The following is a 144,179-nucleotide window of genomic DNA, read 5'->3' as shown; positions in this document are numbered from 1 at the left end:
GGAGGGAATTGTGCTTTGATACTATGTGCTTAGGGGAGGGGAAGTCAGATTTTGGCTTGGACTATGTATGTGCTGATGTGTTGCTACTCGAATAAAGATTCTTTAAGGTAAGCAATGCCTCGAAGTTCTCTGAAGATTTAATCTGTCAGAACCATGACAACTGCATTGTAATCACTGTGCTACCATGGCTCTTAACTGCACCACCATGGCTCTTAAGTTCCACTATACCACATTATACCACAATCTCTTAGCTTCGCTCTGCTTTTTTTCTTTTTCACTGCAGTTAAGAAAGCTGTGCTTAGTCTGAGAATAAAACTCCCAGTGACTCCTAATCCTACAGAACACATACACCCCATTTTTCAGATTACTCTGTGGGTTTTCTAGAACCTTCTGTCTCTCCCATTTAATTTTAATATTTCCAAACCAAGAGATTATAGATCTCAGATTAAATTGTTGAAATATTACATATATGGAAGTAATTAATTTCCTTATGCCAAAAATCTTGTAATTGTACCAACTAATTGTTGGGTTTGTAAAGCCAATCTGCCATCAATTCCTATTTCTGAATCTCCTGATGATATCCACATTTTGGAAAGGCCAATTGGAAACATTAATTTGCTTTTATGCACTTAAATGGGTTTCACTTGCTAGAAGAGAATTTTTTTTTCCTAGGATGTATAAATTGAATTTAACCCTGGAAATAGTTACCATTCCTAGGGGATGGAGTGTCTTCAAAACTATATAGGCCATACTGATTTTGTAATCTTTTATTCCATTTTTCACATCTCATTACTCCCATTTCAAGCTCTTGGCCTTTTTCTGGCACGGTAATTTCCACTTTTCACACTGTAATTACCTTGGATTGTATTTTCACGGCTGGCGTCTTTTCAGTTGGTTTTAGGAAGAATCTGAACTCCGTAACGTTCTAATTCCAGTCGATCTTTCCAACCACAATTTTTAAGTAAATTTAACACGAGACCAAACAAACCAGATCCCCAAGTAGGAGAAACAGATACAATCTCACACTTGTGCCAGTCTGTACCCAAGGACTTGACCCAGGACATTTCACCTATACAAAACGCTGCCCCTTCTCTGCTCGCGAGCTGTGGTTTTTCTTAGACAAACTGGGCTATTTTTTTATTCCCCTGGTGCCACGTGCTGGGTGGATTGTATAAATATCACAGCTGTGCATAGAAATTGGCATAAATGCATACTTGTGTCTGTCCCAGAAATTAATAATGAGAAATCATTTTTATACATAAATAGCATTCATGCACTCAATATATAATAGTTTTGTTTCTCATTGAGGTGATCTTTTATAGTCAAAATATAATAGTCTAAAGCAGTGATGGTGAACCTTTTAGAGACCGAGTGCCGAAACTGCAACCCAGAACCCACTTATGTATCGTCGGGTGCCGATTGGGCATGGCCCATTGGGTGGGTGTGGCCAATTGGGTGGGTGTGGCCCATATGGTGGGCGTGGCTGCCGTGGTAACAGCAGACTGGGTGGGACTAAAAAGTTCAATCAATCAATTCCAACTTTGCAAGATCTTTTTTTCCCCGCGAGAAGTTAAAATTGATTGATTGATTGAACCTTTCTTTTTTGCACATGGTGGTGAAGGTCTAAAGCGAAAAGGTTTTATAAAACCCAGCTGAAGGCCTAAGACTGGGGAGACGGCGCATGTGCCCACAGAGAGGGCTGTGTGCCACCTGTGGCACGCGTCCCTTAGGTTCGCCACCACGGGTCTAAAGTCCATAATTTCTAAGGCATAAATACAGGATAATTGTGTTAGTTGCAATCCACTCTAGAGGGCTATCCTTGAAAAGTATCTGGAAGCTTCAGCTAGTATAAAAAATAAAGCTGTGTGAGCAATCTTGAGCACCCCAAGGATGACGCATATAACACTTTTACTGCATGAGCTGCATTGGGTGCCAATTTGCTTCTGGATTGAATTCAAGGTTTTGGTTATGACCTTTAAAACCCTACATGACATGGGACCAAGTTACCTGGAACTGTCTTCTTCCCACTACATTGGCCTGCCCCAACCAGTCAGGCAGGGACAATCCAAGTTACGGATTCTCATCAGTTACAGAATGTTGACTGGTGGAGTCCAGGAATAGAACCTACAATCCAGATTCTCCATCCCTGTACTAGGATCCAGATGGAAAAAGTAGGATTTGGATGGAGAGACTTTTATCAGGATCAAAGAAAAGCCTAATCCCTACTTCCTGTGATCCTAGTCTCACATGGTATCCTATAGCTCTTTGCTGTAGTATCTCACAAAAAAGTTTATAATTCATTTGTTATAGGTTTAATAAATTTGATGTGATAAAATTTTGCAATATACATTGGCTCCAGAGCTGGTAGCTGCTAGCTGAAGGAATCACTGTCTTAGAGCTCTTTAATTTTTTCCTACTTCTGAGAAGAATCAAACAACAGCATCTACTTTCTATTTAAATCATGCACAATGTTCCTGATGTAAAATAATCGGTATATATATCGCTATATCTATGTGTGTGTGTGTGTGTGTGTGTGTGTGTGTGTATGTATGTATGTATATGTATATACGTACACACACACATGTGTATATATATATATATATGTATGTATGTATGTATGTATGTATGTATGTATGTATGTATGTGTATATATATATGTATGTATATGTATATGTATAAAAAGCCATTGTTTTTGAAACGTAAGTTTGCTGCCATCTCCTGGCAAAATACTATTTTGGCTCTGTCAGATTTGTTCACAATATACTCAATTCTAAAATCCACACAATTCCTTTAATGTTTCTTTAAAAAGGAAGGAAGGGAGGAAGGAAGGAAGGAAGGAAGGAAGGAAGGAAGGAAGGAAGGAAGGAAGGGAGGAAGGAAGGAAGGAGAAAGGGAAGGAAATAGTCCTTTTTCTGTCCAAATATGAATTACCATGCTGAGTCTGAGTAAAAAACATTTTTTCTTGTAACATAGAGGTATTATTGCCTGTCTAGATGCCGAAAGAAAAAAAGATTTTTGACTCTGAGTGTAAGAGTCTCATATCTGGACAGAAAAGAAAGAATTTAATTTAGGAGAAGATTTGATTAATTGATTCTTGTGTTTCTTATATGTAAGTTGCTTTCTCAAAAAAAACCCCCAAATTCTTGAAAAACTGTTGTGCTATGTTAGATTCAACAAACATAAAATCACATTTCCATAAGTATAATCAGAACAGAGACAACATAGGAAAAAAGAAAATAATTATGCAAATTTTCATTAAAAGTGAGCATACTATAAAGATGATTAATCTACAGAATCACTTTTATGCTTATAATATTTTTCTGGTTCCACAATCATAACTAAACAGTTTTGAGGGAAACAGCAATTTATAATATTAGGTACCTATTTGCACACTTTAAATGAACACTGCCTATTTCCATATTTAAAGTTTTTAAAGTGCAACTTTAAAAAAACTTTAAAACTTGGTTCTTACTTCTTAATTTATCTAATCTAGTTTGGATTAATGACAATGCTATTTGCTTTTGGGTTACAGTTGACCAATGCACTGTGATATTGTCTACTTCACAACTCGTACAGATGTGACTCACTCCATGAGTTAGACAAAAACATCTAATCTATTATCAGTCCCTCATCACATGCTTGGATATTGCAGCAATATCAAATTGCTATAGCATTTCTGTGCAACTCGTTAGCAGCACAATATTGTCTTCATCTCATTTTTAGCCCGTAAGTGAAACAACCTGAAGTTGTCACTCTGTATACAGGGTGAGATGGAAAGGACAAACTTAGAACTAAGGAGAGATTTCCTGACAGTGAGAACAATAAAACAGTGGAACGACTTGCCTCAAGAAGCTGTGGATACTCCAACACTGGAGGTTTTAAAGAAAAGATTGGACAATTTGTTTGAAATAGGGTTTCCTGCCTCATCAGGGGGTCGGACTAGAAGACCTCCAAGGTCCCTTCCAATTCTGATATTCTGTTATTCTAATACCCAGACAGGAGTAGCACATTCGCCTTAAAGGTGCCATTATACCCTCACATTTTAGCCCCCAAACATTAGCATTCATAATTTCTCCCTCTCCCTGCCCGTTTTTTGAAAGCAATTTCTTTTCTTCACAAGGTAGAGGGAAAAAGAGCAGAATTCCACAGTTCGACTGGGAAAGAAAGAAGAAGCAGCACTGAGGGCTTCCAGGGATGAGTAAGGATTCAAAATCTGCAAGAAGATGGGTTTGGCATTGTAATCCATGTTCCACTTTCTTTGTAAAAAAAGGAGTATGACACATAGACATACATACATCTTTCACCTCCCCCGCAGAGATGGCTGGTTATTTAGAATATTGGTAGTATTTGGCTTATGCCCGGTCATTTAGTGACCATTCAAAATTACAACAGCACTACTTATGGCCCAAATTCAAAGTTCCAACAGCCAAAACTGCATAATCCTGTAATCACGTGATCACATTTTGGGTGCTCAGCAGCTGCCCCATGTTTACAGCAGTTTGTAGCTTTCTGCAGTTGTGTGACTGTGATTTATGGCTCTTTTTTTTTTTGCCAGAAACTGAGATTTACTTCTGGGTTTTGGCAAAAAATGCCCACTGTAGAAAATGGATTCACTGTTTGCTTACTGACCACTGACCACTGCAAAAAAGGTAGTAAAATCACACAGTGACCTGCTTAGACTCAATTATGGTCTAGCCTTGGACTACTATTCGGAGCCCTCTCTGTGGGCACACGCACCATTGCCCCAGCCCCACCTTCTCCCATGGCCCCCTCCTCACCAGCAGTCCCCCCCGGAGGAGACTCGCCCCTGGGCACGGACCACACGAAGCAGTGCACCAAGGACATGGTAGCCGGGCAGCGGGGACAAGACTCCACCCTTGCGCCCCATTGTGCGCAGATGATGCTGTGGGGCACGGGTGGCATGGCCGTCATGGCACTGCTGGGCTGCCTGGGTGATCTAGGGCGAGCCATGGAGGTGGTGGGTGGCCCAGCAGGCAGGGCACAGCGGGGACGGGGGTGGGGTGTGGTTTTTGGGCATTTGATCTCTAAAAGGTTTGCCATCACTGACCTATATTAACTGAACACCATGTTCTTTTTCTTCCATTCAGTCGTGTCCAATTCTTAGAGACTGCCTAGACCAGGGGTCTTTAAACTTGGCCCTTTTATGACTTGTGGACTTCAACTCCCAGAATTCCTCAGCCAGCATGCCTGGCTGAGGAATTCTGGGAGTTGAAGTCCACAAGTCATAAAAGGGCCAGGTTTGAAGACCCCTGGTCTAGACAAATCCCTGCTTGTCCAATTTTCTGCCTGGACTTGCCAAGTTTTCTTGGCAAGGCTTCTTGGAAGTGTGTCGATGAAATCTCGATTATCCAGGCCAAAGGGGTCAAAAGGTTGAATCATGAAAACTGGACCAATCTTTCTCAGAAGTGGTTCGTCATTGCCTTTTTCCTAGGGATGAGAGAAAGTGATTGGTCGTGCCCAAGGCAGGACTAGAACTCAGCCTCCCTATTTCTAGCATAGCACTTTAGCCACTGCACCAAATTGGCTCTCAAAAACTACTAGTCTGCTTTAAACAGTTAACATCAGGAATCTTTACTTTCAGATGTAGCAGGCCAATTTTTGGTCCAGAAAATAATGAGGGATAACAAATTGGACTTTTATAGCTTATTTACCTGCCTGTGCTGGGAAATTCTGGGAATTGAAGTCCATAAATCTTATTGGGAATCCTAATCCTGTTATATATGTTGTGGACTGCAAAACTTCCAGTGGCCACTAGATGGAGGCAATGACAGATAGAAAACAAACTCTCTGCTGCATCTTGTGGGGCAAGATTGAACAGCCCTTTCTATCCATCTAAACCAGGGGTTCCCAACCAGGGGTGCTTGCACCCCCTGGGGATGTGAGACGACATTCCAGGGGGTGCGAAAACTTGGGTTTTCAAAATTATAGTGTATATGCATAATTCATTGCCGTTATTTTGAAAGTTCACTTAACGAACGTCTTGTTTAGCAACAAAAAATTGGGGTTCTATCGAGGTCGTAAGTCAAGGACTACCTATACTCACCTGTTTAGAAATCAGTGCAGCATGGTTAAAAAAAACAACACCAGAATAAATCAGAACTGTGTTAACCATTAATGAGGCAATCCCGGAAGCCTACTCACTTAATTTAGAACTGCTTACTTCCAGGTACTGTAAAGCTGATTTGCTTTGGCAGAGATTTATTAGGACACACAACCAGTTTCCACACTGCACTTTTCGCTCTCTGCAGTTGGCTCGTTGGCCGATTCTCAATCTTCAACGAGGACAAGACCCAACCGGGCGCCCGCAGAAGCGCAACCCACAAAAGCGCTTGCCGGCCCGCGGATCCTGGGAACGCCATTCCTACCCAGCGGGAGGGCGCCACAAGGCGGGGATCCACAGGGGACCCTCCAGGCGAGCCCCGGGTTACCGCCGGTCCCCTCCACCCGGCGCCGGCCATGCACTGCCCGAAGCTCCGCCCAGGCAGGGCCGTCCCTCTCGGGCGCCGAGGGGCGGAGAGCTGCGCGCAATCCGGCGCACCGCGTTGCATCAGCCAAGCGAGCAGCGCTTCCTTGCTGCTTCCCGGGCGCGCTTGACAGTGGCAGCGGCTCATTTTGTGGACGGAGGGATGGAGGCGGCCGAGCAGCAGGTAAGCAGCTGCAGCTCTTGAGTGTCTTTTCCCGGCCCAGCTTCGCTTCCCCGGCTCCTTTCGGGGCTGCCCGTGGTCGGCCTCGTTTGGGTTTCCAGGGCGCGCCGGCTGTCCAAGAGGCGTCCCGGCCGGTTGGGGTAAAGCGGCCGGGCGGCGCTACTTTTTCTAGGATCGCTTTGCCCCTTCGCCCTCCCTTGTTGTGTCCCCTGGGTCCTGACCTCTCAGTGTGCTGGATTACAACTCCGATAGGGCTGCTCAAGGACCAGGCAGGTAGGGCAGGTTGGTAGATCCCGCAATGGGGACTGGCCTACTGAAATCCACATCTAAATGAGACCGATTGAAATAAATGTTATTTTATTTTTCTCCTTTGAGTTTAATTCTTAACATTACTTTTGTTTTCTCTTCCCGGATGATGGGTGTTGAGCCTTTTAGGTATCTTATGTATATTATTACTATTACTATTATTATTATTACTATTATTAGGATTTTAAAAGTGACAAGCAGCATTTCAAATGATTGAAATCGAAGGAAAGGAATTTTATTTTTATTTTATTTTATGGTTTTTCTTCCTATGAAATGATTCCTACTTTCATTTTCTCTTCTTGGAGGATGGATGATGGGTGGAGAGCTTTTGGGGAAATCCTGTGGTCACTTATTGTGTACACATTTCCCTGGTGACCAGATTGTATCTCAATGCAACATATATTTCCTTATTCTGATTAGAATAATCTGAAACATATGTCAATATTTTATTTATACTAATTCAGGAATTTTAGATGCTGCTAATGAATCTGGACCAAATTGAGAGTTGTTTTAATTGCTATTTTAGGCAATGCTAAATATATTACAGTAACTCAGATGGTTTAAAACATGAATGGTAATAAGCTGATCTTCCTCCTCCCCCTCCTCCTCTTCCTTGTTTAAATCACAATGACATCCGAAAATGAGAATTAACTGTGGTTTTCAAGCTGTGATTGTTCCAGGATAGAAATATGACATGTAAATCAGGGTCAGAATTATATCCCATCTCCTACGTCATTCAAATATAACTTCCAGTTTTTAATAGTAGAAATATTAAAGAGGTGGCTAAAAATAGAGCCACTCTCCTGTCATCCTGCCAGATAAGTCATAGAATTTATTTCTAATTGTGTTGGACTTGATTATTCATGTTCAGTAGAAAAGTTGCAACATCTATTCGTGTTGATTTTTATCTAAAATTCATTAGCTGAATTGCAAAATATTTTCAACCCAGCTTTTGTTATCACTTTCAATAACTTCCTGTTCCCTTTGTATGAAGTTGGAGACATCAAGACTAGTTCTGCAGTAGTTTCAGTTCTCCTTAGCCTAGTTCAGGGGTAGGCAACCTTGGCTCTTTTATGACTCGTGGACTTCAACTCCCAGAATTCCTGAGCCAGCTGGCTCAGGAATTCTGGGAGTTGAAGTCCACGAGTCATAAAAGAGCCAAGGTTGCCTACCCCTGGCCTAGCTTATTGCAGTATCATAACTGGTCTACTCCTATTCTTCCTCTTTGGGGGCTATTTCACTTCCATATCTTTCTTTATTTTACATTATTTTGACTTTGAGATGCCTAAATCTGCAATCTCAATCAGAGTGAACATTGAGATACAGCCTCTCTATCCCTTTTGTATATGTGTTGATGCTGCACACACATATACAAAAGCAACGGGGTTTGCCTCCCAATTCCCCATCTATTGTCAGAAATACATTACTCTAAAGTATGGTATAACCCCGTGGTGGTAAACCTATGGCACGCGTGCCACAGGTGGCACGCAGAGCCCTCTCTGGGCACACGCGTCGTCGCCCCAGTCTTAGGCCTTCAGCTGGGTTTTATAAAACCTTTTCGCTTTAGGCCTTTACCACCATGTGCAAAAAAGAAAGGTTCAATCAATCAATCAATTTTAACTTCTCGCGGGAAAAAAAAGATCTTGCAAAGTTGGAATTGATTGATTGAACTTTTTAGTCCCAACCAGTCTGCCGTTACCACCGCAGCCACGCCCACCATATGGGCCACGCCCACCCAATGGGCCACACCCACCCAATGGGCCACGCCCAACCAGCACCGGACGACACATAAGTGGCTTTTGGGTTGCAGTTTGGGCACTCGGTCTCTAAAAGGTTCGCCATCACTGGTATAACCCAACACATACCTCCAAAACTGGCCATTTTTATACTTAGGCTCAGAGTTAAATTAATCTAAATCTCATTTACATCACCTTAAATACTCAAAGGATTTCAAGACCCATCTCTAGATATTCTTTTATGTATGTTGGAATGAGGGAAATTCAAATATGATAGTTGAGATATCATTCTAGTAATGTGTATGTGAGGTTATAAAAAAAAATCAGGACACAATTTAACCCTCAAATCCCTAAGCATGTCAGATTTATTACTGAGATTTACTTCAATATACAAAATGTTTTTCTACATGAGTTTCTGACTGATACCATGATTAGAATTAACTTGGATACTTTCTTGGACTTCTTAAAAGTGAGAACTACACATACATATCTGTAATGTGTATCTTTTCTTTTGATTTATTAAGATAGCTGTCCCTAGCTAATGAAAATAGCTAAGATTTTAGTTTACATGCACTGGTACTGCTCATTTCATTCGTAAAAAAATTCCTTGAAGTTCTTAGTGTTTTTAACAAGATACTGATTTATAAACACTTTGAATGATGTGGCTTGATCACTTTCATTCGTTCTTTTAGATTCTTGTTGGAAAGGAGAAGAAGAAGAAAGTTCCTGGAGAGAAGAAAAACATGGAAGGAACTAATGACAGCAGTCGCTCTGAGGTTCATCTCAACCTTATTTAATGCATGCATGAAATATTATACTGTCACTTATATTTGCACCTTGACGTCTATGGAGATTCTCAGTCATCCAGGTCATGGTTGTCCCAAAGGTGCTTTTTTCAAGAGGCACCTGGACTTCTTTTTCTTTGAAGACGTTTCGCTTCTCATTCAAGAAGCTTCTTCAGTTCTTGAGCTGAAGATGCTTCTTGGATAAGAAGCGAAACGTCTTCAAAGAAAAATAAGAAAGTCCAGTTGCCTCTTGAAAAAGCACCCTAGGGACATTTGCACCTTGAATATGCTTATTAGGAAATTAAATGTCCTGAATTCAGTAAATATTATACTTACACATCTACTTTTCCTGCTTTTGATTTTGTCTTAAATTCAAAACAATAAAAAACAAACAAGTAATTAATTTCTCCTTCTACTTTCTTCCTCCCTTCCCCAATCATAACTGCCTCAACTTATCTTAGGAAACTTACAAGAAAATACCTGTACAGATAGTCTTGGTTTAGCAACCACAGTTGGGACTGGTAGCTTGGTCATTAAGCAAAGCAACTATGCTTATGATCTTACTTCAGGTTTCCTTTGTTTTACAGATCCGTAAAGGTCCCAATTCAAGGACTGATTGCAAAGTTACTTTGTGATCACTGCTGTAACTGCAAATGGTTGCTAAACAAGGCAGCCACTAAATGACAACTACCTGTACATAATTAGGTCTTGATGCCTTAATTTCTACAGGGCTGTTCATGTATTTTTTTTAAATACATAAACATTAGTATATATCTATAGGTATAGCTTTGAAAGGTGACTTAATTGAATGTGCTGGACACTGCAAGGAAATATGCAGATCCTTTCTTTTTCTAAATATGTATCTGGAAGGTTATTAGATAAGACATGAAAACAAACTTCTTGGGTCAAAACAATAAGTCCCAAAGTTTGCTTCCATCTTTAGATGACTGAATATCTTTGGGAAACATAGACATAGTGAACACAGATTCAATACTTCTCCCAGTATTTGCTACTTAGCAATTCATGCTTATAAATACAGAAGATTTATTTAGTTAAAACAGTTAATTCTAACTCAATGTGTGATTGTAGTATTTCAAAGATTTCTAACTGATGGAGGTGTTTGCCACAAAGAATGGCTGCTTTGGGGAATAGAAGTAATATTCATAGTACTACTCAATGTCTTTAGTGCATTTAACACTTTTGAAATATTTTACTCATAATGCATGAGATCATTATGGAGAAATTGCTCATTAGGGTGTTTCTGCTCTAATCACCCACCACTTTCTTCAGTTCTCTTTTAAGAATCCTTCAGCATTTTGTGTTTCCTGCATTCAGTGACACGATTAGTCATTCTAGATCTTTGGGGGTGTAGGGAGGAATCATTTTGAGGTTTATTTCTTCTTGGAAGTTTTGTAAATTTCAAATCAAATTATTTTATGGTCGTAGACCAGCATCATAAACCTCAAGATTTCCTTCAAATTTGCTGATAGTTCTCCTTTTTTTGGGAAGAGGGATATATAAAATTGAGGTGTCCTTGGTGCTCTCTGAGCTTGGTTGTTTTCTCGCAGATGTTTCATTACCCAAGCTCTAAATGCACTGATGATGTTACCTAGTTTGGTAATAAAATGTCTGCAAGAAAAAAACCAAGCTCAGACAGCACCAGGGACCCCCTCATTGCAACCGAGAGCTACAAATGTTCTCCTTTATTGTTATATGAAGTTCTTTAGACTGCCATGAATAAAAAAGATATGGGGAACTGACATACTTAATAAAGGTAGGCTCCATGATATTCATTTTTCTTTACCTTTCTTGATCACATGCAGCTTAGTCCATGGCCCGACTATATTAACCAACGTTTGGAAATGTACCATAAACTGAAAGCAGAACATGATGCTCTTCTGGCAGAACGAGCTGCTAAAGAAAGCCAACCCATTAAAGTTACCTTACCTGATGGCAAAGAAATTGATGCTGAATCCTGGAAGACTACACCATACCAAATTGCCTGTGGAATCAGGTATATTTACCTTTAGAAAATTCATTTTACATTTATCGTTCATAGATGCGTGCATTTAATTTTTAATCATGTGCTAGCCATGTTCTTCTCTGTCATTCTTTACAGCACCCCATTTTTCTGTATCTTAATGACTTTCCCTACATGTTGCACGGGAATAAACGGATGTTAATATTTTTTATTTAACTGTAACACAGTGATGCGATTTTAATACAAGGACTATGTATTCTGTGCTACTTTGTACAGCTCAGGGAAAATATTTTGAGGAAAAAACATTTAAATAGGACAATTATGTAATTAAAAAAAATCTAGCTATATTGTTTTCTGATCTTGTAAATGCCATGTGGACATTTCTGATGTTACTGTTTTGAAGAGATCAGAAGTGTGACAGCAAGCTTGTGAATTAGGTGTTGCCAAAAAAAAAAAGAAAGAAATATATAGTCCAAATGTTGCTTTGTGTTTGTGTACTTTATTTTCTACTTTAACATTAGTTAACGTCCTTTCGAATTTAATCTGAAATCAGACACATAGCCAATGTAGAGTCTCAGTAGAATTTACTTATCACGTTTTTCTCTTTCGGGGCTATTCATTATCATATTTTAGGAAATGTTATGATTTTAAAAAGTTGTCAAAAACTTAGCCTTTAAAATAATTCATCAGAGAAATAGAACAAAAGGGACACTCCTACCTGCTCTAGATGTCCCTGGACCTTGTAAAAAGCTTTCTAATGTTTTCTTGTTCAAAGCATTATCTCAGTACCGTATATGCCGGCGTACAAGGCGACCCGGTGTATAAGACAACCCCCGTCTTTGTCACCGAGCCGCATTCCTAGAACGGAAACTACCAGTATTTCTGGCGTATAAGACAACTTGGCGTATAAGACGACCCCCCGTCTTTGGCGCCGATTTTAGCACTTGCGGAAATCGCCTTACACGCCGGCATATACGGTATTTTTCACAGAAGTGTTGGCTAGTTTTTATAGACAAGTTTGTTGCCATTTCTCGCCTTGCATGTTTGTGACATCCAATGAGATGAGCAGTCCTGTTCTGATAAATTCTAAATAATATACTTATTATTCAGGATGAGTTTGAATAAATTTTCAAAATTTGTCTCGTATGTTCTGGAAATACCTTTGTACTAGCAAAAGATACACACAAACATACACATAAATAATTCCCTGGCATCAGATTATGGCACCTTGTAAAATAATATTTATATCATGAAAATGTGTTTGAGGATTTTTTTTTCTGTTTCCACTGAGAATAAACAAGCAATAAAAAAAATGTGTCAATGTGTACCAACAGCTTACACAACTACTGTTTTGTGCTTTTAGTCAAGGTTTGGCCGACAACACTGTCATTGCTCGAGTGGATAAAGTGGTGTGGGATCTTGACCGTCCTCTAGAGAGAGATTGTACCTTGGAATTACTTAAGTTTGATGATGATGAAGCTCAAGCAGTAAGTTATCAATTCAGTTGTGTTAAAAGGAACAGCCTCAGCAAGTGGGAGCATCTGGCTAGCCCATCCAAGATTGGAAGCTAAGCTAACTAATGAGTGCTTGGATAGAGAATCTTCCAGGATGTACTTCTATATGGCCATCTATTTGTGTGGTCTCCCCCAAAGATTGATTTTAATATATTGAGTCAAGCCTCAAACTTGATTGAAAGCAGACTATATAGTAAATAAACAATATATCAATGTTTGTAGTACAAATAGGAAAGAAAACTTTGGAGGTTATTAAAGTGTACAGAAGGAAAGGTTATCATTTGGTGGGCATAATTGGCCAGGGGTTTTCATGTTTTCTTTGTTGTTGTTTTTTTGTCAATGAGAATAATCTGTGTTAAGGTTCATACCAGTGTTTCTCACTTTTGGCAACCTCAAGGTATGTGGACTTCAACTCCAACTCATGCTGTCTGAGGAATTCTGGAAGTTGAAATCTACACATCTTAAAGTTGCTGAAGATGAGAAACACTGATTTATACTGCTTATTTATTTAATACATTTATATGCCATCCATCTCACTTAGAGGCGACTCTAGGTGGCTTATAACCAAGTAAATATCAACATGATAATTCTTAGATGTAAGATTAACATTAAACTATACTAGAGTCTGAGAATTCATGAATGTCTCAGGATAGTAGGGACTTAAATTTGACTGCATAGCATTCATTTGAGTCTACAAATACAGGTCTGATCTGCTCTCTCTGTCTTTTTCCTCCTGTTAGGTATACTGGCATTCTAGTGCTCACATAATGGGTGAAGCCATGGAAAGAATATATGGTGGTTGCTTATGTTACGGCCCACCAATAGAGAATGGATTTTACTATGATATGTTCCTTGATGAGGGGTAAGCTTTCTATATGTATATGTTTGTGTATGTGGTGTTTGTTCTCCTGGCTGAATGAGATTAGGATGTAATGACAAGTAGTCCTTGACTTACGACCACAATAGAGAATATAATTTATTGATAAGCAATGTGGGTTTTCATTGAGACGTCGCATGACTGAGACTTGTGACTTTCCTTGCCATTTTCCCCATTAACTTTGCTTGTTGGAAGCCATCTGGGAAGCTTGTAGGTGGCGATCACATGACTGCAGGACTCTGCAACTATTGATAATGGGTGTGACCGTTGCCAAGCACCCGAATCACGATCACGACTGTAGGGATACTGTTGGTAGTAAGTGAGACGACCAGTTGTCAGTAATTTTTCAGCATTGTTGTAACTTCAGGTGGTCACTAAGTAAATGATTGCAAGTCAAGGACTACCGGTATAGGCTTCCAACATGACTTCTTCAGATTCACCTATGCAAATCTTTAGAAAAACTTAGCAACTCACATGCTTTTTGTGTCTTTCTTATAAGGATATTCCTTAAACTGCTGTGGGTTTATCTCTGCATCTTTTTGATGACTGAGTGTTTTTCTGCGTAGGATGTTTAACAAGGATTTCTGTTCCTACAAATGGTTATAAATCTTTTATCTGCAAAGTTTATTGTTTCTGGTTTTTCTCCAGATGCTGCCTGTACAAGATTTAAAATAAAATATACTCTGTCGCTTTGATGGTGGAGGTTCCCAAACTTATATGACTTTCTTTGTACTTCCTTTGTTGATGTAGGGCAGGGAGGGCTTGATTGAAGAGTTTAATTAAAAAGAAATAGAGGCTGCTGTGCATGAGTTCTCTCTCTCTCTCTCTCTCTCTCTTTCTCTCCCTCCCTCCCTCTCTCCCCCTCCCTCCCTCCCTCCCTCCCTCCCTCCCTCTCTCCCCCTCCCTCCCTCTCTCTCTCCCCCTCTCCGATCCTCTGCTCGCCTGGCAAGCTGGCTTCATGCTGTTCTCCGACAAGTTCATACACATTCTTATTGGGCTGGCTCTCTCCTGCCCTTGGTCTGCCAGTCCTCTTCCCCCACTAAGTTAAATAAAAGTGTGTGTGTGTGTGTGTGTGTGTGTGTGAGAGAGAGAGAGAGGGGGGGGGGAGGGAGGGAGAGAGGGAGAGAGGGAGCTGCTGCTTGAGCTGCTGCCTTCTGCTGCTTCCTGCTTCCTGTGGAGATGCAGCAAAGGCAGGAGCCCTGCCCAATAAGCTTGTCAGCTTGTCGGAGAACAGCGTGAGGCCATTCTCTTTTTTACACACACACACACACACACACACACGGAGAAGGGAAACGCAAGTGCCTCTCTCTGTCTCTCTGTGCAAATGGCGGAGGAGGCTGGGAGCCGTAGGAGAAGGCAACCCTCTTGATCTGGCAGTTTGCTTTCAGTGATGATTGTATAAGAAGCAAAAAAGAAAAAAGTCACACAACAATAAATACAATTGATATTGATACATCTTTGTTTTAGGGGTGTCTCTAGCAATGACTTCCCTGCCATTGAAGCCTTGTGCAAGAAAATCATGAAAGAGAAACAACTTTTTGAGCGACTAGAAATTAAGAAGGAAACTTTACTTGAAATGTTTAAGGTAGACACTAAAATATGCTCTCATTTACTTACTACAGGAGTATTTTTGCAACAACCTCTCTAATTGTATGACATATTTTGACTGCTTTTTCTGATTCAGTTGATGTCTTTAGCATGCCAGTTTTTGTAACTTTGAGTGTCACCAGGGGCCAGTTGAATCCATTATTTTTCTCTGTTTAAACTATTACATGCTTTCAGTTATTCAGACATCATGTTGAATGTGGGATGTCATGTCTGCAAAATAGGCCTGCCTTTATTGCAGGTTTTCCAACCTGGGCAACTTTAAAATGTGTGGACTTCAACTCCCAGAATTCTCCACCCAGTCATGGGGTTGAAGGCCATGTGTCTTAAAGTTGCCAAGGGTTGGAAAACCCTGCTTTACTGGCTTCTGAATCCTCCTTTCCCATCAAATATAGAAACCTCACCTTGCAGACCTTGAATGGCTTGATGCTTTGAAATTAAATATAAACACAGGACTTGTTTTTACAAGAAAGTTGCAGAGATCTAAGTGGGAAATAACGGTCAGAATTCAGTCTTTCCTTTTAGTGAACTTTCCCCTTAATGAACCTCCTCTATGCATCACTACTGTGTGGTATTGTATGTACATGTATGTACATTCCCTTCAATTCCAGAGTTCTGAAATGACTTGCACTAGGAAACTTTGGACAGCAATTATTGCTTACAACCTCCTAGTTTGATAGTTGCAACTAGCTGGATAGCAGCATGCTTAGCAACTTTTTAAAGTTATGATCAACCCAAAAAGGGGGACTTATGACCTGGATTTGACATTTGGATTGTCAGGTTTCCTCTGTAGTCATGTGACCGAACTTTGGGCATTTGCAATATGGCTGCATTTACAACTGCTTTTCAATGTCCTACAGTCATGTGACCATGCTATATGATAATTTTGCTGAAAACCAGCGCCTCCAGTTTTTAGCAAAACTCATAGCAAACTATAGCAAAAACCCTCTTTATGTTTGTTACGACAAAGGACCATAATTGACAGGCTCCATTACAGTGGTATGAGGACTACCCCTGTAATGCTGTCTCATAGGATTCTGAGACATTAATCTTGATGGTTTTCCAGCCTTTGGAATACCTTAATATGAAGAAGAAATGCATGATTAAATTCATAGTGGAAGTTTTATGGGAAGCACAGATGCATGAAGAGCTAGCCTTCATTAGGCTATTTTTTCAAAGAATAGAGAGATACGTTTCTTACGGGTAAATAGAATAATGTTTGTTTCAACATCAAATTACAGGCACAAGAAATTGTATCTTAAAATTAACATTGATTTTATATATTTTTTAAATTGTCTTTTCAAACAGTACAATAAATTCAAGTGTCGGATCTTAAATGAAAAAGTCACCACTCCAACTACGACTGTATACAGGTAAAACAAAAGGCAAAAATCCATCTAGCCTAGCCTGCATTTTCTATTACTAACTGTAGAGTCCTCAGTTTTAGATGAAATTATCCCACTTGTAATTTGGAGAGTATGTTATAGGCCCTTTCACAAAATACCTAGTATGGAGTTGTCTAGCCAGTCACAACACCAAAATATAGAATATGGCCAATTGAAACTATTTATCTCCATTACATACCTTAATCCGATATTTTGCAATCATGGTAACTTTAAGATGTGTGGACTTCAACTCCCAGAATTCCACAGCCATCTATCCATGGGAATTCTGAAGTTTGAAGTCTACATGTCTTAAAGCTATTGAGAAACCCTGCTGTAATCCCTCAAGATATTGTCTGACCATTTACCTTTCTCTGTTTTGTGGGCAGGAGGGCACATTTCCAAAGAAAACCCTGATCTGCAGCAATCTACTGTTTTAGTTTATAAAAATGTCAGTCTTGATACTATTAGAGGCTGATTGCTGCACATTTACTTTCCTTTTAATAAAAATAATTCAGTGTTTATGACACTGTTTTAAGCAACTGAACCATCTCATTATCTTGTAGGTGTGGCCCTTTGATTGATCTTTGTAGAGGTCCCCACGTCAGACATACTGGGAAAATAAAAGCCTTAAAAATACATAAGGTAAGAAATTAAATTTCATCCTGTGATTATAATATATGTGGCTAGATTCTCATGACAAGAGCTTCGGGGCAATTTATCTGGTTGGAGTCAAAACTCCATTTACATGGAAAGATGTATTGATTTAAACTTAGTAAAATCACTGGCATTTAGTTTGAAATCACCGCAGTGCAAAAATGTTTTTAGAAGTTCTGTCTCTCTTATTGAAATGAAGAAGAACAATTAAACTGTTAGAACACCTGGGAATACTTTGTTGTTGTTGTTGTTAACTGCGAAGTCGTGTCCGACCCATCGCGACCCCATGGACAACGTTCCTCCAGGCCTTCCTGTCCTCTACCATCTTCTGGAGTCCATTTAAATTCACACCTACTGCTTCAGTGACTCCATCCAGCCATCTCATTCTCTGTCGTCCCCTTCTTCTATTGCCATCAATCTTTCCCAGCATTAGGCCCTTCTCCAGTGAGTCCTTCCTTCTCATTAGGTGGCCAAAGTATTTGAGTTTCAACTTCAGAATCTGGCCTTCTAAAGAGCAGTCGGGGTTGATCTCTTCTAGGACTGACCGGTTTGAACGCCTTGCAGTCCAAGGGACTCGCAGAAGTCTTCTCCAGCACCATAGTTCAAAGGCCTCAATTCTTTGGCGCTCAGCCTTTCTAAATGAAGGGAATACTTTGGTTTCATTTAAATCAGCAGGTTTTGTATGAGAATAAATTGAGCCCCTTTGGCATCTTTGTTTATTGTAGCTGTAATTTAAAAAACAGTACTTTATTTTAAAATATTTGTCCAACTCATCCCACGGTTCTTTCAGAATTGGTAGCTGTGTTTATTGCTGTACGCTAATTTACATGTCTTCATGTTCCCTTCCATCAAAATATTATTTAAGAGTTAGATTTGCACATCATAAGATATCTTAAATTATTTTTGAATTGTAACAAATGCATCTGCTCAAACATAGACTGAATATGCAGCATTGGTTTCCTTTGAACGTCAGTAATTACTCAAAGTTGCTCTGTATTAACACTATTTGTTATTGAATTTTTTCTATAACTCCAGAATTCTTCTACTTATTGGGAAGGAAAGTCTGATATGGAAACCTTGCAAAGGGTTTATGGTATCTCCTTCCCTGATGCAAAAATGCTGAAGGAATGGGAAAAGTTTCAAGAAGAGGCAAAGAACCGGGATCATAGGAAAATTGGACGGGTAAGAGGAATTTCTCATTCACTTGTGAAGAGAAATTTGGGATTGGTTTGCAGGAGACACTGTGTCTCTGCATACGTTAAGAGCCTTTAGTCCAGTGGTTCTCAACCTTTTTAATGCCGTGACCCCCAACCTGTTGTAAGTAGAGGACAACTCAACCGGTTGTAAGTCAAGGACTAAACTGGTTGTAAGTCAAGGACTACCCAACTGGTCGTAAGTCAAGGACTTTCCCTGCCTGGGAGCGCCGCACACGCATGGTGCCGCCCCCTGTGCCAGCTGAGGCGTAGCTGGCAAGCGGCAGAGACAGCGCAGGCCGACCACCAGCCCAAGGGAGGTAAGGCACCCGCTGGGCCCCACGCACGCCAGCAACCCTCCCTGCGCCCACCAGCCTCCCACCTCCCACCCCTGGCCCTCTTTTACTTACATTTTTAGTAGTTGCTCAGCAGGGAGGGGTGGAAACTTCCAGACAGCTCGCCTTCGCTGCAGACAACTTGCAGCACCGTTTGCAGAATGGGACTTTTGGCGGGCTCAGCAGGGCAGACACAGCCTGGACAATTCCTATTGGCTTTTGAAAGCCAATAGAATTAGACTCTAGTCAAGAGAGTCTATTCTATTGGCTTTCAAAAGCCAGTAGAATAAAAGGGAGTAGCACAGCTAAGGAAAAGGGGGAAAAATGGCGGACTGCGTTGTTTGGCGACCCCGTGAAATGGTCGTTCAACCCCAAATGGGGTCGCGACCCACAGGTTGAGAACCGCTGCTTTAGTCAGTGAGATTTAACTGCGTCCTGCTCAAATAGTGCACATGATTTTTTTTAAAAAAACCCATTTCTCATTCTTCTTTGCTACATAAAATAATAGTATATCAGAAGGCAGATTCTATAAAACCAAGAGTGCATATTATGATTATTGCAGAGGGGGGGGGGAAAGATGCATATCATGCATTTTTCTTGCATGAATGTTTATAATTGCAGTGAGCTCTCTTTCTTCATCTTTGTTGGAATATAATTTGAAGTTACTTTTTATTTTCTGTTCTCAGTCAGAAAGCTGTGTGTCCTGGAAAACCTGGGTATCAGGCTTCCCTTAATGTGACATTTGCAAAACCATCTGAGATTTTTTTTTTAAGCTTAAAACAGGGGTTTTTAGTAACATGGGGTGGTTCTTTGCTTCTGCTGGCTGCTTCAGACAACCAGGGAGGAGGGTCGAGAAGTGTGGCATGCTCTTTCAAAGGAGGACGTTGTGCCTGCAGCTTTGAAGGAAGCCATAATGCATCTCCATCTGAAGAAGTCATCTCTCAGTCTAGCTGTGTTGAGTAACTTCTACCTGGTCTCCATTCACTTCTTTTTGGGGAAGATTTTGGAGAAAGAGAGGGAATATTCTTTAAAGAAATCATGCATGAAGCAGGTTCTCTGTACCCCTTTCAATCAGGTTGCAAGGCTTGGTTTTAGGGCATAGCGTGTTAGTATTGGGGATGCTGTCAACTTTATTTCTGATTTAAGAGATTTGAAGTGGTTTTACTTGTTCCTTAATTACATTTTATTATTTCTGATGCACTTGGTTTTAGTAGTTTGTAGGACACTCAAGAGTCTTTTATTATCAAGTAAGCAATAAACATGATCTGAATATGCATCTGATTATTCTCCAGCAATTGTACACCTATGGTATGGAGAAGGAAATAAATAGGAAAACTTTTTTTTTTTTAATCCCATAGGATCAAGAACTATTTTTCTTCCACGAACTCAGTCCTGGTAGCTGTTTCTTCCTTCCAAAGGGTGCTTACATCTATAATACACTGATAGAATATATCAGGGTAAGTCATAGCAGTTCATCTCTGCGGTATCAGTAGCACTCCTTGCTTCAATTCTTCTTCATATAGAAGTTTGGGTGCCCTCTTGCTGCAGCAGAAATGACCCTGGCTGCATTACAGTTTCTACACAATGTACAGGCTTATGATAAGTGTGCTACCTTGGTCAAGGTATTTATAGAACAGATCTGTTCAACTTGTGGCTAAACTAACATCACAATTCACTCAACAGGTAAAGAACATAAGTTGCCTCCTGTATTTCCTTCCAAAGGCAGGAAAAAAAAATCCTTCTAGGCTATTTCATAAGCCTGAACTGATCTAGAAGACATTTGACTTGATAGGTCACAAAATGTACAAGTCTGTAGTGCTCTGGCAAGCAACTCTAATATCTTGATAATTGTGACCAATAGAATTCACTCATTTATTCAATACATTTCTATTAATTTGGAGCCGATTAAATGTCTAGCCAAACCACTATTTCTCAACTGTGGCAACTTGAAGTTGTGTTGACTTCAACTTCCAGAATTCCCTAGCCAGCATGTTTTCTTACTCCTGATGATAAATAGAACAGAGCTGGCAACTATCTAATTGTTCTTGGTAATATTTGCTGAGCTGTCAGAATGTGATTATTATGAATATGCAAAATATTCCGTGCATGAACTATTCCATGCATGGAATAACTTTTTTTGAGAAGGTCTGTGTCTGATCCAAAGCATAGATGTGATAAAAATGGTTTGGAGGGAGAGTGGGGAGAAATAAAGGAACTCAGAGGTAGGCAAGAAAAAGTATAGAGAGGTGAAGCTGGTGCATTAACACTGTGGCCAAATTTACTCTAGCAGTAGCAAAGACATGTGATCAAAGAATGCATCCCTGATTACCCTAGTACAGATAAGTCCTAACTTAGGTAGCACAACTGGTAGCAATTCTATTATTAAGTGCTCCAATCACAAAGCAGAAAATCATGTGACCACAACAGGCTTCTGATGTGATTTTCCGTTTTGCCCTTAAGCAAAACAAAACTAGTTCGAAAGCAAACTGTCAGAACATGCACAGTCTTATTGTTCTGAGGTAACCCAGGAGTAAATGTAGTAGTGGTTTGTAATTAAATGGTGGTTTATATTACACTATATCTACAAATAGAAAGAGGAAAGAGAAGAGCAACAAAGATGATCAGGGAACTGGAGGCTAAAGCATATAAGGAACGGCTGCTGGAATTGGGTATGTCTAGTTTAATGAAGAGAAGGACGAGGGGGGACATGATAGCAGTGTTCCAATATCTCAGGGGCTGCCACAAAGAAGAGGGAGACAAGCTATTTTCCAAAGCGCCTGAAGGCAGGACAAAAAGCAATGGATGGAAACTAATCAAGGGGAGAAGCAACCTAGAACTAAGGAGAAACTTCCTGACAGTTAGAACAATTAACCAGTGGAACAACCTGCCTCCAGAAGTGGTGAATGCTCCAACACTAGACGTTTTTAAGAAGAGACTGGACAGCCATTTGTCTGAAATGATATAGGGTTTCCTGCCTGAGCAGGGGGGTTGGACTAGACGACCTCCAAGGTCCCTTCCAACTTTATTATTATTATATATATTATATTATATAAATATACGCTAGAAATAAAATACATACACGTGGTGAAACAGCAAACTCCAATACACAGCAATTACAGCAGTCAAACAGATGAGAGGAAAAACTCCAGTAAAAAACTCCCCTTTTATACTCAGCCTCTTAAAGGCATAGACCCAGACCCTGCTGAGTCATTCTTAATATTGCATCATCCTATCATTGCATCATCCACATTCCATTACATCTTTACATAAGCTGTTTGGCTATTAAATTATTATCCTGACACAAGTGGATGGTAATCATGTGACTCTGGGATGCTATGACAAGCATAATCAAAGGTTTGGTCACAAAATTTTTTAATATTTTTTTAAGTGGTCGCTAAATGAGATAGTTGGTAAGCAAGGACTACCTGTATATTTGTTTTAATTCTGAGTATGGCTCATTGTTCATAATAAAAGAATACACAATTCTTTCATATGTTAATGACTATGGATTATTGATGGTAACGAAGACTGTAGCTGCAGTGATTAGGAGAAAATGGCTTAACTAAGCACAGATAGTCCTCGACTTGTAACTCATTTGTTTAGTGATGTTACAATAGCAAGGAAAAAAGTAACTTATGACCATTTTTCACACTTGTGATCAGTGCAGCATCCTCATGGTCACATGATCAAAATTCGGATGCTTGGCAACTGGCTTATATTTATGACGAATGGAGTGTCCCGGGGTCATACGATCAACTTTTGCGACCTTCTGATAAGCAAAGTCAAGGGGGAAGCCAGATGCACTTAACAACCAGGTTACTACCGTAACTTAACTTACTACCTGTATATGATTCGTTCTGCTAAATGTGGCTCTGACTCTTGGATTTGATTTTTCAGAGCGAGTATCGGAAACGAGGCTTCCAAGAAGTTGTGTCTCCAAACGTCTACAACAGCAAGCTTTGGGTGACCTCTGGCCATTGGCAGCATTACAGTGACAATATGTTTTCCTTTGAGGTGGAAAAGGAGATCTTCGCTCTGAAGCCCATGAACTGTCCTGGACACTGGTATTAGATTTGTGCCAACTTTTAGTGTTCTTTTTTCCTTCCTACTCTGCTTTGGTCTAGAACAGGGGTAGGCAACTTTGGCTCTTTTATGACTCGTGGACTGCAACTTCCAGAATTCCTGAGCCAGCTATGCTATGCTGGCTCAGGAATTCTGGGAGTTGAAGTCCACGAGTCATAAAAGAGCCAAGGTTGCTTACCCCTGGTCTAGAATTTATTACCTATTCTTGGAATATGCTTGCAGATATTTTTCACCAAAGCCCATAAGGCAGTGGTGGCGAACCTATGGCACGGGTGCCAGAGGCGGCACTCAGAGCCCTTTCTGTGGGCACACACGCTGTCTTCACCTGGGTTTTATAAAACCTTTTCGCTTTAGACTTCCGCTGCCATGTGCAAAAAAGAAAAAGAAAAAAAAGGTTCAACCAGTCAATTTCAACTTCTTGCAGGAAAAAAAAGATCTTGCAAAGTTGGAATTGATTGATTGAACATTTTAGTCCCACCCAGTCTGCCGTTACCACTGCAGCCACGCCCACCCAATTGGCCACACCCAGCCAATGGGCCACCCCCACCCGGCACTGATGATGCATAAGTGGGTTTTGGGTTGCAGTTTGGGCACTCAGTCTCTTAAAGGTTCGCCATCACTGCCATAAGGCAATGCTTCATTTCTGTGGCTGCAATCAATTTAGTAACTGACCCAAGTCTGTTTAGGCAAACTTGTACTGTGTCTCCCTCTCTGGTGCTGTGCTTGGCTAGCTACTTCCCTTCTGTCTAATACTTTTGGAAAACGCAAAACTCAATATAAGGGAAGATCCCAGTTTTGTGTTTGTAAATCTGCGTATAGATTACCACAAACACAATATAGTAGAGATGGGAAAGATAAAGCTAACGTTTTGAGAATCTGTTAGTAAGATTAGTGAGGACAGCAGAGATTCAAGAAGGAAGAATTTGGAGAAGAAGAGAGGAGGTTTTAAACAAAGGTCAGGATTTTGTTCTGAATACTGAAGTAAATTACAGAAAGACTTGGCTTAATGTCTGCCCTGTTTAGCAATGGTTTGAAATTACAACAGTAAATTAACTTTACAGCCGGTCCTCACACTTATGACCACTACAGCGTTCCTGTGGTCACCTGCTCAAGATTCAGGCACCTTGCCACTGACAGGCATTTACAGCCATCGCAGTATTCTGCAATCATGTGAACACCGTTTGTGTACTTCACAATGGGCTTCCAGCAAATAGAATCAATGGAGTAGCTGGCAGTAAAATCTTAAGCGGTAATGACATGATGTCTTGTTTAACAACTGCTGCGGAAGTGAGGTCATAAATATGTTGTGGTCATGTCATATCTCACTAATGACCACATTGATTAGCAATAGTTCCCAGTCCCAATTGTGGTTGCTAAGCAAGGACTACCTGTAGTTGCAGGCCTTGTCCAATTACTACATGACATAGGAATGATGTGCAGTGCAGATAAACCTTGATTTACGACTACAATTGAGCCCCAATTTTCCATTGCTAAGTAAGACAGTTATCCAGTGAGTTGTGCTCTATTTTAGGACCTTTTTTGCCGTAGTTGTTAAATGAATCACTACAGTTAAGTGAATCATATGGTCTTTCAGTGAATCTATCCCCCCCCCCCCTTACTAGCTGGGAAGAGTACACATGGTGATCACATGACCTCAGGACAGGTCAGCTGTCATAAACTCATGCCAGTTGCCAAGTGCCTGAATCAGTGGCCCTGAGGATGCTGCAATTGTCATAAGTGTGCAAAAGTCACTTATATGCTGTTGCTAAAAAAAAAAAAATGGTTGTAAGTTGAGGACTACCTGCACTACATCTGTCAACAATGACTACTATGCTGTAGATTCACCATGGGGACATGCAATGTTTCAAATCCAAAGTGGCAAGGAGCAGCCATGGGTAAAGTTGCCACACCTGTCTGCACCTCTTTCAAACATCTGAGAGATTTCCTGGGTGTGAACAGTAAGAAATTACGTGCTTGAATTAAGGAGGTGGTGACAGTATGCCCACACCCATTCTAAAGCACTTGAATTAAGCCCTAATTGTCCTTAATTCAAAGGTATATTTTCCTGGATTTGTACAACTACTATGTAAACTTAGGAAGAGATGCAGTTTCTGTAAGGAGGCACTAAGAAATGCAACATAGGCACTCAGCCCCACACCAAAGCACTGTCTACCTGTAGACTGCCTGCAACATTATACTGGCACTTTCCTAAAGCTACTCATCACATTGTGATTCTTTATTTGAGTTTTAGTTGCAATGCCAGCTTATTAGCCAGTTCAGGTAGATTTGAGACTCTTAAAACAGAGATACAAATTGGTCCTGAAATCTTCTCACCTTCCTTTTTCACAAAGCTTTGGCATAGTTTCACAATCCTTCAAAAAGCTGACACAAAATTGAAACGTTTAATGTAACAGGAGAGAGAGAGGGAGTATCAAGACCACAAGGCTAACCATGCTCATTATTTAATGAATGACATTTCAGCTCAAGTTTTTCCAACTTAGGCTTTGTCTTAACCCATCCTGTGTTTTTAGAGAATGGCTGAGTACCGCTCAAAAAGCAGGCGGGGTCTTCGGGTCAAACATAGTAGCTAGAAACAATGACAAAATGTCCTTCTCTGCTGAGCTGGAAATCCTGAAATAATAGTCCTATCCTTTTTGGAAAACTTCTGGTTGGGGAAAACTGCTAGATTTGTAGAAAACCTTTCAGCATCTGCTTTTCAAGACTGTTTTTAATTCTTCATATGGCTATTCTCACAGTAATATCATCCCGGTCAGATGCCAACTATTTGTCTCACTTTCTTCAGTCTTATGTTTGACCATCGGCCAAGATCATGGAGGGAGCTACCTTTGCGCCTGGCTGACTTTGGAGTTCTGCACCGTAACGAACTGTCTGGGACACTGACCGGTCTCACCCGAGTGAGGCGGTTCCAGCAGGATGATGCTCACATATTTTGTGCCATGGAGCAGGTGGGAAATGATCCAGGGTTATTTAAGGAAAATCATTTCATTAAAAACAAAAGATTATTGATCTCATTGGGTCTTTTTGTTTCACGGACAGATTGAAGGGGAGATTAAGAATTGCCTGGAATTCTTGCGCACCGTCTATGATGTCTTTGGTTTTTCCTTCAAACTTCACCTCTCTACCCGTCCCGAAAAGTTCCTTGGAGATATTGAAGTGTGGAATCAAGCTGAAAAGGTATTTGTGTCTGAAATATTGTGATTTATTCATTTATTTCCTATAATAATGAAGTAGGTGGGCCTACATAAGGAAGCTGTATCCAAATATATAATTTCCAGTTAGTAGTTTGGAGGTTATATTGTACTGAATCTGGAGCCCCTGTTGTCCTCAAATAACTCTTCTCAGAGAGGATGAAAAAAGAATACATTCTTTATGTGAATTTTTTTTTCTATAACATTAGATGCACAAGTTCCATATAGATTAGAGGCAGCAGGAAATGAAGGAGCTCTTAGCATGAGGGTTGAGGGGGGACAAAATTTAGGGGTCTAAAATGGACGCACCCCATGAACTGGATAAGTCTGGCACAACTTTTTGGACTGACTTTTATTAAAAGGCATATAATTTTGGGTAGCATGGAGGTGATTCCTTCTGTTCTTTGGCTATCATAGATGACCGTAGGCATCCATGGACTTTGGTCTACTGTAGATTTCAATGGTTGTCCTACATATGGTAGTATATCCAGACTGCAGAATCCATTGCCAGGCAAAATAATTTTAGTGGCTCACACTTATAAGTTAAGTTTAGTCTAAAAGCACATATTAAGAATATAACTAGCTGATGCTCAGCCTATTTTTAATCCAATTTAAGGGGTTCTGAGATTGGAAGGAAAAAAGTTTCCAGATAATAAGATAGCACTAGCTAGGTGAACATTGTATTTACTGATACAGAATCTTATATATGACCAACTACTTGAGACTCAAGCAGTTAGAAAAGTATAATAGAAATAAGCTAGTCACCAGGGTTAACACTTGACTTGGAGACACAAGCAGACACACACAGAGAGTCATAAAAGTAAGAAGTAAACTCCTCTAACATTTGTGTTGTGACGAAGAGAAGCCACAAATAATTTTACTTAGAACAAATCCATTAATACTTGGCATATCATTTTCCACTAGCAACTTGAAAATAGCCTGAATGAGTTTGGTGAGAAATGGGAACTGAACCCTGGAGATGGAGCTTTTTATGGGCCGAAGGTTAGTAAATCACCTCAAGAGCACATTTTAAAATGCTACTTTATTTTCCATGAAGTTGTTTTATTAGAGAAGTTGTGTACTGGTACTGTTCCTTTACCTGTCCTTGACTTCCATTATACCATGATTCTCTTCAGGGCTCTGAGGTTATTTAGCAGAACATTCAGGCAGGAGGATGAGAAAAGTTCTCCACTTCTTCCTTTACAGTAAAATGGAGACAGGATAGTGTATGTATGTGACCAGTTAGCTCACTTAGCCTTCCTCTTTGCCTGTTGGAGAAGTAATGCTTGTGAAGCATTGCTTATCCAACCTGCATCTCTGTCTCTCATGGAGGCTGGTTCTCTGAATCCAAAATCAGGGGAGTTGATCTGAGGAATGGACTAGTTCAGTGTTTCTCAACCTTGGCCACTTGAGTATGTGTGGACTTCACCTCTGGCTGGGGAATTCTGGGAGTTGAAGTCTACACATCTTCAGATGGCCAAGGTTGAGAAACACTGGACTAGACTATTAGTTATACATAATTGTATATGGGAGAATTGCATGTAACAGATTTGTATATGTGATGCAATGTAGCAATATTTTGTGTGAGAGAAAGAGGGTGAAGACAGTCCCTCCCTAATAGTTGTAAGAGTGTATGGTAGATGCAGATACAGTAGTCTTCAGTCTGGCAAGATTCTGTCTATAGGTGTGGAAACAATAAAGAACTCAGGTTGGAAGTATCACTATGTGTCATTCTTGGTTTGGGAGCCTGACAAGTACAGCGCTTGGAACAAAAAATGTTAGATCTGATTGATAGCCTTTCACTGACACTTTGCAAGATGAAAAGAAGATGAATATTTCTGTGTAATTCGGAGACATAGACAATTCTTTGCACTATTTGCACCCAGGTGAACTAGATTGTAAAACAAGGTAGTAAAAACATTTCTAATAAAATATCTTAGGAAACCTTTTGCTCCTTTTGGGAAAAGCTGCTGATTATAATGACTGTAAAATAAAATAAAATAAAATAAGTCAGATATACACATCATACAGTTAAATGTAGGGATTAATCAAGATGTAAGGGAAGCAGGAAAATAATCTTGAAGCTAATCTCTGGATGAAAAGATAAGCCACACCAAAGCTTACTCATTCACTCTTCCTTTTAACACTGTGGTATGTTTTCCTCAGCAGACTATTAGACAATGTGAGGATGTTTTTCATTGTGACTTCCAAATTAGCTTCAAAGTAGGATTTTAAAATGTGGAATTGTCATATTAAAAATCAAGGCAACAAGGATTAATAGCAAATTCATTTAATCGTTAAGCGAATCACTGCAGTTGTTAAGTTAGTAATTTGGTTGTTAACGAATCTGGCTTCCCCATTGACTTTGCTGGTCAGGAGGTGACTGTCCTGTGACAGCAAAGGTCATAAATACGAACCAATTGCTAAGAGTCTGAATTTTGATCATGTGACCATTAGGATGCTGCAACGATCATAAGGGTGAAAAGCAGTCATAAGTGCCATTGTAACTTCAAACGGTCACTAAATGAAGTGTTGTAAGTCAGGGGTCCCCAACCCCTCGATCTGGTACCGGGCTGCAGCATGCTAGCAACTGGGCTGCACAAACAAGTAAAGCCCCATCCGTGGAATGCAGGCAGCACACAAAACCACACACCCTCTGGTCTGTGGAAAAACCTCTCTCCACAGAACAGATCCCTGGTGCCCAAAAGATTGGGGTCCTCTGTAGTAAGTCAAGGACTACCTGTATGGAAAATAACGTAATCCAGAGATCCTTTTTCCTCAGAGTAGTTCATTGGCAGAGCCTAATAGTGGGTTTGAGATGCTGCCTCATCTCTAATTGAGTAGTAATTTTTAAAAGTGCTTTGCTGTAAAGAATGTTTGTAAGGGTCTATGGAGATTCTTACTCATCTGGGTCCTGGTTGTCCCCAAGATGTTTTTTTTCAAGAGGCAATTGAACTTTTTTTGTTTTTTCTTGAAGACGTTTCGCTTCTTATCCAAGAAGCTTCTTCAGTTCAGTTCTTCAGTGTTTGTAAGAATTTTATTCATGTTTGTCCCATCCTCTTCCTTGTCGCCCCCAAAAGATTGATATCCAGATCAAAGATGCCATTGGGAGGTACCATCAATGTGCCACCATCCAATTGGACTTCCAGCTCCCTCTGAGATTTAACCTCTCATACATGAGGTAAGTAGATTCTATGATTTTATGTTGCATTTTATAAACCTTATGTAGTTAACTGAGTTTTGACAATTACACTCATTTTATCTTCTAGCCATGATGGTAATGACAAAACAAGACCGGTGATTATACATCGTGCCATCTTGGGATCAGTGGAGAGAATGATTGCTATCCTGACTGAGAACTATGGAGGCAAATGGTATTGTATTTTTATTTTATACAGGTAGTCCTTGACTTACAACGATTCATTTAGTGACCATTCAGAGTTACCACACTGAAAAAAAGGGACTCATGACCAGTTTTCACTCTTAACCATTTCAATATTCTCATGGGCAAGTGATCAAAATTTGGGTGCTTGACAAGTGGATGTATTTATGATAATTGCACTGTAATATAACTGGCTTCCGACAAGCAAAGCCAATGGGGGAACCCAGATTCACTTAACAACTGCATAATGTACTTAACAACTGCAGTGATTCACTTAACAACTGTGGCAAAAAAAGGTGTAAAATGGGCACAACTCAGTTACCGACTGTCTTGCTCATCAATGAGCTTCATTGTGGTCATAAGTCAAGGACTACCTGTACACAAACATATGAAATCACAACTGTCAGTTACAATTATTATTATAATCATACTCCATACAATTCAAGGTAGTGTGTATAATGGTCCCTGCTTGCTATTTCCCCCACAACAACCCTAACTAAGGGGGCTGCATTTAGAGTCCAGTGTTTCTCAACCTTGACAATTTTAAGGCATGTGGACTTCAACTTCCAGAATTCCACAGCCAGCATTGCTGTCTGTGGAGTTCTGGGAGTTGAAGTCCACATGCCTTAAAATTGTCAAGGTTGAGAAACACTGATTTAGACATTGTAATAAATCAAAATGTGTCATAGAAAAGAACCTTACCTTCTTCCTGGGTTTGCACATTCTCTCTTCCTTCTCCTCTGTGCAGCCTTTGGGAGCTACTTGGCTACGATCGAGTCTTGATGAACAAACTGATTTTAACTGCAGCTGTAGGAAGATTGTGAACTTCAAACCACGAGCTGTTTCAATTTACCAGGGTTAAGATTAATTGCATTTTAAGCCTGAAGATTTAATTGCAGCTGCTCTCAAATGAAAGGAAAAACTTGTTTTGCCTTGCAGCCGGGCTGCAGGGGAAGATTTAATGAGATCTGGTTTTGCTTGAGTCTATGAGCGGCCTGTGAATCTGTCACCCACCCAGTGGGGGAATTTTTATTCTTTGGGAGCCATAACTATTTAGAGAACAGGTAGTCTTCCAACCACTCAATGCAGCTTTTATTCAAATGTCCATATAGTTGCGATTACAGGTAATCCTTGACTTACAGCCATTTGTTTAGCACCCATTCAAAGTTACAATGGTGCTGAAAAAACTTAACTTATGGATACCATCTTATTAAAAAAGCCATGTAAGAAACCTGTTATATTTGATTTAGAAAATTTGTTCAATCTCAATTAGTTGGTAGAATTAAGATATTAATTCCTTTTCTGATTCTGTAAGAAAAGTACAATTTTGAAGCCCATTCTGTGTTTACTTTCTAAGAAATTCTTACAATTAATAGCCATGCAGATGGTTATTATTGCCTAACCCTCCCCCCAAAGGTAGCAAGAATCAGCTGTTATCATCAAACATATAGTAATGATTTCTGTTGCTTCTCTCTTATGCAAGGCCACTCTGGATATCTCCTCAGCAAGTGATGGTAATACCAGTTGGACCAACGTGTGATGAATATGCACAAAAGGTAAGTTTTAAATTTTATTTTGTTCTATATGCAGAATCAACTCAGGTACATCTAAAGATGTGAATATATCCAAAAAAAGAATGGCAAACTCTGTGGTGAAAATGTCTTGCTTTTTGAGGACAGCATAGATGGATTCTATGTTGTCAGAGACTAAAATCCAGAAATCCTTTTAGGAAACCCACACAAGAACAGATGCAAACCACTTGCATTGCAAAGGAACTCTTTATATGTAGCTCACAGTTTGGCCTTATTTACAAATCTATTTTGAAAGTGAACATTTGTCAAAAGGGAACTGAGAAGTGGATCGCTAGCTGTCCAATAGAGAGGAATGTTTGGGGAGATTTGTCTATTTAAGTGTGATTAAAGGCTGTTCTGCTTGGGTGTTTAGGGAAGTTGACTGCCGTTATATGTGTATTTATGCATGCATGTAATGTTTCCAATGGAAAAACTTTATTGCTATGTTCTTGAGTAATCTATATAGATCAGAGTCACAATTTGCTTTCATATCTGCATATCTTTGAAAAACATGTTATCCAAATACTTGCTATATAAATATTGTAGGGCTTAACTTTTAAATGTTAATTTGATTACAGACTCTGTGATTTCCAAATGCCATATTTGTGAAGCCAAACTTGCTATTTTGATTTGAAGAATTGCAAACCCCCAAATGCCTTTTCCTCCAGATGTTTGCTTTAAACATAATCTAAACATTGCTGATTCGATTCTCTCAAAGGTGAAGCAACAGTTCCATGATGCTGGCTTAATGGCGGATGTTGATGTGGACCCTGGTTGTACTCTGAATAAGAAGATCAGAAATGCTCAGCTTGCCCAGTACAATTTTATTTTAGGTAAATATATCTCTGTGCAATGTCTATGTCTAGCTCCATTTGAGCAATATCTATTTCAGTGGTTCTTAACCTGGGCGATATTGCCCCCCAGGGGGCGATTTCATTTTTCAGGGGGGCAATGGAATGAAAAGGGGCGACACAGGGGCGAAGGAACGAAAAGGGGGTGATATGGGGGCGATGGGAGCGAGAAGTTTTGGGGACACTTTTGAGACTTTTTCATACAGTGAATCGCTGTATATCTGTCATACAAAAACATCAGATCGCTCGCTCTTAGTGGATTGAATTGTGTTTTCAAATGTTCCTTCAGCTAGCTTCAGTATAGAACGTGTACATATGTGAATACGCATCGCTTATCTTCATGTGCGTTGCGCAGCAGCCTCTACCCATACAGTGGCACGCCATTGGCCAGAATATGGGAGATATGGGAATAAGACTGGAAATAAATTATTTGCATCAATATGTCCTAATGACAATTTTAAAGAAAACAAAAAAAGTGTTTGCATAAATTGAAGAATTATTTCCTATGTTGTGATTGAGAGGTTATGTTGGGGGAGGGGGGCGATGACAACTTCGTCATTGGCTCAAGGGGGCGATCCGTTCAAAAAGGTTAAGAACCACTGATCTACTTTAAAGTATTGTTCAGGAGCTAATTAGCTGTTTCCTGCTTGTTAATGTATGAAGTTGCTGTTTTGCCAGCAGCACTCTGACATGCAAGAAAAGCACATTTATTTAGATGCATGAGTTCTCCCTTTAATTGGTGCCATCTTTGGAACAAATCTGAGCTTCTAGGCCTATATATTAAATTTTACTAGATCTTCATTTGTAGCAATAGACCTTTGGCACAAATCTCAGTCAACTGCTCTGCTAGCTTCTCAGATTGACAGAAAATGTTGAGAGCTACACTATATCAGAAGCTCTTCCCTTTAATCCAGTGTTTCTCAACCATGGTGATTTTAAGGTGGGTGGACTTCAACTCCCAGAATCCATCTGTTGAATTGTATCAGGTCGAATCTATTATTGTCGTAGACCAGCATAAGAAGGGTGAAATACAAACAATAATTTTAAAGCTAAAAGAAATATAAAATATACAAAGTTAAAAAGTATTTTAAAATGAAAATTATATATTAAATAAACTCCATAAAAGTTAATATATTTGTTGTGTTGGCAGTTCACCTGTCTTAAGGTTGCCATGGTTGAGAAACACCGTGCTATTGAAACAACTAACAAAAATGTCATGCTGTTTTCATATCAAATACATAGACAATACCAAACACAATTGTTGCACACACTATGGTTCCCCTTTTTATTTTATCACCTTCTTCGTGCCTTTATTTGCAAGAGGAAAGCAAGTATAAATAGGCCCATCCTACTTTATGAATTTGCATCTATTTTGCTTTTGTGTAAATACCTTGAAATGCAAATAGCATGCAGAACCTACTTCAAATGCACAATAAATATTTGTTGATTTCCTGTTCCTGTTATTTGGGAATGAAATCCAGTTCGTGGTATTTCTATAATAGAGCTGTATATCAGCAGTGATTTTTCTACATGCTGTTCTGTCAATTTTTAATCACATATCTAAACTGCAGTTGTCATGATAAAAGCAGAGAGGAGTCAGAAGAGCACAGAAACAGTAATACAGCAATTTCAAATATTTCTGATATAAGCCTGCCCTGCAGCTCCTGACAAAATGCCCGGAAAGTATGAACTGTCCCCTTAAGCAAACAATTTTATTTCTTGTCTTCTGATGAGATTATTTAAGAGTGTTTCTCAAAGTTGGCATTTCTAAGATGCAGCTTTGCCTTGCCAGTCTGCCAAGCCTAGAAGCTTCTCGAATTCCACTGGGGAATTCGGGGAATTGAAGTCCACTCATCTTGTCATTGCCAATTTGAGAAACATTATGTTAAATAATCTCATTTAACTTCTAATCTTATAATAATAATAAAGTTGGAAGGGACCTTGGAGGTCATCTAGTCCAACCCCCCTGCTCAGGCAGGAAACCCTATACCATTTCGGACAAATGGCTGTCCAGTCTCTTCTTAAAACGTCCAGTGTTGGAGCATTCACCACTTCTGGAGGCAGGTTGTTCCACTGATTAATTGTTCTAACTGTGAGGAAGTTTCTCCTTGGTTCTAGGTTCTGTCCTTGATTAGTTTCCATCTGTTGCTTCTAGTCCTGCCTTCAGGTGCCTTAGATAATAGTTTGACTCCCTCTTCTTTGTGGCAGCCCCTGAGATATTGGAACACTGCTATCATGTCCCCCCTCATCTTTCTCTTCGTTAAACTAGACGTACCCAATTCCAGCAACTGTTCCTTATATGTTTTAGCCTCCAGTCCCCTAATCATCTTTGCTGCTCTTCTCTGTACTCTTTCTAGAATCTCAATATCTTTTTTACATCTTCTAATTTAGAATCTTCTAATTCTCATTTAATTTTTAATCTTCTGATTTTCAGTGCTTCTTATAAATGACCATTTTCAATATTTTATACTTATTCCTACTTTGTATGATATCTTGATATATTTCTTATGCTTTTCCCCACAAATCCTCTCTAAACAGCTCCTTTTGTTGCCCAAGCTATTCCCATGTTTAGAAATGTACATTTTTTTTATATATTACTGATCACAACAATGATGATTTTCTGCCCATGTCGATGAGGGCAGCGTTGCTCTTGAATGTTTTATAGTAATGTATTGCATCTCCTTTTCTGATGTTAACTTGTTTTTCTTCACTTTCTTCCTCTCTCTCTGCCTTTTAGTTGTTGGTGAGAAAGAGAAGGCCTGTGGGACTGTGAATATCCGTACAAGGGACAACAAGATTCATGGTGAACGTACAGTGCCTGAAACAGTTGAAAGACTCCTGCAGCTGAAGCGTGGCCACAGCAAAAATGCTGAAGAGGAATTTTAACCAAATCCTTTGCTTCTTTACCTCCAATTAGACCTAGCTTTCTCATTCTCTCCTAAGTTAGTTTTGAGGGATAAAATTTTTGCACTATATCTATGTTAGACTTGTTTATAGGTTCACAATTCAAATAGAGATGAAGTTGAAAATCTTTGTATGATGAGGGAGATTATTTTGATTAGCAACTGGATAAAAGCTTCTGAAATGAAATGTCTAAGACCCAGAGAACAAAGGCACAATGTAAAGGCTAATCAAGGATTTAGATCAAATCTCTTCAGTGTTTTTCTTACAGAATAAATTTGGTTAAAAATGCCTTCTGATTTTCGACAAAGAGATTGTTCCCGTGTGTTCTTTGGTGGTTTGCAGTTCCTGTTCATTCTTCTGTTTCATTTACAACAGAGTTTGCCAAACTTGGCAGCTTTAAGAAGGCTGGGAAATTCTGGGAGTTGAACTGAACACATTTTAAAGTTGCCAAGTTTGACAAATACTGATTAACAACATCATCTAATACAGAACATCAAACTGTCCTAATATTTTCCCGAGTCAGGTCAGTTTCATTGTAAATGGTTAGACTACATATACTTTTGAGATTTAAAATAGGATCACATCCTACTTAAAGTTGAATAAATGATGTCTCCTCTTACACAACAATCATTAGCTGTTTCTCCTGCATCTACCTGATATTATGCAATACAGCTTAAGACTCTTTCCCTCCTTTTGTCTTTCAGCCTTTTTCTTCAAAGCTTTACAGATGAAAGCAAGTTAGGGATCATTCTGATAATTTGCATCCTTAATGCAGAATATTTGTTCCCTTTCTTGAACGCAGAAAAGCTATTTTCTATGTACTTGTAAGAAGATCCAATGAAATATCTGTCTTCTGACAGCATGGTGAAAGCTGAAAGGACAGTTATGAGTCACTACGAAATCACCAAATAATACATCATGCCTGAATAAGCAGTATTATCTGTGGGTGGTGATTTTGGCTTTTTTTTTTAATTGTTCCAGGTTTAAGCATTTGCATGTACTAGTGTAGTATTAGACCTTTTGCAACTGAAGACTACATAACTTGCGTAAGATCCTGAAGTAAACACACATCAGACACAGCCTTATATACGGGTTTTCAGTTAGGAAAGATCATGACATGAGCTGGGAAGCGTAATAGTTATAATGTCATTTGGGGAAAATAGAAAGTGCTATACTTCCTTATTTTTCAAGGGTCAAGAAGCTGATAAAGTACTTAAGATGCAATTCTAAACGTCATGAGCTTTCGTGCTACTGACCAATTGGGTGAAGGGCCTCAGTTTCTTCCCTTTGGATACAAAGCTCTATCTTAAATCTGAACACTGAAAGCACAGGACAAAGACAGTCTTGTTGAACCCAAGTGAGATATCAACATTCCAAATACTGATCTAGCAGAATGTGATGCCCAGTTTTTCATCTCTTAAAATAGCAGTCTCCAACCTTTCTGGCTTGACAGACTGGCAGAGGCAACAGGGGAGGGCACTGCTTTCACAAATGCAACTTTGCATGCATAGCATGCTCACCCACTATTTCCACACCCCAGTTCCAAAATGGGCTGTGGCTAGGCATTGAGCCGCAGGCCGGGGCTTGGAACCCCTGTCCTACAATGGACAAATAATCTTTTTTAAGAAGTTCTTCAAATAACATTAAAGGGTTGTCTCTGAACATTCAGCATTCATAAACAAACCTTGTTCTGCTGAAAGAAGTCACTTCCCAATTTAAATACCGTATATTCCGGCGTATAAGGCGACCCGGCGTATAAGATGACCCCTGACTTCGGTGCCGAGTCGCATGCCTAGAGAGTCGTCTTATATGCCAGAAACTACTGTTATTTCCGGCGTATAAGACGACTCGGCGTATAAGACAACCCTCGACTTCAGCGCTGATTTCAACACTTTCAAAAGTCATCTTATACGCCGGAAAGTACGGTACATCATTTCTCCATTATCTATTTTCAGGTTCTGTATAGTGGACAGTACTTGACCAGTCCCTCTAGGAACCGCTTTTTTAAAAACTTTTGATACCAGAGATTTGTTTCCTTCAGTATGGAATCCAGTTAGTTTGCATGCATGCATGTGTGTTTTTCTTCAGGTGAAACACTTCAAAGAACTTCCAGGTATTGTTTATCCTAGAAAGTCTTTATTACAGTGTAACAGAGTGTTGGCACTACATGGATGGATGCCAAGATCTGAATTTCCCTTCCTTTGCACATAACATTCCAGGCTATTCCCCTCCCCCTTTTTGCAGTCATCATTCACATTTTTCCAATCAACCTGGAAAGCAAAGATTCACTTCTGTTCCCCTTCCTAGCCATAGTCCTTATCTTTCTCCCCACACCATCATCTGAATTAATTCTAAAAATACCATAATTCTGCATATCTTGTCAAAGCAATAATATCCAATATTAGCAGCGTTAACATCAGGATCTTATGCATATTATGTAGTCTTAAGTCGCAAATGGTCTAATACTTTTTAAACGGGGCCAGTTCATTGTCCCTCAGACTGTTGGGGGGCCAGACTATAGTTTGAAAAAAATGAATGATTATAACCAAAGCATCCTTAGCGATAGGATGGGAAACCACTAGGATAGGCCAGGAGGGGGCAAGGTGGTGGCAAAAGGGGAGCAGGGCAGGATTAAGGCAGGACTTCCCTCAGATCCTCCCTCTCATTCCAATTTTCCTCCCTCCCTCCCTTCCCTGCCTCCCTCTTTCTCATTCCCATCTCCTCCCTCCCTCCCTGCCTCCCTCCTTCTCATCTCCTTCCTTCCTCCCTCTTTCTCATTCCCATTTACTTCCTCCCTCCATGCACAGGAAGGGACAAAGGGAGAGGAAGGGGTTGCCAGTGTGGCTGGTGGCTGTGCTGCCAGTGCCCCTGGCTTGAAAGACCATGGTAAATTCCTGGACAAGAGCCGCACAGCCTTAAGAGCAGAGTGGCGGGGAGATATTTGCAATGAGGGAGGGAGAAAAACAGGCAAAAAACGCAGTGGGGAAGTGTCACCCTCTGTGAGGAATGAAGAAAGGCACCATCAGTTGGAAGTGACCAGCAATTGGCACTCACCCTCTTCATACACCTGGCTCTGTGGGCTCCAGGGGAGGGGACGCTGCGAGCGGAGTGAGAGTTGGTATCTGCCACCCAGCCCCTAGCCTGCTTGGTTTTGGCAGGCAGTGCCACACTCTCCTCACAGCACGGAGCCAGGCGAGGTGAAGCTAGCAAAATGCTGAACCTGCCTCAGCACTCACAGGAGGTGGTGAGCAGCGCAGGGCCTAGCGTCCCAGGTGAAAGCAAGATAGTCAAGGCTTTAGTTCGTTCCCTCCCCCCACTACACTTATCTAGGGTAGACAGTCACAGCTGCCAGGTGGCAGCGTACTACAGGTTGAAAAGCCCTGCACTGTACCACCAATGTTCACCTGGCAAGCTGGATAAAAAGACAAGGTGGGCTGCATCCGGCCCGCAGGCTTTGTTTGAGGACTTCTGGTCTAATACTACACTAATACAATATAAATGCTTAAATCTGGAACAAATATTTAAGAGCCAAAATTACCACCCACAGATAATACTGTTTATTCAGGCATGATGTATTATTTGGTGATTTCATAGTGACTCATAACTCTCCCTTCAGCTTTCACCATGCTGTCAGAAGGCAGAAATTTCATTGAATCATCTTACAAGTACATAGAAAATAGCTTTTCTGCATTCAAGAAAGGGAAAAATAGTCTGCATTAGGATGCAAATTATAAGAATGATCCCTGACTTGCTTTATCTGTAAAGCTTTGAAGAAAAAGGCTGGAAGACAGAAAAGGAGGGAAAGGGTCTTAAGCTGGATAGATAACAGAACGGGCAGAAAATAAGGACCACAAATTTCCTGGACATAGATAGGAAATAACATACACATCACAATTGATGTTCCAGCATCACCATATAAAATACTTGTAATATATCTGCCCCCTATGTAAACCTTTGCAAATGTAAGAACTTCGTAAATTAAGCAGGAAAAAATGCCATTCTATTTTATAAGCTGGGAAACAGCTTATAAAAAGTAGCAAATGGCAATTACGGTACATATATTAAAGCTTTGCTTGAGTAGCTAGAATAGGGCTAGCTGTATACAAAAACAAACTGTTTCCTTATTATATATTTAATGCACACCCCCTCCCAAGCAATGAACACAATTCAATTTGTGGATCCATTTTCTACATTTTCAGCTGTAAATTAAACTGTCATTGTTTTTCACAAAATCTTGAGAATATATGGGATTTTCTGCCAGAGGTTTTAGCCATTTTTCAGTTGCATTTCTTTTAATGCAATTTACCAGCACTGAGATTCTAAGAAGCCAATTATAAGGGTTCTCTTATAATTGAAATTCTTCTGTTTTCTTTGCTGGAAAGAAATATCTCCAAAGGGATTTTTTTTTTCAGTTTTATCAGTAGAAAAAGGGGTAAAGCCACTTATGACTTTCTTTTTTTGTTCAAGGAAATTAAGAATATATTTCTAAAAGATCATTTCCATAGATCATTTCCACCATTCCAAGTGGAAGCCATTTAGATACTGACATATTTTCAACATTACTGAAAATACAGACTATTAATAAATGCTGCTTATTTAACTACACTTTGAAATCACTCATAGCACTTTAGAATCTACTTGGATTGTCTCTTCTGTGTTTCACTGTTTTTTTCTGGCCAACAGATGGCAGGACAATTCTTTCAAATAAGGCGAAAAAGTGGACCTGCCCAAAAATTCTCCCAAAACTATTGACTGAAGTATCTTGATAGCACCACTCAATTATGATTGAAGTGATATAAGGCTTGTGGAAGCAATAACCATGATTGATTTATGCAGCATATCATACCATATCCCCCTCCCAAACCACAGAAAGCTGGGGAGGAGCAGAGAGGGAGCAAAAAAAAGAGAAGAGGAGATATTGATTCCAGCCATGGTCTGTTGAGTTATTATACTCATGTTTGCCCACATAGGTTTTGGTGTGTATATGTGTGTGCTTTTTTCTGAGTTATGTGTGTTTTGTGTGACTATTTTCAGCACTAGGTCTATTAGCGTTTTTGATTTTATACATACAATACACTGTTTTCCTGTGATCCTCTTGTGGGTTTTGATAGAACAGAATATTTGTAGCCCAGGATTGAACTTGGTGATCTCTGAGCTTGGTTGTTTTCTTGCAGATATTTCATTATCCAACTAAGTAACATCATCAATGCTAAAAAGGGAATGTGGTTTACTCTCATTTTTATATACTAATGAATTGCCCTATCAGTGTTGGTGGGAGGGGTCTTGGTGATTCCTTGATTAGGCTGTTGGGGGTTGAGGATCTTCTATAGGTATTTTAATGAAGAATATGGGAAATCAGATACCAGGCCTATAGCCCAATCAAACTTGGTGTTTTAATAATAATAATAGTAATAGTAATAATAATTAATAATAATAATAATAATAATAATAAAGTTGGAAGGGACCTTGGAGATCATCTAGTCCAACCCCCTGTTCAGGCAGGAAACCCTATACCATTTCAGACAAATGGCTGTCCAGTCTCTTCTTAAAAACTTCCAGTGTTGAAGCATTCACAGCTTCTGGAGGCAGATTGTTCCACTGATTAATTGTTCTAACTGTCAGAAAATTTCTCCTTAGTTCTAGGTTGCTTCATAATAATAATAATAATAATAATAATAATAATAATAATAATCCCCCAGTGAGGCACTACCTTGACGTGGTTGTGGGGCTTGTGTACTCTGAGGAAGATGAGAGCTATGCCAGAGGTTCAACCATACTGGACAGGTCTCATCAGAGGAGTCAGACAAAGAGTGTCTCTCCCATAAAAAATATGGTGAGACGTAAATTTCAGAATGCCATACGGCTCGGACGTCGCCCGGGTTAACAAGGTCCGCGCTAGATATTGGAGTTCCTGGATATCTGGTGAAAAATGGGTTACAGGACTCAGGACTGTTGGCTGAGCAACCAGGGCCAGCAGCTGCAGAACTACTGGAAGAAAAGGTGTTTACCCGTCGCAGATACACAGTGATGGAAAACAAAGAAATAATGATCTGTTACTACAGATCAAGTCCAACAAGACGAGGATATCTAAAACGAATGCACGAATTCTGGAAAGAACAACATCCAGAATCAGAAATAACAGAACAGAGACTAGCAGATCAACGCGATTTATAACACGAAATAAAGTATTCACAGAAACAGAATTGGACGAACTGCAAAGGTTTACCCAGGGCAAAGAAATCAAAGCCTTACCAGAAGTAATTCAGAATGTAGAGGCAAACCAGGGGGAGTTGGCAGTGAAGGAATCTAGCAGAGATATACAACTGTTCTCATTTGGAAACCAGGCACCTCTTCCTCAGGAAGAACAAAACCCTCTAACTAAAGAAATAAAAGAATTGAAACAAAGAATAACTGAGCATCTAGAACAGCACAAAAACAACAGAATAAGGCTGCCTGCATTGAAGCTTGTTCCAAAGAAACAGCTAGCACAAGCATTAAAAGATGCAAATACTGCAATATCAAGTATAAGCACCAATTCACTGCAAGAAACAAACCAACTAATGTACAGCACAGCTGCAGTTATAACAGAATACCTGGGATGCAAAATCAACAAAAAGAAAAACAAACAAACAGTGCACCACAAAAATGGAAGGTTAGACTAGAAAATAAGATCAGCAAGTTAAGATCACATGCAAGCAAGCTAGAACAGATGAAAGAAAAGAAGCTGAAGAACAAGAAGACCAAAGAATACCTAATCAAGAAATACCACTTAGAAACAAGGAAGATCAAGGAAGCACTGGAAATAATAAAGCAACAAATAACAGCTATAGCCAGGAAAATCAGTAGATATGAAGCTCGAATTGCAAACTATAGGCAGAACCTCCAATTTCAATCCAATCAGAAACGTTTCTACCAATCCATCAATGGAGAAACTGCAAGGAATCAGTCAGTACCTGACAAGGAAGAAACAGTGCAGTTCTGGAAGCAGATATGGGATAACCCAAAGAAATACAACAAGGATGCGGCTTGGTTAAAAGAGGTGGATGCAAATAAAACAGAAGTTGAAATGAAAGAACTAGTAATAACAACAAAAATGGTAGAAAAAAGAGCAAAGAAAATCAAAAATTGGTCAGCACCAGGTGAAGATGAACTGCATGGGTTTTGGTTGAAACATCTAACTGTTATACACCCACTCATTGCCAAGCAGTTCAACAATATACTACAAGGAGGAGAAATTGAAAAGTGGCTAACAACTGGGAAAACCTACCTAATAATGAAAAATCCAGCAAAAGGGGCAACACCAGGTAACTACAGGCCAATTACCTGCTTACCAACAACATTCAAATTACTAACTGGTGTGGTAGCTGATGCAGTACAACAGCATCTAGTTGAAAACAATCTCTTTCCACCTGAGCAGAAAGGAAACCGCCCCAATAGCAGAGGAACAAAAGATCAACTCCTAATAGACAAAATGATCTTGGAAAACTGCAAGAGAAGGAAGACCAACCTGAATGTGGCATGGATTGACTACAAAAAGGCATTTGACTCTCTGCCACATGATTGGATAATAAAGTGCCTAGAAATAACAGGAGTCAGTAGAAACATCAGAAAATTTGTGCAAAGATCGATGGCACAATGGAAGACACAGTTGCAGATCAATGGTGAGAGCTGGGAGAGGTTAATATCAAGAGAGGAATATTTCAAGGAGATTCATTATCACCATTACTATTTGTTATTGCACTGTTTCCTCTGTCAACAATACTGAATAACTCAGGACATGGCTATCAAACATCAAAAACATCTGCTAGACTATCCCACCTCCTTTACATGGATGATCTGAAGCTGTATGGAAAAACATCATCTGAAATAGAATCGCTGCTCAACACTGTCCGTATATATAGCCAAGATATTGTAATGGAGTTTGGCTTGGACAAATGTGCCACACTTACTATCAAACAAGGAAAAATAGTGAAAACTGAAGGAATCAAGATGCCCCACGAAAATAACATTAAGAGTCTGGATGAGGAAGAGTACTACAAATACTTGGGTATCCTTCAAGCTGACAACATCAAGCACACTGAAGTCAAGAAAAAGATTAGAGGTGAATACATCAAGAGAGTGAAGAAGATCTTAAAATCCAAACTCAATGGAGGAAATACCATAAAGGCAATCAACACCTGGGCAATCCCAGTCATTAGGTACACAGCTGGAATAGTGGACTGGACTCAAGCAGAACTAAAAGCAATGGATAGGCAGACCAGAAAAATAATGACAATGAATCATGCCCTTCATCCACGCAGTGACATTGATAGACTTTATCTACCAAGGCAAATAGGTGGGCGTGGAATGCTACAAGTACATCAGATGGTTGAAGAAGAAAAAATGGCTTTGGAAGAATATCTGAAGAACAATGATGAAGATGCACTGAAATTAGTATATCAGGAAGGCTTACTAACTACTGGAGAGACCAAACTGGCCTACAAGAAAGACCAAATGAAGAACAGAATAGAGGCATGGGAAGACAAAGCACTAAATGGCCAATACATGAAAAAAATAGCTGGGAAAGCAGATAATAATAAAACCTGGCAATTGCTAAGAGCAGGAAAATTGAAGAAAGAGACCGAGGGACTAATTCTGGCTGCACAAGACCAAGCCTTAAGGACAAATGCATATAAAGTCAAAATTGAGAAGACAGCAACAGACAGTAAGTGCCGTCTATGCAAAGAAGCTGAAGAAACAGTGGACCACCTGGTAAGCTGTTGCAAGAAGATTGCACAGACTAACTACAAGCAGCGGCATGACAAAGTAGCAACAATTGTGCATTGGAAGATCTGCAAAAAATATCATTTGCCTGTAAGCAAAAAGTGGTGGGATCATAAAATAGAGAAAGTCATAGAAAATGATAAAATTAAACTGCGCTGGGACTTCAGAATTCAAACAGACAAGCACCTGCAACATAACACCCCAGACTTAACAATTGTCGATAAGAAAGACAAAAAAGTCTGGATAGTGGACGTGGCAATGCCTGGAGACAGCAGAATAGACGAGAAAGAACTGGAGAAGATAACAAAATACAAAGACCTACAAATAAAAATAGAAAGACTGTGGCAAAAGCAAGCAAGGGTAGTACCAATAGTAATAGGCTTCTTGGGTGCAATCCCAAAAGAACTGGAGCACCACTTGAACACCATTGGCATTGACAAATTCGCTATTAGTCAATTGCAAAAGGCAGCCTTATTAGGATCTGCTTCCATCCTGCGACGATACCTGTAACACCATCAAACATCCACATCTGCCTATCCCAGGTCCTGGGTAAGGACTCGATAGGTAGACAAAATGCCAAATCCAGTCTGAACATCTGGCTGACTGTGCGATGAATGATAATAATAATAATAATAATAATAAAGTTGGAAGGGACCTTGGAGGTCATCGAGTCTCTCTTTGGTTAGTTTCCATCCATTGCTTCTTGTCTTGCCTTCAGGCGCTTTGGAGAATAGCTTGACTCCCTCTTTTTTATGGCAGCCCCTGAGATATTGGAACACTGCTATCATGTCCCCCTTCATCCTTCTCTTCATTAAACTAGACATACCCAATTCCAGCAATTGTTCCTTATATGTTTTAGCCTCCAGTCCCCTAATTGTCTTTGTTGCTCTTCTCTGTACTCTTTCTAGAGTCTCAGCATCTTTTTTATACCGTGGTGACCAAAACTGGATGCAATATTCCAAGTGTGGCCTCAGCAAGGCATTGTAAAGTGGTATTAATACTTCATGTGATCTTGATTCTATCCCTCTGTTAATGCAGCCCAGCACTGTGTTGGCTTTTTTGGCAGCTGCAGCACACTGCTGGCTCATATTTAAGTGACTGCCCACTAGGACTCCGAGATCCCTCTCACAGTTACTACTATTGAGCAAGGTACCCCCTATACTATATCCGTGCATTTGTTTTTTCTTGCCTAAATGTAGAACCTTACTTTTTTCACCATTGAATTTCATTTTGTTAGATAGTGCCTAATGTTCAAGTCTGTCAAGATCCTTCTGTATCTTAAGCCTATCTTCTGGAGTGTTGGCTATTCCTGCCAGCTTAGTGTCATGTGCAAATTTGATGAGTTCCCCTTCTATCCCCTTATCCAAAACATTGATGAAGATGTTGAAGAGCACTGGGCCCAGAACAGCACCCTGGGGCACCCCACTACACACTTCCCTCCATGTAGATGCAGTTCCATTGAGGATCATATGCTGAGTACGGCTGGTCAGGCAGCTACGAATCCATCTGGTGGTGATGCTGTCTACCCACATTTTTCTATCTTATCAACTAGTAGATTGTGGTCTACTTTATGAAATGCCTTACTGAAGACCAAGTAAATTATATCCACAGCATTCCTCTGGTCTACTAATTTTGTCACCTGATCAAAGAATGCAATAAGATTTGTCTGGCAGGATCTGTTTTGACTTTGTTTGATCTAGGTGATCGCTGATTCATTGCTTGATTATCTTTTCCAAGATCTTCCCAGGTATTGAGGTCAGGCTGATAGGTCGGTAGTTTCCTGGATCCATTTTTTTTTCTTTTTTGAAGATGGGAACTACATCAGCTCTTTTCCAGTCCTCTGGTAGTTCCCCAGTGCTCCAGGATCTTTGAAAGATATAGTTCAGTGGTTCTGAGATCACATCTGCCAGTTTCTTCAGTAACTTCTACCTGGTCCTGGTGATTTGAACTCATCTAAGGTGGACAGGTGCTCACTTACCATTTTCTTGCCTATCTTAACTTGTGTTTCTAATCTGTTTTTTATGGTACTGTTTTTGATAGGTTGATCTGTTTTTTCACTTTGTGTAAAGACAGATGTAAAAAACGAGTTAAATAGTTCTGCTTTCTCCCTGTTGCTTGTCACCTTCTTGCCACTTTCTCCCACTAGTGGACCAATCGTTTCCTTAACTTTTTCTTGTTTTTTACATGTTGAAAGAAGGTTTTTTTTTTTTGTTATTTTTGACATTTGTTGCAAGCCTTAGTTCATTTTGTGCCTTAGCTTTCCTCGCTCCATCTTTGCAGGCTCAGGCTATTTGCTGATATTCTGCCTTAGTTATGTGCCCTTCTTTCCATTTTTATACTTGTCCTTTTTATCTTTCAATTTATCAGAGAGTTCTTTATGCAGCCATGCTGGTTTCTTTTGAGAGTTGTTATTTTTCTTCTTTGTTGTTATTGTGCTAAACTAGGCTTTTATAATCTCAGATTTCAAAATTTCCCAAGCTTCTTGAATTGTTTTCCCCTTGAAGATTCTCATCCATGGAATCCTTCCCAAGCCCTCTCTAAGTTTATTGAAATTAGCTCTCTTAAAGTCCAAGACTCTAGTTTCACTGTGTTCTATTGCTTGTGCTTGCATAATGTTGAATTCCAATATTGCATGGTCACTCCCCCCCCCCAAGGTTTCTGTAGTTTCAACATCTTCTATCATTTCATCCCTGTTAATGAGAATTAAATCCAATATGATCCCCTAGTTTCCTTCTCTACTTTTTGGGAGACAAAGTTGACTGCTAGATTTGTCAGGAATCTGTTTGATCTTCCACTTGGTGCAGAGTTTGTCTCCCAGTTGATGTCAGGGTAATTAAAGTCCCCATTATTATTGTGATGTGCTTCCTTCATACCTTAGTTAACTGACTAGAAAAAAAATTCATCTATTTCCTCTGCTTGGTTGGGTGGCCTATAGTATACACCTATGGCAATGTCATTTTTCTCCCTTTTATATTTTCTTCCAGAGTTACAGCGACAGGTGAATTGTTTTGAATGCTTGACCCCAAGCTGAACATAACTCAGTTCTACGAGACTGGTAGAAAGGCAAATACATTTCTTGGCTGAATTAGAAGAAGGTTTGTACTAAAAATGTCATTAGTCCCCTCTACTCATATTGTTGAGACCCCACCTGGAATTCTGTGTTGATTCTCAGTGCTCCTTTTCCAGAAGGCTATTGACAGGGTGGAGATGGTTCACAGGAGAACAATGGGACTTAAGAACATAGCGTCTGAGAACAGGTTAAAGCAGTGGTTCTCAACTTTGGCAATTTTAGGATATGTGGACTTCAATTCCCAGAATCCCTCAGCCAACATGGCTAGTTGGGGAATTCTGGGAATTGAAGTCCACACACTTTAAGCTTGCCTAGGTTGAAACATTACAAGGCTAAAGGAACCTGTAATGTCCTAGTTTGAAGAAAAGAGTAAAGGGAGGCTGTATTCAGGGTCATAAAGGGAAGCTATAGGGAAGATGGTCATAAAATATTTTCCATGTCTACAGAAACTAGGACAAAAAGCAACAAGCATTCGGCTGCAGCTCCCTAGTTTTAATTTAAATACAGGCAGTCCTCGACTTATGACCACAACTGAGCCCAAAATTTCTGCTAAGTGAGACATTTGTTAAGTGAGTTTATTACTATTTTACTACCTTTCTTGCCACAGTTGTTAAGTGAATGACTGCAATTGTTAGTAACCCAGTTCTTAAGTCAATCTGGCTTGCTCATTGACTTTGCTTGTCAGAAGGTCACAAAAGGTGATCCCATGACCTCTGGAAATATCATAAATATGAACCAGTTATCAAATATCATAAATATGAACCAGTTACCAAGCTTCTGAATTTTGATCACATGACCATGGGGATGCTGTAAAGGTCATAACTGTGAAAAGATGGTAAGTCATATTTTTCAATGCCTTTGTAACTTTGAATCATCACTAAACGAACTATTGTTAAGTCAAGCGCTACCAGTATAACGAAGATGTACAATGGTAGAACAACCTATCTACCTATTTTAAGAAGAACCTGGACACTTAGTTTCACTATTGCAGGATCTGGATTAGAAGACAATTCCTTCAAGCTCTACAATTCTATAAAATCGATTAAAACCATTTTCAAGTGCATCTTTACGCCTCTGTGTTTGATAGCTTTGGGCAACCAAGTATCTCTGATGAAGATAAGTCTATTGCTCTCATCTTTTGCTGGCTAGATGCAGCTCACTTTCTGTGAACAGCCAACTTTACCTGTTGACCTTCAAAGCACTTGTTCGTGTGCATCGAACCAATGCCATTCACAATATACCCTTTCATGTAGAAATCCAATTAAACTCTTGCCAGCATCAAAGAAGCAGACCCACTTTATCACAAAGGACCATACGGCTTTCAGTATTTTACAAATTAAAGCGTTTTTAGCAAAGTACATCAGGTAATATTTGAAAAAGCAATACAGCAAGCATTGCACAGCAATACCCTGATAAAGCATAATTTCAAGATTACATCATCCATTCATTTATACAATAAATGTATACATGTTGCAACACTGGTTTCACAAACTACTTAAGCTATGATTTATTTAATCATTTCTTTTCACTGTACCACAATTAGCTAGGTTGACATGCTAAGCCCAAAACTCCAGGATTCTAAATGGTGATGGTTGAATTCATCCATTGCAATGAGCCAAGATATTATTTACTTGGCATTGGCTTGGTATCTTTTTTGAACCCAGCCATAAAAAGAATGTTTAGATGTCACATAGGTTTTAGCACCATGGTATAATAGCACCATACTGAAGAACCAAATTGATTAATTCAGTTCGACTTATAAATCTGTTATACACAAACATGGCAACTTTTACAAATCTTCACATATAGAATTTCAGAAGAAAATTACAATCCTAGGAAGGGAAAGTACTGTCTGAACACTGTTTCATCATTTTTTTAGTATAAGCCATGCTGGTTGAGTTCAAAAACATCTGGAGAGCCTCAGGTTCTACAACTGTAGCTTCAAAAATCACCATGTATAAGTCAATGGATGACAATGATAACTTGTGGTGTACATTAATGAGTCTCTGACCTAGATGGATGTTTTTATACAGCATAAGATGCATACCTGGATATATCAAAATCTTTTTCTATTTCCAATGCAGCTCTCTTGCCGAATCAGCATAAAAGCTGATTCATTAAAGCAAGAAAACCTGATTTAAACTGGGCCAGAAAGATCGAGCAGGGAATGACCCAGAGAAGGAAAATGAAATCAAAGGAACTACAGATACAGAAAAAATAAGGATAATATATAGAACATACAAAAATAATGAGTCCAAAGTTTGAAAAGGCTATCTTGCCTCCAGGAAGGTTTAAATTATAGGTCCATAGACCATGCTGGAAATTGCAGAAGAATTTTGTTTATTTCCAAAGTCCATCTTACCAAGTTTAGTTTGTATTTAGGTTACGATTCAGATTTGGTTAATTCTCAAGATCCATTTTGTTGACAGCCAAGTATCTCTTGCATGTGTGGCAGCACTGAATCCTGACTGATGGTGCAGAACATTTGCCAATATCTCTCACCCTCTCGCAGAAGTTCACAGATAGTCTGTCCTTGCTGCAGGATGAGCCTGTAAGTGTGTATGGGAACAGAGAGAAGTTACTGGTGTTTCATGCAGCAGAGTTAAGATAAGACAAAGTATCAGAGAGAAAATGAAAGACACCCAGCGATAAATAGAAAATAAAGATCAAGAGTCAGATAGTTAGAACTTAGAAAAGGTTATAGGAAGGACAGAAGAATAGAGATCCATAAGCAAAATAGAAGATTAAGACAGAAATAGGAGGCATACGATAAATTAAATGGTCCTAAATAACAAAATGACAGAGAACCTTTCGTGACAAATGTTTGTAATATAAGATTATTTTAGCTGGAATTAATGTGTACACAACCACTCTAGAACCTTGAATCTGTGACAATATACAGGTAGTCCTTGACTTACATCAGTTCAAAGTTGTTGGTTGTTCAAAGTTACAACAGCACTGTTTTTCACACTTATGACTATTGCAGCATCTCCATGGTCATGTGATCAAAATTTAGATGCTTGGTGGTTGCAGTGACCTAGGTTCATGTGATCTCCTTTTGTGATCTTCTAATGGGCAAGGTCAATGGGGAAGGCTGATTCACTTAGCAACTGTGTTACTAACTTGACAACTGCAGTAATTCACTTAACAAATGTGGTAAGAAAGGTCATAATATAAGGCAAAATTCACTTAACAACTATCTCGCTTAGCAACATAAATTTTGGGCTTAATTGTGGTCGTAGGTCAAGGACTATCTGTAGTTGACAACGCTTGGTGCTGAAAAAAAATCATTTGCTGGTCCAACCAGCTTCTGAAGATGGGATGACAGGCTATGTGAGGTAATCTTATTCAATGTAAGGCCAGCTATGAAATCAGCTGGATGTGGGGAACTTTGAATTCTGAGAGTTGTGGCTCTAAAATCTGGAGGATGATGAGTTGAGAGAGGTTGTGAAAAAATGAAAACTGATGTTTATTTTTTGCTAGTATTTGTAATAGCATGTGTTTCATTAGATGTCTTTATTCTTGATTAGTTTTTGCCATGAACTTGCGACCTATATTGTGCTGCTTTAATATGATTGCAAGCATTTAAATACTGGAATAAATTCATGTTATTAGTGGAACAGCTTCTGCACTAATCTCAGGCTGTTTGGGAAAGAGAGAGATACATAATTTGATTACAGATGCCTAATGAAATTTTTCTTTGAGGCAATCTGATGCTTCCTCCTGGATTAATCAATGTCTACATTAGAATATCATTCTCCTTCAGAATTTGTAATTCTAGGAAGTTTGTGATGCACCTATTCAGCCCAAATGAATGCAAAATATATTTACAAATGCTCATTTTATGATAAATTTGTTGTGAAGCATCTACTTGATGATAACATGACTACTGATATTATGCCTCAAATAGTTCAGACCTAGTGAATATACCCATGATATGTAAACTTGATTAATTTCAATTGATTAAAGTTTGAGGAGGGAGGGTTAGTGTGTTATGCAAACCCATCCCATTTGGCTAATTTATGATCTAATGTATAATGTGAACCCTGACAATGGGTTAGTAATAGTAGTAAAGTTGGAAGGGACCTTGGAGGTCATCTAGTCCAACCCCCTGCTCAGGCAGGAAACCCTACACCATTTCGGACAAATGGCTGTCCAGTCTCTTCTTAAAAACTTCCAGTGTTGGAGCATTTACTGCTTCTGGAGGCAGGCTGTTCCACTGATTAATTGTTCTCACTGTCAGGAAGTTTCTCCTTAGTTCTAGGTTGCTTCTCTCCTTGATTAGTTTCCACCCGTTGCTTCTTGTCCTGCCTTCAGGTGCTTTGGAAAATAGCTTAATTCCCTCTTCTTTATGGCAGCCCCTGAGATATTGGAACACTGCTATCATGTCCCCCCTTGTCCTTCTCTTCGTTAAACTAGACATACCCAATTCTAGCAACCGTTCCTTATATGTTTTAGCCTCCAGTCCCCTAATCATCTTTGTTGCTCTTCTCTGTACTCTTTCTAGAGTCTCAACATCTTTTTTACATCGTGGTTATTTCCATAACTTAGATAACCAAGTTCTATGGTCACAGCCAGTGTTTAGAAATGCAAATACATGCAAATATATTATAAATACATATTCCAATAACATTTTCTTGAGATTTCTTCTCACCCTTAAAGTCAGAAATTAATCCAAAAATATATCAACAAATGAAACCATTTGCTCTTTGGAATAAGCAACACCAGAAGGTCTCCAATGAATCAGCTCGTAATATACAATTTCCTGCCATTTTGACCCAGGATGGTTTTCTTGGACAGATCTTTGCTAGAATAAACTCACCAGTACTTTTCACACATTTTTGTAGGTTGCATTCCTGAGAATCTGGAGGCTTGGTCTCCTGCTCGCACCAATTCTCCTCCTTAGTTGCATGGCCGTCCACACTGATGCACTGCACTGCTCTTTCCTGAGTACCGCCTCCACAGGAAGCTGAGCACTGGAAGTCATTTTGAATGACAAAGCACAAATTCCAAGCACAAAGGCTGCATTGATTGGGAATCAGCACCATGCCCTGTGTCCTCACAATGCCATGGGGTTTTGGCAGAGCTTTGCAAGCTAACTATTGGCTCAGTAGACACTTCAGAGGAAACACTGCAAAACCTTGCAGCTCTGGACTAGGAAGTTATTAGCAGGAACTCCTATATCAGGGTTGTCAAACTCACAACGTCACGTGATAGGTCGCAACTTTTTTTCCATTGCCAGCAATGGGGTGGGCACGGTTTCGGCATGATTCATCCGGCCCACAGGCCAGCAGCTTGACACCCCTGTCCTATATCATTCCCACTCCTGTGACTTCCCTCCCTCCCCTCCTGAGACGAAGAGGCTCTTGGTCTTGGCACTATCCCATCAGGGTTGCTGAAATGAAAAACTAAGGAAGGATCCTAGGACACTGGCTGGAATGTCAGGATTCCTACTGCATTGCCCTGCTTGATGGCATCACTCTCCTCCTCCTTCCTGTTCCTCTTTAGCCCCTGAGAGCAACAAAATGAAACTGCTGCAGAGGTAAGAGGGCAAAAGTAGTGGTTGGAAGGAATTGCACATACAGGTAATCCTTGACTTACAACAGCTTGTTTAGTGATCGTTCAAAGTTACAACGGCACTGAAGAGTAACTTATGATCATTTTTCACACCTATGACAGTTGCATTCCCATGGCCACGTGGTCAAAATTCAGACACTTAGCAACTGGCTTATGACAGTTGCAGTGTCCCAGAGTCATGTGATCCCATTTTGTACCTTCTAAGGTCAATGGGGAAAGTCAATGGGGAAGCCCGATTCATTTAACAAGCATGTGACTAACCTAACAACTGCAGTTTAGTGATTCACTAAACAAATGTGGCAAGAAAGATCATAAAATTGGACAAAACTCACTTAACCAATGTCTTGCTTAGCCACATAAATATGGGGCTCAATTGTGCTCGTAAGTCAAGGACCACTTGTAGTTCGGAGAAGAGCACCAAACATCCAGGCATAATACAATAAGTTACCTGTCTCTTGATCTACATGACATGATGGTCATAGTCATTGATACATAACAAATTTTAATAAAGAAATATTTTAGCCATCAGAACCGGGTGCACTGCTATCTATGCCTACTAAGGCTCAGGGCCAAGTTAAAAGTGGAAATGCCGAGAGAGCAAGCCACTTCTATCTACCCTAGCCTCCAAAAGGATACAGAAAAAAACTCTAAACTTAACTCTGATCTTTAGCCATGGATCTGATTGTATTTGGGAGCTCAGTATTACTCTGAAGCACTAATGTTTTATCTTATGAACATGGTCACTGCAGTCTGTAAAGCAGGGTTGATGAACTCACCTAATTCAGCCAATGACGCTGAACTAATTTTAAGCACAAGATATGAATACTGTATTTCTGGTAGTGGTCAGATAAGAGAGGCTTGAACTCAGTCCCAGAATGCAACTTGAGAAAATGTCTCAGACAAGCCTCTCCTTATAAAGATAATACAAGGGACAGGGAAGCACATTAAAATGTGCAAGATTCTGTTACTACTGCTGTTACAATAAAAGTAGTTCTGATCTGAATAGTATTGTTTCTCAATCTAATTTACCTTGTTGGGCTGACAATGGGGAAGGCTGCTCTAAGTTCCATACAGTTTGATGTTCTGGCTCCAGTGGTGGGATACAGCCGGTTCGCACCAGTTCAGCAGAACCGGTAGCTAATTTTTTGTTGCCCAGGCCCAGAATGGACTTCAGGAAGCAGCATCCACACAGAGAACTGGTTGTTCACATATTTGAATCCCACCACTGTCTGGCTCCACCCGGATGGCATGCAAATGATTCATTTGTTCATTAATCAGAGTGATGCATTGTACCTCATTCCAAGACTCTGTGTGCCACATGAAGCATAGATCCATGTTACAGCTCATGTTCAGTACCGGCTGGCTTTGTAGGATCTGGCAGTGGAACGGCCTCAGGATTCTCTTTTCTCGCACATCAATGCAATGCACATCACGGGTCTTGAAACCCCCTCCACAGTTGGAAGAGCACTGTGGAGGGAACAGCAGCAAGAAGGTAACCTCTGTAACTTCAAACATCCTTGAGAGGTATTTTGTTTTTGAAAGCACAGGGCAACTGGTATGATGCAACATAGAAATAGGGGAACCATAGGAACTCTATTGCTGTCCAGGGCTAAAGACAGAATGGAATCATTTTTTAAACTCCTTTAAAAGGGCTGTTTGAGTAGCTTTAAAGGGAAAGAAATGACTACATCTGCATGAGGCTTAAGATGCTTATTTGAAAAGATATACTTCGAGGTTTTAAGAAAAAGCTCCAAAAGATGTCCCTCTATCCAGTGAAGAGTGCATGCTAAAGAGCTGGAGCAGCAAATTTCCAACAAAATTGCCACTTGTGGGCCACTGTGGGCAAATCTCCTGAACTGAGCATGGATTTTTCACACAGAAAACAGTGTTGCCTCAAATACCCTTTCAGTCATGTAAAGCTTTAAAGATAATGACTTCTTTTTATTTTGTAGAGAAATGAATTGGCACTGTTTTAAGCACAGATATAATGTGGTCAGCTTATGTTCTTCCCAAAACCACGTTGTCTACCAGCTGACCGTTTCCCTCCCAGAAGACTGAGTTACCACAGTCAACCCTGGAGATTATTACAACAGCATAATTTTAAAATATTTATTTTCCAGCAAAACATACAGTTGTCATATCAACCAAAGTTGATGAAATGCAGTTCTGACAGTCTTGATCTTGGAAGGAGAAAAAGACAGATTCAGGTCCCAAAGCTACCCAGATTGCATATCTGCTCCTTCTGGGAAAATATTATCCCAGATTCAGAATAGGCAGACATGCCACCTTTATGTTCCTAATAATAAGAGCCTATATCTTCTCTAGATACAGTTTCAAGTTGTTATTCTTTATCCAGCCCATTACTGATTGCAGACAGCTGTGAAGCACTACCAAACATCCAACTGGCTGACTGAGGAATTCTGGGAGTTGAAGTCCACAAGTCTTCAAATTGTCAAGGCTGGACACACCTGCCTGAAAGCAAGGTATTTGGACTGGCAAGTGGTCTCTGCCCTAGAGCAGTGGTTCTCAACCTGTGGGTTGGGACCCCATTTGGGGTCGAACGACCATTTCACCGGGGTCGCCAAACAACACAGTCCGCCATTTTTTTCCCTTTTCCTTAGCTGTGCTACTCCCTTTTATGCTATTGGCTTTTGAAAGCCAATAGAATAGACTCTCTTGAATAGAGTCTAATTCTATTGGCTTTCAAAAGCCAATAGGAATTGTCCAGGCTATCTCTGCCCTGCTGAGCCCGCCAAAAGTCCCATTCTGCAAACAGTGCTGCAAGTTGTCTGCAGCGAAGGCGAGCTGTCTGGAAGCTTCCACCCCTCCCTGCTGAGCAACTACTAAAAATGTAAGTAAAAGAGGGCCAGGGGTGGGAGGTGGGAGGCCGGCGGGCACAGGGAGGGTTGCTGGCATGCATGGGGCCCGGCGGGTGCCTTATTTCCTTTGGGCTGGGCCAGCTGGTGGCCCAGCCAGTGGTCGGCCTGCGCCGTCTCTGCTGCTTGCCAGCTACGCCTTGGCCGGTGCAGGGGGCGGCACCACGCATGCGTGGCGCTCCTGAGCAGGGAAAGTCCTCGACTTACGACCGGTTGGGTAGTCCTCGACTTACGACCGGTTGGGTAGTCCTCGACTTACGACCGGTTAGGGATCACGGCATTAAAAAGGTTGAGAACCACTGCCCTAAAGCCTCAGGGCATCAAAATGTCAGAACAACACAGGACTCCTTGGAGCAAGGCATTGTAGAAAGTCAGCACCCACCCACCATGCTAGAGAAGGAAATATTTTGGGAGATATTTAAAAAAGGCAGAATATTATATTTCCCCAAAGGAATAATGAAGAAAAATCTTAATGGAGGCAGAAAATCAGCCCAAGTCTCCCTCAAGCAGAAATTGAGGAGGCCACTTTTTAGAAATACACACCATTCATAAGCAAAATGCCTTCAGCCTCCACAGCTGATGAGATTAAGAATTTACATTCTCCCACCCAAAAATCTAAAGAACATGACTTTTAGGACATAATAGGATTAATCCTACACCCTCTTCAGACAAGCAAAAAACACAAAAACCCACCTCATTGCAAAACCCAGAAACATTTTCCCTTCAAAATCTCAGAGCCCTATAAAGATCCATCCACCCTCAACTCCATTGGTCAGCTGCCCCAGAACCACATGCTGCTGGTGATTCTGCTCATTAATAACCTGGAACCTTCTTTCTAAGCAGCCTCCATTTTTATTTCCAGCATCTTAGCCTCCATTTTATTTAGTCCCAGCTTGGAACTGGACCTGATGATTTTTCTTTCAACAGAACCAAAGCGGGTGCTAAAACACTGTAATAACAACCTATGTAAGAGGGCAAAAATCTGCCAGCTTTCTAAATTTGAAGGAAGGATTTTAGTTTGCCTTATGAAAAGATCAGATTGGCCAAGAGTATGGCTAGGAGAGATCGCAATTAGGGCCACCCAATGTGGGTTACAAAAATCTAGGTAACCGATAAATGGCAGCAAAGGGAAACAGAACATTAGCTCTTTGGAATCATCTCATGATAACTGGATTTTTTCAGTTTAGGTCTGAAAGAACTACTAAGCAAGACAGCCAGCTTTTGGAGGTTTTCCAAGAAGCTAGTTGCTGAAGGGGAGGCAATTGATGAAAAAACCTGACAATTTAAAACTTGAGCCACTCAGCTCTATAGCGCCATTCAAAGCTGTAGTCTGTCAAGGAGGAAAAGGTGAGAAGTATGAGGTCTGTGTTTGCAATTGGAGTTGCTTAAAATAAGGTACATTGGATTCTTCTGAATGAGAAGAAAATAAAAGTTCAAGTCTTGAAGAACAGAAACTCTACCATCCCATCTATAACTGCTTCAAGTTGAACATTGCTAATTTCTGTGGAAATTCTAAAAAGAACATATTCATAAGTGTTATTATTCCCAGGATCTACTTTTGACAAGAGCCTGGAATAGCAACATGTGGGAAACAGTTGAAATCTAATCAATAAAATGTTTAATTTTGAACTACTTCAGTTGGTAAGAAAAATAATAATAGCTAATATAAATCGAGAATGCTCTATAGAAAGAGATCTGCCTCAAAATTAGCACTGAAAATGTATCACTATTCTGATTATTTCCATTTTCAATGTTTGAAAAATTTAAATGTTCATTAAATTTAAATTTTGAATCTTACCAATGGCAGTTACATGATTCAGGAAACATGACATTGGGAAACTTTAGAGTAAAAGAAATTACACATTTCAATGATATGTTGAGAATAAAATGCATTTCCCCAATTACTTGTTTATGGAAAAGAGTAAACTGTTTTAGTCAGGGTCAGAGAAACAAGCTCTTTTGGCTTCCCAAAAGCAGAAATCCACAATAAATCAATCAATCACAGTGGGCCAGGCTTCATTACCTTGCTCCAGTTTCCTACTCTCCATTGAGCACATGGCCGAAGATAGCATCTTCTGGCTGGATCAGGTTTTTTGATGTGCTGGCAATCAGACTGATTCTTGGTGTTGCATTCCACTAGTCTCCAAAAGGCCCCAACACCACATGTGGTAGAACACTGGAAAATTGGAAATGATGCTGCCGTTTCTTAAGGATGCAGGAGAAGAAAATGACAGACAAGGCTTTCTATTTTTTTCTGACAGTAATTTCCTGATCTTAAGAATCAATAGAGTAGTTTTCTTCCTGGAGTTGTGGGTTCTCCATCACTGGAGGTCTTCAAGAAAAAAATATTCTAGTCTAACCCCCTGCTTAAGCAGGAAGCTCTATACCAGTGGTGGCGAACCTATGGCACGGGTGCCAGAGGCGGCACTCGGAGTCCTCTCTGTGGGCACACGTGCTATTGCCCCAGCCTTGCCTCCCCCTGTGACCCCCTCCTCTCCAGCAGCCCCCCTGAAGGAGAGTCGCCCTTGAGCGTGGCCCACACGGAGCAGCGCAGCCAAAGACATGGCAGCCAGGCAGCGTAGACAAGACTCTGCCCTCACACCCCATCATGCGTTGATGTTGCAGGGCGCGGGCGAAGGATGGGGGGGCAAGTGGGGGCGGGGCCAGTTTTTGGGCACTCGGTCTCTAAAAGGTTCGCCATCACTGCTCTATACCATTTCAGACAAATGGTTCCAATATCTCAGGGGCTGCCATAAAGAAGAGGGAATTAAGCTATTCTCCAAAGCACCTGAAGGCAGGACAAGAAGCAACGGGTGGAAACTAATCAAGGAGAGAAGCAACCTAGAACTAAGGAGAAACTTCCTGACAGTGAGAACCATTAATCAGTGGAACAGCTTGCCTCCAGAAGCAGTAAATGCTCCAACACTGGAAGTTTTTAAGAAGAGACTGGACAGCCACTTGTCCGAAATGGTGTAGGGTTTCCTGCCCGAGCAGGGGGTTGGACTAGATGACCTCCAAGGTTCCTTCCAACCTTACTACTATTACTATTACTATTACTACTAAAAACATCCAGTGATGGAGCACCGCAACTTCTGAAGGCAAATTGTTCCACTGATTAATTGTTTAACTGTCAGGAAATTTCTTCTTAGTTCTAGGCTGGTTCTCTCCTTCATTAGTTTCCATCCATTGTTCTGCCTTGAGGTGCTTTGGAGAAGAGGTTGGGCCCCCTCTTCTTTATTAAAAAAGTAAGGGATCACTACACAACCTTAATGTACTCTTTTTCAGTTCTGAAACATTTAATTGTTCTATATTCTATTCAAACTGTTCCTTCCTAATTATCATATATATTCAATAGATGGATGAGATGGGCCCAGGATACCTATGATTCTTAAGCACTATCCACAAATTGTGGATATTTACAAATACAAAAGCCTTTACATAATCAAAAAAGCAAACATGGGCATTTGTTTTCTTTGCTTTTTCCATATTAGCAACGTGATCTCAGGTATCCCTGCCTCTGAGGAAATAAATCAGTTTATTTGTCTGGCAGTTCTCATTCCGTGTATTGTTGAGGTAAATTAAGAAATATCTATTATTTGAATGGCAGGCACTGTAAATGGTCAATTTTCATCTAAATTAATACAAATTGAAAATGTTCGGCTTGCCAAATGTATTGTAAGACCTGCTATCTTCTCACTAATTTTCTCAAGAATGCTTTTGCTTCTATTAAAGCTAGGCTAAATATCCTACTCAATGAACGTTCAATTTAATTTCTTTGTAGCTTGATGAAAAACTTGGAAAGCAATATTCATTTGATTTGAAATTAAATTGAAGTATCCCAATGTAAAACTGTTTAAGGCAGTTGGCTTCAAAGAATCAAATGTGGTAGTCTTGAGACCTTGCCTTTATAAATATGGTTGGGAGGTTGCTTCTGTTTCTGTAAAGCCTCAAAGAGATAAGTAACAGCTGTACACTGCTATTCAGCTGAAATTCTAAAATTCTCCATGGAGCTTTGTTAATTAATTTGACACATTTGCAGTGAAGTGCAAAATAGAAAATAATCAATTTCACCTTGCTCAGTAGCATTTTCAAGTATTATGAATTTCTTTGTGAAGCATCCCAGAAATTCCCAGAGTTATAAATTGTTACATAATAAACAGTTTCCAGCATTTAAATGCAAAGCATTGTACACTGCCCAGAATTGCTCTGTGAGCAAGATGGGTGGTCTCTACATTTGATAAATAAATAAACAAACTATTCCCATTGCAGACCGTTTCAAGGTAAGTCTTTTCTCCTCTCAAAACCTCTGAGCTCAAAGTCAAGCTTGTTTACCCTGATGTAATTTTGAGATAATATTTAAGGCACTGGTCTAGGATGTAAAATTTCCAGGTTCAGGTCTGCTCCCAGCTATGAAAACTCATATGGCTTTGGAGTAATGGTAGTCCTCGACTTATAACCATTTGTTTAGTAATTATTCAAAGTCATAACAGCATTAAAAAAGTGACTTATAACCATTTTTCACACTTACAACCGTTGCAGCATCCCCATGGTCACATGATCAAAATTTGGACTCTTGGCAACTGGCTCATATTTATTATGGTTGTAGGGTCCCAGGCAATGTGATCACCTTTTGTGACCTTATGACAAAGTCAATGGGGAAGCCAGATTCGCTTAACAACTATGTTACTAACTTGTCAATTGTAGTGATTCATTGAACAACTGTGGAAAGAAAAATTGTAAAAGGGGGCAAAACTCACTTAACAACTGTCTTGCTCACAATGGAAATTTAGGGCTCAATTGTGGTCCTAAATTGAGGATTATCTGTGCTCACAATTTCCAGTTCAACCTATCTCACAGACTTATTGTGGGAAAAAATTAGGAGTGGTCTATGTTCCATCCTGAGTTCCTGATGGAAATTGGCAGGACTTATACATATCTTTTTTTGCCTTTTAGTACTGTCCATGGGGTTTTCATGGCAAAGATACTGGAGTGGTTTGGGGACAACAGAGAATGAGGTGGCTGGATGGAGTCACTGAAGCAGTAGGCATGAACTTAAATGGACTCCAGAAGATGGTAGAGGACAGGAAGATCTGGAGGAACGTTGTCCATGGGGTTGCGATGGGTCGGACATGACTTCGCAATTAACAACAACAATAATACATATCTTGGCATCTAACCTACATTTTTCAAAATGCACATTTGCTACCTTGAGTGATTTATAAATAATAATAAAAGTGGGATAAAAAATAAATACATAAATAAATAATGATGAGCCTTGTAACAACAGCTGAAGGCGAAGACTCACCCATTGTTCCTGGCCATAATCCATCTAAAAAGAGTTTCTTTGAAGCTTATATATGAACTAGAAGAAAATCTCAATAATATTAACATCAGTGGTCACTTGCTAAAACATTCAAATGCATATTAAATGAAGGGAAACTAAAGAGAGCATAGTTGCTAATGTGCAAGGCAGAAGGATACCTAGGCATTATTTTTATCTGCAAAAAAATATAAATCAAAGCATCCTAAGATAAGTGAGGCTGTCTTCCATGCTTTTATTTGCACCATATTACTTTTTCAGGAATATTCATCCATTTCCAAAATATAATGGCTGAAAATATTTGCAACCCAAGTGTCTGCTCTTTGGGATGCGTCACTACAGTAAAATAGAGAAAATGCATCATGCCTTGGCATTTAATTGCCACTGCATGAAACCTAAGGTCAACTTTCATTTTTATCAATCTATGCAGCCAGAAGAAAAAGACTAGAAGAGACCCAGAAAAGGTTTAAACACATTAAAAATTCAGTTATATAGAGGCTACAGTTAGCAGTATTTCTCAGAAACACAGTTAAAAGGTTTTTCATTTGAAGAAGCTAAGAATGATAAAGATATACCGATAAAAATAACATTGCATTGGCAGTTGTAAACAACATAAGACGATGTGAATACTCACCTCACTCCAGTTTCCCACCAACCAATAGGCATTAATGTGTAGGTTTCTGGACTTTTCTGAATCAGAGTCATTTAGTAATCTTGTTTTGAAAACATTCTCACTGTTTTTTGGCATAGTGATGTCTTGCACAAATGGATTTTCTGTGGGCCAAGGGGGTGTTTCACTGAAAGAGGATTTTGATGGGATTGTATTTGCAGATTTTTCTTCGAATGTATCCTCTACTAGTGTTGGTTGTTCTGTAATGGGATCTGCTGTCACAGGCGGATTTATTTGTACACGAAGGCCTTTGAGATCGGTCATTGTCAATGAAGCCTCAGTTGTGGGAGTAACAGAAAATTGGTTGAGATTAACAGGTTGATCATCTGTAGATGAGGTTCCCGAGACCTTGCTTATGGTGAATGTAAGGAACTTCTCTGTTGGTCTTTCAGTCTGAATGTAGTCTTTTATTTCTCCTTCAGTACTATTGGGCATTGTGTCATTTGCTTCCATTAAATAATTATTCTTTGGATTGTACCTGGGGTCAGTGGTAAAGGAATCCTTGTTTTTGGAGCTACCTTCTGAAGATATATTCCAAGCAGTTATGAGAGGTCCATGAGTGCTGTTTAGCAATGCACTGTTGGCACTAGTTACACAGGAGTAGTTACTGGGTATGTTTGAGTCAATGGAATTGTTTTGTAACTGTTTAACTTCCAAGTCTTCATTTAGAGAAGAATTTATAAGACTAATGGAAGTGGCTATCAAAGTAATGTTTTTGAGCCTGGGTATTATTGTTGAATGGATTCTTGGCAATGGTTCTGGGGTGGCCAATTTTTTTGAAGGGCCTCTTCTGGGAGTAACCCCTATTCTTCTAATAATCTTTCCATTATGGAACTTGAAATGAGTCATTAGCAAGCTTTGAGTGGATAGGCATTGCTGTAAACCACACAGAGCTTTAGAATGGGGTTTCTTCAAAACATCACATGGTTCTCCATTGTTTTTGGTACAAGTGACATAACGAGTACGTACTCCTCCACCACAGGTAACTGTACACTGCAAAATAAACCATATTTAGATATCTCATCCACTCCATCTCCAGTGAGCCAAATAAAACACCTAACTTGCTTTTTGGCATTACAGGGGTGGAAGCCGTGAAACTGGGAGCTCATATTTAGCTGGAAATTTCAGTTTGATAGATTGGATTTACTCATTCAAGCTGATGGTTGAATTTTTCAGGATAGAAAAGGTTAGAACAAGTGTGCTCCTCACCCTGGACTTGGTTTCAGCAAAATATTGTCCTGATTTTTATGTATTTCTTCATTCTGTAGCTATGGCTTCTGACTCTACTCTTTCAGTCCCTTTTGAATGGCATCACTATTGAATAAGCTCTATGGCAATCTCACCCTAACATCTTAACAAGTATGAGCCAGCAGTGTGCTGCAGCTGCCAAAAATAGCGCTAACACTGACTGCTGAGGAATAGCATCAAGATCATGTGAAGTATTAGTATCACTATATACTGCCTTGGTAAGATCACACCTGGAATATTGGCTCCCATTCTGGTCACCACAATACAAAAAAGATGTTGAGACTCTGGAAAGAGTGCAGAGAAGAGCAACAAAAATGATTAGGAGTCTGGAATCTAAAACATATGCTGAACGGTTGCAGTCTAGTCTAACAAAGAGAAGGATTAGGAGAGACATGATAACAGTCTTGCAATATTTGAGAGGCTGTCACAAAGAGGGGAACAACCTATCTTCCAAAGCACTTGAGGGCACGACAAAAAGTAACAGATGAAAACTTATGAAAGAAATCCAACTTGGAATTAAGAAAAAATTGCCTTTCAGTGAGAACAATTAACCAGTGGAACGGCTTGCCTCAAGAAATTGTGGGTGCTCCATCACTGGAGGTTTTTAAGAAGAGATTGGACATCTGGAATTATATAGGTTCTCCTGTTTGGGCAGTGGGTTGGACTGGAAGACCTCCCAGGTCCTTTCCATCTCAGTTATTTTATATTCTTTTTTAACTAATCATGCTAAATTGGGGTCCCCAACCTTTCTGGGTTGGTGACCCAGTGGGAAAGGGAAGGGCAGGCACCTTTATGCGCGCATGCGCACAAATGCAAATGTGGCTGCATGCGTGTGAATGGGGCCATGAGAATGTGCGCTCTGCAAATGGGGTTGCTAGCACCAGTGTGCAGAGCGCAGCTTGGCTAACACCAGCACGCGGCTCAGCTAGTGCCATCACGCAACTCAGCTAGTGCTGGCACACAGCTCACAGCCCAGGTAGCACCAGCGAGAGCCTTGTGCCTCGGCTAGCATGGCACGTGGCTCAACTAGCACTGGCGAAAGGCTTGTGGCTCAGCTAGCACCGGCATGCAGCTCACAGCTCGGTTAGCGCGAGGCTCAGGGCTCAGTTACTGCTGGCACAAGGGGGAGTTAGTGTGTGTACAAGTGGACCGGTAGCCAAGAGGCCATGGCCCAGTAGTTGGGGATCTCTGTGCTAAATGAACTATAGCTATCTAAGTTTATACTACAAGCAAAGCTATAAGCCATGACTAAAGTTGTGACTAATGCAATGTGTGAACCCAGCTAACGAAGCCATTTGAACCTTCCTGAAGTCCCTAATTTAACTGATACCTGACTTTGCCCAGGACACTCTGAAATAATTCTTAATTACTGCATGCTGAGAAGGTACATATAATATCTTCTGATATGTCTGCATCTATTATGATCTTGAAAGTCTATTAGGCATTGCTGCACAATGGTACTCAGATCATCAGCTTAGTTACATTCCATTTTAAGCAGATATTAAATGATGGAGCCACATCTGGAGGTGCTTCCCAAGCAATATGCTTTACTGATGCACAAGATCATTAATTCAGATTATGTTTCATCAACACTATTAGCTGAAAATAACGTTTAATTCACTTTAATTCACTTATTCCAGATATCAAGTTTTCATACTTGATGGGTTGTATAAAATCAATCAGCAGAAGAATATTGGTAAAATCATACCTACTGTTATGCTTCATTTGATTTATTATACAAGGAAAGAAAAAGCAGTTTGAAGCTGTGTGGGTTAAAAGCTATTCTTGTGTCCCCTACTAATAACAACAAAATTAGAAGAGGATTTCTTAATAACCGGAGGCAGCAAATCTTTAAGTATTTTTTAATTAAAGAACGGCATACAAAATAATTTTTAAAGCAGGAGACATATTCATTTTTATTGGGCAGAGACAGGCTAATTCAATGCATAGTCATTGCTAAGTCTGCTTTACTCTTATACTCTAGCTTAATTTTTTTGCTTTTTTAAAATCTGCATAAAAACCTATATTTAAATACAAATTATTCATTCCCTAATAAAATGAGCATTTTTGAATATAATTTTCTCATATTTGGCTATAAATGCACTTTATTATGTCTTTTGAATAAAGACATCAGAAACACACATACCAAAGACAGAATCTGCAAATTTTCCCTCTTTTTCTTCCTTCATCTCTAAATTAATTAATTAAGTTATAGCCTGTGAACCATTAGTTTGTGCTCGGCTCTGACAGGAAACTTCTAAAACAAAATAACCAAAGCCTTCAGTTGTTTGCCCACACCTGTTTTGGTGCAGCCTTTTTTAATCTGATATGTTGCATATATTTTGTACAACCAACATATTCGAGATTCTGCGGAGCAGTGCAGCCAAGGATATGGCAGCCAGGCAGTGTAGACAAGACTCTGCCCTCACACCCCATTGTGCACAGTTGATGCTGCAGGGCATGGGCAGAGGGTGTGACTGCCATAGCTCTCTGGGCTGCCTGGGCGATCTGTGGCGGGCCCTGGAGGCGTTGAGTGGCCCTGCAGGCAGGCGGCGCAGGGGATGGGGGGCGGGGCAGGGGGTGGAGTGGGGGCGGGGCCAGTTTTGGGGCACTCGGTCTCTAAAAGGTTCGCCATCACTGTTTTAGGAGATGAAATCACAATGTTGCCTGAAAGATTCTGGAAATCATACCTAGAGAGCAGCACACCGAGGAAGGCTGTTTTACAGGAGGTGAGTTTTGAAATATATAATTGAATATCTGTGACCAAATGGCTTCCTTCCTCATACTTTATAAGAAATGAAGGCAGATGACCTCTCAACTTGCCCATAACTTCACTGAACTGCAGCCCGGTTCCGAAGGGCTCAAGGCCTGATAGTAGGCTGCAACCTAGGGGTTGGGGACCCCTGCTTTAGATACGTGACTTCAAATCTTAGAATTCTCACCAGGGTCTATGCCACGGATCTTCAAACTTGTCCCTTTTATGACTTGTGGACTTTAACTCCCAGAATTCCTCAGCTAGGCACACTGGCTGAGGAATTCTGGGAGTTGAACTCCACAAGTCATAAAAGGGCCAAGTTTGAAGACCCCTGGTCTATGCTGTGTCCATCCATGTTGGGGAAGTCTGGATTAGCACATGACAGATGGAGAAAGGAGGATTAAAGGATTGTTTTATTAGGCCAACCTTTTAAATTAAGAATGACTAAACTTAAATGGCTGGAAGCACATTTAGTATTTGTGGGAGGTCATCATGGCTGGATTTTCCTTTTTTTCTGTTCTTATAGGAGAGTTTAGATTTAATTCTGTTTTTGTTTAATTATGCTAAGTATAGGTTGCACATCCTTATACTTTAAAGATGAGCAAACAGGGTGATTGTCCTGATTTCTAAAATATTATTTATTTCTTGCTTAATTTATCTTAAAGGCCATGGGAATTCAAATATAGTGGTTTTAAAATCAGCAGTTCCAGTGTTTCAAGTAGCTGTCGGGATTCAAAACCCAATTTTTCCTGAACTAGAACAGAATGTAAAATAATCATATATACCAAAGATACAATAGGAAAATAGCTCTTTTCACAGGCCTAAAAGGGAAAAAATGGTCTAAATACACAGCTCTTGCTTAATCTAAATCACAGATGAATGCTAATGTCAACTCTAAGGCACCCCAATTTCTTATAAGCCAAGTTGATTTACAAATTTACCTCAGTCCAGTTGCTTACAGTCCAGTCGGATGGGCATGAGATATCCCTATTACACGAAAGGCGAGTTTTTGGTTTTAGCAGATGTTGGCATTTTTCCACAGGTAGTGCCTGCTCATCAAATCCCAATTTCTGGATACAAAGGACAGTGCGCTTCTTTTCTCCTGTGGGGCCACAGGTGGTGGAACACTTCTGCCATTCCCCTGCCCACCATCTGCAGAGAAAGCCAAAAGAGGACAAAGAACATGAAGTGAAATTTGAAAATCAAAATCTGAGCATTATTATTGGAGTAGAGCAAAGAGAAATGCTGAAATACTCTGAGCCCAGATTTCTCCATTTTTAAGTAGCTGGCTTTCAACACATTTTATTCCCTTAAATTGGACTATGGGAAATTGGATGAAAGTAAATTCATGCCAGCTCAGCAACAGCATTTCCTTAATAGCAATCTTTAATTTGCTAGAAGAAATGCTATCTGCTCTCACAGTTATTACCACTGGAAGTGGCTTCCTACTAGTATTTTACATATTATTTTACATCAGCGCCACTAGATAGGCCAGTCCAGAAAATCAGCTCCACAGGAAGACTAGAACTACACTACAGTAACAGAATCTTTGGCGTCTAATCATGCATTACTTCCTTTCCTACTTATACTAACATGAATTAGGGAGGTTTCTGTTTGAGATATTTTTTTGCATTTCTCCTTCATTGTTGAGCTTAAGCAATCTTTCACTCCTGGTTGCTTTGGTAACAGGTCTCCCCTCTCTTCATCAATATCTTCCTCTTTATTCTCCACAACATTTGAACAATCTACATTCAAAAGTGCACACACTGTGAGAAACATCTCCTCCAAAAGTTGCCATCAAACTGTAATTTTTATTATGGCAGAAGGAAGTCATTACATTGGGGAGATGTAGCATATCAGCTGTATTAGTATATGATTGTATTTTATACGATTAGGAACCCTGGGTGTATGATAGTACATTATATATAATTAGTATGGTAATTGGCAGGATGTGAGGAATAGTATTTTTAATGTAGTCTCTAGATTAGAGATCTGAGCTTGCATAGAATAATATGAGCATGCTTGGGTTCAAATTGGACTTTGGTTAAGCTTGTGCCATACTAGCCAAAGTATGGCACGCATACACACACGCACACACACACACACACACACACACAACACACACAGAGTTTAGTCTGCCCTAGTCTATCACGTACACAGTTTAGTCTGTCCTAGGCCCAACAATGACTTTGTTCTGAAGCTGCTTAATTTTTCTGTAGTAGAGTCAATAAAAGCAAAATGTGTCCTAGATCCTAAAATAGTTCTATATTCTCCTTCCTAAGGATTAGCAATAATCAGTCAATTTTACTTAAATTCCAAGATAAGGGGAAGCAATATGGTGAGCAGATCCATTCAGCGTGTGAGCAAATCCATAAATTATGGTCATGTATTTTGTACAATGCCTCAAGATGAAAAGTCTACCCAATTTTGACATCATTAACTGAAACTAATACTCCATTGTGGCATACTTTGTAAATTTTCACAGTGATTCTATATATTCTTGGACTTTTGCACTGAGAAAGCAAGACCCAGAAACAATGAGACTGAAAATAATTTAGGCTTCATTTTCACATGACAGACATTTTGTAATGGGAAATTGAAGGTGCTTCTGCGCAGTTGATTAATTATAATATGCTATACCTTTGACATTTTCTAAGAAGTCTGCTTAATCCAGCAGACTTTAAGCTTTTTTTAATCCATGCATGTTTGGTAGCCAATCTTTTACCAGTTATTTGCCTCCTATATATTAACTTCTGTGTGGGAGCTGATCTAGCCTCATTTTCAAAACCTTAAAATGGTTAGTGCACCCAAAGCCAAAATGGTCATCCTGTGCAACTTACTGCTCCCAACTTGCATAGGCAATTTCACAGGGACAGCAGATCTGGGCTATAAAAATCAGGACAATTATGACTTGGCAGCAGCAATTTAGGGTTTTGAAATTTCTTTATGATGATATAGTGGTTACCAGGATGCTTGTTCCAGGTCTAGATAAACTTGATTTAAAATATATCTCATAGGAGAAAGTTGCATTTCAAAAAAACCTACAAACAAAACATGTCATATTTGATTCTACTTCTGCTGACAACATTCTTCAATGAACCTAGACATGTGTCAGACTGCATAGAACACAGCCCTGTTTTTAAAATGTCATTATTCTTAAAGGCTATGCAATTCAAATCAAGTTAAGAATAAAGAACACCAAAAATGTGAGCAACTATTAGGTGCAGGCAATCAGAGCTACTCATAAATACCTAAAGCAGTGGTTCTCAACCTTTTTAATGCCATGACCCCCAACTGGTCGTAAGTCGAGGACTACTCAACCGGTCGTAAGTCGAGGACTACTCAACTGGTGCAGCACCGTTTGCAGAATGGGACTTTTGACGGGCTCAGCAGAGCAGAGACAGCCTGGACAATTCCTATTGGCTTTTGAAAGCCAATAGAATTAGACTCTATTCAAGAGAGTCTATTCTATTGGCTTTCAAAAGCCAATAGAATAAAAGGGAGTATCACAGCTAAGGAAAAGGGGGAAAAAATGGTGGACAGCCTTATTTGGCGACCCCCGTGAAATGGTCGTTCGACCCCAAATGGGGTCCCGACCCACACGTTGAGAACCACTGACCTAAAGTAAACAGCTTTATTGTTCTCTTCCTAAGTTATAAGAATCTCCCCAGACTGTTTGCTTTCCCCTGGTAACAAACACATCAGGCTTCATGAATCTTGGGTGCGTGTGTGTGTCAAGCTTATACCTTTTGAGGATGCCAAGGGTTTTTGTCACATTTCAGTATTGGTGTATTTGTGGCAAAGACTGTAGGAAGTGTTTTGGTGTTGATATTTTTATTTGGGATTTATTGTGTTTGTATTTATATGGTTTAATTGTTTGTGTACTGTGCATCACCCAGATTTTTTGCATAATAACAGAATTGGGACAGGGATACAACAAAATGCCTTCAACCATTAAAACTGCTATTTTAACTGTACTGTACTTGAGAGAAAATTATACTGAATCTCTGGGTAAACATCTGCGTTGCATTAAAGTATAACCTGATATGCTTGTTATATTTCACTGTATCTCTCTGGCCCTGGCAACTTAAGCAATGGTCTTGATATCCTGTCCTGGTGTCTGGAGGTTGGATGGGGAACAACAGGTTTCTGATGAACCCTGGCAAGACTGAGTGACGTTGGGTTTTAGGGCCTGAATCTGGGACTTTACCCTCTTTGGTTCTGGATGGGGTGGCACTACTCCAAATAGACCCAGTGTCCAATCTGGGGGTCTTCCTAGATTCACAACTTTTGCTTGAGGAGCCTGTGGCAGTTGTGGTCAGGAAAGCCTTTGCACAATGTTGTGTTGTGTTGTGTACCAGTTGGCCCATTCCTGGTTCATGAGGTTTTGCTCAGTTACTCAGGCCCTGGTCAATAAACTACTGTAATGTGTTCTTCATGGGCATGTGCTTGAAGCACCAGCTAGTGCAAAATGTTGTTCAACAGGCAATTATGTGCGCTTCTAGAAGGACATGTGTTACACCTCTGTTCCTGAACTTCATTGGTTTCCAGTTTGCTGGTTTTGACCTGTAAAGCCCTACATGAAATGGGGCCTTGTTATCTGTGGGACCATCTCTCCCCAGGTACATCAACCCATCCCATCAGGTCCAGCAGGAAAGACATGCTGTGGGACCCATCTGCTAAAAAATTCCATCTGATGGGACTTGGGAGATGTAGTAGCATCTCCTCTTTGGAATATCATCTTCTATGAGATGAGGTTAGCCCCAGCTCTTATGTCCTTCCCAAAAGCTCTCAAAACATTTTTTTTTCATCATGGAATGGAAGAGAAAGGAATGGATCTTGGAGGTCTTCTAGTCCAGCCCCCTGCTCAAGGATGAGAACCTATACCATCTCAGACAAGTGACTGTCCAGTCTCTTCTTAAAAACCTCCAGTGATGGAGCACCTACAATTTCTGGTTAATTGTCCTCACTCTTAGGAACCTCCTCTTCTTTGTGGCAGCCCCTCAAATACTAGAACACTGCTATCATGTCTCCCCTATTTCTTCTTTTCTTTAGACTAGCCAAACTTAACTCCTGCAGCCGTTCTTCATACGTTTTAGTCTCCAGGCCTTTGATCACCTTAGTTGCTCTTCTCTGAATTTTTTCCAAACTCTCAACATCTTTTTTGTGATGTGGTGACCAAAATTGGCTGCAGTATTCCAGGTGTGGTCTTACTAGGGTTTTATAAAGTGGTACTAATCCTTCACATGTTCTTGATTCTATGCCTCTGTTTATACAACCCAGGACTATATTAGCTTTTTTGGCTGCTGATGCACACTGTTGGCTCAAATTCAAGTGATCATCTACTAGGACTCCAAGGTCCCTCTCAGTTACTGTTTTTGAGCCAGGTCTTGCCTAATCTGTACTTATACCTCTGATTTTTCTGCCTAAAAATAAAACTTTGCTCTTCTCCACATTAAATTTCATTTTGTTGGATAGGGCCCATTGTTCAAGTTTGTCAAGATCTTTTTGGATCCTAAGCTTGTCTTTTGGGGTGTTGGCTATTCCAGCCAGTTTAGTGTCATCTGCAAATTTGGTGAGTTCCACTTCTATTCTCTCATCTATGTCATTTATGAAGATATCGAAGAGTACTGGGCCTAAGACAGACCCTTGGTTTTATAATAGGTGTAAATAATTGATTCTATGTAGGCTGCCCAGAATTACCTTCTGTAAGATGGCAGCCATATGGATTTGATTAAACAAACAGACAAATAAACCTTTTTCTTTGTGATTCTAGAACTCTGTGCAGGATGCCTTTGAGCATTTTTTTTTCAGTATATCATAGAGGCTATTCATTTTCAAATAAGATTATACTATCAGTTAGCGCCCAAATTATTAGCACAGGATAATTATAGCTACTTTGTGGTTTGTGCTTTAAAGAACAAGCACATTATTTACAGAGACTGTAATGATATTCCAGATATGGCCACCCAGTGAGATGTGATCAGCATACATCGTTGTTACAGTGGCAGAAAACCCAGTAAATTCTTGCAGCAGATGTTCAGTGTTTACTCTGCATAAAAAAATCAGCTAGTTAGTTGAATCATGATTAACATTCTTAGACAAACCCCTCTGAGTTTTGAAAGTTCATAGCAAAGAGAGTGTACAACAATAACTTCAGGTTGCAATCCTCCTTTCTTGCCACACAAGAAGTAAGTCTAAATTTTATGGGAATTATTTCCAAAGAGGCATACATATTTGGAAAACATGTGGAAAGTTATGTAAAGTATAGAAACATATAGTACAGTTGTTGCACTGAAATAATAGGTATTAGTAAAGTTGATGCATTTGAAATACCGTCATATTATATATATTAGGGACATATATTGTGAAAAAGCCAATTTGGTCTAATGGTTAAGGCGCTGGGCTAAAAAGTAGAAGACATGAGTTCAAGTCACGTCTTAGCCCTAAAAGACAGCTGGATGACTTTGGGCTCTCTCTCCCTCAGCCCAACAGATTGTTGTGAAGAAAACAGGAGGAAGAAGATGTGTTGGGTAAGTTTGCTGCCTTGAATTTTGTAAAACTAATAATAGTGGGATACAAGTAAATAAAATAAAAATAATGATTTTTTTTCTTAGATTTTGCTTTTCTTAAGGTGATTTGCAGGGAAAAAAAATAAATGGTGTGAATAAATGAATATAATGAACACTGATTGGAAAACTGATCTTCATCTCCTAACTTCTGGAAAGTCATGCGTATGATTAAAACATTATTAAATGCAACAAAACTATGATTAAAACATCATTAAATGCAACAAAAAGCCAAACTAAAGACATTAAAATGCATCATCTCAGTGACTCTTTCATGTTTAATCTGATAGTAACAAGCAAGCTGAGGCTGTAACTTTCATCTGAACTGGGATAAAGAAAGAGAATGATATAGCTCTGTGCTTCTGCATCATATATTTGCCAAAACTATCCTCCTCCTTACTGGATATAGTTAGCCTTGAGACCAAGGCCTGCCTTGATCTGAATTGACAGAAACAGGAAGGGTGATTTTCATCAGCAGCATGGCAGAAGAAGAAAATGATTCTCCTTTTCAATCAGTATTTCCGACTGAAAGAAAGTTATCAGTAGTTAGCAATTACAAAATTGAAGGGGCCAGAACAAGCAGTCCCTTTAGTTCATCTCTACTGAGCAACATTTAGGAAGTTTTGTATAGCATCTGTAAACTATTGATGTGCTCCTCAAAACAGTCTTGACATCTGCTATAGAACTTTTTCAGTCACACATTAACTACTAGTGTACGAGGTTTTATATCAAAATATATTTTATTCTTTATACTGTTTCCATCTTAAAACATTAACAGAATCCTCAATCGTCTGAGAATCAGCATCTCCACTAGATAATTGACAGTCAAACTGAAACTAATTTAATCAAGTAAAAATAGAAAACGGGGGAAAATCTTTTACTCAAACTTACTCAAATCCCCCAAAAGGTTATCCAGATCTAATCTACATATCAAAGAATAAGGTCTGTAAACACAAATATAGTTAATTAAATCTCCTAGCGGAACTGCATGTTCACAAGAATAAGCATCACAGATGACATAACTATACACACATACACACACACATATACTCTTCAGGTGTCACCCTAGAATCAGCACGTAGACACTTCCACACCAGGACAAGCTCCCGTATAAAAGTATATTGCTGTACCCCATTTCTCTGCAGCTGCCCTTAAAGGCAAACTCTTTCTTCATTTCTCACAGTGTCTGTATTTCATTTTTATTTATTCTTGCACAATCCTGGCTTGAGTTGGAACCCCAAATTATTCTTCTGACAAAAGAAATATTTGAGACCATGTTCAAGTAAGACTAGTCAGAACTTGGAATATTTAGATATGCAAATAGGACATTAATCAGAGAAAGAACATTGAACAACAGGATGGAAACTCATAATGGAAACTCACCTTCCTGGTTTATTCAGAGGTACTTTTCCTTATCTCTGATTCAAGGGAAAAGGGACTTTACCTCTCTGTGGGAAATGCTACAATCTGCAGCAATACATTAAATGATTTATGACTTTTCAATTTAAAGTCCTTCAATTATTATCTCAGTTCATGTTGCAACAGGGTTTGGCAACTTTTTCAGATCAGTAACAGCCCTGACAAAAATGACTGCTGAAATCTCACAAGCCCTTCTCTGACATCTTATCTGTTCTTTTCAAGAATGCACTTAAAATATCTGTGAAACCCCCCCCCCCAAATCTTAAGAAAATTCAGCCAATGTTTTTTCAAGAATGTTTACAATTTAACTTAAAGAGTTTTATAGATGGTGTTTTAGCAATACCTCTCTTATAACAATCTCCTGAGATAAACCACCCTGCAGAAGCAGAAGAGAGCATTGGTGAAAATATAAAACATGATTTATTAAAGTACAGCATCTATCATTAGTGGCATTCCTGGGAGTAAAAAAATAATCAATATGGCAGTTGTGCAGAGCAATCACAGCACATTCCTTTTATGTGTGTGTCAATGTAACATGTACATACAAAGGGGTGGGACTTCAAGTGCACAACTGTGACTATCTCTTGTCAACTGTTTTTGAGTCCCTCCCTGTAGACAATGCTGTCCATCACCCTTTATTACTGATCCTACTGGTTCCTGAAAGCTTTAGTTTCTTATTGTCTGAATGAATGCAGATTCTGGATCATTGCCTAAGAAAATTGTTGATAAGACAGAAGCTGACAAACAGTTGGAATAAGGAATACTGGTTGAAACATTACTGAGTTATTCACTCTGCTCACACATTTTCATATTATTACTGATCTCTCACGTACTTTAATTTTTCTTTAATTTGGATAGTTATTTTTCTTCAACCATATATGGCCTGGGATGGAAAAAATATAGTTTATTTGCCATCCTTATCTTAAAATACCTTCTTCTATATCAGGGGTCCTCAACCCCTGGGCTGTAGCCCAGTACCGGGCTGTAACCTGTTCAGAATTGGGCCGCGTGCATTTGCATGCGCTCAACTTGCGTGAGCGGTGGGCTGGTGTACATGGACATGCGCAAGCAGCTCAACTCACACAAGCCGAGCTGTGTATGTGCACAGGCACGCTAGCCCATCACTCACACGGCCTGGTTCCCCTCTCCCCCCTTCCCAGTCAGGCTGCCAAGCCACAAAGGTTGCTCTATATGATATGCGTGCATACCTCGGTGGACAATCTTTTTCAGTGCATTTTTTCTGTTTTGCCTTGGGCTGTGTTTCTGGATCACAAAACAGGTTTTTCACCATACTCTTCCCCCTCTTCACACAATGGGCAATCTGTCGCTGAAGCCCTACAAGAAAAATGAAAGAAATTTTGAACTTCATCTTTAGATGTTATCTTTAAGAAGATAAACATTTTGGTGCTCATGTTCGGTGTTAGCACTGCTGAGAAACTGCTGAGTACACAGATTTGCAGGAGAACATCCTGCCTGTTAGTAACACTATGTGCCAGCACCAAATGTTCAAAACCCAGAAAACTGACATTGGCATCTGCCAGTTTTCATTTTTTTATTTATATTTTTTGAATGTCAAACGTCGGTGGACTTTGCCTATATCACTGCAGAATTTGTGTGTTCCACAGCATTTTAAGGAACAGAATAACAGATTTGGAAAGGAGCTTGGAGGTCTTCTGGTCCAATCCCCTGCACAAGCAGGAGACTCTATACCATTCTGGACAAATGGCTGTCCAATCTCCTCTTCAAAACCTCCAGTGTTGGAGCACCCACAACTTCTGAAGGCACGTTGCTCCACTGATTAATTGTTCCAACTCTCAGGAAATTTCTCCTAAGTTCTAGATTGGTTTTCTCCTTGATTAGTTTCTATCCATTGCTTTTTGTCCTGCTTTCTGGTGCTTTGGAGAATAGGTTGGCCTCCTCTTCTGTGGCAGCCCCTCAAATATTGGAACACTGGTACCATGTCATCCTTGTAATGATAGTTGGCACTATAGTTTGGCATTCCAGCTAAAGTTGGTACTATTCTTGTGGAAAATGAGAGGACTCTTATGAATTCCAGAGGGTTTTAGCAGAGAGATTTATTGCGTAGGTTCAGAAGCAGTAGCAACAAGCAATTCTGAACCCCGAGGGCGGGTTCAGACTTCAGTTTTATACTTTCCTTTTCTCAGGAACAAAGGAATACACATTGTAATACATTAGGTTCGTTTCTCATGGGTATATAATGGAGAGTTTGCTACATACATTGTATCCAAGTGTAATGCGCATTAGGTTAGTCACATACTACTAACCCAGCACTATTCCAGTAATTATGCAGACACATCATTATTCTAGTGATTGTTCATTATTCCACATTATTTTAAGGGATCAGAGAGATGCCCTACTATGATTTTTTTTTTCAGAAGTGATAAAGTATGGGTATGGGAATGCCCACATATTTCTGCTAAAATCATCCTTGGTTATATCCTGATACTATTTTATCCTTTGTTTATACGGATGCATTTGTTTCTGAAGGTTCCTGAATAAGCTCAAAGAGAAGAAGAAAATAAATAGGTTGCCTTATAGATGTGTGGGATTTTAGTTCTTAAAAAAACAAAACTTCATAACCTTGTTGAAAATGTAGACCGTAGTCCAGTGTTTCTCAACCTTGACCATTTTAAGGCATGTGGACTTCAACTCCCAGAATTCCACAGCCAGCAATGCTGGCTGTGGAATTCTGGGAGTTGAAGTCCACATGCCTTAAAATGGTCAAGGTTGAGAAACACTGCAATAGTCCAACTCAACTCAGTAATCAGTTCAGGCAAACCCCGATTGACCCTCTTGGAATTCAACTTTATATGAAACAGTTTTTTGCATCTGTAAACTAAGGACAATAGATATAAAGAGCAGAGGCACTTTTATTTCCTTTTTTATCTAAAGTATTTACTTCACATGTCTCTGTGTACAACAGGCTTGCTGTTGATTAGATGCCTACAAATCTTTCTTTCTTCTTTCAATTCAGTTCAAACCAGACAGTACATAGGACCTGTTTTCAATAGGTCGAGATGGTGAAGTAAATTGATAATAAGAATTACTCAAGAAGAAAGGGTAATTATCATAAATTAACTGACAAGAATGACATTCTCATTCTACCTTAATTACTCCACAGAAACAACTAGAGGACACCTTCAGCAATTCCTTGATAAGTTATTATTAGTTTGAACAGGGCTGATAAAAGCGCTTTCAATGTTATTTTTTAAAAAACTGTGAAAACATTGTTAATTGCATAGTGTGATTTCTGCATTAAATTAGGGCAGAAAACCCCACTGAGTTTATTACTTGGAGTAGGAAAAATGCCATTGTTTGCCTGAGGCTTAACTAATTAATGTTTAGTAGGCACACAATGTAGTTTTCTGTATGCTAATTTTATTTGTGGCCTTTCAAAGGACATATAAATTAACTATTAATAAAACATTATTTGCCAGTCTGGGGCAAACACCCAAGTTGGTACATTGTTAGAACAATGAATGAGGCAACCAAAGCAGCTGACAAGAGAGAGAAAAGGGACTTGGAAAATTGTGATTTCCTACCATTGCCACAAGTTACACTGCAACTTGTCCACTTTCCATATTTCCAAAAGTATTCAGGCTCCTCCACTTCATTTTCCAAGCTTGAGCCTTTGCGGACAGTGTATTCATATTTTATTCCAGGGTTGTTTTCCTGAAAAAGGAGCTGAACAACATTTATTGTACATTTCAATCACAAAACATCAAACCAGAATACTCTCTTCTTTGTTTTTAGGACTACCAGATTGGGGTTCCAAAGAGGCCAGCAGGCCACAAGCTAAGCCACCCACCATAGATCACAATCAAGGAAGCAAGAACCATCCAGACCTCAAAAAAAGTTCTATGTAAGAATTAAAGGTAACATAATAAATTTGGAAACTGCAGGAGTCACTCCAGTCCTCTTTGATTTAGCTATCTTGAGTTTCTCCAGTTTGGTAGAAACAATAAATATGTCCATTGATGAACTCTCTTTGAACATTTTTAATCTCTTCCCTCCAGGCTTCTTGCACACTGGTATGAACTGTGGATATATAGGGGTTTTTGCAGAATATACTAAAAATGCCAAGATGGTGGCATAACACTATGATTGAAGCTCCAGCTATTTTTAATGCACATCACTTCAGTATCATTGTCATGGCTACCACCTTGACTAGTGTAGATGTAAACTGCTAACAAATTCCTCTCCCATCTGTGGATTATGCCTAGAGTTCCTCCTATCTCCTTTCCAGCCTTGAAACAAGGTGGAATGACGGTTTTCTGGATGTCTTTGCTTCCATTTATTTTTGCCTCCCAGATCTGGTAGCTATAATATTTTGATGTCTTCAGTCAAAAAAGGGAGAAACCTACAATCCTTTCCATAAGGCCCTGGGAATGATAGTCTAATTAAATCTGCAAGACATATGCTCTACAGCTGTAAATGATAACACCAAAATCTTCTTTTTCTTGTTGTTGTTTTCCAAATAAGAAAAAGGTGACCAATAAGTACATCTAGGGCAAACACAGTTACGTGATGGAATCAAACCTTTGGCTCTGATGGTAAATTAGGGAAGAGTGGCAGATTGGTAGTAGTAGACTGGGGGTAATCTAACCAGAAATTGACCAGGACTGTTTTCTAGAAGACCTTCTCAACCCAAATGTCTAGTCAAGGGGTGGGCAATTATGGCCCCTTTACAACCTGTGGACTTCACTTCCCGAGCTGGCTCAGGAACTCTGGGAGTTGAAGTCAACAGGTTGTAAAGGGGCCTTAGTTGCCCACCCCTGGTCTTGTCTAAGGGGTAGTTTAGGTATTCTGGGTGGACAATTTTTGCAAAGTCCCTAAGGAAGAGAGAGCGTGATACACCTTAGTGGGAACCATTGGGAGACACCATCTATATAGCAATGTTTCTCAACCTTGGCATGGACTCCAGTTCCCTGACCTCCCCAGCCAGCATGTTGGAGTCCACACATGTTGAAGTTGCCATTCACTGAAAATGATGACTTGGAGAGAGAAGCCTCAAGAACTGAAAAAGTGAAACCTAATGGGCTGGCTATTAGATAGAGGGGGAAAAGCACATAGAAACAAAATGTGGAGTCAGAACCCTCCATTTAACCCGAGATTACACCCAATTCACAGTAAGTTCATTCTGAGAAATGAATTTGATGTATTACCAGTTGTATCAATGTGATCATTTATTAATGCATTGGACAACATATCAGTCCCTTAACAAAAGAGAGAAATAAATAGTGGAGATAATGCAAGCAATTCAGTGAAATGTAGCACTATACAGGGAATTCAGAAAATATGAAAAACTAACAGAAGAGGTGGCTAGGCCAGAAATAATTTTTACAACATTTTATTGCTGGTCCATACGTTCTGTTCCTTTCTATAAGAGGACCATGTTCAGAAAAGAACAGGGTTTTTTTCTACCTCTTTTAAGATTTAAACAGTAGAATATATCATGAGATATACAAACTCTAAATACTGCCAACTTTTGGGATAGTCCATAACAATTTTTTCTAGGCAGAAACTATACAGAAACTATACAGAGATAGTTTCTCCAAGGCATACTTCCTATTGGCTGTTACAGAGCACATTTTTTTTAATTTCAATTTATACATACTATGCATATATATTATCCTAAAAGATCTTATTAAAAAATTGATACCTATCACATTAGCTGCAGTAGATCACACTGGATCCAATTCACATGCTGTTACTTGCAGCAGCAAAAGCAGGTGAGATAAGCTGCAAATATTGACAATTCCCTTTCTGCACTACATTCACAATCCGTATCATACCCATCACCTGACATTCTGACGTACCTGCAGCCACAAGGATTCATTTGTGGGTCCAGAAGCAGTGAGGTTTTCCAAATCTCCTTTTCTCCCATACTTAAATATTGTTCCTGCCACTTCATAATCTCCATTCCACTGAATAATAAACCCTCCATTTAGATAGTACTTCTGAGGGTCTTCACTGCGCAGAGCAAGGAAATTGCCTGCCTCTGACACTTCAACCACTTTGATGTGCCTTGCACCTTTGGGAATCAGGCCAATGTCAACATAACCTACGTGAGGGAAACAAAATGGATTTGAAAACATCTCCAGGTTGTTCTTGAAGCCCAGCTGACATCATCCAGCGGTCCAAGACGTTGGGACTTGTAAGGTCCAAAAGACGATAAATAGCCTACCTGTGGCTTAGGACACAGGTGGGCAATATTGACCTCTAGCACTTTTAGTTCTATCTAGCACTCCAGGAGGTTTTTTAAAATATTAAAATATTTATTTTATTAATGAAATTTAATTTAAGCATCTTTTAACATCTTCTTTGTAATGGATATACATCTGTATGTAGATTTTTTGGCTCAGAAATTTCTGATACATACATTAAAGGTCTTTAAAGCTTACCTTACAGATAATCTTCCATTTGTTGAACAACCATTTGAAGTTACAACAGCACTGAAAAAAGTGATTTACGAGCAGTCCTCACACTTATGACCATCACAGCATCCCTACAGTCAGGGGATCAAAATTCAGACACTTGACAACATTTATGAGAGTTGCAGTGTCCTGGGATCATGTGATCACCATTGTCGACCTTCCCAGTGGGCTTCTGACAAGCAAAGTGAATGAAGAAAGTTGGATTTGCTTAAAGACTGCAGGGACATGCTTAATAACCATGGCCAAAATGTCATAAAATTGATCACGACTCACTTAATAACTGGATTGCTTAATGAAGAAGGTGCCAGTCCCATCTGTGGTCCTAAGCAGAGGACCACTGGAACAGAGTGTTATAGAACAATACTGGATTTATTTCATTTCAAAACAGCTGTAAACCCACAGATAAAATGTAATGGTGAGAATGACAAACTGACACTATAACCTTTCTCTTCCCTTTTCCATAAGCACTAAACAAAAGTCTTACATAACCTTGGAAAAGTTAAACAGTGGTGTTCAGCTATTTGTATTCTCCATTCTCTTTCCCCCAAAATGCTTCGTAGCAAAGCTTTCCGCTTCCCTGATTTTCTCAAGGAGAAATTGATAGCTTTCATCACACAGAAAAGAAACAATAGCTGAAAATATGGATCATTTCCCAGTTGTACAACGAATTTCAGCTGGCATTCTGGATAGAGCTGCGATTCCTATTCATATCAAATAAAGACCAGCCTATTTAATAGAGTTTGGAATAGTGTAAAGAAAAGTTTGTTTGTACATTTTGACAATGCTTACAAAGACATCTCTCTTGGGTGGGATAATGGGTATTGAAACTGTAATACATATCCTATGTTTAATTATGCAGTCCCTAATATATAACAAACTAATTACTCTTAATGCTTACCTATTGGATGGGGTGACATCATTAATCTCATTTAATATCCTAGGCAAGTTTAGGGACGTGATACCAAATTTAATACAGGTAGTCCTCAACTTACAACCACAACAGAGCCCAAAATTTCTGTTGATAAGTGAGGCAGTTGTTAAGTGAGTTTTGCCCCATTCTACACCTTTCTTGCCACAGTTGTTAAATGAATCACTACAGTTGTTAAGTTAGTAACACGGTTGTTAAGTGAATTTGGCCTCCCCATTGATTTTTCTTGTCAGAAGGTCGCAAAAGGTGATCACATGACCCAAGGACACTGCAGTTGTTATAAATATATGCCAGTTGCCAAGCATCCAAAATTTGATCATGTGACTATGGTCATAAGTGTGAAAAATGATGGTAAGTCATTTTTGTCAGTGCCGTTTAACTTCAAATCAAGAATCCAGTTGCACAAAGGAGTGTTTAAGCCTAGTTTGTCTACTAGAGGCTGGGGAATTATTGTATTAAATGCCGAACTGAGGTCAACAAACAACCAACGCACATGAGTATTTCTTTCCTCTAAGTGCCTCAAGCTCAGATGGAGAACGGAAAAAAATAGCATCCTCCATAGAGCAATTTGGTCAGTAAGCAAACTGAAGCGGGTCAAATGCTTGCGGGAGGCTAGATACAATAATGTCCTTTATCAGCCTCTCAAAGCATTTCATAATGGTGGATGTCAGTGCAACCAGACGGTAATCACTGAGACTTATAATTGTGGACTTTTTTGGCACTGGTAAAATAATGGCCATCTTAAAACATAATGGGACCACTGCCTGCTGCATTGAGAGATTGAAAATATCTGTAAGAACATAAGGCATTAGATGTAGTTAACTATTTTTATGGCTAATCTGAACTGATATTGCAATAAAGCATGTAACAGACATCAAGCACTTCACTCAAAATCTCAAATACTATCTTTATTATTTTATTTTAATTCTAATGAAATGTGATAACAAATAAATCATTGATCTACAGCTATCTATAACTTTCCACTAAAGTATTTACATAATGTTGCCAGAACATAAATAAAATATACATCCATTTGCTTTCCCAAGCTAGTACTGGTCAAGCATAGCAAATTACTTCAGTGAAATTTGTTTTGTTAGCAACCAAACATGTCTAAGTCTGCAGCTCAGTGCACCAGCAAATTATGATAGATGTAAAATACAAAGCCTCCATTTCTATGCTGTAATGAAATGGAATAATTAATAATGATCTGCTTTACAGGCTATGCAGAAATTGAGACAAACCCTTTAACCAATGAGATATCCAGATGTAGATAAGCACGTAATTGTCTCCTACATAAATTAAACCACAGTGCCATATCACATTTTGTTAAAAAAATAAAGAAAAATATGTTAATTTCCAAGAATCTAAAAGATTCTACCTTGCCAGTTATATCGAGGACAGTCCCCTTAAAGAAGAAAAGTTATTGCAACAGTTTGCTTCCCTTGTTTATGAAGTGTGAAATGCCCTTTTAAATATGTCAGCTATTGTTTTCATGTACCATCTCAATATTTTAGAAAGCTCTGTTATTTGGTAAACATGACCAGAAGGTAATAAGAAATATTAAATGTTTTTCTGGGGCTTCCTGGATGGGCTGCGAACTGTACCAAACAAAGTTGCTTGATCAGAAGAAGCCTCAGTGCCAAGAAAACAGAGATACAGATTCTGCCACCATTTTGCAACCTCCCGCCATTTGCATATTTTTTAGTAAGGGGTTTCCTATGTGGCTGATAAATTGGAGAATTTGGTTTGTGAAGGTTTAACATCCGAGGATTTCTTCTTGCCTTGAATGTCTTGAGGGAGAAAATATTAAATCTGCTCTCAGGAAACTGTCATTAGGATTTAATCTGTAAGAGGGCAACACTGTTTGGTAATCCTTGAGCAAGGCTTGGAAGAGAGACCTCCATGAAATTCCAAGGCTTAGGCCAGAGGTCAACGATCTTTCTCAGTTAGCGGACGGGGGGGGGGGGAAGGGAGGGGGAAGCATTTTACACACGTGTGCACACACATGGGCCAGTGAGCATGTGCGTGATGCAAAAGGGGCTGGGCAAGCGCTTGTGTGATACTTGCTAGCCCTATCCCATTGTTGTGTAGCACAGTGCTCCGTTTCCGCACTCTGCAGCGCCCATTTTTGCACCCTGTAGCATGGCAGTGGCAACCTATTTTCATGCCCCACGGTGGGTGGCATCCGGTTTTCATGGCCGAAGGCATGGCAGCGTTCCATTTTTGAGCCCACAGTATGGTGGTGGCCCATTTTTGTGCCCTGTGGAGTGGCATTCCTATTTTCACGCCCTGTGGCCATGGCATTAGTGCAAGTGACGGGCCTGTCCTACAGCCCGGTAGCCAGCAGGCCACAGCCCACTACTGGGCTGTGGCCCACAGGTTGGGGGCCTCTGGCTTAGGCTAGACGGAGAAGAAAAACAGTGAAAAGACACTGGCAAATCACATTGGAATCTTGTGAGTAAACTAGTCCTCAACTTATGACCACAGTTGAGCTCAAATTTCTGTTGCTAGGTGAAACATTTGTTAAATGAGTTTTGCTCCATTTTATGACTTTTCTTGCCACTGCAGTTGGTAAATTAGTAACACGGTTGTTAAGTGAAACAGGTTGATTTTGCTTGTCAGAAGGTCGCAAAAGGTGATCACATGACCCCTGGACACTGCAACCATCATAAATATAAGTCAGTTGCCAAGTGTCTGAATTTTGATCATGTGACCATGGGAATGCTGTGATGGTCATAAGTGTGAAAAACAGTCATAAGTCACTTTTATCCATGATGTCATAACTTTGAACGGTCAATCAATGAACTGTTGCAAATCCAGGACCACCTTTAAAGAATGTGTTATTCCTTCAATGGAGCTCATTTTGATCAGATCTGCTGTTTCTCACAGACACACGGAATGTGTGTTTATGTGTGCACATATGCACCACTTTGGCTGACCTTTGATCTCTGTCTCTCCTTGCTTCCCTCCCTCCCTCCTTCACACAAATCTTCACTTGTTTGAGGATCCTCTGAAGTCTAGCTAGTAATTAAGTCTGACATGAAGGAAGAGAATTGACCATTTCATCTTCCTTTAAAAAAAATAAAATAAACCAAGAATCTAATTGCAATAGACAAGCAAAGAGAAACTGACAAACCCTCATTAAAAGAGAAAAAAAGTAATGGCATAGACTCTCTAGTTCAAAAAGCTAGTAATTATGGGCTATTTTTCCTCTTGGAAGATAAATCCTAAGCATAATTTCGGGGCAGTAATAAAGCTTTGCTTAATGTAGTGCACTTCATTTAATGTGATAAATAGATTTGGATGCTGCAATGTTATTCATACTTGTCTGAACACCTTGTTCAATGCATTTCTTTGACTATTTGAACTAGACCTTCAAAAATAGTGGTCTTTTTAGATAAACCGTTTATTTTGCAATTACTGTGGTTGATTCATCAAATAGTACAGGGTCAAACAGTACAGCTCTTTGCTCTAATTCTTTCCATGTCTCCCACCATGCATCCCACCCTTTTTCTAGCTATAGAAAATCCACATAGTGGAGGGGGTAAATGAAAAGACAAAATAGCTGTAAAATGCCTTTGGATTCATAGTGTTAGGAATCTACCATTAAAAACATTGCTTTATATTTTTCAACTTTTCATTTCCTCTGCACCCACTTCCATTTAGAAAGTCAAAATAATATACCAAGAGAGAAGTACTTAGTACCCTTTAATTAGTCCAAATAAAAAGAATGCTTATTCATTGTTTGTGAATTTTTCTAATGAGACAACTCAGCTAATATGATTTCTGTCCATTCTAGCTAGTATTCATCCCAGCAAGATTCAAAGACTTTCTTCTTTGATACTTACAAAGTAAAACTGGAAACGGAGCATGTGTTTGCACCAATCCAAACATCTTTATCTTCAACAGGAAACGTCTTTCTTTAAACAAAGTTTCTTGCAGGGGATGAAACTTCCAATGGAGCAGAAGATGGTAACCTAGCTTTTCTGGGTATAAATTTCCTGATATTCTTACGGCCCTCCAAAATTAAATTGATTTTTTTGAATATTAAGCTACCTGCCAAACTATATAATCCAGGACATTGCAGGGACACACAGGGCCAGAAAAAGTGGCCAACCCCTGTACTGAGGGGTCCTTGACATTCTTTGAACTTGGTTATTTTCTTGCAGATGTTTCATTATCCAAACTAAGTAGCATCATCAGTGCTAGTGTGCAAGAAAGCAACCAAGCTCAGAGAACACCAAGCACCCCCATTTCAACCTTGAGCTACAAATATTCTCCTTTATTGGAACCGCTGCACTGCAAAGAAGTTTTTGGATCCATGAATTTATATGGAATATATAGTACAGGTTGTCCTCGACTTATGTCTACAATTGAGACTAGACTTTCCATTGCTAAACAAGGCGGTTACTAAGTGAGTCATATCCAATCTTACAATCATTTTTGCCATGGTTATTAAACAAATCACTGCAATTGTTAAATGAATCTGGTTTCCCCCATTGGTTGTCAGAAGCTGCCTGGGAAGCTGCCTTGCAAAAGGTGATCTCATTACCTCAGGATGCTGTAAGTGTCATAAATATATGCAGGTTGCCAAGCCCCCAAATTTTGATCACATGATTGTGCTGTGATGGTCATAAGTACAAGGAATGATTGTAAGCAGTGCTTTTTTTGTAAAAAAAAAAAAAAAAAAAGATGCCGGAACGCACACACGTTATACAACCCGCCTTGCCTACCCTACAAGGTTTACTTTTGTAGCTGAAAAAAAAAACCCTTCAGTTTTTAGTGTATCTAAAACACTAGGATTTTGTTCAAGGTAAGTTAATCCTATTAATGTTACCATGCACTATGTGGCTTTAAATTACAAGAAAGCATTTTATTAATCTTTTGGGACATTTACCACTGGCATACCCATTTATTTTAATGAGTGAAAATGTCAGCTTTCTGTGTGGAATGAAATTGGCCCAATAAAACAAAATTTGGTTGCTTGCAAAAGATTGAATTATTTTTAAGAAGTTGTCAAACAAGGTAGAAAAATTTACATTTGGAGTTTAATATGGATATTGACTTGAAACAAATTAAAGTTGAAACTTTGTCAGTGAACAGATTACTTTTAATTTACCTTTAAGTTAAACCCAATTTAATAAATAGATCTGATTAAACCTCATACTGTAGGTCTACTGTACCTTTACCTCTGACCAATACATAATTAATATATATTATTAATAATAATACCTCCAAATCACAAGACAGTGGCGTTATTCATGCTCTTCCCCTCTGCAGTTTGAATATAAAGTATAAAAGATTGAAAAGAGATTTTCGTAGACATCCCAGGAACTGAAACAGCAAATTTCACTGTCGGGCAAGCTTCCATGCCAGCCGCCTTTCTTTCCTCTCACTTTGCCTCTTTTTAACCTCACACCCCACCTTCTGTAAGGGAAGGCAAAAGGCTCGCTCACTCTCTCGTGAAAGATGGCCTCCATGTTTATGTGTCTCCCACCGCCACCATCGGCTTCCACACCACATGGTCCGACCCAGCCAATCAAGCCACACTCTGGCTGTGGTGCTCCGGTGCCTCATGGCTCCTCCTAGAGGAGGCAGACAGCACCGGAGGGAACCCCGTTCGCACCGTACCACCAGCGGGGCATTTTCAAAAACAAACGAGGATAGGAATGGAAACAATAGGAAAAGAATGCAACTCTGGAAAATCCATCGAAAAACATGCCAGAACTCCGTTCCGGTGTGTTCTTTGACAAAAAAAGCCCTGATTGTAAGTCACTTTTTTCAGTGTGGTTGTAACTTCGAACAGTCACTAAACAAATGGTTGTAAGTCAAGGACTCCCTGTAATTGAATTTTTTTAGAACATCCAAAGATAGGTTTTCATGAAGAATATGAGTATCTGATTGGAAAGATGGGGAGAAAAACAAAAAGAAATAATATTTTCCTACCTTTCCTCTGGGCTGTTTTCAAGATTTACTCTTCTTGGACTGGTTAGTTCATACTTTTCTACAGAATATTTGAAATGGGTAAAGTAAATTGAGAGTGTGAGGGAAGCTTTCTTTACCTAATCCTTCACTCTGATTGAATGTTATCTTCACTGTTTGGCAAGAAGATCCATCTCCTAAGCAAACTCCACACTGATCTTCAGTGGCATTGGAATTAATTTCATAATCACAGCCAACAGTCTAAAAGAAAAAGAGCCTTTTTCAGAATGTTACCAGCATGTGTCAGGATTGATACATGTATTTTTTTCTTTAAAATATCAATTACCGGTACATATAAATCAAAAATAACTTCACTCCTAACTTTACATCCTATTTACACGCAGAAGTCATATATGTCCCAAAGGTGCTTTTTCAAAAGGCAACTGAACATTTGAAAAAGCACCTTTGGGACAACCATGTCCTGGATGACTGAAAGTTTGTGTCAATTACTAGATTATTCAGATGTCAAGTCATTATTTCAAACCAAATAACAGTTATGGGTTGACCTGAAGAGAATGCCTTTTATTCTCAGTAATTACGCATTACTAATATCACAACTTGAATTCATACAAAATAAAGTTATGATTATTTTATAAACTGCCTTCCAGATTTATGTTTCTGTACCTTCATTAAGAAGTCTGAAACTCTTACTCTGTTTGACAGTCACCATCTAAAATAATGAGTGTATTATTATTAGAATTATTATGCTGGTTTTGCAGTGACAAAAATAGACAGATTCACTCTTTGGGTCATCAGGAAAATGCTAGTCTGGAAAATTAAAAGAACAGAATTTCTCACAGCTAGCATAAAATATTTTGCAACTTTCAGCAGAGGTGGGTAACATTTGATGGTAGGGAGCTTCAAATCAACATTCCAATTATTTGGGGGAGGGCATTCAAAACTTATTGAGGGAAATGGGACATCATGAAGTGGAGAAGACAATTAACAATTCGCTCCACTTTAGGGTTTTCTGCAGTTTATTGGTGTGAAAGAAAACTCCCATCCCCATACTTAAAATCATCCAATCTCCCAAATCTAATTAAATCTACCTCCACTGAATAAGTAATTTCAAACGATTTTGAGAATCAGAACATCAGCTAGAAATCTCTGATTATGTCATCTGGACCAATTCCTATGAAATCTATTTTCCATAATGAATTTCAAAGAAAGTGGAGGAGGAAGATGACCTACTTAAACAGCTATTGAGACATCTTCTCATCATGATTATGGAGATGATAAGATTAGCCTTATGTGCCACATTATTGTTACTAAATATTTCATGGTCTCAATTCCCAATTTTTTTTCAGATTTTTCAATCCTCCTACAAATGATAAATTCATTGGCATAGCAGTAGCTGTCTTTGGCACTCTCTAAATTAGTTGCTGAGCTGTCTCCATTGGAAACCACAGTATGCATATTAGTCCACTAATTGGGATTAAGCACTGTGATCATATGAAGCACGTTATCTTGCCAATGGCTTTGGTTTCTGATCTTTTCTCCAGCCAAATACAATGTTACAGTCCCATCATTAGAACACCTTATATTCCAATGATCCTCAGCTTTTGCCTGATACTGTGATCCTGGCCACCCAATCCTATTCTTAGACTGTCTTCCATTTTTGAAGCAGAAATGTGTGAGTTTGGGCAGCTTATCTAGGAAGAGCCAAGAAGCTGAAATGGGCAACTTTCAATCTCCAGAGTTTGCTGAATCTTGAGAGTAAAATTGCCAAACTTCAATGATCTCTTCGCCCCCCCATGTTGAAATAAAAAAAGTCATTGAAATAAAGAAAAGCACCCATACCATCATCACCATCATATTGCCTCCTCTCTCACTTCCCAAATAATAACTTGGCCATCAAAACATTGTCCACCACAGACATACAAACTGGCACCAGTATATAAAGCTGTAATCTGACTGGCCCATATTTGCAAGTCTGCACATCTGAAGTCCCATGAAGGTTTCAGAGAAGGAAACATACCCAATACCTTACACAAGCCATTAATGCAGACATCTCTGTAGCGGTTTCCTTCAAAACAAGGTGTACCATCAATTACAGCATCTAACATCTTATCCGAAAAATGGTGGTTTGTAGGGCGGCATTGCAGCTCACAGGGACTAACTGGGAGAAATCCCAAATATTAGATCAATAAAGCATATTTTAAAGCCACATTGTAAGACTCTAATAGTATCATCTTTTATTCAAGACTAAAGATTTAAAGCTGTTTGTAAAATTAGTATTTCAGTGATTCAGTCAACTAATGTCAGTTGGATCTATGATCCAGTCTTCCTGCAGTTCCTAATATAGGCTCCAAATTGGTATAGAAAAATAGGTGTAATGGTATTGCAGAAGATGACCAGGCTGAGCCCGAAGGAGAAGTCAAACACAAACACATCATCAGTCTGGAGTCCCTTCATGCCCACAAAAGATCTAAGTCCCCATCTTGAATTCCATTGACTCTTATCTATTGCCAATTTGGTTTGGCCATTAGTAGTTCAGATTCTTGTAGAGAGTTTAAGCTTGCAATAAAGCTTTATATTCATTTGAACTGCCTGGATTTCCTGATTTCCCCAGTGCTTAATAGGTATGTGGAAAAGACCTTGGGAGATTAGGCAAAGAGACACTGTCAAGGGAACTCTCAGATAAGAGACAACATATCCCTCAGCTAGATAGTGGGTGGGGCAAGAGAGCCAGGTTTTCCTCACGAGGCCCACAATTGGCATGAACCATGCTGGTTCCTAAAACAGCCATAAGAGCTGCTGATATTTACAGTACACATATTTGTAAATACCTTCCAAAATTATTTATTCTCAGCTGCGTTTGTGGGCCAAAACACCATTGGTGGAAAGCCAGACTGAGAATTTTAATTTTTGCAGCTTAAATATCCATATACACTGCTGTTTCTTTTTGTTACTGGACAGGAAGTGTTAATTTCAGCTTGGCCTCAACATTAGCTTTTAGGCATTTATCCACTCCACTACAAGCATGTAATTCTCTTTCATCCTTCATATTCATTAATTTGCCTCTTGCCCACGTTTCTTCTCACTGCCCCCTATGTCAATATTTCTTTTTCTCTTTCTTTGACGTCAGCAACCCAAAAACCCAGGAATGTTCAGAGCATCTCCAAATACTGGAATTGTGCTCAGAATTATGTTCCCTTTTCGCAATAAAAGAAAGGAGAGGAGAGATTGCTGGCTTTGCTCAAACTAAGGAGCAGGAAGAACAAAAAATAACCAAAATGGGCAAAGAGCTGCTCCAGGAGGGCATTTTAGAATCTTCCCCAGGAAGGAATGGATTATTGGCTGGAAGGGGTATCTTCAACATGCTGCAGAGTCCAATCCAAATTACAGGTAATCCTCAATGTACAACAGTTTGTTTAGTGATTGTTTGAAGATATAATGGTGACCATTTTTCACATTTATCACCATTGCAGCATCCCCACAGTCACATGATCAGAATTTGGATGCTTGGCCACTGACTTATATTTATGATGGTTGAAGAGTCCTGGGTTCATGTCATCCCCTCTTGACAAGCAGAGTCAATGGGGAAGCCAGATTCACTTAACAACCATGTGACTGAGTTAACAACTGCAGTGTTTCATTTAAAAATGGTGGCAAAAAAGGTCATAAAACGGGGCAAAACTCACTTAAATGATATAAATTTTGGGATCCACTGAGGTTGTAAATTGTGGGCTAACTGTAGTAGCAGTATCCATCTCCTTACAGAGTATGTCTTAGTGCCAATGTTTTTGGAGTATTTCACAAACTGTGCCTGTATTGACAAGAAAGCATTCATCTAAACCACAGGTCGGCAACCTGCGGCTCCAGAGCCGCATGCGGCTCTTTGAGCCTTCCCCTGTGGCTCCCAGCCTCCTCTGCCTTTGCAGAGAGAGAGAGACAGAGAGAGGCAATTGCGCTTCCCTGCTTCAATTTCTCTCTCTCTCTCTCTCTCTGTGTGTGTGTGTGTGTTTGTGTTTTTCTGGGAGTTGAAGTCCATGAGTCATAAAAGAGACGAGGTTGCCTACCCCTGAGTTGTTGGACAACAGCTTGAAGCTTGCCAGGTGAGCAGCAGATAGGAGAGGGGGGGGGAGAAAGAGAGAGAGAGAAAGAGAGAGAGGGAGGGAGAGAGAGAGAGAGAGAGAAAGAAAGAGAGTGGGGGAAGAGGAGTGGTAGACCAAGGGCAGATAGAGAGGGAGGGAGAGAGACAGAGAGACCCTTTTGACATCTAAAATGAAGATAACACTGCATATATCCTTTTTTTAACCTGTGTGTGTGTGTGTGTGTGTATGTGTGTATATATATATATACATACACACATACATACATACATACATACATACATATACACACACACACACACACACACATACACACACACAAATACCCCCCCACACACAAACACACACACCTATAATAAAGGTAAAAAAGGATATATGCAGTGTTATCTTCATTTTAGATATCAAAAGGGTTTTGCGGCTCCCAGTGTTTTGTTTTTGGTGGGAAACGGGTCCAAGTGGCTCTTTAAGTGTTTTGGGTTGCCTACTCCTGATCTAAACAAAATCTAGATTGTTAACCAGATTATTATCCAGATTGTTAGTAGATTATTTTCCCTTCCCTTACCTTTATTATAAACTGGGATCCACTGGTAGAATTCATTTTTGTAGGCAACTGTATCAAACTCGCTGCACTGCATCTGACGGAAATTTGGAGTTGTCTTTTGGCACCCTTTAACATTGCACATATGATAGCGCTTTCTCTCTCCAGTGCAATACTTCCCTCCAAACTGTGGTCTAAAAATGAAGAAGTCACTTTTAAATAAAGAAATCAATCATTATTTTTTACATCCTACATTTCCCAAGAGGCAAGTGTACGCAGAACCCTTGTCTTCATTCTGTCCTCACAGCATCATTGGGAGATAAATTCAGCAAAGGAATAGGTTGGTAAACATGGATCTCTCTCTCACACTTCTTGCACTAATCTGACATGACCTTGGGCCAGTCACTTTCTCTCGGGCCAGTTCTCCTCACAGGATTGTTGTTGTGGGGAAAATAGGAAGAGGAAGGTGTGTTGGATATGATTGCCACCTCGAGTTATTTGTAAAAAATAATGTAGATGGGATACACATGAATAAATAAAATATAATAAAAATTAATGGAATCCAATCACTGTACCACACTGATACTTTCTGAATCAAAATATAGTTTCTTTTCTTCATTTTTCTTCAAGTTTTCAAGAAACTTTTTAGTTTCTGCTTGTTTCTTAGATTTGTATTTCACTTTTTTTCTAGGCAGTTCCTCTCTACTTTTTTCAACAATATCCTTATAAGGTAGCTTGGGCTGACAGAAAATGGCTGGTTGAAATTCACCCAATTGGATTCCATGGCTGAGGGAATGTACAGTCTTTCAGATCTTATCAAAACTGGCAAACTGTCTTATATCTCTTCACATCAACTGTTCTATTATCTTTAATTAGACAATGAAGGTTTTTCAGAAAAAGGAAGATCTAATCAAGATAGGCGGACCTCTTTCTCTTGAATGTTATATTCTGTCTGTCTGTCTGTCTGTCTGTCTGTCTGTCTGTCTGTCTGTCTATCTATCTATCTATCTATCTATCTATCTATCTATCTATCTATCTATCTATCTATATCTATTTATTTATTTTAGTGCCTTTGGGTCTCTCTTAGCTCCTGGCAACTGCTTGGATAAGTCCTTTTGTCATTGCCTTTTCCTAGGGCTGAGGGAGACTGACTGGCCCCAAATTACTCTGTTAGCTTAATGCTTATTGCAGGACTAAAACTCGGACTCTTCCAGATCTGGTACCTTTAACCACAATATGGGCTCTTTCCATTCCATTGGGAATAAGATAGAAGCTACATGCCATGATAGATTGGTCAAAGTCCCAGATGACCAGGCCTCCTATTTCTTCTCCCTCTATATTTCTTCTTTCTCCCTCTTTTTTCCTCCATGCTGAGAAAAGATAACTGACTCTTGTTAGATTTCAAAACAGATGACTTGCAAAGGACTAGAGTTACTGTATGAAACCTTGGAAAAGAATCTCTAGAGATCACTCCAAAGACAGGAAATGCCACCCTTCAATGTAGCCATTCTTTAAGTACTCTGGAACCAGACTGTTAGATTATAAGGAGATTGAAATCTTCAGTGTCTTACTCTGGGTTATTGCAGTGTCTTTCAGCTGCCTGAATGCCAGCTCCACACGTCCGTGTACAGTGTGACCAGGATGACCAGGACCCCCATGCGCCATTAATTGCTTCAGGGCTCTTGCCCACTGTTATGCATTCACCTGAGAGGCACCACTGAATAATAAAACAGCAAATGCAATGGGTCAGGGGAAAAAACCCAGTTTGGCATGAAAATACACATCTACCATAGCAGCTCTTTGGTAACTGGCATAAGAGAATTCATCTTTAATTGAAAGCCAAGGTTGAGCCCAACTATTTATATGCAACTGAAGAGGTGTGAAGAGGTACCTGAATGAGAGGGTGGGTATTTTACTTTCTGCCATGCTGGTCCAGAGAAATTGCTGCCTGAGCAGCTGGGAGTAGTTAAAGGATTATAGAACCCTTCTTGTGCCTGTTGGTTTCCTCACCATAGCTCATAGCAGATTGGATGATGGGGAGGGATGCACTCCCCTCCCTCAGACTTTTGACAAGGTTAGAGATTTGAAAAGAAAATGGGAGATCCAGTTACAGAGTTTGCATAATCAATTGGATAAAGTATACAGGACATAGCCTTTTGTGGCCATAAAATTTTGGAGAAGATATATTATTCAACAATTTGTTTAGCTACAATTCACAGGAACCGTTCCTTCCTTCCTTCCTTCCTTCCTTCCTTCCTTCCTTCCTTCCTTCCTTCCTTCCTTCCTTCCTTCCTTCCTTCCTTCTTCTTCCTTCCTTCCAAAATGTCTTCTGAAAAAGTTTAGTCCTGTTCTAAAAGGGTGCTCAAGCCTTCTGCAACAATTAAAAGTTCATATAATTCTATTCTTCAGTGCTAGACTGAATTGACCTAATTTTAAAAAGAAAATGTTCTCTCAGGCAACCCACCAAACTGCATATATGTACCTTGGTCTTTCCTAATCAGCTGTTTTTCAGATGGGTTAGAATTGCAAGTACCCTGGCTGTAGCTGGTTGGAAATTTGAATGTATCTGCAAGACATCTTGGAGAAATGACTTCATTCATTATAAAATGAAGGCACAGCTTAGCATAAAAACAGTTGATTCTACATCAGTTGATTCTGAATAAATCAAAGTTCCCGTGGAAAACCTATTTAATATTTTATGTGAGCAGTCCCATAGACACAAAGTATTAAAATTCATCTGCTCAGGTAAAAAACAAGCTTGGATCTTCCAGAGATAGAGGGAGTCAGTTATTGTAATAAAAGGGTGAACTAGTTGAAAAGGTTAGAAAAAGCAAACAAAAGAACATTCAGTGGGTGGGAGAATGAGCCATTTATGTTGCAGAAATACTTCTGTACTTGACATAAATAAATGCCTGGAACAAAGGCAAGATACTGACACTTTTTCACTGAGCTGTCATTGCTACCAAGACATATTAAAAACACATCTCTGATCTGCAACAGTAAGGAATTTATATTCCTAGAGGGGGATGGAGGATCTGGCATTGATTTGAAAAGAGAGCAAAGGTCTTGCTTCACCAGTGGAGAAAATGACAGTACTAAGATGAGGATTAAAATTTCAGATTGATCTCACACAGAGACATTGTTGTGAGAAACGTTGAGTGAAAGCAAAGTTTAGATACAGGGGAGAAAAAAATCAAAATGTCTCATCAGAGGCCACCAGTCTTTGGTTTGAATTCTCGCAGCACTAATAAAAGCAGACAGGGGCCAAACTACCTTTCCCATTTTTTGCCTTCTCCATCTTATCATCACCTTATTCTCTCCACATCTTGTTCCATCTGCCGCAGCATCCAGTTTTGAACGGCAAGAACCTTTCACAAAGCACCACAGGGTCTGGCAAATATTCTGAAAGAACAATAATTTGAAATGTAATAACAACACAAATCAATAAACAGTTTATGGAATCCTGAGAGAATGTCAGAGAGTTGAGAAATACATTTGCTTGAAAGGACTGGTTTCAAGAAACTGGATCATCCTTTGATAAATGCGTGGACTTTGTAGGAACAAAGAGCAATGAAGCAGTATTGCCCCAAGTGTTCTTGCCTTGTAAGCTGGGGTGAAAAAAGTGACAATGACAGATGTGATTGTATACTCCAAGTCCTGCCTCTTTGTTACATGCATGCAACATGTGCAATAAGCATTAAAAAGGGGCGGGGCTTTGATTGTGCAGTCATAGTCGCCATTTTGACTTTTTTGAAGTCTGAAAATATCTGTGCTTCTCAATTCATTCAGGAGTCACACCAAATACAATTATTTCTTAAACTTAGTTGTTTGGCAGATTTATTAAATGAATAACAGAATAAACTACCCAGGAGAGAAAACATTACATTTTGTTCCAAATACCATACTCATTTCCTGTTGAGCAGCAAACATAGTCCATTGAACCCTGGGGATCTAGAATGGTCCATGTAGGTATTTACATCTCATTAGCTGATGGGGGGGGGGTGAAGCAAATATTTCTCATCCCATTAAATCACTGAAGCTAGGATAAGCAGAATGGAAAATAGGGGGCATTTCTGCCTGAAGATTTTATACCAGTTTGAAAGGAATCTGGAATGATCTGTTCTAACAATAACAAGAAGTTGGGAAGCTGTGTCAGTTTATTTCTGGCTCGGCAGTATTGAAGCGGAAATAAATTTAAGCTAGAATTTTGTTTGCTTGTTTTGTTTCCCTTCCTTAGCGAAGAGAATCCTTGTCTTGCCTACACCCTCAGCTCCTAATTCCAGGCCCTAACCTGTAAGAGAAATTTGAAGTTTTTGTCCTCTCTAAGAGTAGGCAAGTCAGAAACAGCAGGCATGAAATGTTCAACTTTTCTTCAACATAGTCATCAAGATACTAGATTTCTTTCTACTGGTCCTTTTTTGGTAGATGGTGCCGGAAAGAAGTGCTCCCAACTCTGGACCACAAAAATCTGGGCAAACCCTAGATGGCATCAAAAGAGACAGGCAGTCCTCCAGAAAATGAAGGGCTTTGTATTGCTGCCAAATCTACAATAGGTCAGGTCAAGATGGTGATAGCATTTTAAGGAACCAGAAGTGAAGGCCATTATAATATGGCTTGCCGTAAGGCTGTTCCCAAGGATTTGGTGAGGGAAAGAGATAGCAGTGTGTGATCTAGCTGCCTAGTGATTGGGGGAGAAATTAATAAATAGTTATTTTTATGAAAGTTAAAAAATGGTAAACTGTTAAATGTCCAGTTCTTATGAGCTGACATAGGTCTCAGCTAACTGTGGTATAATAAACCAGTATGTATAGACCTCATCTCTACTGAAATAAGATAAAATAGCAAAGAATTGATACTAGCCTATTTCAATTGGTATCAATTGCTTTTCTAATATCTGTTATATGTATATTATATACATATAAACAAAACATTTTGATCATAAAAATTGCGGATCATATGTCAGCAATTTCTATTATCAAAATAAATAAGTAAACTTTATTGTCATTGTATGTGTATACACAGTGTACACATACAATGAAATTTACTTGACACCCAAAGACCAGGTCCCACAGACATAATTCCCAAACACTCTCCCACCTAGAACCACCCAAACATCCACACAACAGACCAAGTAATACTGTCCAAAAGTTCACTGATGAACCCTTTAGTTCATTGTTGAGTGCAATTATAGCTCTGGGATAAAAACTATTCAGAAAACCTGTGGTCCGAGTTTTAATCATTCTGTATCTTCTGCCAGAAGGCAACAGTCCAAAAAGATTGTAAGCAGGATGGGAAGAGTCCCTGAGGATGTTATACAACTTCCTCAAACAACGAGATTCGAAGATGTTGCCCAGGGCTGGTAGCTGAAATCTGATAATATTCTGGGCAGTTTTAATGATTCTCTGTAGAACTTTTTTGTCCACTACAGAGCTACTTCCGTACCATGCAAGAATGCCATATGTCAGGACACTCTCAATGGTGCTGTGATAGTAGGACAGAAGTAGATGCTGAGATAAATTTATCTTCCTGAGCATTCTCAGGAAGTACAGCCTTGTCTGTGCCTTCTTCAAAAGCATGTTAGCATTCATAGTCCATGAGTGGTCCTCCGAGATATAAGTGCCCAGAAATTTAAAACTACCCACCCTCTCCACCTCCTCACCATTTATGTACAATGGTAGATGTACATCTCTCTTCCTCCTGAAGTCAATTATAAGTTCTTTAGTTTTTATGGTGTTAAGTGTGAGATTATTTTCATTACACCACAATGTCAGCCCTTGTACTTCCTTCCTGTAAGCAGACTCATTGTTCTTATTAATGAGCCCCACCACTGTTGTGTCATCCGCAAATTTAATAATTGCGTTGGTGTTATACAGTGGGGTGCAGTCATGCGTGTACAAGGAATAAAGGAAAGGGCTTAGCACACAACCCTGGGGGGCTCCTGTGCTTAATATCAGAGTAGAGGAATGGTGAGATCCCATCCTTACTGACTGTGGCCTACCTGTCAGAAAATCCCTTATCCACAAGCAAATCCTCTGATTTATACCCAAATTGGACATTTTAAAAAACAACCTGTTGGGTAAAATGTTGTTAAAAGCAGAGCTATAATCCACAAATAACAGCCTTGCATATGTCCCCTGTTTTGTTTTCCATTGTACACACAAATATTAAGAATTCTTTGTTCATTGTACAGTTGTTATTTTGTTGTTTATTTTGTTCTAATACTTTGCCAAGTCCTTGAGGGAATGGCTTTCTACCTTCACTAATCTGCCACACTGATTTATCAAGCATCTCTCAGATAAAAACTATTCCCTGTATATTCTAAAGTAGTCTCAGATTTTGGAATTGTGTGAATAAATCACACATAATAATAGCATTAATAAATATTTCTTCCACTGGGTTTTAATGTTGGCTCTAATGCTTTTCCACTGTTGCAGAACAGCACAGAAAAGCTCTTGTAGGAAAGATGATCATGAATGGCAAAAGAGTTTTCCTGAGTGAATCACCCTTGTCATTTCCCATTTAGGCCACTACAACATTCCCCAGTGAATTCTGGCAGTTGAAGTCTTCACATTTTAATGTTGCTGAGGCTGAGAAACTTCAAGTTACTGTAACTAACGTCAAATAGAGCTGCTCTTGAAGACCAGCCAGAAACCTCAGTGACCTCCCTCCCAGTTACCTGCAGTCTTGGTTCTACCATACATCACTGCTGTTGGAACTGCCCTGGAGACTAGTGTGTTTGCAAGTACAATTCAAGTTTGTTATAGGCTGGTTCTAACTCTAAAGCCTTATATGGCTCAAGACCTGGATATCTAAGAGACCATCTTTTCCAGATGGCCAGATGGCACTTACTAATGGCCCCCGGCACCAGGAAGTGTGGTGGGAGAGAGCCCAACACTGGGAATTCTTGGAGGTAGATCTACTTCTAAGATAAGAATGGCTACCATTCTCCTCCCCTTGGCTCTTATGGAAGGCCTTTGGGGATCAACTCAAGAGCCACAGGCATCCCTTTGTGTGAAGATATGCATGTGGGCATGTGTTTACAGTTGTAAAGGACATTAGGAATAACTTTATGGAACCAGAGAAAGAGCTGCAGCCAAGACAACGGTTAGATAAAAGAAATCTAATCTGGGACAAAAATTACATTTGACTAAGTGTCTCAGATATGACCCTCTCTGGTTCTCATGAAGATAAAGAAAGGGAGGGAAGAAGACCATTTAGACTTTGAAGACTGTGTTACAATAACCTTTTGATAAAGTAATATTAACATTTATAACTATCATTTATAAATCTGATGACCTAGTCTTCCTTGACATTGCTACGTAATGCTTCTATATTTTTCTTATTATTTAACAGTAGGATTTTAGAATGTCATAACATTTAATGAAAGCTGTATATAAGGCTTGCATATATTTCTTATTATTTTATAGTAGGATTTTGGAATGTCATAACATTTAATGGAAGCTTTAAAATGGAATTTTATTTTATTGTTACTTTATTACCTGCAAAGCTATTTCGTACAGCTGAAGTTTGTGAGCAAATGAGGTAGTAGCTAAAAGGCACAAAGAAACAGAAAATGGAATTGTCACAACCAATTGTATATTACAGTCTGTGACATCAAGGGAATGCACTGTATTAATTTAGGCTACCAGTTCAAGTCAGTGGGGGTAATGGGAAAATCCTGGCCATCAACTCAAGGCTTAGTATCACATTTGGAGCTGAGTGCACAGAAAAAATCTTAGACAGAAAATAAATATACTCTTTTTCATTTTTTTCCATATGACTTTTCCCAGTTTTTTTTAATTATGTTAAAATATTGGTGAGGAAGGATTTTGAAATATTTTCCAAAATTATCATTTTACATGATGGTTAAATACTTCAGATTCGAAATAAATCAAATTGTATCTGAGCATATATAATCTAACATGTGAAAAGATAGAGATACAGGTAATCCTCAACTTATAACACTTCGTTTACTGACCATTTAAAATTACTGGAAAAGTGCCTTATAACTGTTTTTCACACTTTTACAAGTGTGAATACCCAAGGTCACATGATCAAAATTCAGATGCTTAGCAACTGGTTCAGATTTATGACAGTTGCAGTGTCCTTTTGCAACATTTTAATAAGCAAAGTCAATGGGAAAGCCAGATTCATAACCATGTTATGAATTAATAACATGTTAATTAATATTTAATATTAATAACCATGTTACTAATTTAACAGCTACAGTGTTTCACTTAACAAATGTGACAAGAAAGGTCGTAAAGTGGGGCAAAATTCACTTAACAGATAGAGAGCCACAGAAATTTTGGATCCAGTTGTGGTTGTAAGTTGAGAACTACCTGTGTTACTGTATTTTAAACTAATATATAATTAAAAGCAATAAAAACAGTTAAACTGAATATTTACCATATATTTCATTGTTTCTACCTTCTTTTAAAATACTTTTGGGAGGCCAGCTGCAACCCTGAGGCCTCTGGACATTCATCCCCTTTAGGTCACATTGTCCCATGGCAGATATGTAGGCATATCTCACTCAAGACTAAGCTGGCATTTGTATTGGCTATATAATTGCCACAGTTCACAAGTAATGGGACATTTCTGCTTCAGAGTTTGGAATCCATAGTTCTGAAGCAACATTTCTATGAGGTTTGGTGTTCACGGTAGAATAACAGAATAGCAGAGTTAGAAGGGACTTCGGAGATCTTCTAGTCCAACTCCCTGTGTAGGCAGGAAACCTTAACCATTTCAGACAAATGGTTGTCCAATCTCTTCTTAAAAGCCTCCAGTGTTGGAGCATTCGCACCTTCTGGAGGCAAATTGTTCCACCAATTAATTGTTCTATCAGGAAATTTCTCCTTAGTTCTAGGTTGCTTCTCTTCTTGATTAGTTTCCATCCATTGCTTTTTGTCCTGCCCTCAGGTGCTTTGGAGAATAGTTTGACTCCTCATCTTTGTGGCAGCCCCTGAGATATTGGAATACTGCTATTGTGTCACCCCCTAGGCCTTCTTTTCATTAGACTATTAAACATACCCAATTCCTGCAACCGTTCCTTATATGTTTTAGTCTCCAGTCCCCTAATCATCTTTGTTGCTCTTCTCTGCACTCTTTCTAGAGACTCAACATCTTTTTTACATCGCGGTGACCAAAACTGGATGTAGTATTCCAAGTGTGGCCTTACCAAGGCATTGTAAAGTGGTATTAACACTTCACGTGATCTTGATTCTATCCCTCTGTTAATGCAGCCTAGGACTGTGTTGGCTTTTTTGGCAGCTGCAGCACACTTCCGGCTCATATTTAAGCGATTGTCCACTATAAAGGCAAATAAAGGAGCTTTAGGATACTGTGAACCATATTCTTTACCACTAAGCATGGTTGGGCTGGTTGCTTTGAAAGCACTCCCTCTGCCTTTTTAACTTTTCAACTGCTCCACTTGTAATTTTGTTTTGATTCTGTATTTAACTTTGGTTTTAACTACACTTTTTTATATGATTGGCTTTATTTGTAAGCCAAAGTCATGCAGGTGAGAGGTGGTATAGAGTTTTGATAAATAAATAAGACTAAAATATGATAATTCCTGTTGTGTTTTAAATGACACCCCCCCCATCAATATTGGATACAGGAACTTACATCCACTTGATCGCAGAATGTTGCATTGGGTCCATATTGTAACTGACACTGGTGATGAACATCATAAATGACTCCAGGTGCAATGAATGGTGGCTTGAGATCTTTCTTCTTGGGAACATCATCCAGGCAAAAACCCCATCCGTGGCTGCAATGGACATCTGGGATTAATTCTTTACAAATTATGGAGGGCAATGAAAATATTATTGTGCGGCAACTGTAGTGAAACATTTCATATTTCAAGGAAGGACAGAAATGACAACCACTCCTTATCTTCTATGTCAGTGTTTCCCAAACTTGACAATTTTAAGGCATGTGGCCTTCAACTCCCAGAATTCCACAGCCAGCATTGCTGGCTGTGGAATTCTGGGAGTTGAAGTCCACATGCCTTAAAATTGTCAAGTTTGGGAAACACTGTTCTATGTCAATCACTAACTTGGCTCCTTCTAAATGTGTTGCATTACAAGTCCTTCACCTACTGGACTAGAGGTGGGGAACTACGGCCTCTTTATGACTTGCAGATTTCAATTCCCAGAATTAAAGTCCACAAGACCACAAGTCATAAAAGGACCATAGTTCCCCATCCCTGTACTCAGCAGTGGAGACTGAAGAAGTAGTTGATTGAGTAATTAATCTAGTGGCACCAGCAAGGAAAAGGTGCCTCTGTACTTACAATAAAAATAATAAAATGGAGAAATCGATGATGAAGAAATCCTTATAAGCCAGAATGTCCACGATGGCTCTTGTTAGCCCTTACTGCAAAAAATACTACACGTAACTGTGTGTAGGAAGTGAAGCTACAGTGCTGGTTAGGCAACAGCTTCATCAGAACATCCTGTTTTGATCAGTTCATTTTCTAATAAGCTAATGAGATGACTCAGATTATGATGATGGTGGTTTAAGAGGCAAGGCATACGAAGAAATGTTGATCTGGGAATATTTTGCTTAAAGCAGTAGAAGAAAACTCTAAACCCATAAAAGATTCCAGCCCCTCTTTATGGCCTCCCCATTGCCCCAGGTTCACATCAGCAAAATGCAATGCCAATTAAAAACAGACTGTAATGAATCAAGCTTGACTCATGGTGATCTGTGGACATATCCACGTGTTTTCCTGGTAACAGGATGGAAATATTTTGCCTTTGCTTTTTTCTAGGATGTTTTTTAAATTACCCAGCCTAGCCTATAGCCCTCAGATTTCCCTGTAACCTCCTATCCATATATGAAGACTGTTTAACCCTGCTTAGCTTTTTTGAGTTTAACCATGATTGGCCAACTGCTACCCTTGTCGTATAAGCAGTCAAGTAACAATAGCACAAATGTCCACCTATTAGGGGTGGAAAAGTAAGTAAAATATTAAATTTAAATAAAACTTCAACAAGCTAAATACATTTAGAGAGAGGGAAAAAAAATCATCTAAATAGAGTGGGGGGGGGGGCGGGATCCTGAAAATGGTGGTGTTATATCACTGCCTGCCATCTGGAGTCCTTGATAACTGCAAGAGGAGAAAGAGGAGGAGAAGAAAAAAGGAGATGACACAACATCAATGAAATAAGATTTATGGTTCATTACTATCTACTTATTCCTGGTTTAGAAAGAAGTCAGTCAGGAAGACAGAGCTTCATTGTTACAGGATCTAATCCAACAGAGTTAAACTGTCTTAACTGTTTAGTTAAACTGTTTGTATTAATGAAGTTGCAGTGATGTGTTATCCTAGTCCTGCTGCAACCCTAGAAGAATTCTCAGAATGTCTTCTAGTGCACCATCCAACAATCTGGAAGGCATTTGACAGATAATTTGAGAACTACATTGGAAAGATAGGAGAATTTATACAATTAGAAGTGCACAAATGTGATCTTGGATTTCATACAGCTAAGAAAAGCAAGAATGGCCTTTATAGTTTAGGTGGCTTCACCTCATGAGACTATTTTGAAATTAAAATGGGATATTGCAGGGGAAATTAATTTAACACATGAAATACCCGATAATGAAATGGTCTATTCTATAGCCCAGTGTACAGCTGGGTTAGTTTTTACCCCAAATATGACAGGTAGGATTAATCAACCAAGGGAGCATCCCAATTACAATTAGTTCTCTATTACCAACTGATTGCCTAGTTTAGTGATTATTCATATTTACAACTAGCTGTTCCCGGCCACACGTTTCTGTGGCTCAGTCTGCTTAAATGGAAAAGAAAGAAAAGAGAAAGCGCACGTTTGTAATATGTTTAATTTCACAATGCTTGTGGGTATACAATATTTTTTGTTGTTCCATTGTCTATGCAGATATAGAGATTGTCTGAAATCGTAGTATGTGTTGCTTTTACGTCCAACAGATGGCGCTGTTTTCCACAAAAAGCATGTTTTTACCTGTCACAGGTGTGACAGCTATATAATATAGGTAAATAAAAACACATGCGTATTCAAATGCAACGTTGTGTCAAAATTTCAAAGCAATCGGTGAAGAACTTTCAGAGATTTAAGATTTTGAACAAACGAACATTTACATTTTTATTTATATATAGATAGTGATGAAGAAGTGATGTGATCAATTCTCACATTTACAACCTTCATAGGTCTATAAAACAAAGGAAAGCTGAAGTAAGATCATAAGCACAATCACTGTTTCATTTAGCAACTTCTTTGCTTAATAACAGAGTTGCTCATTTCAATTATGGTTCCTAAACCAGGATTACCTGTAGTGACTTACAGTATATTCAAGATAATACAGTATATTATCCAACCATCACTGAGACAATATAAACCCTTATTTCAGTACTGTTATTTCAGCACAAGATTTACGGTATAACTCTAGAAAAATCTCTACTGGCTCCTAAAATTATACTCATGGATCCATTTTCATTCATCTGCAAGCCTACAGCCCAATATATGAGTAGCAAGATAACTGAAAGATGCTTAGAGCAATCTTGTTCCATTTTTCAGATTGTCACCTTGACTCACTCTAAGAAACGGGTGATGTATTCCTTGCTGCATCGTGACCAGGTGAGTGGTGTAGGATCATACTGTAGCTGCCGAGACATAATATATGGCCGTCTTCCCACTGATTCACAATCATTTTCTTTTCCATCATGCTGGATGCCAAAACTGAAGGGAAAGAAACCCAAGGAATAAATCTCAAAACAAAGTTATGCCACAAAAGCTTATGAGGATAGGGCAGTTTGTTTATTTGTTTGTTTATTTTATTTGCTGCCCATCTCGACACAGGCAACTCTCTTAAGTTGATTTTAAATAACCTAAAGAAGGAATAACCTGTTGCAGGTCATTGGGTGTTGCGATTCATTTGGGTATCCTCTTTAGCATCCTGTTTGCATTTTTTAAAAAAACAATACTTGAATTTCAGAGAACGGATGAATATAATTATGTAAACAGTAAAGGTTGGTTTTAATACATTTTGGCTAGCATTAACAGATTAAAGGCAATTCACAATGGCAAACAGTTTCTAAATTAAAAAATAGAATGTGCAAATATTACAATGATTCAAAGAACCTCCTAAGATCCTTTAGGTTATGATACAGCACTTTTTTATAAGGATACGAAGGGAATATATACAGTCAGCATAATCCTGGTGGTCCTGTATGAAATAAAAGCTGCAATTCCTACACTTTAATTGTCAATAAAACTAAATTATGCTATTAATGGTAAGTTTACTTCATAGAGAATCATAGGGCTGGAAAGGACCTTCTAGTTTAACTGCCTGCCCAAGGCAGGAGTTATGCTACCCTAGGCAAATGGTTGTCCAATCTTTCTTGAAAATCTCCAGCAATGAAACGACCACAACTCTGGAGACAAGCTGTTCAACCAATTAATCATCTTACTGTCAGGAAATTCCTCCTTATTTCCAGGTTGAATCTCCTCTGACAAGCTTCCACCCACTGCTTCTTGTTCTGCCCTCAGGAGCTATGGAGAATAAATTGACACCCTCTTTCCTGTGACAACCCTTCAAGTGTTAGAAGACTGCTGTCATGTCTCCCCTGAGCCTTCTCTTCATTAGGCTAAACATACTGTACCCAGTTCCCTTAGCTGTTCATCGTATGATTTAGCCTCTAGTTAAGTTTTGCTCATTTGCACATTCTTAACTCTCTTTCCCAAGTATATACTGTGACCAGATGGAATTGTTTCCTTCCAGAGAACATTTCCTTGTGCTTCAGCCAGATGCAGCCAATCAAGAGATGAACCACTAAGATCACTCTCACAAACATTGACAGGGCAAGCCACTTATATAAAAACAGAGAGCAAACCCCACTCCCTTTCTAGCTGATGTTTCTCTAGTTTGATAATGAAATATCTGCAAGAAAACAACCACGCAGGGAGAGCAGCAAGAATCCCCCTAATACCCCTGTTTATCAAGACTTCCAATATGGTTAAAGTTCAAAGGGGAAATATATAGGTAGTGGGTTAGCGGTTGGAGAAATGGAAGAGAAGTGAAGAATGCATAACATAATTATCTTCTAGAAGAAGGAGCAGATAAGGAGGGAGACCCAGGCTACACAGTATTGAATAACTGGAGGTTGTATAAATATTTATAGAAGTATATATCGAGAAGGTTTGATAAACAGAAGTATTAATGTAAGAGAAAATTAATCTTATTGTATATAATACAGATAGAGAAATTTGGAGAGGGGAGTTGCTCGGACATTACCCCTGAATTGTATCTGAAGAGGGATGAGAGGGAAGAAAGAAGAGGAGAGAGAAAAGAGTAAAGGAGGGGAGAAGGAAGTAGGAAGGTTAGAGGAGAAGAGGAGAAGTGGGGAGAAAGGGGAGGAGAGTGGTGAAGGAAAGAGAAGAGGAAGAAGAGGGAAGTAGGGAAGAGAAGAAAGGGAGAAAGAAGGTAGAAAAGAAGGAGTGTGGATACAGTGAAAGGAGAAATGGGCGAGCAACACCAAAAGTCATGTGTATGTATTTATTTCATTTTATTAAAAGTATCTTATATATGAATGTAAAAAGAATGTACGTTAACATCTGATAAATATTACGGTATATGTATGGGGGAAAGTTTGGAAAAATAAAAAATTATTATAAAAAAACATAATTATTTTCTCCTTTGCTTTTTGTATCTTTAATCTTATGCAATTTCTGCCTGAACAATCTAAAAAAAATCTAACTGTTCCCCACCTCCATAAGACTTCCAACTTATTCATACCTGTGTCCAAGTTCATGGGCAATTGTGAAGGCCAAAGGTAGGCCAGAGTCTTCATTGATGTTGCAGCTTCGATGTGGTTGGCACATGCCCGAGAGATGGGACAAGCCTAGGGTTTCACAGGGTTGATTCATAGCAGCACAAATGTCTTTTCTGTGACCATAGCAAAAAAGCTTGATATTAAAAAAACAAAACAAAACCCTATGTATTCAAGGTAATCCCACATTCAGAACAAAGGGCTACTGTTTTTATTGCTCTTAATTCTAGGAAAGTATACATAATGCGGTTGATGCAAACGTCTCTTTTGGGGATCTGCCAAGATTCATATTTCAGCAGAGATCTAGAGTTCAACCTCCAGAGTTCCTGGCTTTGCATTTCCTCCCTTTTGTAACCACAATCTTTTTATCTATCCCCTAAATAACAGAAACAAGGAGAGGGAGCTATGAAATCAAAAAATTGTTAATAATAATCTCATAGATGCTCTTGTTTGTTTAACATGAATAACAGAATAACAGAGTTGGAAGGGGCCTTGGAGGTCTTCTAGTCCAACCCCCTGCTCAAGCAGGAAACCTTATACCATTTCAGACAAATTATTGTCCAATCTCTTCTTAAAAACTTCCAGTGTTGGAGCATCTACAACTTCTGGAGGCAAGTCGTTCCACTGATTAATTGTTCTAATTGTCAGGAAATTTCTTCTTAGTTCTAGGTTGGTTTTCTCCTTGACTAGTTGCCCTAAATGACCTTTTTAACAAATGTCCTTCTGCATCTGTTACAGCTTTTTTCTCTCCCGTCAGTATTTTCCATGGTCTAATAATATTTTTATTCTCATTCTATGTACTCCTTACCATAAGCTGTGTTCAGAAGCTGAATTATAATTTCCCAAATTAGAAATGAGGCATTATAGCATATGAAAAATGCAGTTTACAAAATGCAAAGTGAGTCAAAGATTTTAGATCATTACAGCAGTATTCAAAAGTGTGCAATTATTGTTAACAAGCACTGTTGTGGGAAAAGTCACAAGCAAGACAGCCCAGCGATTACTGTAGCCAAACAACACTGATAATTAAGATCCAAAAATATTTGCTTCTGCATTTATCTATCTGGGAAAAAGTTTTGGAGGACGGGAGTTGTTTTCCCAAAACATTTCCCCTTCATTTTATTTCCTGTAGTACATTAGGCTCTGATTTGTTAAAATTTTTGAATATAAATTGATGCAAAGTTAGGCAATATGATCCAGAAATTTTGGATAACAATCCCCATAAATCCCATCTAACATGGTTAATAGTTATGGATAATTGGGGTTGTTCTAAAGCATTGTCAGGCTTTACCAGAGACATAAGTGTAAATCTTCACCATAAATTGTGCATAATCTCTTACCTAGGAACTGGTTTACTCTGAAGTAATTTTATAGCCTTGACTATGCTAGATTAGTTTCTTTATTGCTGATCAGGTCAGACAATAAATCTGTCAGCAGTACAAAACAATCCAAGCTTATACTATGTTTCCCCGAAGTCTTATTTTTTTATTTTGTCTCCAAAAGCGGCACCAGATCTTATTTTTTGGGGGGGATTGTCTTTTCCACTCACCTCTGGCACTGACAGCCCTGTCCAGCTGGCCCACATCTTCTGGGACCAAAGGAGCAGTTTCATTCTGCAGCTGAGAATGAAGCTCGGCCTCCATTTCGTAGTCAAAGGCCTTTCCGGAAGACCACTGCAGCCGAGTACTGAGCTATGGATTGAAACCATAGCTTGGTTCTCAGCTGCAGTGGCCTTCTGGAAAGCCTCTGACTGCGAAATGCAGGCCTGAGGATGCCGCAGAAGAAGTGGGCCGGCGAGGAGAGGTCTGGCTGGCAGATAAGTAGGTGCATGGTTCGTGGGGGCAGTTCCACCCCTCACCCCTACCCTAGCTTGATTTTTAGGTTTGTGCCTCACCCCAAAACTAGGGCTTATTTTTGGGGTAGGGCTTTCGGGATAGGTCTTACTTTCAGGGAAACACGAGTGTACAGATCTATGCATGGAGATTGAGAACTTGGTGTTTCCTCCCCTCCCTTTCTAGGTGAATGGATGTATGGGGAACTGCCAAAGAGATGGAGGGATGGGTACGTGTGGTGGGTGGATGGATTACATTTGCACAACCCCTCCCCCATCTTAAACCAACCTCTGTGTGGCTTACAATCAAAAATAAAATGGCACATATGTAATAAAAACAAAAAAAATCCCAATGAAACCAATATACTCAAAAATAGAAAAACCACAGCCACGTTTCCCTCCCGCAAACCCCACATTCTCTTCCTTTCTAACTTTATCCAACCCAAAGCTTGGAGGGGAAACTTGTCATCCAAATGGGCTGATAAGCAGTCATCACCACCACCCAATCAAGAAGAGATTAAAGACAAGCAGGTATAACAGGGACTGTTCTCTACATGATGGTGATGATGTGACAGTGTGGCAGATAGCATTTTGGTAAGTTAGTGCTTAGCAGAGTAATGACAGTTAGAGAATAATGAATTCAAATAAGAAATACTGAGAGAAAGGGGAAAAAACTTAAGGGTAAGAGTTGCTTGACAGTGAACTAATGAGCTGGAGAGATGATGAGTTCTCAGTTACTGAATGGATTTAAGCAAAAGCTGTTGGAGATGGTTTAATTTAGATTCCTGAATTGAGCTGAAGGTGGGATTCAGTAGCCCAAATATCCCTTTCCTACTCTTTGATTTAAGAGAGGATAAGAGCAAACGATACTGGAAAGTTATGGGAAGGAGGATCAAGACAGAATTAGAAGAAAAGAACCATGAAAAAAAGCCACATAGGTTCTGGGTATGGTATATCAATAGCAGGCACTGTTTCTTTCTCACCAATATAGTGTAACACATGAAACATGTACAGTATCGTATTCAATCTTTCTAATTAGCGTAAAAGAGAACAGTGTGCTTTAGTCCTTCTGCTGCAAATGTATGCATAAAGAGGGAGAATCTCAAGAGAACGGCACAGCAAAGAGTGCCTCATAAGTTTAAAAAAGAGATGACATTCAAAGACACAACTTTTTGATGTACAGATCTTTGTAATTAAGCCATACTCACTCATAATTAAAAGTAGGAAGGGAATAAGGATATTTTAAGAGAGGGGTGAGAAATAGTACTCCTCCAGATGTTATAGAACTACAATGGTTCCAGCCACAATAGTCATAGTGAAGGATACTACGGGCTGTAATTCTGATGATCAAATGAAGCTTAACAGAGACGCAGGCTGTCTGCTTCTTCTGATAAACTTCATTTGATTATTTGTTTATTTGGAAGGAATAAAAGGAATTGGAAAATTTCTCCTCTGATATGTGGAACTCAGCTATCCAATTTTGCATAGTTCTTGACTCAAATAAGGTACAAAAATATTTCTAAAATACATGAAAGTATATGAGGCAAAAAGTTAGATAATCCATAAAGCTGTTTTCAACTAATTCTACTGAGAAATCCAGCCTTTTCTATTTCTGTTTCTTCTCAAAAACTAAAAAGGAACCAGTTTCCCCAAATTCTAATAAAGTATAATTCATCTTATAACCATTGTTTAGCAAGTTACAATGGCACTGGAAAAGTTATAACTAGTCCTCACACTTTGACTCTTGCAGCATACCCACAGACACAATAAAAATCCAGATGCTTGACAACTGCCATGTATTTAAGAAGACTGCAGCATCCCAGGATCATATGATTGCCATTTGTGACCTTCGCAATTGGCTTCTGACAAAGTCAATGTGGAAGCAGGATTCACTTAATGACTGTGTGATTCACTTAGCAACTGCAGTGATTTGCTTAATAATTGTGGCAAATAGGTTGTAAAATTGGGCATGACTTATTTAACAACTGATTTGATGGCCAAACATGCCAACAAATTAAAGGGACACGTGTGGGATCATGGCTTTCAGAACTTATAGCGGAAGTCATCATGCAACATCTAGAAGACATAGCACTTCCACAAATACACCCAAAAACATGGATCAAATATGTAGATGACACTTTCATCATAATAAAGATGGACCAATTAGAGAACACCCACAGAACCATTAACAACATTTTTAAAGGTTATCCAATTTACTAGAGAAGAAGAAAACAACTCACTACCCTTCCTGGACATCCTGATCAGCAGAGACCACAATGGCAAACTAGGAGCGCAACTCTACAGAAAAACCACCCATACTAACCAGGTGCTCCACTACCAAAGCAATAACCCCACCTCCCACAAGAGAAGCTGTGTAAGGACTTTATTTAAATAATCCCAAACACACTGCAGCAACCTGGAATTAAGGAGAAACTTCCAGAAAGTGAGGGCAATCAACCAATGGAACAGCTTACTCTCAGAAATTGTGGGTGCTTCATCACTGGAGATTTTTAAGAAGAGACTAGACATTCACCTGTCTGAGACGGTATAGGTTCTCCTGCTTGAGCAGGGGGCTGGACTAGAAGACCTCCAAAATGCCTTCCAGCTCTATTCTATTCTAACCCAGAACAGCAGAAAAAGGAAATGGAGCATCTATACAATACATTCCAACAAAATGGATACCCACACAACTTCATCAAAAAGTCCTTGACCACTCAACCGAATACAACCCAACACAAACCCTAAAAAGAATTACACTGACATACATCAAGAATAGCTCAGAAACCATAAATAAACTGCTACAATCACATGGAATCACCATAGGACACAAGCCAACAAAAGCCTTTCAGAACATCCTAAGCAAACCAAAAGGCTAAGCAACCCCAGAAGAAAAAACAGGAGCCATACATACAGTGTAAGAACTGAAACAATCACTATGTAGGACAAACAGGCAGAAGACTAACAGAACGCATCCATGAACACCAACTAGCAGTCAAAAGACATGACAAAAAGTCTTTAATTTCACAACATATAGACAGATTTAACCATAGTTTTAATTGGGAAAATGTGACAATCCTAGACCAGGCCAAATCCAAAAATGCCAGGGATTTTCTAGATGCTTGGCACTCTGACAAATCAGCCATCAATAGACACATAGACATTAACAACATCTATAGACTATGCAAAAGAGACAATCAACCAGCCCAAAAGATAAAAAGATTCCAGCAGCACCTCCCCACCAGTAATCAGCACTCAGATCAGCATAGATTAACTCCAAGGTCAACTTCAGACCAACAATCAAGTAAACAATACCCCAATCAAGAAACTGCCAAAGAGCCAGTAGTAAACAGCCTAACCAAAGAATCCTTAAGACCGCTCCCACCGACACAGACAGGCAAGACACCAGAATATAAACCGACAGCAAACAGCACTGATGATGTTACCTAGTCAGGGTAATGAAACCTTTGCAAGAAAACAAGCAAGCTCAGAGAGCACCAAGGACCCCTTATTTAACAACTGCCTGGCTTAGCAACAGAAATTCTAGTTCAGACTTGCAATTCTGGTGGTTGTAAGTCAAGGACTACCCGTATCTCATTCAGAAATAGAACAAGAACCCAATAAATAAGGAGAATATCTGTGATGTCTCTTTTGGATGACTCCCCAGATTCCTCCTCAGATGTCAGCTCAGGGGAGCCTATTCCTGGCATGTCAGGAATTGGTTGATTGATGGCGCTGAACAGCTGTCCAGAAGAGATTTGGAAGAGGCTTTTACTGGGAAAAGTTTGCAGTGGCAGACAGCCAGGGAAGAGGAGGAACAACTGCCTTCTGCACCTGATCCGAGAACACGAAGGGCAGAGAAAAGGCAGGAGCAGCAGAAGTCAGCCAGACTATTCAAGAGGAGAAGATCCCACCCGCCTTGATCGGCTACACCGGAAAGCTGGCTATTTATCACAGCAGACAGATGGAGGCATTGCTAGGAACATGTTGGTTTTCTAGCTGTTTGTTTGATTGTCATGATTACTGCTTCACTCTGGATGGACACCATGTTTGGAATTGTGCCTTGGACATTCTGAACTTTCCTTGCCACATGAGCTGCCTTGTGTATAGATTTAAGTTTTGCCTGGTGGAGTTATTTTGTTTGAGCAACTTTCAATTACTTTGTGGACTAGTAGGCCATTGCTCTGTTGACTAATCTTGGCCTGCTCATGGCTGGACTTAATTGGCACAATTTCTGAGTTTTTGTGAAGGGAATTTCTGGGGAATATTAATAAACTCACTAAACCACAGTTACATGTGTGTGTGAGTGAATGGGACAGCACAATATCCTACCTGGTAAGAAGTACAGCTACATCATGGTGAAGTGGGTTTGTATCCAATTTTGGGTTGATACTCTTTTGCCATTTACAAAAGCTGGCTAAAGTCTTATCTGCATGATGGGTGATTTTCAGTTCTTGCTACAAAGAGAAGGGGAAATGAATTATCTTGTCAGAAGACTATCAATATCCGCAATAATTACGAAGCCAGGTAAAATAATTTAGTTTTAATAAATATTGCCATTGCTTGAAGTGAGATACATCATTATAACAGTAATTTATTGAATCCTGGCATATGATTAAAAAAAAGTTATTAGTGAAGATAGGTGAGGGGAGAAAAAAACAATAGGAAAAATTGAGATGTCTTCACAGGATGAAAAGAACACAAAAAGATACTGCAATATCTTTCTTAAGTTAAACCATTTTTTTTCTATTTCGAAACAAATATACTTATACCTAAACCAAAGAATACATGAAGCATAATGATAACATTTAAACATTTTATCTTATTTGAAAGCACGCATGCTGAAATTAATACTAATTCTTCTACAAAGTGCATTTTTGCAGAGGAACAATACAAGGGTGGGTACTTTGACTGGGCAGATCCCATTCCTGGAACTGGAGGCCCAGAAACCCTTCTGTTCTTTTGCAAGGCTCTAAAAACTTGCTCTTTCCTTCAAGCATCTTCCTTCAATGACATGATCAAGACAAGGGCTAACCAGGAAACCAGGTTCTTACCTCCTCTTCTTCAAGAAGAATAAGCCGAACAAGCACAATATGGATTGCGTTGCCAATGCTCGGATCATGGAATAATCCTGCCACCTAAATCAAAGCCAGGCAATATGAAGTTAGTGGATTATTTTTCTTCAATATTTTTTTCCTGTTAGTGATGACGTCAGGAGTGTTTGTGAAGGAGTGTTAAAGAAGTCACGATGACAGCCACAACCCTACCATGGAAGCTCCCCCACCTTTTTTTAATGTGCTTTGATTGGATGGTTGTGGCCAACATCTTGACTTTTTTTGACACATGTTCCTCAGTCCCATGAACACCATCAGCTGACATCAAGGTATCTGGCAGTAAACAAAAGATAGTTCCTTTCTCCTAAGAATTTACAAGCTAAATATGACTGGGGAAAGAAGAAGAGACAAAAGGAAAAGGAAGAGATCCTGAGATGTCAAATAGGAATTACTGGAACATATAATAACTGAAGCAGGGAGGGGCAAGAGCAAATTAAACAAAATGCAAGACAAATTTATACAGAGTTTATTTTGGTTGCTATGGATAAGGACTAAGTTGCTGAGATGAACTGGAAGTGTTGCTGCTTTTGCTAAAATATTTTGAGTAAAGTTTTACACTGTTTTCCCAATGTTATTTGGAATACTTCTTCAGGCATATTTAGGATAAAGAACTGTGCTTCCACAAAAGCATCATTCTATTTTTAAGATGACGGGAGAAACGGATGAAACATAGATGATAATCACATTCATTGAACTGAATCAAATAGAATTAAAATCAAATCAAAATCAAAATCTAATCCACTCCCATAGAAATAAATTATGTGACCCACCATATTTATGATAGTGAGAATATAGGATTCTACATTTTCGCTTCCGTGATATTCAATCATTTTACTATCAGCAACTACCAAAGTCTCCACCCATCTTTCTTTACTGACGGAACGCCGGTAGGTTGTTCTTGGCATCACACGGTTGCTTTCCCACTTCATCCTTCGAAGTTCTTGCTGTTTGAAAAAGTTTGATGTTGCTGAAACAAACAAACAAACAAATCAAAAAGTGTTGATGTATTTTCTATGAAGATACCATAAATAAGAGATTTCTCTTTTTCACAGGCTCATAATATTACATGGACTAGTATGGTCAAAGGTCTACCTCAAGACATGGAGAGCAACCAGAAGGACATGTCTCAAGAATTAGGCACAATAGTTCTAGGCCTCAGAACCTTGAGAAGGTATCATCCCTGACCTAGACTCACAAGACTCTAATCCAGACCGGTCCTTGAGAATATGATCATGTTGTCAGAAGTGTATCTTTGGTGGTACTAACTCTTCAACATCACAAAAACAATTGATGAGAAAATCTATCTGGATATAGATAGAAAGTTAAGGATTTATTCTTATACCCCCTCTTTCTCTGTCATTCTTCCTGCTGCTTCCCCATGATCATTTTTTCCTGCTTTTTGTTCCCAGACCATTTGCTCTCTGACCCTTCTCTTTGTAGGATATAATTAGCTCAGTGCTATCTTCACCTATCCCTTTCACACTCAGGAAAAGAAGACTTTCATCTTCATCTCTGTAGGTAGAACATCAGAAGAAAGAGAGAGGTAGAGATACTCAGCAATGTCACAAGGCAATTGAAACAGGTAGGATTATTTGAAAAAAACTAAGCCTGATCAGAGCAACTGTATTTGCTCTGAGCTTATAAAATTTAGGAAGCAAATATGCCCAGCGAACCTGCTGGAACAATTTTCCTTTTTAAAAAATATGACACTTCGTAATAAACATAAAATGACATACGTTCACTTTATATTCTTCAAGCTAATAGCAAAAAAATAGAAAAGCAAAAACTGAAATAAAATAAAAAAATAAAGTATAATAAATCATCTTCAAAGAGGAACTTTTGATAGCTTTCTTTTCCCTTACCTTCCATTATCTTTATTCACTAATCACTACTTAGGAATTGGTTCTTTTCTTGAAATATGAGAGATTATTGCTTATATTTATTTCAATAGTTTATTTTAAAAGTAATTTCTTAACTCCCCCCCCCAAATCATATCTCAAATTTCTACGGCTGCCTTGTTTTGTGATATATTGTATGTAAGGGAGTCATTGAATTTAATTAAACTTTTAATATGAGTACATACAGTTTTGCCATTACTGCACAGGTCAGAAAGAGGGCTGAGAAAATATCCACAGACCCATCACATTCTGAACATAAACCATTTCAACTCCTCCCCCTAGAATGCTGCTAAAAACAACTAGACCCCGAGACAGTTTTTTCCCTCACGCCATCACTCTGCCGAACACTAATTCCCACAGCACTGTCTTATGCCTAAGGATATCTAACCATGTAGTTTGGCTATCTTTTATCCTTCTCATTTGTTCCACTACCTTCTCTATTGGTATTATTATGATTATTATCCTGTTGTTAAGTTTATTATTACTTTGTTATTTTGCATGTATACTAAGAGCTTATACACTGGAGACAAATTCCTTGTGTGTCTAGTCATGTTTGGCCAATAAAGTATTCTATTCCAATAAAGTATTCTATTCTCCAACGTTAGTCTTCAATTCTTGAATTGTTGACAGGATTTAATGCTGGAACAATCTCAATTCATAACTCTTGGTTTCTAAAGCTCCTTGGTACTAAAAAATCTCTGCTGTTTGGGTTGATGGTCACCTTTGTGATTCATTTTCTAACCTTGGACTGAAATTATGATATTAAATTTGATTCGATGAATTTTGTAGATAACAATCCACAATAACAAGTTGCAGTTTGCAAGGTCAGAATAAGCAATAACATTTAAGAAAAGTGCCTATTGATCTTTAAACTTAAGCTTCAAAAGTGAATTTTCCACAGCAAAAAAGCACAGAAAACTATTCATTCAGTCCCCAGATGTCAGGCTTAGCCCAAGAATGGGGTAGTGAATCAAAGTTCAGGTCTTCATTTGATTACACACAATAGACAGAATCTTGCCAGACTAAACCCTTACTACTGACATTCTAATGGAGATACCCTGGGAGATTTTGTGAGATTTTTGTGGTTATCTTACTCATTCCCTCTGTCTCCTATTCAGCTCTGAGCTGTGCTGCCTTTTGTTTCACCCTCTTCCTTCCTTGGAGTGTGCTCCTTCCTTCCTGGGAAACTGCCCTTCACTGTAGTCCATCATACCAAAGATAGAGAGGCAAAAATCTCCTGTCCCTGTCTCACACAAAGAATACCTAGCACGGAATCAAGCAACTTAACTTCCATGGGCTGGAATGGGCTCCACCCTACTAGGGTTTCAAAGAGCCCTGAAGATGTGCCTCTTCAACCAGGATATTGGTAAAGACAACTGACACCCTTTCTTTTGTCTTGTCCGCATCCAGATTTGTTTGTCTACCATCTTGTTTCCTGGATTTGTGTTTCTTATCTTGTTACCTGTTCTTAAATGTTTTGAATAATTTGTATACTAGCTGAGAGTTTTTACTCCAGCAGCATATAAATTTAATAAAGTCTTTGATTACGATCACAACTGAGACCAGAATTTCTGTTGTTAAGGATGGAATAAGGGTGAGGAATATTTTAAATATTTACAAGTGGCCACCAGGAATAGGACATAGAATAATCTATTGTTCCTGCGATGCATTTCCTGTTCCTTTTGTAGGCTCTCACCCTCTCTGTAACAACATGGCTTCTGCACAGTAACGCCTTGTATTGTATTTACTGGCTCCACATGAAACATGGTGTCAGAAGCATCTGAATCTGCTTTGTCTCCACACATTTGATGCATGCCAGTCTTGCGGCCCTATCCTGGAAGCCGAGCATTTGAAGCCAGGAAACCAGCATCATGGCAGCTGCTAACAGCATTCCACTGCCTGAGGCAATGAGGGTTAAGTGGAGATTGCAGCAGTAACTAGGCCAACTTCAGAGCAGAGTTTGAGAATTACTCACAGACTTAAATGACAAACCGGCAGCAGTGCAGGCACCCATACTGAGAAGGGTGATGGATAGCAAATGCCTCCATATTTACAAGCATAATTTAACTCTTACAGAGGAGCTAAAGAGTGGTACTAAAGCCATTCTACATGCCTTAGAAGTCTTTTTCAGACTCTCTAAAAATGTCATATACGAGAGATATATTTTTGGCAGCTGTAAGCAAGGAGAAAGTGAAGCAATAGACAGTTTTGTCACATGGCTAAGAGAAAAAGCTGCAAGCTGTGATTATGGCTCTCTGAGACATGAACTTATTTGTGATAAAATAGTTCTGGGTATCACTAGTGAAAGCACATGCTGCTGCCTTTTGAGGGAACATAATTTAAGCTTACAAACTGCAATTGAGATGCGTTGTACCGCAGAGCTTTGGAGCAGAATAAACAGATTGACAGTGTCAATGCAGTCTCCAAACAATAGCTAAATATAAATAACCACCAACACAAGGTCAGCATAAAATTCATCTACACAACTCACTGGGAACAACCCAGTATCGTGCAAGTACTGTGGCAGTGTGCATGATGCAGTTCACATTCTGGCTGAATTACACAATGTTGAGATTCACCCCTCAAAATCCTTGGCAAAGCACTGACAAAACAGCAAATCCTCCAAGTCTACAATGAGGTGTTTGAGGGCCCCATAGTATCTGTTCCCGGAGAGGAAAGCGCAAAGTGATGGTAAAGACCCATGGAAGGCCATTCTACAGTGGAGAAATACTCCAACTGAGGGCATGAATAGTAGTCTGGCACAGAGACTGATGTCAAAGAGACTAAAGACCTCCTTACCAGTGGCAAATAAGTTTCTTGAATCCTCTGTGATACAAGATGTCCCAGAATATTTACGGCTTAAGAGACAAGTATTCAAAGCAAGATATGACAAATCAGCCAGAGAGTTGCCAGAATTGCATACTGGGAAATGAGTCCATATGAAACCGCTGCCTGGAAATCGAATAGGTTGCTGGAAAATGGGTATCTGTTTACAACAGGTGGCACCACACTCCTATCTAGTGGACATTGATGGAACTCTCTATTGTCACAATCGTGTGGATCTGCATGAGGCTGAGCAGCCTGACTCGTAGCCTGACTCTCCATATCCAGTGGACAGGCCAGGATCATCTGGTATTACCAGGCCACACTTACCCACTGGCAATAGGGAATGCACAATACTGATGCCACTGACCAATGCTAATAACAGTCCTGAGCAAGCCAGCATACCTGAGAGCAGTCAAATGCAGAATGTCCCAGTGAGTGGTGTGAAGAGCCCAGCAACTTCAGCGAGGTCGGAGAAACTCTTAGTACAAAGAGGGCCAGTCTTCCCCTGTAGTGGCAGACGTTCACAACTGCCCAACAGACTTAACTATAGGAAGTATTGTTGCTAGTTCTTATCCAAAATTTCATAATGTTGTTTGGTTAACATGAAAAGGGGAAGATGTTACAGGTGTTATGTTTACCTTATATGCAGCTCTATCGTTCATCTCTATTGTATTTGTTTCCTGTGTCACATTACTACTCTATGATTCATCACTATTGATTTGTGATGCATTATCTGTTGTTCTCTCTCTCTCTCTCTCTCTCTCTCTCTCTCTCTCTCTCTCTCTCTCTCTCTGTAACAACATGGCTTCTGCACAGTGATGCTTTGCATTGTATTTACTGACTCCACATGAAACAAATCTAGCACTGTTGATATTACCTAGTTTGGGGAATGAAACATTTGCAAGAAAACAAGCTCAGAGAGCACTACAGACCCCTAACTTCTGAAGAAGCCTCAAGTCCAAAGTCATTTGATGCTTCAAATAACCCTTATAAACCTTTCACACAGATCTCATACCCTCACTCTTAGACACGGGTGCTTTTCAGCAAGAACAGATCTGAGTTTCAGCAGACTTTACTGCAGCTCTCAATTATACTCTGTTCAGTAAGCTGAAGAATAAAGAACCCGGCAAGATAAAACAAAATGAATTTTTCATTTGCAGCCTTTTTTATTACCAGAAATCATTAAACAGTTTTCAATGTATCGCCTCTGCAAGATCAAATATTTCACACAAAAGCCTTTTTTTCCTTACCAGACTTTAATAACCTTTGTGTGTTATTAAAAAGGCACAATATCTCATTCAGCTGGAACAGAATTTGTTAAGTAATGAAGCTAAGCCTTCCATTCCTTCCCATGAATTCAACATTAGGCATACAGTACTTCTGGTGAGCTGGATTGCACAGCACGCTTATATCACACTTAATTGAGTCAACAGTAGTCAAGGATGCCTGCAGGAAGGGAAGAGTAGGCAAATGAAGATATATGCTTGATGAGATCATCATGCAAATGAGATTATTTACATAATAAAAGTATGTAAATCATACCACTTGCACAATGACATCATCATGCGAGTTTTCATCAATTTGACATCACTGTAGCTTGTTATAGACGTCTCTAATGGCTGAGTGTTGCAAATCAAGAGAGAATTAGTTACAATCAAAAGATGTTTGAAGTTAAAGTACCCTATGAAGTTCTCTGGGTAGCTTTGCTCTGAGAAAATATGGCAACATTTAGGGCTTTTTAATCTAGAAATCATGCACATGAGAGGTAATATGATTGAAGTATACAAAAATTATGCATGCTGTGGATAAAGGGAACAAGAAAGAACTATTTTCCCCTTCCCAACCTACTAAAATCAGAGGTTTCCCAATGAAATTGAATCCTGGAAGAAAAAGGACAAAAAAAATTTCTTTTTCTTTTGCACAGTGCATAATTCAACTTTGAAATTCACTACCCTGAATTATGGTGCTAGCTACCTCCTTAGCTGGCTTCAAAATAATTCATGAACATCATGGAGGCTATTGGCTTGACTCAGTGTAAAGGTCTTTACTAGGACTAGGTGACTGGTGGGCTTCCTGGTGGTCACTTAAGGATACAGCAGCTATACCTTTTCCTTTTTAGTCACTTCCCTCTGTAGCTATTCTGGCTTGGCTTGGGAAACAGTCCAGAGACTTGACCAGCAAAGTATAGGCCTTAATGCTGGATTTTTTAGGGGGAGAGAGAGACTGAAAGAGAGGGAGGGGGAGGGAGGAAGGGAGGGAGGGAGGGGGAGAGGGAGATAAATGTCTTTCAATGCATTCTGATCTTGAATTAATGGCACAAGTCTTGAACAGAAGTTAGCAATGCTCAGCAGTTAGAGTAAAACTTACTACAAGTAGTCCTCATTTAGTGACCACAATTGGGCCAGGCAACTCTGTTGCTAATGACTGTCCTTATGATTTACTTCAGCTTTCCTTTGCTTTACAAAACTGAGAAAGTCATAAACAGGCAGATTGGTCACAAAATTACCTTTTCATCGCCAATATAATTGTGAACAGTTATTAAACAAGGCAGTCATTAAACAAGGACTGCCCATACAGTCTGCTGACAAAGTATGGCTAAGAAATTGTTCTGAAAGAAATAAGGAGAATCATTTCCAATCATTGGAAAAGCTTCAGGCTGATGAGCCTGAAGAAAAGTATCTATGTGATGAAAATAGTATGGAAATATCTTGATTTCAGCTTGTTTAAGACTTCATTAGCATCCGTTTTGATTTTGCCCAACAAGACATTTTAGGACATGAAGGAGAAGGTGGGAAAAAGATAGGAAGGAGAGAAGAGAAATACCACTTCTAGGTGCATCTCAGATATTTTGACCGTTCATTTCTTTGGCCTTTAATTGCCTTGTCCTATGTATAACCCACCCATCAGAAGACTGAGTCGTGAGATTTATTATACTTTAAAAGCTAATAGGATTTATACCTTTGCATTTACTACCATTAATTACATGTGTAGTTTTATGCCAGTGTAGTCTTGTTTTTTTTGAATGCTCCCATTTTGGGGATTGCTATAAGTTGCACACTCTGCCCTGCCTCCTTTTTTCTGAAAGATAATGTCAAGACCAAGACCAAGAATAACAGGCAGCTATTCTTCCAAGCTGAGTTCTTTAGTTATTATTTCACACCTGATAGGAATTTAAAATTGAATTTGCTGCAGTGGAAACTTACTGAGTGAAGAAACAAGCGTACCAAAGAAACAATAATGGATGGGAAACAGGAAAGGAGAGCATAAAGGGAGGATGTAAGATAAATATGTAGGCAAAAATTAGCTGGATCTTAGAGTGGGAAAGGAAGAATACAAGCTATAAAAACAATTGCAAGAGGAAATGTCTAGCCAGGGAAACTTAACTAAACTGAAACACAGGAAAGAACCTACTGTTCTAAGGGGCCCAGAACTCAAAACCAACAATTGAATATATCTAATATTTTATATTATTAATGTATGATTTAGCATGTAGCACGAAATAGGTAGGAGGTGGTCAGAAAGAGGTGTAACCTCATAGTACCTCAACCAATGGGGAAAGAGGAGGGATGTGGCGGCTGGGACAGGGTTGTATAAAGAAGGGAATTTGGGGGTTGAAACTTTGGGGAGAACCAAGCTTTGATAGCTTCTCTCCCCACTTATTGCAATAAATGAAACAAAAGGCCTTCACTGTGTCTTGGCTGGTTATTGGTCAGGTGTGCTTGCCTCTGGTCACGAAGGAAAGTAGCCAGGAGCACATAACACACCTATAGACATAACTTCCCAGTCTAAAATTTCTAGTAACAGCATGTACACCATACTCTCTCAACTATTTGGGAGGGGCTGTCTTCACCCTCTTTCTCCCACACATAATATCTGGGCTGAGTTGCCTCTTACTCTTCTGAAATTCATCCCATCCCTCCTTGGAAATTCACCTCCCCACTGCATTCCATCACAAAAAAATAATTTTAAAAAGCCTATAAGCAAGGCACAAGGACAATCCCATTCTCGTTGCTTTCTATTCCTGAATTAATATTCACAGGCATGCTGTTGTCCTGTTTCACAGTTGAGGTACCTAAAGCTACATCAGCTTATCCTGAAATGGTACATTTAGCAGACCAATTCCAGTCAATTATGTTAAGACTTCATTCTCTGCTTCCCCTGTCACTATAACAACAAAACAAAAAATTGTGTGTGGGGGGAGGTACCTACAGACTTCCTTTCCTTTCTTTCAATCTTAAATATTTGTGATTAATCTTTCTGTTACCACTGAAGTGTCTGGAAAGGCAGACACTTTATTTGAAAGAAAAAAAAGGCTATGGAGCAAGTAAGATGCACTCAGTAACATGCAAAAATGATGAATGGCAATGTAACTACATCAACAACTGAATGACCTGAGCAGGAAGTGAGTCTTATTGTTGTAAAGCAAGAACATTAGCTCAATCTGCATGTTTGCTGGTGAGATCATGTATCTTCATTATAGCCTAAAATTGAGTGTGAAGCTTAGCAAGTTAATTTTATTTATGCTATAGCAATGATTTGTAAATTTTTTTGCACTAGGGGGTACAATTATAATTATACAGCATGTGATGGATTGATTATGTGCTGTCGAGGTGGTATCAACTCTTAGCAATCACATAGATCATGTCTCTGACTTGTCTAGGCAGTCTCCCAAAAAATCAGACATGATTGAATGGAAGGATAAATTTGCCTTGAAGATTTTTTTTTAAAGGAATATGTCACAGTGTTGTCCTTGTTTTAAATATTTAAATGAATAGAATATGTTTTAAATTTAAAATGTTTAGTGTCTGTAATGAAACAGCCACACTGTTCATTACACAGATGATCATGGTCCACAGTTTCTGACAAGATCTTACTTTCTCGGAGAATAAAACAATCATAATTAAGGTCCATGAAGGTTAAACATTACTTTCAGAGGAGAAGATATTACGTTCTCTTTTAGAAATATGTGTAGATCCATCAGTAGATCATGATATCAGCTCCCTCCCTCCCTTAAAGCTCCTTTCAGGAAGTTGTTAAATCATTCTTGCTTCACTCTCATTCATGTGACAGAAGCAAGAAAGAAAACATGTTTGTGTAGACTAGTGTTGCTACTAGATCAGGGTTTCCCAATCATGGCAACTTTAAGACATGTGGACTTCAACTCCCAGAATTCCCCAGCCAACCGTAACCCCTAACCTTAGCCCTAACCCATTGGTGGCTGGGGAATTCACGGAGTTGAACTCCATATGTCTTAAAGTTGCCAAGGTTAGAAAACATGGTATTAGATTACTATTTTCAATTTGCATTATTTTCCTTGTATTTTTTTCATTTCTTTTGCAACCACAGCTAGGCATTTTTAAAAGGAAAAACAGAAACAGGCAGGAAAAATACTATGGAGCCATCCAATAGCAAAGAAAAGTCATCTAATTTCCTTCCCACTCTATTATCTTTCAACCCTTAGGCTATACTGTGCATTCATTAGTGTTTATATATAAATGGCTATGTACGAGCCATGCATTCTCAGTAAACTGCTGCACATTTACTCCACTGATATGTACTTCATATTTACCTGAGAGGACGTGACACTGAAGGCAATCTGGTGCCTCTTTGATAAATAGACATAGGTAGGAAGCACATTTCCAATTTTATTTCCACTGAGAAAGTATAACTAAGATATTTTTTTGTGATGTGACTCTGCTTGAAGGACACCATTTCAAGGATAACTATTTTTATCTTTAATTCAGGGTGAAACTATTAAGATTTTACGATGAAATCTGAAGCATTGTAATTAACTATGAGTTCCATATTCTCAAACTCTGCCAACTCATTTTGACCAAATGAGAATGAATGCTCTCCTCTTCCTTCCCCTCGCCCCCCCCCTCTCCCCACCCTATCCCACCCCACCTCCTCCCCTCCCTTCCCCTGTTGCTAGTGGAAAAGATGGAAAATGTTCATTTTAACAGCTATTTTTATCTCCCTATAAGAAAGTTCCATTTCAACTTTCCACTGCTACTGTTTGTTATTAACCATTAATCTTGAAAGCAACTTGTCTAATCTTAATTAAATCAGAGCTATGAACAATTAAGTCAACCAAGTTTTCATCATCAGTCATATCAGGGCAAAACCTTATGGGATTGCTGTGAAAATCAAATATTCTAGGGGGGGGAATAGAAATAGAAGACAAAGAGTGCCATACATAAGGAGTTTGTGAGCACCTCAAAACTGAGATGATTTTATTCTTTGGACTATGATTTTGAAATCATATGTCCTGGGGCAATGCTACTAAAGTTATTAAAATATTATGTGAGAAGTGCTTTATTGGCTAGATTTCTTTCCTTCACTGCTAGAACAATTTACTAAATTTTATATCCTCAATATTCAGGGAGGAGTAGGATTTTTTTAGTCAGCCAAGGCTTTTTGGCATCCCTATATTGTGACTTTCTTCCCCCACAGGTTACCTGTTCTTAGCTTGTAATGTGCAACTCAATTTAAGAGGTATCGTAACCCAACTCCTGGGACATTTTAGGCACAGAAATTATTTTACCATCTTGCCAATGAGCCAATGAACCAATACTCCAATATCAAATGTCTTAATTGCTTCCAGATGCCATAGATTTTCATACAAAATAGCACTGAACTGTGATGCTGAGATCAAGAGCTAAGTCTTAATCTACGCAAATAAATCTTAGTACTTCCTTCATAGAAATTTGGCTAATATATAAATTTATAAGACATAGGAATGAATATTATATCTATTTGTTCAATAATTAGTTAATACAAACAGTCATAAATTATAGTATATCAGTTCTATAATTAGAAATAGCCTGTCACGGTTCCAGCTGATGATCCCAATTAAGTAAACACACCTGAGACATTCCAATTCTCTAATGCAAAACATTGTTGGGCACAGCATACCGGCACTAAAGAATGGAAAACCAGCTCTGGCAATATGGCGCCAAAAAGATAATTAAAAGAGTAAAACTTTCCCTCCCCTCTCTGACAATTCAGGTCACATTGTCCAATTAGTCTTCAGGCAGTTGTTATGAGAAGGAACACTCTGCTAGCCATAACATATTTCCAGTGACCTTGCTTCCCATACGGATAGAAACCATGTGTGCATTCCATACACTTTCCTCCCCCCTCATAACTGTTGGCAAGCTAGAAGTGGCAGGCTGTCCTAGTGCAAGCAATCTTCATAGCTTGACATAACCATTAACAGAATAACAGAATTGGAAGGGATCTTGGAGAACTTCTAGTCCAACTCCCTGCTCAGGCAGGAAAACCTATACAGCATTTGATGAACTTGTTATCTTAAATAAGATAACATCCAGGACATAGCATATAAGCATTGCTCAAGCAGGGTCTGCAAGATTATCTGGGACACTACACATCCACTTCACAACTTGTTTTCCTTGTTACCTTTTGGGAGGAGGCTTCGTGGTATCCGAAGCAGAACATCCAGATTCAATCACAGTTTTGTTCCATACAGTATTAACCTTGTGAACTCTAAGGCTTCCTCCTTCCGTTATGTATTGAAGATGAACAGTGATTAACATTTATATGTTACTTATATGTAAGGGTGTAGGTCTATACATTGTGTAGTTGTATATAGTATGTTTAAATGTGTGTTAATGTGTGCCATTGTGCCCACAGTAAAAAATGACAATAAAGGTTATCTATCTATCTATCTATCTATCTATCTATCTATCTATCTATCTATCTATCTATCTATCTGTCTATCTATCTATGTATCCATAAACCTTTTTAAAAGTTAAGATATTACAATTGTGTCTTCTGAATGATTTTTCTGTCAAACTAGCAATAGTAATAGCACTTAGACTTATAAAACACTCCATAGTGCTTTACAGCACTTTCTGGGTGGTTTATAGAGTCAGCATATTGCTACCAACAATCTGGATCCTCATTTTACTAACCTCGGAAGGATGAAAGGCTGAGTCACCTGGAGCCGACTGAGTCAACCTTGAGCTGGTCAGGATTGAACTACAGGCTGTGGGCAGAGTTTGCCTGCAATCCTTGGATGGATGGGTAGGTGGGTAGATCCCCGTGACTGGTAGTTTCAAGGATTGTTTATAAACACTGTACCATAGTTTATGGTAATATATTAAACTTAGCAATTATATTAATTAAAATGCAAAATTTTATATGCCAAAATTTTGCTTCATTTATCTTAATACAGTAGTTCCTTGCTTTGCCAGAGATTATTTAAAAGCTTTTGTCAAGATCTATAAATGTTGTGCTTAAACCATTGTAGTGTTTATGAAAACAGAGATAGATGATATGGCTGTGAAATGCTCTAAATTAAATTAAACATTCACCCAATCGGCATCCAGCTTTATAATAACTACCTTATTATAAAACAAGTGGAAAAGTGGGACTTATCATTCTGCAGTTTTGTCCAATTTAAAATCCTATTAACTATGGTCTGCTTATAATAAATGACACTCGAGAAACATAACATTTTCGCACTAAAAAGTCACTGAAATCAGTCTAAAATTTTGTCAAAGTCAGGAATAACAGAAATATACAGCTGTAGGGAAGATCTTAATTGGTTTTAATTGGTCATTCTGAAGCCAAATATCAGGCTTGAAGGCCATCTTTTGACTTCCTTGGATGATCATTTTCTACCTTTATTTATGGATACAGCTTGAGGCACTGCAATCCAAGGAGCAATTGTAGACATCACTGAGTTTATAATGATGAAAAGGGGAAGGGTGGGAAAAAGTTAAGAAGGTCCCAAAAGTGATGGAAGTGATCTTTGTCTAACAAGCAGAACAGACATAGAAGAGCCATCCAGGGGATATTGCATTCACTCGCAGCCTTTCTCTCAATGGATAAGTTATACCAGGGATTGGCCTATAATACCAAGATTCCTGCAACACTTCCATATGGGAATTTTAAGTAAATTAAAATGTCCAACTCATGTTAGAGCTAGTGAAACATCAGGGAAAATATAAAATGTTTGTGAGATTTTGGACGAAAATGGGCAAGATTTCAAGATGCTCATAAGTCTGAGAATGCTATCTTTTTTAAACCTATTTTTGACACTGAAGACATCATGTGAGATTGTGCAGGGACAGTTAAGAAGGTTGACAGTTTACAAGTTAATACCACATAGCACTAGTACTTAGACTTATATACCGCTTCACAGTGCTTTACAGCCCTCTCTAAGCAGCTTACGGAGTCAGCCTATTGCCCCCAACAATATATTGTTGGGTTCCTCATTTTACTGACCTCAGAAGGATGAAAAGCTGAGTCACCTGGAGCCGATCAGAATCAAATTGCTGGCAGTCGGCAGAATTAGAATCCAATACTGCATTCTAACCACTGCATCACTATGGCTCTTAAATTAAGTGATTGATTTAAGTTAAATGATTGATTTAAACAGAGGTAGATCCCTCTGCAAGTTTGTCTGGTTCTATATCATTGTCTATGATATTTATTGAAATAAGAGGAGTAAACTTTTTGGTGACCTTCAAAAACATGGTCAGACATTTATTTAGTCACGTTTTGGGCTGAACTTCTAATTATTTTCAAATGCTGTAGCTGCCTTCATAATCTGATTGTGTTTGAGACCTTTTGATTCTTTTATTTGCTTTTGAATTTTGGTATAGAGACAAGTGACAGCTGCAGGCTATGATCAGATTTATAGTTCACCGAGGATCATTCACTCTTTTTATTTTATTTTTTTTTTTATTAAAAAGTTTTATAAGTTTTACAAAAAGAACAAAACAATACAAAAACAAAAAACAACATATACAAAAAAACTAAACATTACACAACAAAACCCCCCTTCCCCAACCCCACCCAAACACCCCCCCTTCCCCCCCGAGCTTCCCAGAGCAGAATATAGGCTTAATTAAAAAACAATTAAAAAAATTATATTTGTAGAAAAAAAAGAAAATATAACATTAAAATATATATGTGACCTTCAAAAACATGGTCAGACATTTATTTAGTCACGTTTTGGGCTGAACTTCTAATTATTTTCAAATGCTGTAGCTGCCTTCATAATCTGATTGTGTTTGAGACCTTTTGATTCTTTTATTTGCTTTTGAATTTTGGTATGGAGACAAGTGACAGCTGCAGGCTATGATCAGATTTATAGTTCACCGAGGATCATTCACTCTTTAATATTCTTTGCTATCATTCAAGAATTCTTTGCTTTGCATTAGTGGTTTTTTGCAACCATTCTATAGCAAAATCATTGCTCATTTGCTCATATTTAAACTTAAATAATGATGGATAAAGTTTCCAGTAACAGTAAAGGGATTTTAAATTTCATTTTAGAAGGAGAAATGCAGATGCTAAAAAATAATAATGATTGCCAAAGGAAAGCTGGATGATGATGAGAAAATTCAGACAACACCAAGACCCTGATTTAATTCAGCTGTAAATTACAGGTGAAACTCGAAAAATTAGAATATCGTGCAAAAGTTCATTTATTTCAGTAATGCAACTTAAAAGGTAAACCTAATATATGAGATAGACTCATTACATGCAAAGCAAGATAGTTCAAGCCGTGATGTGTCATAAGTGAGATGATTATGGCTTACAGCTCATGAAAACCCCAAATCCACAATCTCAGAAAATTAGAATATTACATGCAATCAATAAAACAAGGATTGTACATAGAACAATATCGGACCTCTGAAAAGTATAAGCATGCATATGTACTCAGTACTTGGTTTGGGCTCCTTTTGCAGCAATTACTGCCTCGATGCGGCGTGGCATGGAAGCTATCAGCCTGTGGCACTGCTGAGGTGTTATGGAAGACCAGGATGCTTCAATAGCGGCCTTCAGCTCTTCTGCATTGTTCGGTCTCATGTCTCTCATCTTTCTCTTGGCAATGCTCTATAGATTCTCTATGGGGTTCAGGTCAGATGAGGTTGCTGGCCAATCAAGCACAGGAACCCTTTGCAGATGTTATGGCTTAATTAGCTGATTAGAGTGGAACACTTTGAGACTAGAATATTGAACCTTTTCACAATATTCTAATTTTCTGAGATTGTGGATTTGGGGTTTTCATGAGCTGTAAGCCATAATCATCTCACTTATGACACATCACGGCTTGAACTATCTTGCTTTGCATGTAATGAGTCTATCTCATATATTAGGTTTACCTTTTAAGTTGCATTACTGAAATAAATGAACTTTTGCACGATATTCTAATTTTTTGAGTTTCACCTGTAATTTACAGCTAAATTAAATCAGGGTCTTGGTGTTGTCTGAATTTTTTCATCATCATCCAGCTTTCCTTTGGCAATCCTTTTGCACAATATTCTAATTTTTCGAGTTTCACCTATATGTGGAATATATTGTTGAGCACCATTCAAGCCCAATTCCAATTTATTTCAATGATATTTCTATGGACAGTTATGAATTGTAGCTTTAAAAACTGAAATATCAGTCTTATCCCCTCTTTGCAAGTTTGCTGATCCTAAAGTGGTGTTTTTTCAAACATGGCAACTTTTAAGAGCTGTAGATTTCAATTTCCAACTCATGCTTGTTGGAGAATTCTGGGAGATGAAGTCTTTACCTCTTAAAAGTTGTCAGGTTTGAAAAACACTGTCCCAGAGAACTTTGTTGTGCCATCTCAGCTCAGTTCTCCTTAACAGACTGATCCTAAGTCTAACTGGTGTGACCATGAAGTAATACAGGCCTACTGAAGTCCTCCACTGAGCTGGACTTTTAATCCAAGAAATCTGGATATTCCTGTAGATGAGTTTAGTTCCTCCAATATATAATCTCTTACAATCTCAGAAGCACAGCATTCCTATGTCTTTGGAACAGTCCTTACTGAGTTGGGTTCAGTAGCCTAGGAGTTCCAGATGGCTTCATCTAATTGTCTCTGCCCAGATCATATAAGTTGGCCATATATGGCCACCCTGTGAACTGCTCTAGATGCCGAGCTCCAGAAGAACTCTGATTCAAGATTCAGGAAGCCAAGGAACTTGCTTAATTGACTCAGCCAAAAAGCACTGCTAAGCAGCTCTTGCTTTCTTTCCCTTTTCTCTCTCTTGATCTGGTTTGTTGAGTTCTAGCTGTTCTTTTATCTTGATCTACTTGCAGACATTTCATTACCAAACTAGGAAATATGATCAGATGAATATGCAAATATTCATCTGTACAGGAGATTAGAGGATGGGTGAGGAAGATTTTATTTTCAGATTTGCAAAATTGGTGTTGACCTTGTGGGATAAAAGAGATAGAAATAACAACCAGATGAGCTAATTCTATTTCATGGTAAAGCTACATTAAAAAAAAATCTTGCAAGTCTGAAAGTACAGTCATTCCCCCCCCCACACACACACCTCTTTTACATTTTTTTTCTGAGCCTCTTACCCTACCCACTATCCAAATGCAGCTATGCTGTCTCTTATCTTGCTGTTCCCTTGGTAACATCTCTTTGCCCAAACTCCCAAAGCCTGTCCCACATACTATTATACCATGTATCCCTTTCAAACAGCTTCACAAAATTGGAATATTTAGTATGGCAAAAGGGAAATTACTCCAAAACATCAGATGTAATCATATTAATAGCATTACATTAATTTGGATTAGGCCACAGTTGGACTTACTGCATCCAATTTTGGTCACCACGATGTAAAAAAGATGAGCACAGAGAAGAGCAACAAAGATGATCAGGGGACTGGAGGCTAAAACATATAAGGAATGGTTGCTGGAATTCGGTCTATCTAGTTTAATGAAGAGAAGGACTAGGAGTGACATGATAGCAGTGTTCCAATATCTCAGGGGTTGCCACAAAGAAGAGGGAGTCAAGCTATTCTCCAAAGCTCCTGAAGGCAGGATAAGAAGCAACAAATGGAAACTAATCAAAGAGAGAAGCAATCTAGAACTAAGGAGAAATTTTCTGACAGTTAGAACAATTAATCAATGGAACAACCTACTTCCAGAAGCTGTGAATGCTCCAACACTGGAAGTTTTTAAGAAGAGACTGACAGCCATTTGTCTGAAATGGTATAGGGTTTCCTGTCTGAGCATCATCATCATCATCATCATATTATTATTATTATTGTTATTATTATTTTAAAATAATGTCTAAAAATTTCATCGTGGCTTCAACTGTTTTGAAACTGCCACCATATAACATGCTATTCAAAGGTCATGTGAGCCTTTCCATCCCCAGTTAAAGCTCTTGACCCTTTGCTTAAACTGCCCACTAATCACAGGCAGATAATTATATTGAATGTCCACTAAAACAGGATAGCGTTTCAGGTGGCGGATTTTCTCATTTGAAAGAATTGTTAGAATTGGCCAGAACAAGTGCAAACGCAAGAGACATGCACTACAAAGAAGATATATAAGAGGTTCAAGCAGCTAGCAAGTCAAGATTTCCTTACATTAAATTCAATTCCTGGGACTGCAGGGATGTATGTCTCAAATTTAAAATATTATTCTAGGAAATGGCTGGGAAAGGAAAAATCTGTAGGCAGAGGTGTTCATATCTTGAGTGCCATATAGCAATGCAACACAATGAAGCATATGGAACAAAGCTGAATCATCAGTCTTAGGAAGAAAATAGCAACAGATGGGTAGCCTGGCGGCTGCATCATTTTTTTCTCCTTTTAGAATAAAAACTCTAGAATAATTTATGCCTCAGCTGCTCCTGAAAACCCTTTCTTCTGCTAGGGTGCTCAAATACCACAGTACGTGGACTAATTTTATTAGCCTTCCTTTCCTCAAGCTCTGTAAGTTTCCAAAACCCAAGAAAAACATTCAGTTACTTCTAAATAATTTCATTTCTTGTTCCTCACCTATAGACAGAAATCTTGCCAAATTAAAGCAGACTACTTGCACCATAAAACTAGCCTGTCTTCCATAGAATATTGTATATTGATCAGGTCAGAAGGAGGGCTGAGAAAATATCTATAGACCCCTCACATCCTGGACATAAACTGTTTCAACTCCTCCTCTCAGGAGACTGCTACAGGGCATTGCACACCAAAACAACTAGACAAAAGGACAGTTTTTTCCCCTTGTGCCATGACTCTGCTGAACACCTAATCCTCACAGTATTGTTTTATGTCTATTTACCCATGTTGTATGGTTGTAGTATTATTATCCTTCTCATCTTCTCTACTAACCCCCTCTTATTGATATCATATTATGATTATTATTGCTGTTGCTTTGCATGTACACTGAGAGCTTCTGTACCAGAGATAAATTCCTTGTGTGTCTAATCACCGTTGGCCAAATAAAGCTATTCTATTCTATTCTATTCTATTCTATTCTATTCTATTCTATTCTATTCTATTCTCTGGGAATTATTAGGGAGGAGCTTCTTCACCCTCTTTCTCTCACACAAACTATCTAAACTGCATTGTCTCTTGCTCCTCTGGAATGCATTCCATTCCTCTTGGGACTCTGGAGATCATTCCATCAAATCTTTCCACTCTTAGCTGCACAACTAAGTTGGAATTTCTAAAGAAACATCAGTCTGCATTCATTTTAATCTTTCTTTATTGGCATTATATCTAAATGAAAATATGAGGAAAAGCTTGTTGTCTCTTGGTCCTCTGGAAAGCAGTTTCTCCCATCTGGGAACCTGGACAACATCTTTTTGGAACCACAACTCCCAGAATTCCCAGTCATCAGTTAGGATTTATTAGACCCCCCCATACTTCTAGAGGGCAAGAGTTGGAACTTCATTACATTAAAAAAATGATGATGCTTAACTTCTAAAATATTTTTAATCATCGATTAATAATGCATAAATAAAGCAATCTTGCCTGTTAGGTTTCTGTTCCAATAACTTATTTTTCTCACTTTTTATAAATGATTTATTAATTATATATTTCTTTTTCGCAAAAACCAGAATCAAATACAATTCAGCACACAAGAACTTGGGGATTAAAACAAAGACTGGAGCCAAAGAAACAGGACAGAGAATACTTTCTGTCCAGAGTGTAACAATTGAGAAAATAATGAGCTTAAGATATAACAAAACCAAAAAGGGTACATAATTATTTTTCTAAAAAAAATCTCTTTATAAAGTGCATCAGTAGAAAATATGCTTTGCCTCTAACAAGCACACCGCATGCTTGTTCATACTTGCTTCTATTTTATGGAATATTGACGTCTCCACACCATTCTAATTTATAATAAAGCTGTAGCAGTCTCAAGCAGGAAACTTATTCTTTTCTTTGAAGCTAACTTTTTGAAATGCAAGTTTTTATTCTGAAAACAAAAGTTATTTTCATATTTTTTTTAGAAAATGCATTGCAGGGTCCAATGTTCCAGAGATGCTTTTTCAAGAGACAAATCATTTACTGATCATTAAAACAGTTATCCTTTACTTCTTACTTGGAGTTCTCTTCTTCCAGGAAATTCTAAGTTTAATGCTCTGGGGAAATTAAGTCCCCTCTTTTCTCAGTCTCAGTCCAACAACTTTTCTTTCCATTTCTTCTTTCAGTTCTGCCTTTATATGAAACAAGAATCAATTTTTAACTGACAGGGCAAGAATGCTGTGAATTGCTCAGCATCATCTGGTGTACATCAGTGCAATCTCAGTTATGGAGGATGATTTTTACCATGGTTTCTACACACATTGGACTATGCATGTCTATGAAGATTCTCAGTCATCCAGGTCATAGTTGTCCCAAAGGTGCATTTTCAAGAGGCAATTGGACTTCCTTCATTTTTCCTTGAAGATGTTTGGTTGGCATCCAAGAAGCTTCTTCAGTTCAAGAAAAAAACAAAGAAAGTCCAATTGCCTCTTGAAAAAGCACCTTTGGGACAACCATGACCTGGATGACTGAGAATCTCCATAGATATGCAGACTTCAATGTATGTAGAAACTGTCATTATGGAGTTTTCAGCCAGGAAAATGGTAGAAATTATCCTCCATAACTGAGATTGCACCCATGTTCACCAGATGTTGCTGAAAAACAATTCACAGCGTTCTTGCCCTGTCAGTTAAAAATTGATTCTTGTTTAATATAAAGGCAGAACTGGAAGAAGAAATGGAAAGAAAAGTTGTTGGACTGAGACTGAGAAAAGAGGGGAATTAATTTCCCCAGAGCATTAAACTTAGAATTTCCTGGAAGAAGATAACTCCAAGTAAGAAGTAGTAAAGGATCACTGTTTTAATGATCAGTAAAATTATCTTTTTAATGACCTTTCAGTTCTAGCCAGGATTTGCATTGCATTCCAAATCACTGAGGAATCTACCAGCAGAATCATAGTCGCATAGAAATGAAAGGAGCCTGTAATAGGTCCACATACATCTCTACCCTTGATCTGAGAGGAATTCATAGGAACCGATTATAAATTATTGTTACTAATCTCTTCAAATGTGAAATACAATCAGCTGTGCTCTTTGTCATGACCCTGTAGCCAGCGAGATGCTTGTTTAGCAGAACTGCCCTATTCCTACTTTCCTATGGAAGTTTGGCTTTAATTCCAGCCAGCTGTTGTTGACCATGTCTCCATTTCTCAAACAGATGTCCAATTTTGGGAACAGCAGCCATGCAGGTGCCAAAAAAATAAGACTGGAAACTATATGGCCAATGTTAAGAGCTAGATTGATGCACAATTCATTGCTCTGTAGATAGCAAGAATAAAAAAGCACCAATTGCTGGGGGAATACTTCTGAGTACTTGGTTTAATGCCAGAAATAACACCCAATAAAATAAAATAATTCTTTTTCCTTATTATTTGGAGTGCCTCTTGGTTTGCTTCAGGGTTCAAGCTGACAAGAGAATCCAAGAAAATGTAGAAAGGGAACAAAAGTTGGCAGGAAAAAAACTGATGGTGGAGGTTGAGGAAACAAATGGGAGGAGAAAGAACTTTTGAGGGAAGATGTGCTGGCCAGAGCAGAATTTTTAAATTAAAAGGTTTTTTTTTTAGCTTGCTGGAAATCAAACAATCAACTAGCAGCTTTTAATAATATATCATGCTGGGAAATATCTACAAAGATAAAACAAGTGTCTATTCAGTACATCATCTCACTGTTTTCAGGTCTCCTCAGGAGGGAGCCTAGAGTAATGCCAGCTTCAATTTTCTCCTTCACATGAAATAATAATGTATTTATCTCAAGCTTCAAACCAATTACGGTGCAGAATATCCAAAACTGTTCAAGCTATTTTGGTATTTGGTAATGGAAACTTTAATAAACTTCTTATCCTTTGTTTAGAAATTAAAATAGACCAGTTACCTTAAGTGGTGCATATTCCTTAGATGCATGAGATCTAAAACTCTATAAAAATAACAATAGCAATAGCACTTAGATTTATATATTTCTTCACAGTGCTTTACAATCCTCTCTAAGCAATTTATAGGGTCAGCATATTGCCCTCAATAATCTGGGTTATTTACCAACCTTGGAAGGATGGAAGGGTGAGTCAACCCTGAGTTGGTCAGAATCAACTTCTGGCAGTGGGCAAAGTTAGCCTGCCATACTGTATTCTAACCACTATGCCACAGTGCAATAATATGGTGCCTCTTTGTGACACATGCTGAGAAGTCCTTTGGTGGCCATTTCAGACTATTTCATGGTAGTTCCTTCCTTGAACAAAAGGAGAAAGAATGCACATGGGTGTGTACCCCATGGACTAGCTCCTTATCATTCTCATCTCATATGAGCCGAGGTGGCGCAGCAGTTAGAGTGCAGTACTGCAGGCCACTTTAGCTGACTGTGTTCAGCAGGTCAGCGGTTCAAATCTCACCGGCTCAAGGTTGACTCAGCCTTCCATCCTTCCGGGGTAGGTAAAATGAGGACCCAGATTGTTGGGGGCAATGTAAATATATATATACATTGCTTACTGGTGTACACCACTTAGAGAGTGCTTGCACTTAAAAGCGGTATATAAGTCTCATCAATCTCTGCCCTTCCAAAACACATCATGCGCCGTATCTTATTACTGGGCTCTCAGCTTATTCATAACATGTTCAGAAGGGGAGAGGTCTATGTGTATCTATCATAATCCAACAAGAATTCCTTTCAGCAAAGTAGGATCTTGATCTAATCAGAGTCTGGCATATGAGGTGCTGTCCCATCAAGTTGGGATAACACTGGGGAACCAGATGTCTCTTTTAAATTTATTTGCATATTATATGGTTGTGATGCTCTGAAATGCTTCTCATTCAGCTAACAATATTAAGAAAGATTAGAAGAATTTACAGAAATGTTATGACTACTGTTTAATTTTCACAAATTTTATCATTTTTTTTCCACACACATAAAACTTCAAAAGGAATTTTTTGCAGATGTGGACATCCCAGGAGTATATAAATCTTAAAATAAAAAATAATATATGATTATATTTAAAATGGAATTGTAGGATAATGAAGGAAAGGAGGGGAAGATGGAAGGGGAATGGAGAGGGAGATGGCAGGGGAAGAGAAGGGAGGGAGAATAAAGGAAAGGAATGAAAGAGAAAACAAGAAAGGGGAGGACAAAGGAAAAGATCAAGAAAGGTTTTGGAAGAGACACAAGACCAATTTACAACTCAGAATCTGCTTGATGCCAGCTGCAAAGAGTTTGACATTGCACAAAAGACACAGCAGCTGTTCAGTTTAGTATGAAGGAGCTCTGCTATCATAGGCAAGGAATGCCTGCATCCCACACTTACACCTCTTACATGTTCATACTTATAACTAGATAGGTGGAGTAGTCCTTCATGCAGTTTCTGCTACCCTATAAAGCAAATCCTGCTGTTCTTGCTTTATGTCAAGAACAACATGGATCCTAAGTACCATATTGCATTATAAAATTGCAGTAAATAAGTAAGAGCATTGCAGTAAGTAAGTAAGAGCATCCTGTCATACAGCATCACAATCTGGGTTGGAGGCATCACTGCTTCAGACAGGAAGGCGGTGCAGAGAGTGGTGAGAATGGCCGAAAAGACCATTGGCAGTTTCCTCCCTCCCATCCAGGACATAGCACAGAGGCGTTGTTTGAGCAGGGTCCGTAAGATTATCTGGGACACTACACAGCCTCTTCAAGACCTGTTTTCCTTGTTATCTTCTGGGAGGAGGCTTCATGATATCCATAGCAGAACATCCAGATTCAGCCATAGTTTCATTCCATACAGCATTAACCTTGTGAACTCTCAAGTTTCCTCCTTCCGTTATATATTCAAGATGGACAGTATTTAATATTTATTTGCTACGTATATGTAGGGATGTGGGTCTATACATATGTTGTTCATACTATGTTTAGGTGTGTGTCATGTATGTATTTCACTTTGATTTTTGGACTCTTTTTCTATTTATTTTCAGAGTATTGAAGTTCATTGGAGAGGGAAGCAAAAAAACAGCAGGTGCTCCATCAACACACAGGTGTCCCAAAACATGAATCATGGAGCTTCTCTGTCAAACTAGTTCACGTCTTGAACTGATTGCTCCCATCATTCATAGAATTCTTCTAAGCAAGACAGACTATAAAAGGCTTCCTGTCCCAGCAGTACTTTGTGCTCTTCCTAAATTTAACTATGCTCTTGAAGTTTTTTAATTGCCTTATCTTGACTTTGAGCTACTTCCCCATTGCTGCTCCAGTTCTGATTTGCTTTCTGGTCCTGATTTTCTGCTTGCTTTTCTTCATCCCACTTTATGATCCTCCAGCTATGCTAAGTCAGACAAAATCTATATAAATAAATAAAGCTATCCAGGCCTTTGGAATATTGCATCCAATTTTGCTATACTGTAGTCACCAAAATTGGGTGCAATATTCCAAGTGTGGTCTTACCAAGGCATTATAAAGTTTTACCAACACTTCACATAATAGAATCAAAATCAGGTGAAGAGTTAGTATCACTTTATAATGCCTTGGAAAGACCAGACTGGGAATATTGCACCCATTTTTGGTCACTACAGCATAGCAAAACTCTAGAAAAAGTTCAAGGAAGAACAACAAAGAAGATTAGGGGCCAGGAAGCTAAAACATATGAAGAACATTTGCAGGTATATGGGTATATCACGTCTAATGAAAAGAAGGAGTAAGGGTATCATGATAGCACTCTTCCAATATCTAAGGCGCTGCCACAAAGAAGAGTGGGTCTACCTGTTCTCCAAAGCACCTGAAGGCAGGATAAGAAGCAATGGTTAGAAATTAATCAAGGAGAGATCCAACCTAGAAATAAGGAGAAATTTCCTGGCATTTAGAACAATCTCATTTAGAACAATGAGTGGAACGGCTTGCCTTCAGAAGTTATGGGTGCTCCATCACTAGACGTTTTTAAAAAGAGATTGAACAGCCATTTGTCTAAAATGGTAAAGAATAGAATAAAGCTGGAAGGGACTTTGGAGGTCTTCTAGTCCAGCCCCCAGCTTAAGTGGGAGAACTTATACCATCTCAGACAAGTGACTGTTTATCCCAGTGGTGGCGAACCTATGGTACACATGCCAGAGGCAGCACTCAGAGCCCTCTCTGTGGTCACGTGTGCCATTGCCCCAGCCCTGCCTCCTCCCACAGTCCCTTCCTCACCAGCAGCCCCCCCCCGGAGAGTTGCCCCTTGGTGCAGCCCATGTGGAGCAGCGCAGCCAAGGACATGGCAGCCGGGCAAGACTCTGCCCTCACGCCCCGTCGTGCGCAGATGATGCTGCGGGGCACGAGCGGAGGGCATGGCTGCCATGATGCTGCTGGGCTGCCTGGGTGATCTGCAGTGGGCCGTGGAGGTGGTGGGTGGCCTTGTGGGCGGGTGGCAGAGCGGGGGGGTGGAGCAGGGGCAGGGGGCAAGGTGGGGGCGTGGTGTTTTTTGGGCACCTGGTCTCTAAAGAGACTGGTCTATCCTCTTCTTAAAAATCTCCAGTGATGGAGTGCCCACGATTTCTGGAGGCAAGCTATTCCACTATTAATTGTCCTCACTGTCAGAAAGTTTCTCCTTAATTCCAGGTTGCTTCTCTCTTTGATCAGTTTCCAACCATTTTTTCTTGTCCTGCCCTCTGGAGCTTTAGAGAATAATGTGAGCCCCTCGTCTTTGTGGCAGCCCCTCAAATACTGGTTTCCGGCTTGAGCAGGGGGTTAGACTAGAAGACCTCCAAGGTCCCTTCCAACTCTGTTATTTTGTATTCTATATTTCTATGTTTAGAAAACAAGAAGAATCACACTATTGCAACAACCTGAACAGATAATTTATAGGGTATCTATGCCTCTGATAAACTGATACCGATGAGTTGTGATTCCTCTTCCTTGGACAATTTGGCATTTTTGCTTCCAAAAATAATAGCCTTCACTTTCATAACTTCATGATCATGATCATTCCATATTCCTTAGAATTTAGTTTAATCTATTTAAGACTTTGATTTTGCTTGCTAATAGCCTGGCAATCTCTGCATTCTTTTGCTAGCTTAATAAGCAAAGCTGATTTTTCTGAACCCTCCATTTAGCTCAACGTCTTCAGATAGGATTTCCACCACAACTAGGAGCCATGCTCTCTAAACAAAGAAATGGGTGAAGAATAAACAAATTATTTTAATTAATTAAAATCACTCTAAGATAAATACTGTACATATAATTAGTATGATTATACTGTATGTCACCAGTTTTTCTTTTTACAAGCCCCAGAATTCTCTCTTTCATTTTAGAACATTGAGATCCCAAGTCCCTAGCCTTCAACATTTCATTTGGCAATAGAACTTTAGATGTCCTGCACAAACGCAATAAGCAAGGCAAGCCATTCATTTCCACAAGCAGTTAGAAAGGAACAGCTGGTGCTGGCCGATGTTGCCCATGATTAAATTCAGAAGGAATTTGACACATAAAGCTGGAGCATCGTAGTTGGGGGACAATGAATTCTCTTCCTTCCCCCCCCCACTGAATATGTGTTACTTTTGCAGCCCATCGCGCTTGAAGCCAACCTTCATATAATCCAATCCTATAAGTTATAGACTTCGGATTCACTTAAACATTGTAAAATATATATTTAAAAAAGAATTTAATTCATGAAGCTTAGAAAAGATTTGAAATGAGTCTTTTGAACTCCTAGAAGCCAGAAAAGTTTAGTGGACAAACAGTTATCCTTAGCTGTGAGAGGCTTTGTCACATCTGAACCACTCATGTTAAAAACCTATTAGAAATCTGGTATATTGTAGTGACAGATCAAAACACTGTACCACTCTAGGCAAAGCAATGAAAGGTTCTCACTCCTGTCTCTAAGTCAAGCATAGTCTCCAAGCTTGGTCCAGTTAATCAGTCAGGCACTGGAGGCAGAAAATCCCACTAGTACCACATTATGAGAGGGAAAATATGTCAATAATATTTTAATAGCTGGTAATTTCTACCCTTCCAACGAATTCAATTCAGTTTTCTGAAGCAACTACCATTTATTGCCTAATGATAAAGCCATTAGAACATGGGTGCCCAAATTTTTGGCTTGCCTTGTTTATGGTCTTGTGGGGCCACATTACTAGCCAACTAGGGCCACATGCAGTCAATGGCCTATACTATAGGCTGGACATGCCTGCATTAGAAGAAAATATTTGTAGCTCCGGGTTCAACTATGGGGTTCTTGGTGCCCTTTGAGCTTGATTATTTTCTTGAAGATGTTTCATTACCCAATTAGGTAACTTCATTATGCTAGAAGGGAGTGGGGTTTGCTCTCTGTTTATATACAAATGGCTTGCCTTACCAGTGTTGGTGGGAGATTTCTTGGTGTTCTTTGATTAAACTGATATATCAAATGAATAAAATTCACAAGGGAAGAAGAAAACAACAAACGCACCACCTTTCCTGGATATTCTCATCAGCAAAGTCACCATGGTTACCTAATTGGGTAATGAAATGTCTGTAAGAATATAGCAAGCTCAGAGAGCACCAAGGACCCCATGGTAAAACCATTACCATGGTTAAATTCCATCTGCAAAGTAGTTCTTTTTGGGCAGATGAGAAAAAGATGTATATATTTATTCAGTCACTCAATAATAGTTTGAATTGTAAAAAAAAAAATAGTTTGAATTGTGACCCAGAAATTCTGCTAACTCAACCCTAACTTGGTTTGAAGTCCACCTAATGACTTAGCCTTCAATAAACTCTCCAGAAAAAAACAGTCCTGTTTATGATTCACATGAAAATGGTATTTTGTAAATCCACAGTTGAATAATTTTCCCATTTTCAGCATCATCAAGAAAATAACATTAATATACTTCTCCATCACAAGTGAAATGACTTTTACTGACTTCTGTTTCCCACATTTCTACGTTATAAAAAAAATGGATATAGTTGCCAGGAACTATTCTGAGTGAAGCAAAAAGGTCCAGAATTGTGATACCTTCCCAAGCAGAGATGATGGTTCACATACTGGGTTAACCAGATTGTTTTCATAATGAATTTATTTTGACAACAGCAAGGAAGCCTGTTTGGACCATATGAATCATCCCAGTTAACTCATGCAGTTCTTTCTCACAGTTAATTATTGCTTTTTTTATTAAGATCATTGCAAAGCACTCATTTCCAAACAGTAGGGCAAAAAAAGCCCAGTGAATTTCTTTGCTTAATAATTGCATGGCAATATTTGAATAAACCACTTTAACTATAAGGGTGAACTATTCAAATTTTTGAGGCAAAAAGCTGTATTTTGAACAATTCAAAAGATTCATAAGAAACTTGAATCTGGATGAGGTAAAAAAACAGCTATTTCTATTATAACTATATTATTCCCTTTTCTGCTTGTCTACCCAATTAACTTTTAAATACAAAATTGAGTATTCATTTGTACTGTGGATTTTAGAGGCTTTTTTAGATTTCCAAAGAAGGTTATTATGGATGCCAAAATACTGGATTCACCAGCTTACTGTAACTGGAATATTCCCACTATCCTTATTCTCTGCCATCTTTGTTACAGCAGTTATATTAATAGATCATTCCCTAAGGCCTAATCTTTTATGAAGATAGCGCCATCTTAAATATACGGGACAATTCTAGCAATCACACCACCCTGAAAACTGAAATTTGAGAGAAATCTCCATTTTTATATATCATTATCTAGCCATGTATAAGTCTCAGAGGTTAGACTTTATAATATTTTTAATTTAAAAAACATCTCAAATGGACACAAATTCACTTAATTAAAGTGAAAGTATGCAACTCTTCACAAATCTCCTTTTATTGTAATTATTTCAAAATAATTTCCAGTAATTGTAATTATGAAAAATAATTATCTTAGAAAGAGAATGTCTTGACATGATAGGGCCAGCTGGAAAGGATGGAATATTCTGAATTGTTGCATGCTTGTTATTATTTCTAAGCATCAAATAAAACAGGAAAGGTGAAACAACCAGATATCCCTCTTCCTCTCAAGATCAAAGTACAGATCACCATTTTTTTGCGTCCAGTTGCAACAGGAAACCAATAAGTTGCAAAAAAAAAAAAAAAAAAAAAATGCAAGAAAAGGTGAGGGGGGGGGAGATGCTCTTAGCTTCTTCATTTTAATTAGATTATCAAGCAACACATTTTGAAAGTATATACAGTACATGTGTACCATTCACCCCGCAATTCCGTTGCTTATCTGTCCAGGTGTCCCGCTGTTTTCGCAGAGTCTTCTGGATGACATTTGTCTTGTAGATTATATGTGGATGTGCCCCTTCTTTTGATTCATATTTCTTCACTGGTTCAATGAAGTAGTCTCCATCAGGCAAGTGGAAGTAACCAGTCTAAGAAGAAATATTTGAATGTCTTGTAATAAAACAATCTGAAGTTGCACATACACACCCATACATATTTACTCACATGCAAGCACAAAACTGATGACAAGTGACCATTTTGGAGGTTAAAGCAGAAACTTGGATTCTGAAGCAAATGTACTCTGAGCAACAATTACACTGCTTGGAAAAATTATACCAATCTGTTTCCAGATTGAAAGGCAGGGCTACAAGCTTCAATCTGATTGTGAAGTCCAACATGACTGAGGATGTTGCTCTACTGCCCTTGCTCTGCAAATTTATAAAAAATAATGGCTAAAGTTGGCTCATGTTTTCAAGAATGTCATTGTCTCTAACACCAAGAAATACTTGATGGCTTTGAAGTTAATGTCTCAGAGCCAACTTTAGATAGAACTCAAAAGCTCTACAGAGAACTTTCAGATCTGCTCTAGTCAGTGGGACGGGTGGAGCCCACCATTTTGCTATGATATTCTCATATTACAATTGCATTTCATTACAGTGAACAAAATCCTGGACTAAGTATTACATTGTTAATTCTTTAGCAAAGTTAAAATCTGTTTCCCTATTTCACGGGTAGGCAACCTTGGCTCTTTTATGACTCGTGGACTTCAACTCCCAGAATTCCTGAACCAGCTATTTGTTTACGGTGTACAGCTGTTCAGTAACAATTTCAACACTTTATCTGAAACTGCCCACACATTTGGAAAACATGAATGAAAATGAGGGATGAACATAAGATCCTTTAATGAAATTCACCTTTTTGATATTGGATACGATTCTAATAGAAAGCAAAGAACCACTAGCAGATGGAAAATCAATCTATTTTTGTTGAATTTTTTTTTTCTAAAAAAGATTCTAAGAGGGAGAACAGTTTCAGAAGAGCCAATTATCTGAAGAAGAGGTGAGCTTCTCTAAAGTGGTGGTGTGGCAACAGAAATTAGACAGTCACATTTCAGGGATCGTTTAACTTGGCTTTCTGCACTAAGCAGAGCCAGAGTTGTGATTTACCAGCACAGATAAAACTCCAGCTGTCTTCTGTTACTTAGAAAATCCTTCATTTGTTGCACTGTAGCTAGTTTAATCTTTTAAACGGGCATTTCACTCATAACTTTCTCATTAGTGTTACAATTTTGAGGAACAAAAAGTTTGTGCATTTACCCACAACTGGAGTCCTTCACCTATTCCTATGTTTGGATGAGTAATCACCTCCTCTGCTTTCAGTTTTCTGTATCAGGTCCATGTATTCATATATATTGTAAAAGCATCAAGGACTAAATTTTCAATTAGTCTGTTTACTGAGGCCATACTGATATTTCTTTTTGCCCATGTTAAAGGTTATTAATAAGTAAAAGGGTGATTAAACTCTGATTAAGAACCCAGCACATCAAAACAATAAAAATGTACCACACCGCAGTATTCTTTTTTTTTTTGCTTGTTGATTCACCAAAGTTGTACAATTTGTACAGACGGGCTCCCAGTTGTAAAGATGTCTATTAAGTGCTGCATACAATTCTCATAATGTACTCATTAGTTACTGTGCCCTCCTCTGGAATAGCCTGAAATGTCATAATTAAAAAGACATCTGCTCAGTGTAAACTATCTTCCTACTCAAGTGTTACCTGGCTATTTCCAAGCAGATTATACTGCAAATATTTCCTTTTACTATGTAATAACCTTCACAATGTATTTTGGAAGTTTATTAGTTTTCTACACAACTTGTTCTTTTGCTAACAAACATTGATCTGGATTATGGGAACATCATAAACTTAACGAAGTCATAGAAACCAAGCCA

The 144,179-nt window shown here is 39.1% G+C and overlaps 2 protein-coding genes across 2 annotated transcripts; one reads left to right on the top strand and one right to left on the bottom strand.

Annotated features, from left to right (window-relative positions):
- The first annotated feature begins 6,515 nt into the window (after positions 1-6,515).
- On the top strand, positions 6,516-35,343 carry TARS1 (threonyl-tRNA synthetase 1). Its single transcript, XM_039353046.1, has 19 exons — positions 6,516-6,668; positions 9,400-9,483; positions 11,316-11,506; positions 12,837-12,960; positions 13,728-13,849; positions 15,332-15,449; positions 16,778-16,842; positions 17,418-17,496; positions 18,544-18,690; positions 20,395-20,493; positions 22,934-23,100; positions 25,923-26,085; positions 26,177-26,314; positions 27,253-27,330; positions 29,409-29,509; positions 29,598-29,702; positions 31,194-31,266; positions 32,000-32,114; positions 34,870-35,343. Exons 1-19 carry the CDS (start codon positions 6,648-6,650, stop codon positions 35,016-35,018), a joined length of 2,139 nt encoding a protein of 712 aa, XP_039208980.1. The 5' UTR covers positions 6,516-6,647; the 3' UTR covers positions 35,019-35,343.
- Positions 35,344-48,194: 12,851 nt separating this feature from the next.
- Positions 48,195-142,378, bottom strand: ADAMTS12 (ADAM metallopeptidase with thrombospondin type 1 motif 12; the record flags this gene model as incomplete). The annotated part of the gene is made up of 21 exons (XM_039353057.1): positions 48,195-49,418; positions 51,692-51,845; positions 53,740-53,913; positions 57,346-57,498; positions 61,277-62,305; positions 66,257-66,467; positions 74,512-74,638; positions 76,867-77,008; positions 79,144-79,388; positions 86,752-86,872; positions 88,657-88,790; positions 91,289-91,458; positions 92,836-92,981; positions 94,574-94,666; positions 100,895-101,039; positions 103,849-103,992; positions 106,049-106,198; positions 112,243-112,367; positions 112,965-113,048; positions 113,795-113,991; positions 142,207-142,378. Coding segments are annotated over 21 exons (4,065 nt in total), but the record flags the coding sequence as incomplete, so codon positions are not given.
- Positions 142,379-144,179: the final 1,801 nt, after the last annotated feature.

This window comes from Crotalus tigris, unplaced genomic scaffold, assembly GCF_016545835.1.
Source record: "Crotalus tigris isolate CLP2741 ecotype Arizona unplaced genomic scaffold, ASM1654583v1 scf7180000018490.839948, whole genome shotgun sequence".
Lineage (NCBI taxonomy): Eukaryota > Metazoa > Chordata > Lepidosauria > Squamata > Viperidae > Crotalus > Crotalus tigris.
The sequence above is the reverse complement of the archived record's forward strand: the minus strand, read 5'-3'. Positions and strand labels throughout refer to the sequence as shown.

What these genes read in the sequence shown, in the direction of transcription:
- TARS1 (XM_039353046.1), top strand. Translation starts at nt 6,648, where the DNA reads ATGGAGGCGGCCGAGCAGCAG. An exon ending in TGGAGGCGGCCGAGCAGCAG is followed by an intron (nt 6,669 to 9,399) that starts GTAAGCAGCTGC and finishes TCGTTCTTTTAG; the next exon opens with ATTCTTGTTGGAAAGGAGAA. An exon ending in ATGAACTGTCCTGGACACTG is followed by an intron (nt 23,101 to 25,922) that starts GTATTAGATTTG and finishes CACTTTCTTCAG; the next exon opens with TCTTATGTTTGACCATCGGC.